The sequence below is a fragment of the Callospermophilus lateralis genome, unplaced genomic scaffold (assembly GCF_048772815.1).
Source record: "Callospermophilus lateralis isolate mCalLat2 unplaced genomic scaffold, mCalLat2.hap1 Scaffold_105, whole genome shotgun sequence".
Classification (NCBI taxonomy): domain Eukaryota; kingdom Metazoa; phylum Chordata; class Mammalia; order Rodentia; family Sciuridae; genus Callospermophilus; species Callospermophilus lateralis.
Window position 1 is genome coordinate 1,470,092 of NW_027510702.1, and position 144,179 is coordinate 1,614,270.

Consider the following 144,179-nt stretch of genomic DNA (forward strand, 5'->3'; position numbering starts at 1 on the left):
GTGAGGAGTAAAGATTTGTTCCCAGGATGTAGGCTCCTTATTTACTTCTCTTATTGTTTCTCTTGCTGAGAAAAAACTTTACAAAAAATATCACTTTAAAATTGAAACAAGCTTGGCTGAGTTTACAATTGCATTTAAAGAACTTCTATGTTCTTTGTGATACATATGATCCATTATTGTTTCTTTCTTAGAATTAAAATACCTCTTTGAACAATCATTGTTTCTTCCTTAGAATTAAAATACCTCTTTAAAAATTCTTACAATAATCCAGTATGGTGGTGCATGCCTATAATCTCAGCTGCTGGGGAGGTGGAGGCAGGAGTATCACAAGTTCAAAGCCAGCCTCAGCAAAAGTGAAGCACTAAGTAAAGGTCTTTCAGTGAGACCCTGACTATAAATAAAATACAAAATAGGGTTAGGGATGTGGCTCAGTGGTCAAGTGCCCTGAGTTTAATCCCCAATACCAAAAAAAAAAAATTCTTAAAATATTTAAGAACACTTGATTATGACCACCATGGTTCAGTTTGTCTATTTGTTTAACAAATATTGAAATTTAATAATGTATTGCTTAAATTTTTGTTATTAGTTTTGATAATACAATATTTTTCTGGATATTTTCTTCCAAATTAAAAAGTGTATTGTGTGCTCTGTGTTCCTGTCACTATTATTATTGCTGCTGAAATGATTAGTTTAATCCAGCATGCATTTATGAGCACATGTCACCTGCCAGAAGCAGAGCTAGGACCACTGAATATAAATATAAAGCAAACAAGATGGCCCTTGGCATCCAAAAAATGTAGGTTAGATTCTAGTACATTGTATAGAATGACAGTTTAGAAGGCCTTTTTTTAAAAAAAATTCAATGATCAATGATGATGAGCTAAGCTACTGAAAATAGGATTAGTCTAAATTATAATTAACTTTTTTTTCAGAGTAAGTATACCTAACCCAACTAGGGTTATCTGTCAGATGAGATTTTGAGGAAGTGCTCTTTGCTCTATTTCTCACCATGCTTGATGTTCACTACCTGCAGTCTCGTGTCTCTTGATTTTTACTTACATCCATGTTGTCTTCTGTCTGTGGTCCCATGATTCTACTTCATGATCTTTGTGATCTTTATAATTATCTTATTCTGCTTTTTGATAAATAGGGTTGGCTGTTTGCAGTGTACCATTCCAAATTTTTCAGAATTATTCTCTCTTATTAAGAATATTTCCACTTCTACTTACTCCCATGAAGAATCCCATGAAAATACAGACAAATTAGTCATTTATTTTGTTTCTTGATAATGATTGTATTTCTGGTACTAAAGACATCCTCTCCTGTCTCCATTTCCTTTCCAGGATAATATGAAAATCCTACCCTGTTAGGGGGAGGGGGAGAAAGAAGAAAAGAGAGAGAGGAGACAGAGAGAGAAAGACAGACAGAGAAACATTGATTTACATTGTTAAGCAAAATTATAATTGCCATACAAAGTAAATGGACTAAGAATTTCACACCACAATGATAAAATTTAAGTGCTGGCTTCTTTAAGAGATGATTTATGATTTACATTGATTATAATGTCACTATCATGATGTACATTGTGATCATTGTGATATAAACCCATAAATTCAAATTAAGTGTTAGCATTAATATTTGTCCCAAACCCCAGTTCTATATAAGAAAAAAACCTTGTAGCACAATATGGTAGAAAGAATAAAAATTTTGGAGTCTAGTTTTTCTAGAATATGGGATATTAATACTTTGTAAATTTATATAGAAATGAAATGAGAAATTCATAAAAAGTACTTTTGTAAAATGCAATAGCATTTTTACACCAAATTAAATGTCCAGCAATTCATTGTAAAAATAAGTAATCAAATTCCTTATGAATATTGGAATAATTCTTTTTTTTTTTGTACCGGATATTGAGCCCAGGGGCACTTAACAACTAAGCCACATTCCAGCCCTTTTTAATATTTTATTTAGAGACAGGCCCTTGCTAACTTGCTGAGGCTGGCTTTGTGATCCTCCTGCCTCAGCTTCCCAAGCTGCTAGGATCACAGACATGTGCCACTATGCCCAGTTGAAATAATTCTTAAGAGAAGAATAATATACTGGTTTTGTGTGTGTGCGTGTTTGTGTGGGTGTGTGCATGCACATGCAGAAGTCCTTTTTAGGCTTGTTGAAAATTATGATAACTTCTTGATTCTCTAAGATATGTAAATAGCACACATATCTGAAACTACTCCAGGCTGAGATTGTTGGTTTCACTTTGATATTTCTCAGTTTCTACATTTACATTAGCTTCACTACCAGAGAGATACGCTTGTTTATTTTTTTTCTAAGTGGATCTACAATAATATTTATAGAATATAATGTAAAGAATATATCTGGTATCATGCACATTAATTTCTCATTTTAACCTGAAAAGCATAAATCAGATCTGAAAAGCAATGCAAATAAGAATGAATGTATAAGAATGTGACCAAAGAATAGGAGAAAGAGCAGGAAAACCAAAAACTGATATATATGTGGGAACAAAGCTGTTCTGGCATCTGAAAAGCTGGAAAAGACCTTGCAGTCATTGCCTTTGGATGTTATAACTACCCAATAGACCCATGGAGTAAACTTGCTCAAGCTAAAGCATCAGGTGACACAGCTTGAGAGGGGGCTTTGTAGTTGCCAGGAACCTTGGCAGTCAGAAGGAAGTTACACCCTTGAGATTATGAAAAAACAAGGAAACATATCTATTCAGAATCACATTGCCAATGACAATTACTTCACACACATTTTTCTGAATTTTCGAGAAATACTTATTTTATCATAATTTTTAATCCATATTCTGCTTGTCCCTAAATTCAGTGTGTACTTGAAGTGTTGCTAATAGATATGTGATCAACTTTCATTTAAATAGAGATTTAAAACTAAATAAAATTATCATTTGTCAAATGGTGTTTGTAGAAAACCTGAAAGCAAATCTGCCAAAATTATAAGTACAAATCCTTTCATATTCACTTTGTATTTCAGAGGCAAAGCCAATGACACATTTTGCCTAGGGAGAGAAATGACACATTTGACAGGTGAAATTACAACATCTATCCAATTTGATTCACAAAGTATGTATGGTTTGGAGAGCATTCTCTATAGAATCGCTGTAGGTGTTGACAACCTTCATGGAGCTCATATCCTGGTGGAGGGTTACAGAGTCCACCACTCTGGTATATATATGCCATCTATGTGGTTCACTGCTAAGTGCATTCACTTTAAAGGTATAAAATTTTTATTGTTCATTTAAACAGAAAAATTGTTAAGGTTTCCCCATTTAAAAAATTATCATCAAATTCAGTTATTTGAAATCTATTCAAAATCTTTTTCAATAGAAAATATAAGATGTATTTAAATGCTTAATTATTGAAAAAGTATTATTTCTTTTATAATTTCCCAAGGTATAAAAGATAATACTGATTACCCATGAGGCAAATAAGATACATTTTTGAAAAGTGGGTTAAAGTAACAAGGAAGTTGTAGCAATGAATGTTGAAGCATTTGAAAGTTTTGAATGGTTCTAAAGAGTAAGAAAACAAATTAAAGAACTTATTAAAAATAAAATAACTTAGAAAACTTCATTTTATTTTAATGTGCTTGTTCAGCAAATCATACAGTTAAATATAAATTTTCTGTCTTTATGAGAAAGTCATAAGGAAAAAGAAATCAAGCTGATCTTGAACTTTTATTTGCAAGATTAAGTACTGAGATACATTATGGGGAGATAGCCCAGGGTGGGGGGCATATAATCTATGTCTATGACATCAAAAAGGATAAAGAAATACATTGCATACTTCTCAAGGGAATCATACACCAACAAGACTTAACAATTATAAATATCCTCATAATGATGTTGACTCAGATTAAAAATATTTGTTGATAAAAAACATGGAAATAGCCAAGTATGTTGGCATATGCCCATAATCCCTGTGACTCGAAAGGCAGAAGGATCATGAGTTCAAAGACAGTCTCAGCCATTTAGAGAGGCCCTAAGTAACTCAGGGAGATTCAGTATCTAAATAAAATATTAAAAAGGGCTGGGGATGTGGCTCAGTGGCTAAGTGAATGTGGGTTCAATCCCCGTAAAACAATGAAATAAAGTACAATAAATAAAAATGGGGTAATATATAGTTTAATAAGAATATTTTGAAGACACTTATATTCTAATAATATGAAATTCAATTCAGCATTTAAAATGTGATAAATGGTATTAATAAAGCTGCAGGTAAGAAGTACATTTGTCAGCTACCTGGAAACAGCTTATATACTCTTTAGAGCCAGAGTCAACCATTCAAGAGCCAAAAGGATTCCTCTCAGTAAGGACACAGGTGGGTTAAGTCAGAAGAGCAGGAGAGATACTAATTATCTGAGTCAAAGACCTAAATATATATCTGTAGATGCAAACAGAGAAAATAGAATTTATATATTCTAAATTAAACAAAGTATTTCAAATTTTTAATTAGATTATAATTAAAGGAAATATTTGTAATTTGAGTCATAGAGTTGTAATTGCAAACACTTAACCAAAAAAAAATTAAATTTTAGGCTTTTGGGTAGGATTTGTAAATCAATATTAGGATACTCCATAGTACTATAATTCAGGGTGTCTCTGAAACCAAAACATCACTAATTTAATGAATGTGGATTCAGAATCAATGAAATAATTCTTATAGCAGGATATGAGACTTATTTGGGGAGGCAGAAAAATAATGTGTTTTGTTGTTGTTGTTGTTGCTGTTTGTTTGTTTGTTTGTTTTTCTGACTGGGCACCCTGATGTGTTTGTTCATCAATTACTCAGGAGGTGAGGCAAAGGATCATTGTAGCCCAAGAGTTAAAGGTCAACTTTCACAACCCAGGAAGATCTGATCAAAAACAAAAACAAAACAAAACAAAACAAAATAGGATCCTTTAAACTAATGTACTTTTGCTCAATTATGATTTTGGTTATAGTGCTGCCCAAAGATATAAAACATAACCTTATGAACATAAATCTGCAAAACAATGTCTTCTGATATAATTTTTGATCATTTTTCCTGATCACCTAAATTATATCTTTATGGTTCTCAAATGAATGCATTTATTTCAAATTATTTAATTTTTACAATATCCTTGAGAAAATAGTATCAAACATTTGATGTTTAAAATAGCTATATTATTTCTATAGATGTGGGTTCATGATATAAAATAGCGTTTTAATTATAATTGGAAAGTCTTAAGTCCTTTTCTTCTAAATTAAAAGAAAAAGAACTTTTTCTTTCTTTATTCTTTTGTTGAGAAGGAACAAAGTACATATAAGTGTTTGTAAACTGGGGAGGCATGCAATGTGCTATACCATCTACTCAGTATTCTTAGTCTTCTATTTTCACTTCAGTTCTAAAATTATAAAGGGATTTATGGTGTACTGCCTTATCTGCTTATCTGAAGGTTATATTTAAATTCCTTGCTTTCCAAAACTCAAGTACACATCAGAAACTCAGAGGCATATCCCATCTATCACCAGTTTTTATCTTAAATACAGGCATCTACTTTTCCTAATGAGATATTCATGGGATCTGCTAAATTCATTTACTGAGTTTTAGATTACATCAAAATATAACAGTAGAATTGAGTCATGCAGATGACTGCATCAAAGAGTAAATGATTTGAAACCAAATACGTTTTACTACTCAATGGATCATGTTTTAAATAGAGAGAAGAATGCCATATCTATAATTTAATTCAACCAGCTTTTAAGTAATGGTGCATGCTTCTATTTGTGGTTCAAGACATCATCCCATTTCTGATTGATTTAAGTTTAATGACAGATGGATCCCTCACAAGGAATAAAACATTGAGGGCAGTGGAAATGTTACCTGAGGAAAGAATGTGTCAAAATGCTTTCAAGTAAATTAAATTTGTAAGATGTGAGATTTCTATTTTTTTTTCTGTAAATGCTATTTTTTGAGGTTTTTAGACATCATCTCATTAGTTTTCAAATAATATTTGAGAGAGAGAGAGAGAGAGAGAGAGAGAGAGAGAGAGAGAGAGAGAATTTCAGTACCTAAGCAACATGTTAAGACCCTGAAACATTTTGCCTATTTAAAACTCCCTGGTTAGAAATGCACACAATGAATTGTCCACCTCATTGTGATAAATTTTATATTAGAACAATGGACAAATCAATCAGGGAGCAGTGTAAGTGAAACATACAGATTTTGGCAAAGCAGGGTCTGCCTGTTTACATTTATCACCTAAACAGAGTGACTTTGATATAGGCTTTTGGGAGGCATTTATTAATCATGACTTTATTAAATTTTCTGGAAAATTAATGATTTTTTTGATCAGAAATACTGCTGATGATATACTGCTGGTGTCCACAACCCTAATCTGCTTTTTGCTACTTAAACTTCTGTGCAATTGTTAAATAACTCCTTGCATGAGATGTCATATTTAAGATTACCACAAAGGTCTTGGTTTGGGGACTAATCAGATTGACTACTTGCTGAAACAGGATGGTGGGTCTTTGTCAAGAAGAATTTGTGTTCCAGTTCATTGACTACACCTCATTTACTGAAAAATGAAGAATTCTACTTCAAAGAGAAATGAATGGTTTTCTTGGAAGTAGGGCCTAGAATAATTAATGTAAGAAATTATTACAGTTTTATCATATTCCAGTGATTATGAAAAATTTAGATTGAGTGGCCTACTCAAAATATTCATTCATTTTACTCTCTATATCCTTTTTACATTCTATAAATGTAAGAACTTATTATGACACTAACCCTGAATAAGTCACTCCGTCGGGGAAAATGTGAACTTTTATGTTTTCCATAAGTTCAAGGAATTTACAATCTACTTAGCTAGTTAAAATTTATTTTCTGGGAAAGACAGAAACTAAGAAAATGCATTGTATGTTAGAAAAAATACTTAGAAATAATTATATGGAACAAAACCTAAAAAAATAATTAAAACCAATATTTTTGTAATTTTGAAAATGGAGAAAACCTGTGCTTATTTCTTATTTTTTCTTATTATTATTAAATACATTTTGTAGGTACAATTTGTAATTAGGCTAATCAATTGAAGCTACCTAAAAAAAATTTACTTTCTGTTGTTGGAAAATAATTATTTAAGTATGTTCTTGAATTCATTTCTGGGTAGAATATTAAAATTGTAAATTTGTTTCATTTTTCAATGTTTTCATAAAATTAATAATACCTTCATTTGCTCAAATTACTTAAAGAATGAATGAGTCAATTTTCAAGTTGAAAGTCAGAGGTTTTGTGTGGTTTTGTTTGCTAATTAAAATCTCGTAGGTTAACAAACGGTTCTCAAGACTCTATGCTGCCAACTTGAGTTCTCAGTCATTTCTGTGTAAAAATGAAGTTAACTCAACCCCAAGACTACTGTTTTCACTGGAGAGAATAAATAAATAAATAAATGCCACTGAAAACCTCTAGAATTCATCAATTCTAAAAGAAAGAAAAAACGTCATAAGAGCCAACATCTCTCACTGGATATTGTGTTTCTCATTCCTTCTCTGATGTCAATTTTCATGAATTCTTTCTTCAATCCCATTTTTTTAAAAAAATATTATACATAGATTTAAACCATAGAAAACTCTTAAAAATATGCTATTACCTCTGAAAATAAGATTTTGCTTTTCTCTTTATAATCATTATAATAAATCTGTATTTATTATGCACATATGTAACTTTGATCTTCAAAGTAAACATATACTTTTAAATAGAATCAGAAGTAGAACCTATCAAAGAGTAAAGACAAAGACAAAAGGAAATAAACAACAGCCCAAAACAAGGGAACTGGAGCAGAAATAAACTTTGTTCAGGTAACTACAGAGGATTCAGGGTACAGAAAGAGATTTCTAGAGCATGATAGATGAAAAGAGTGTTTTTTAAAAAAACAAATAATATGAAATTGTAAGAAGTCTCCTGGAAGTGCATTGCTGTTTCAAGGTTACTCTTATAAACTAGTCATGATGTAGAGAAAGTTGAATACTCCCATGTGCCATCCGTATTCAACATGTATCTGGTTCAATTGATTTTAAAGATCATTAGGAAAATATGATTGTATGTTTTCTTTCTTTTTCTAGAGTTCTCTTCTTCTAGCAAAGAATATAAAGCACAGTAAATATCCCACAGTTCATTTTTTCTTTAATTTTCATTCACTGGAGATTAAAGAGGACCTAAAAATGTAACCTCAACCCATAATTTTATAGTGCAAATAACACAAAACCAAATGATAAGACAAATACTATTTAGAAATGGTGGGATGATATCTTGGCATTCTAGCCTCCTAATAGAGAGTTGAATCCTAACTTGATACTATTAATTTAAGAAAAGATAATATCCAAACAGTTGTAATAAACCTAACAAAATTTAGGAAGTTTTCAATAATTTTTCAAAGACTCCTTAAGATTTACATTTAATATTAAAATGGCATACATAAAGCAGATTCAACACATCACTTCCAAAAATTCAACCTAAAGTTTACTGATTGAGAATCAGAGAAAGATGTGTTTTCTGTTGGGGTGAACTACCTATCATCTTCACCTACAATTCAAATTATCCTATTTGAATCTACTATGATTTTCAATAAGAGTATCAAATCCATCAGGAATTAACTGAATTAAAGATATTTTCAGCAGAGGGAGACTAAGATGTTTTGATTCTTAACAAATGTTCATTTTACTTGTTAACTTTTAGAAATTGGCTTACTATCTATACATCACAAGAAAAATAGGAAATGATTAAACATTGTAAACATTTAATTTCCAAGTGTATGCACTCTTTTACTCCCCCCCCCATCAATTTGTGAACAAACACCTAATTAAGCAGAGAAGGAACTTTAGAAATGCTATTTTTAAAACGTAAGTAGTGTGCTTGCAACATGCATGATACAGTAAAATCAATCATTTTATTTTGAAAAATACTTTATTTACTATATATCATGTCACTTTGTCAGTGTAAAATAACAGTAGAGTTTTTAAAAGGTTAGTTTATGCAAATTATACTTCATCAAATACATTTAATGTGATCCTGATCTATGGATCAATAAACTCCACATTATTGTGCTTCTTTTCCTATGGCAGAAAATGCACTTTATCTTATCTTCTAGAAGACTGCATAATATTTGGTTTTGGCTCATATCCCTAAAGAACTCTGTTTAGCTTATAATCATTTCATTTGCTTGGTTTGCCTAAGTTAAGAAATCTTCCCCTTCTGAACACAAATGCTATTTTAAAAATCCCCCTCAGGATGTAGAGAGAGAAAACATCAATTCAGTTTCCTCTCCATGGCTTCTGTGGAGGAGAAAGAAGTCTCTAAGGAATGATGACACCAAACACATGCATTTTCCGTCTTTGTTAAGGCAAGAGGAAGAAGGTGAACTTCATAACATCCGCGGAAGTTGGCAGCTGCAAATTAGATACAGAGAACTGGTACCATGGCCAATCACATACTGTACATGGAGCTCAGGATGGATCCAGGACTTTACTTCATCAGTGCAGCTACCACGGAACTGAATAATAGAATTCTCCATTTCATAAATAAGGAAACTAAGGCCCAGGGACTGTGTGCATTTTTTCCCAATTGCTCCAGCAAGCTGGTGGAAATTTTTCAGACTATTTTGAACTTAAAAGATAGCAGAACCTATTGTTTTATTTTATTTTTTTTTATCTATCCAACTATTTAAAATTTTAAAGGCATTTATTTAGCTGGCATCTAATTTAGGCCATTAATTCCCATGTTGGAAATATGTTGGTAAGCTACATTTCTGCCCACGTGGAACTTAAATTATGTGACTTGCATTGATAAATACTCATATCACAGCTATTAAATAGCATAGTCAAAAAATAAATAGTTGTGTTTCATATCTGTTTCAACCAGATGGTAAATTAAATTACCAGCAGCCACAAACTTATGATCCATTTTCTTCTAGCCCTCAGGCTAGTTGAAAAAAAAAACTTTTATCACAGATTTTATCTAAGTTTTAAATTCTAAAACTTCTGTTTCTTAAAGAAGTATAGAATTGTCTTGTAGTCAACGCAATGTTAAAACCAATATTTTAACTGAGTTATTGCTAAAGGACTTGATTTCATTCAACTTTTTTTCCTCCTTATTTGATTTATCTGCATAGGAAATAAATTGAGGAGTGAGAAATAACATCTTTGGAGGATACTGCATTGCCTGAGGAAAAATAAGAATGCAAATTAAAAGCATGCCTCATTATTTTTTAACTTCACAAATTATGGTGGAGGGCACACATTTCCTGGCTCAACACAATGAAATTTTGGTCAGTGTGAATCAAATGGAGAATCAAAATATTCAAAGCTGCATTTTCAGTTAGGCAATTTGGTATATAAACTTCAAATTATGTAGAAAGAATGATCTCAGAGTTGAAAGCAATAATTTTGCAGTTAATTACTTTAATGTTTAACTTAATTTTCTGTTTTCTTTGTTCCTGAAGATAATTACAGTGAATTGTCCTTTGCTGACCCCCACTCAGTTCCCACCCCAAACATATGGAAAGAAAGCAAAACAAAGATTCACCACTCTGAGAAACTCTGTGATTATAGAGATGCAGGGAACAGAAGCTTGAATTAGCTTCTCACTTTCCATTGGCATGGTGTTAGCTAAATGCTAATGACCTCAGTTCCGATTCTGTGGGTGGCTTTGTATATTCTGCTCTTATGTGTTTTCTGAGACACATAAATGCAAGGAATTCTAAGGGTTCCAAAGGAGGACAAAGTAACGTATTTATAGCATGAAACTTAGATAAAATGTGAATTTGTGATTGATCCAATGACAAAGAATAATCTATTATCTTAGAGAAAAATAGAGATGCTCATAAGAGAACCAGTGCTGTTGCTAGAAAAGTGAGTGGAAGAAAAAGTGTAAAAATATTTTTGTGTCAATGGTTTATTTCCTTTAGATGACCACATTATGTGGGAGCAAAATACTTGTTTTATACATTGTTTAGATGTTCTTGGTGTTTTGTAGAAAGAAAGAACACTGAGTAGAAAATGAATTAATTCTAAAGAACACCTGATCAAGGATTATTCTCATAATGTTTCTTTAAAGCAATAATAGCAGGGCTGGGGTTGTAGCTCAATGGTAGAGCACTTGCCTAGCATGTGTGAGGCACTGGGTTTTATTCTAAGCAATATATATATATATATATATATATATATATATATATATATATATATATATATATATAAAATAATGGTACATTGACAACTAAAAATTATATTTAAAAAAGTAATAATAGCAAAAGAAAGTGTGGTGCTAGTCAGGAGCATGATTTTACCCCAAGCATATATTATTTATTTTAATGATCTTTAAACTTCCCAGAAAGTAGTGAGTATAGGAAGAGTGAACGATGATCTTTCTCAAGTTAGATCATGCACAATGTTGTGTTCAATTGATTTGCCCAGTTAGACAATAGTATTCCAAATGTAAATATCAGGTGTGGTCTACCAGAAACCTGTCAAGAACATTTGGGTTACCTCTTAATATGGGGCTGATGAAATGTTCAAATAGGAAATCATGGAAATTGTATTATGGAAGATGTAGTGAAAAATGTATACACATTTTATACAAATTAAGACAAAAATAGAACCTAAGAATAGATGTAGAAACTAGAAAAATATTCTGATTCTTTCAACAACCTATTACAAATGCTGAGAAATCTGTTAGACTATGGGGTTCAAATATTAATTTCTCATTTCCTCCTGTGTCATTTTAAATATCCCCCACTTATGCTCTCTGTTCTCTTTAGTTTTGAAATTCTTTCTTTTTACTGCACTTCATCTTCATGTCCTTATCACTGTGCTTTTGCATGAACATACTATTCAACTAGGATCCATATAATTCTGTGAAAATAATTCTAAATCTACAAATATCAAAGTTTGTAATAATTTCATTTTTCCCATTGTACTTTTCAAAAAATGGGTTATTTGATTTTAAGCATAATTTTTAAAATCAGTGTGTATTAATTGGAGCAATATGTGGTACTTCTAATAAAATCCTCAGAAACTCAGTAACTTAAATTTATTTTATGCTAACTTGATAGTTTATTGCAGGTCCACTGACTCTCCTGGGCAGTTCTTCCATTCTGGCTTTCAAATGTTGCATTTCACGAATCTTCTTTTATATTAGAATATTTTCACACAAAGTTCCATCATTTGCATGTTTTTATTCACTCATAGCAGTTAAATAGCTGATTTTATAGAAGTGAAAATTAGAATAGTAGTGACTATACAATAGGAAGAGTAGGGGGAAGGACAAACAGAGTTTGTAGAACAAGTACCAAAGTATGTTATTGCATGGAAGTAGTAAGTTCTAGTCTCTTCCAACGCAGCGGGGTCATTATAGTATATAATAACTTATAAAATATTTTAGGAAGAACTAAAAAAGAAGAGGTCAAAAATTACTGGTACAAGTGAATAAATGTGTATTCAGAAATGCTAATTATGCTGATTTGATCTTTACACATAATATAAATATATCAAATTTTCATATTGCATTTCATAAATACACACAATTGTTATGTCAATTAAAATTTTTAAAAATATTTTTGAAAAATTTTATAATCCAGTTTCCTTTGGAGACCAATCTCAGAACCTTTAATTTATCAAGAGTTTTATCCATCAGGTCTAGATCTAGATTGTTCCCTCTTCAGAAAGCTAACTTATGAACACTAGCAGACATGTCATTGCACATGCATGCAGATGTGCTCCCATGTGCAGGAGCATGCACACACACACACACACACACACACACACACACACACAGACACACACATCAGTTGCACTGGGAAAAAAATCTTCTTGAAGATGAAAAGTACATAAATTAGCTGATCCATTTTATTCTTTTTAATTTTTTAAAATTGATTCTAATTTGATATATATGACAGGAGAATGCATTACAATTCATATTACCAGTATAGAACACATGTTTTTTATATCTCTGGATGTACACAAATTAGAGCTACACAACTTATGTCTTCATACAAGTACTTTGGGTAATGATGTCCATTTCATTCCACCATCTTTTCTACCCCCATGCCACCTCCCTTCACCTCCCACCACTTTGCCGTATCTAGTGTTCATTCAGTTCTCCAATGCTCCCCCAACCTCACCCCACCCCTGCAACCTCATTGTGAATCACTAACCTTATATCAGATAAAAAGTCAGCATTTGGTTTTGGGGGATTGGCTAACTTCACTCAGCATTATTTTTTCCAACTCCATCAATTTACCTGCAAATGTCATGATTTTTTTCTCTTTTATTGCTGAATAATATTCCATTGTTTATATATACCAGATTTTCTTTATCCATTAATCTACTGAAGGGCATCTAGGTTGGTTCCACAGTTTACCTATTGTGAATTGTGCTGCTATGAACACTAATGTGGCAATGACCCTGGAGTATGCTGTTTTTAAGTCCTTTGTGTATAGACTGAGGAGTGGGATAGCTGGGTAAAATGGTGGTTCTTTCCAAGTTTTCCAAGGAAGCTCCATACCGCTTTCCATATTTGCAGTCCCAATTTGCAGTCACACCAGCAATGTATGAGTGTGCCTTTCCCCCTACATCCTTGCCAACACATATTGTTATTTGTGTTTTTAAGAGCTGCCATTCTGACTGGAGTGGGATGAAATCTTAGTTTTGATTTGCATTTCTCTAATTGTTAGAGATGTGCAACATTTTTTCATGTATTTGTTGATGTATATCATCTTCTGAGAATTGTCTGTTGAGTTCCTTGGCCCATTTATTTACTGGGTTATTTGGTTTTGTTTTGGTGTTCAGATTTTTGAGTTCTTTATATATCCTAGAGATTAGTGCTCTATCTGATTGATGTGCTTGTGGTAAATAGTTTCTCCCAAAATGCAGGCTCTCTATTCACCTCACTGATTGTTACTTTTGCTGAGAAGAAGTTTTTGAATTTAAATGCATACCGTTTATTGAATCTTGATTTTAATTCTTGTGTTATAGGAGTTTTATTAAGGAAGTTGGGGCCTAATTCTACATGATGGAGATTTGGTCTTACATTTTGTTCTATTAGGCACACAATCTCTGGTTTAATTCCTAGGTCCCTGATCCATTTTGAGTTGAGTTTTGTGCATGGTGAGGGATAGGGGTTTAATTTAATTCTGTTGCATATGGATTTCCAGTTTTCTCTGTTTTATCCTATAGGCTTATAGGGTCTCTGCCGGGTTCCAATACCTCTCCTTTAGGGGGGTGGAGAACAATTTTAACAGATCCCAATATACAAACTTAAACCTAATAGTTGCTATTAAGATGTTTCAGTTTGGTCACAATATACAGAAATGGTGAATTCAATTATTATCTACAATATAGGTTTGTAAATGGGTTTACAGTTTCTGATGGTGGGAAAAGAAAACCTTGGATGAGGTGTAGAATGATATGCTGAGGAGGTAGGAGGGGAGAGTATAGAGTTATTATATCTTAGAACGTATGAAATAGGAATCTTAAGGAGATTAGAAGCAGGAAAAGAAAGAGAAAGTGAGATTTGGAGTAAACAAGTAAGTGGGGAGTCAGTAGAGTACATAAAGCACATAAATATTAAGAACATTTTTTTAAATGTAACAATATTAAAAATGGGAGAAAAAGAAAGAAAAAAAGAATATACAGCACAACTGTAATATACTATTTAGACATTCCAGTTTTCAGTATCCAAATTCATGAAAAATACTTGGTTTCACAAATGTTGGGGGATGTGAGGTGGGAAAATAGGTAGAAAAAAATAAATAAAGAAAAATGTGAGGTGGGAAAATAGGTAGAAAAAAATAAATAAAGAAAAACATGAAGGAAGAAACAATAATTTTTTTTTTGGTTGGTGATCAACATCTTTCTTGTTTCCCTTTTCATCTAATAGGTGAGGTTGTCTGTACTTAGCTGGTATCTCAGCCCTTAGGATGGTCGAGGCTACCAGGGTATGAGGATTGGTCTTGACTGCAGGGCACTAGGAGATGGGGTATGGTACCCATCTGTCCCAATGGGAGACTGCACCTCAAGAATCTCCTTTGGTCTTTGCTCCTGTGATGTGGTTGCCTGGTCTTATCTCCTAGTCTCTCCTGTATACCTCACAGCTCCTGGCCTCTAAATTAGTCTCTAAAGTTTATCTCTCTCACCCTCTCCTTTTCTACTTTCTAATCATGAACATTTCTCTTTGAAGATCTTGTGTGTTGCACTCTGTTGGCTACTCACTTGTTGCAAAGGACTGTTTTGTATTGTGCAGTCACTGTGCTGGTTAGTGGCTGCTGTGATTGGGGGAATTAGAAACTATGAGTACCAGGCTATCTGGTGTTGCAAACTGGTAGTTGCCCCAACTAATGATTGTGATGGAGGTGACCCTAGATGGAGGCTGCTGCTTTCAGCTAGGGGGTGGTAGGTTGGGTGGGGGGAGCCAGGCAATAGTGTTGTGTGATATGTTCAGAGATGAGCTCTGTGATGTGCAGTGTTGTGGCTGTTAGCTGTCTTTAGAGACTATGCAAGGTCCCCAGGTGCAGGTAGGCTACCAGGTGGGCATAAGGGACTATAGCAGGAGCTGCAAGTCCCAAGATGGAGCCTACCAGGGGGAGCCCATGTTGGTAGATGGGAATCCACACAGGAGTGTAGCTGGAGTTCCTGCACATGGGTAGCTGCTGAGTGTCCTTCATGGGAGCAGTGTCTGGGAATTCTCTGCCAGTCCTGATGCTGGTGGTCCCACTAAGGCACCCTTGAGACAGCGTGGGCAAGTAGTCCTGCTGTAATATTGAGGCCTGGAGCTCTGCACATTCAGGGAGGCTGTGATTACTACGTGGGAGCAGCTGTGGAGGGGTCCTCTATCACTCTCAGAGAAGCAGTATTTCCACTAGTTGAGACCCAGGTCACAGAGTGACACAGAATGCTGCCTCTCTCTGGCCTGCCATCTTGGATCCCCCACCATCTGATTCTTTGTATCTACAAAATCTAAGTAATGGGAAAGATCTCAGTGTTCTTTCCTTGGAGGGCTTTGTCATATCATCATTATTGGAACTAATCTGAGGTCTGATAATAATATATTATTCAGGAAAATGCTGGACATTTCAAAGAGAAGGTTTAAAACTTTCTATTGCTTTAGCCAAAACAAGTCACCCTTAGAAGCAAAAGATGCCTGGAAATATAATCCTGTATGACTACAGGAAAAGCAAATTGATTTTAGGAAAATAAAATTATATAAGCTTAGCTTCTCCTAGGACACAACAATTCTGCTCTGCCTCTTTCTGATCTGAACTCATCATGTTACTCAATCTATATTCTTCTTTCTTCATTAAAATGAGAGTGATATCTTAATATAATTTATTATTTAAGGAATATTAAGTTCCTGATTGATACTGAGTTTTAAATTAATCTTGCCTTGGGCAATTACATAGGAACCCTGATACATTTTCTTTAGCATTTTCTTCTCTGCTTAAAGTGGTAAAGGTGATTCTGCAGTTTGAATTTTCCTTACCATCATCTAGAAAACAGTAGAACAAAATAGACATTTTTTAACCTGAATTTTATTAGCATGAGTTTAATTTATTTAGAACAATATTTAAATTTGAAGCTAGTTTGTTCTTTTAGGTTTGATAAATATACTTCTTCTATTCCATATGTGTTATCCTCCCCCAGGATTGTATGAACTTTTTGTGAGATACTTGTGCTACAATTTGGAATGAAACAATTCTTCCCTTTAAATATTTTCTTACAGGAATCTAGGAACAATATTTATAAAACAATAAGGTGAGCCCTTAATACTATTAAATGTGCACTTATTTATCATGTATCAAGGTTTAGTTCTTGAAGTATTTAAATAACCACAGTACCTGGCAATACACATACTCTTCAGTGTTAAATGTAAAACTGAATAAGGGAAACTACTTAACCAAAATAACTCTATCCCTAAGCAACAGGACAGGGATCTTTATTTGATTCATTCAATTATACACATTGTCTATCACAAACTCTTTTGAATTAAACAGGTGTTCTATCTTTGAAGGGTGTTAAGATTATTGATTGCTTATAAGAAGCAAAACAAAAAGCAAGATATGTTATACCTATTTGAGATTGTGTCATAAAGACTACCAGGTTGAAATGTTTTGTTTTCATAATTTGAACACAGAAGCACAATAAGTCTCCATGCTACGCCAACATTCTCATAAGTACATTGAAATCCAACACTTCTGCATTTTCAAACCACTGAACTAAAAATCGATTTTTAAATAGTATTTTATTTAGATAGGTAAATGATATAAAAATAAGATGAAAAAAATGAACCTACTTCTTTATTTGTATTTAGTATCTGAGCACTGAAATTTTCATGTAGTGCTGAACAGAAAGCCTCAACCAACTCTGAATTTATCTTATTCTGAACATATATAATTCTAGGAATATGATAAAAAATTGATAGACAATTATATTGTCTGGCTTTGAGACGAACATCCATTAAAAATAGATATTTATATTTATATGCTTTCTACTTTAGAGTGTTTTATTTTTAGTTGAAATTAATAAGACTTGTACTCATTCAATATACCAAATATTTAATTTATTCAGTCATTAGAAATTTTAGTGTTATAAATTACTTAGGCAAAATATTTAAGTTTCTGGAAACAAAAATCACATAGTAGGCAGAAGAAAAATTCACAGGTCTCAGGACTAAGGAAAAAAATGCTGTTTCTTCCCCCCCCCCCCCAATACCTGAAATCTCTGGATCAATGAAGGAAACTTTTTTCTTCAAAGTACACATTTTATTCAAAAGGTAATCCAATCCCAGGTTTGTACCTTAAATGAAATGTTATTCTGGTTAACAAGAACAGCAAATGGAGAGATAAATGTGATAAAAGATTTATAAAGCACTTAAAGTAAAAAATATAAATGAAACATTAAGTAAAACCATCTCTTCAATTTTCCATCGAGAACATGAAGCTCATGTCAAAAGCATATCTAATTTTAGCCTTCTTTCCTCCTTCTTCATACTATAAATTTTAGTTAAAAGAATGTACTTGTTTATGAATAGCTACATACATATGGGTTCTTATATAGAAGCATATATACATGTCAATTTTACTGGTTCTTTTGGAAAAGAGCTTTGAAAGAATCTTTCTGGAATTACAAATAGAAAGTTTTGTTGGAATTAAAATTAAACAATAGAAATGAATTTAATCTATTCTAGGAAGTTTTCAAATCAATTTATGTATAATATTGAAAAGTGTCACATCATATCCCAACAGATTGTTTTGTGCTAATCTACCATATTATTTCAACAAGAATGCTGGTTTTCATAAAACACTGCTCCATTTAAATAGTAATGCAGATACTGCTATGGAGTTCTCTCAAAGACTATAGGTTCTAAATGCTTAGTTATAGAACAGGTGGCCTTCATAGATATAATTGCTTTACTTAAGTTAAAAAGCTGTAACTATTACATCAGTTACACATCCACATTTTTACATAATGCCATATTAGTAACTGTTGTATTCTGCTACCTTTCATATGTAATTCTGCAATCTGTATACAGGGTAAAAATGGGAGTTCATAACCCACTTGAATCTAAAGTATGAAATATGATATGTCAAGAGCTATGTAATGTTTTGAACAACCAATAAAAAATAAAAAAAAAACTTAAAGTAATGAAAAATAAGGTCAAGATTAATCCAAAGGCAGGAAAGGACAGATACAAAGAAATGATAATCACAATAAAGTGTATATAAGTTAAAATATGTTTATTAAGGATGATGATTGAAAAAAAAGCTGTATCTAGAAAGAAAATGACTTTGTCACTGTATTGGTTCTTAATATTATTAAATATTTATTAACATTCAACAGTACACTTAGAACTGTTTAATTAACCTACTTTCAGAAGACTCTTAATGGAGACATGGAGAGTACACACATTTATGTTTATGAACTTCTTAAATATAGCTAGGATTCAGATTCCATAACTTAGGTCTGTGTTCATTTGCTAATTTTTACAGAATTATAAAAAACAAGAAAATTTTCCCTTAGCCTCTTATAATCAGCTTCTTAAAGTAAAAACAGATACATTGTTCTAGACAATGATGGTATCCAGAATGATCAAAAAAAGTATAATCTACTTATATTACAACATGGTCATTTTCTTTAACTTTTTATTTCTTTTAATTAGTTATACATGACAGTAGTTTGCATTTATGTACTTTTATATATCATACATAGATGGGATATAATTTTTCATTTTTCTGAGTGTACATGTTACAGAATCGTATTGGTCATACAGTCACATACATACATACAGTAATAATGTCTGTATCATTCTATTATCTTTCCTATCCCCACATCCCCTCTCCTCCCCTTCCATCACTTTCCTCTACCTAATCTAGGGTAATGCTATTCTTCCCTAGTGCTCCCCAATTTATTGTGAATTAGTATCTGCATATTAGAGAAAACATTCAGTCTTGGTTTTGTTGGATTGGCTTATTTCACTTAGCATGATATTCTCCAACTCCAATCATTTACTGGCAAATGCCACAATTTTATTCTTCTTTAAAGCTGAGTAATATTCCATTGAGTATATATGCCACATTTTCTTTATCCATTCATCTATTGAGGGACACCTAGGTTGGTTCAATAGTATAGATGTTGTGAATTGAGCTGCTATAAATATTGATGTGGTTGTGTCACTTTAGTATGCTGGTTTTAACTCCTTTGGGTATAAATCAAGGAGTGGGATAGCTTGGTCAAATTGTGGTTCCATTCCCAATTTTCTCCATACTGCTTTCCATAGTGGTTGCACCAATTTGCAGTCCCATCATCAATGTATGAGTGAAACATTTTCACCACATCCTTGGCAACATTTATTGATGCGTGAATTCTTGATGATGGCCATTTGGACAGGAGTGAGATGAAAATTAAGAGTACTTTTTATTTGCATTTCTCTAATTGCTAGAGATGTTCAACAATTTTTTATATATTTGTTGATCAATTGTATTTATTCTTCTGTGAAGTGTCTGTTCAGTTCCTTAGCCTATTTATTGATTGGGTTATTTGATTTTTTGGTGCTAAGTTTTTTGAGTTCTTTATATATCCTAGAGATTAATGCTTTATTGGAGGTGCATGTGGTGAAGTTTTTCTCCAAATATGTAGGCTTTCTCCTTACATTTTTAATTGTTACCTTTGATGAGAAAAATCTTTTTAATTTGAACATACCCATTTATTAATTCTTGATTTTACTTCTTGCACTTTAGAAGTCTCATTAATGAAGTCAGATCCTAGGCCAACATGGTGAAGATTTGCCTGTTTTTTATTCTATTAGGCACAGGGTCTCTGTTCTGCTGCCTTAATCTTTGATCCACTTTGAGTTGATTTTTATGCATGGTGAGAGATAGAGTTTTAATTTTATTTTGCTATGTATGGATTTCCAGTTTTGCCTGTACCATTTGTTGAATAGGCTATCTTTTCTCCAATGAATGTTTCTGGAACCTTGTTCTGGTATGACATAATCATATTTATGTGGGTTTGTCTCTGGGTCCTCTATTGTGTTCCATTGGTCTATAAGTCTATATTGCTGCCAATACCATGCCATTTTTATTACTATAGCTCTGTAGTATAGTTTAAAATCTGGTATTGTAATGCTTCTGCTTCACTTTTCTTACTAAGGATTGCTTTAGCTATTTTTGGTCTCTTATTTTTTCAAATGAATTTCATGATTGCTTTTTCTATTTCTATGAAGAATACCATTTGTTTTTGATTGGAGATCGGAATTGCATTAAATATGTGCAATGCTTTTGGTAGTATGGCCATTTTGAAAATATTAATTCTGTCTATCCAGGATCATGGGAGACCTTACCATCTTTTGAAGTTTTCTTCAATTTCTTTATTTAGTGTTCTGTAGTTTTCATTGTAGAGGTCTTTCACCTCTTTTGTTAGATTGATTATCAGGCTTGTATGTTTCTGAGGCTATTTTGGGTGGAGTAGTTTTCCTAATTTCTCTTTCAGTAGATTCATTGCTGATGTATAGGAACGTGTTTGATTTATGGGTGTTGATTTTATATCCTGCTACTTTGGTGAATTCATTTATTAGTTCTAGAAGTTTTCTTGTGGAATTTTTTTGGTCTTCTAGATATAGAATGTCATCATCAAATAGTGATAGTTTTGAGTTCTTCTTTACCTATTCATATCTCTTTAATTTCTTTCTTTTGTCCAATTGCTCTGGCTAGGGTTGCTGATGTTGAAGATAATTGGTGAAAGAGGACATCCTTGTGTTGTTCCTGTTTTTAGCAGGAATGCTTTCATGTTTTCTCCATTTAGAATGATGCTTGCCTTGGGTTAAGCATATATAGCTTTTACAATATTGAGGTATGTTCCTACTATCCCTAGTTTTTCTTGTGTTTTGAAGATGAAGATATGCTGTATTTTGACAAATGTCTTTTCTGCATCTATTGAGATGATCATATTATTCTTGTTTTCATGTATTACATTTATTGATTTCCAATTATTGAATCAACCCTGAATCCTTGGAATGAATCTCACTTGAGTGTGGTGCACTATCTTTTTAATATATTTAATATGTTTTAATATGTTTTGTATGAAATTTGTCAGAATTTTATTAACAATTTTTGCATCTGTGTTTTTCAGCGATATTGATCTGAAATTTTCTTTTCTTGATGTGCCTTTGTCTGGTTTTGGTATCAGGATGATATTAGCTCATAAAATGTGTTTGGAAGGGTTCCCTACTTTATAATTACATGGAATACTTTCAGGAGTATTGGTGTTAATTCTTCTTTGAAAGTCTTGTAGAATTCAGCTGAGAATCCATCTGGTCCTGGGCTTTTCTTGGTTGGTAGGCTTTTGAGGCATTTTCCATTTCATTACTTGAAACTCCATCTATTTAAATCATGTAAGACCTTCTCATTCAGTTTGGGTAGGTCATATGTTTTTAGAAATTTGTCTATGTCTTCAATATTTTCTATTTTATTAGTGTATAAATTTTCAAAATAGTTTTTAATTATCTTCTGTATTTCAGATGTGTCCATTGTGATATTTCCTTCTTCATTTGTATTTTAGTAATTTGAGTCTTCTCTTTTTCTCTTTATTGGCATGGCCAAGGTTTTATCTATTTTATCTATTTTTACAAAGAACCAACTTTTTGTTTTGTTAATTTTTTTCATTTTTTTGTTTCAATTTTATTAATTACAGCTCCAATTTTAATTATTTCCTGTCTTCTGCTTTTGGTGTTTATTCATTATTTTTAGGGCTTTGAGATGTAGTGTTAGATCATTTATTCATTGACTCATTATTCTTTTAATGAATGCACTCAATGCAATAAACTTTCCTCTTAGTATTGCCTTCATAGTGTCCCAGAGAATTTAATATGTTGTGTCAGTATTCTCATTTACTTCTAAAATTATTTTATTTCATTCTTGATTTCTTCTACTATTCATTCATCATTCAATTGTGTATTATTTAGTCTCTGTCACAGTAGCTTCTATTTTTAATTTTATCATTGATTTCTAGTTTCATTCCATCTCTTATTTTTAATTTAATAAGAATTGCTTTGTGGTAAGATATATTCTGTTTAAGAGAAGGAGTCATGTGCTACTGAGAAGAAAGTGTATTTGCTTGTTAATGGATGAAATTTTCTATATATCTGTTAAATCTAAATTATTAATTTTATTATTTAGTTCTATAATTTATTTATATATATTTTGTTTGGAAAATCTGTCAGTAGTGAGAGAGGTGTGTTAAAGTCACCTAGTATTATTGTATTGTGTTCTATTTGACTCTTGAAATTGATAGGGGTTTGTCTGATGCTCATAGATGCTTCATTGTTTGTGGCATAAATATTTATAATTTTTATGTCCTGCTTATATATACTTCCATTCAGAAGTATTAAGTGTCCTTGTTTGCCTCTTCTGATTAACTTTGGTTTGAAGTCTTCTTTATCTGAAATGAGAACAGAAACCCCTGCTTGTTTATGCAATTCATATGTATGATAAGTTTGTTTCCATCTTTTCACCTTCAGCCTGTGGATGTCTTTGCCCATGAGGTGAGTCTCTTGAAGACAGCATATTTTTGGGCCTTTCTTTTTAATCTAATATGCCAGTCTGTTTTTTTTTTTAATTGATGAATTTAGGCCATTAACATTCAAGGTTATTATTGAGATATGATTAGTATTTCCTGTCATTTTGACTTATTTCTGATTTTTGATTTGTCTTAGTTTCTTATTTGGTTGAATGTTACTTTACTGTAGATCTTCCCTTTGTTGGCTTTTACTTATTTTTTTTTTGCTACTTCATCCTCATGGAATATTTTTTTTTAAAAAATGCTGTGTAGTGTAGGCTTTCTAGTTGTGAAATCTTTTAATTTTTGTTTATCATGAAATGTTTTAATTTCATATTAAAATCTGAAATTTAATTTTGCTGGATATAAAGTTCTATTGGCATTCGTTTTTTTTTTTTTTTTTTTTTTCAGAGCTTGGAATATGTTATTCTAGGACTTCCTAGCTTTGAGGGTCTGGGCTGAGAAATCTGTTGAAATCCAAATTGGTTTGTCCTCATACATAACTTAGTTTTTTCCTCTCATAGCCTTTAAGATTTTATCTTTATTCTCTGTGTTAGTCATTCTCATTATAATATGTCTTGGTATGGGTCTGCTGGAATTTTGTGCTTTTGAGGTCCTGTAAGATACTGGTATTTGATTTTCCATTTTATTCTTTAGGTTTGGGAAATTTTCTGCTATTATATCATTGAAAAGATTTCGCATTTATTTGGTTTGTATCTCTGCTCCTTCATCTATTCTGGTAACTCGTTAATTTGGTCTTTTCATGTTATCCCATAATTCTTGGATGTTCTATTCATGGTTTCTTATCAACTTCTCCACATGTTAAAATCTACTTTCAAGGTTATATATTTTGTCTTCATTGTCTGAGATTCTGTCTTCCAAGTGGTTTAATCTATTGGTGATGATTTTTATTGAATTTAAAATTTGATTTACTGATTCATTTTTTTCAAGGATTTCTGCTTATTGTATTGTATGTTTCATGATCTCTAACTTTTTATTGAAGTGCCCTTTCACTTCCTGTATTTTTTCTTTGATTTCACTCTTTATACTATCCTTTACTTCACATATCAGTTTACCTATATACAATCTGAAGTTACACTATGTTATTAGTGGCTTCTATTGTTGAAGAATCTCAGTTGGTTTGGGGTGCTTTATTCTCTTGTTTTTTTGTTTGTTTTTTAAAATATTGTTAGTGTGTTTTTCCATCTAAAAATATGGATCTAAGGCAGAATAAATTCTATCCTGTAGACCTATAGTATTCCTGAAGGTTTCTAGTGCTTTGCCTTTACTGGTAAGACCAATATCAACAGCACCCAATGAACACAATATATTGCCTTAAACCTAATAGCTCCCACTAAGGTATTTCCTGTTTTCTTGCATTGAACCAAAATGATGAGTTCAATAACTATCTGTAATATAAATATAATGTTTGTTAAAAAGATTTACAATTTCAAATGGTGGATGGGAGAACTGAGGCAGTGTAGTATGCAATATTTTCGAGGGAGGAAATTAGAAGCTAGAAGTAAAAATTCACAGGATGAGTGGAAGAGTAGCCAACAAATATTGGCTGTTGATTGGAGAAAAGTTGAAAATAAAATCCAAGTAAATAGACAAGAGAGAGGAAAAATAGAAACAAAGAGAAAAACTTAAATATATAAGAATAAAACAAAAATGCAAAAAACTAATTATATATCATTGTCCTCCACACACTGATGCATTAAAAGCATCCTGTTCCAAATATGGTAGAGTGATCAAAAAAATAAATAGTGAATCAAAAAAATAAAATAAAACAAGTCCTGCTGGAAAGTCAGACTGTCTCTGTCAGTGTTCAACAGTTTCACAGCCCTGTCTCTGACATCTCTTGTGATCACCAAACCCAGGTTAGCCCTGGCAAACCCAGTCTCTATCCAATGGATCTGTGCTTCAGATACCTCAGGATCAGCCTTGCTGTAGTCCCACAATCTCAATGATGTTCCAACTTGCAGAGAGACCACAAGGGATACACTCACATAAAGAAGCAACCCCGAGATTCAGCAGAAAGAGAATGGCAACCAACACTCTCAGTAGGAAGACTTCAGGCTCCTCCAAACCTGCAGGCAACCCCACAGGAGACCTGCAGGTCCCAGCTGTAGTCCCCAGACAGAGGCCCTTATGGTGGTAAACCTACCCACACCTAGTCCCTGGCTGGTGTCCCAAAATGGATGCAGCCACATAAAACCAAACCTAGAGTCTCCCTGAAAGCAGTCCTCTAGGCTGTGGTAGCAGCAGTAGTGGCAGTGGTCCTTGGCCCCAGAGTCAGCATTAGCTGTGGCTTCAAAGTCAGCTGCAACTGCAGCTGTGAGGGCAGCTTCACTAGGGATCAGCAGCAGGGTTGGCTTCAGTTACATCTAGGGCAACGGTTTCTTCTGTGGCAGCAGCACCCAGAAAGAAGGCCTCCAGGTGATCTAAAGCTGGCAACAGCAGTATCAGAGGCAATGGCAGCAGTGGTGCAGGTGGTGGTTGATTGACAAGAGATTTCCTTTCAATGGCAGCAATCGAGGAGATTTCCTTTCAATGGCAGCAATCGAGGAGATTAGTGTGTTGGAATTCTCAACCAAGGTAACCAAAGCTGTGCCCAAAGAAGAGACCTCTGGGCATAATAGCAGCATCTGCCCATCATTTTCATTAATACATTGAATCACCAACTGTAGGAACATCATGAGACTCTGAGATATATTCATTAGCTTTGCCAGGAAAGAGCTTGTGTCCTAGATGAGACTTTTTAAGTGAGACTCAATGGGCATAATTGGACCTTAGGTGTTTTCTTTGACAATATAAGGTTTATACCAATGTGTCAATGATGAGGACACATATACACCATTCAGAAGTTAAGTTATAAAGCTATATATTTAGCTAGAAAAAAATAGACCTTATAAACTTCAAATAAAAGCCACTATCCTAAGTAGCTGCAAATGACTCTGAACTCTTTTGTAGAACTTTTCTATCATTTTTTTCATATTAAATTTATAGTGTTCTTTAAAGTGTTTGATTAAAATGATGTCTCTAAATTATTTGTTTTGATTGAGGAAAACATCCCTTGAAGGGAAGTTTTTAATGATAAGGTCACATATTTATAGAGAAAGTATTATTTTTTGTAGGGTTAAAAGTGAGGAAAAGAAACCCTTGTTCTATGCAAAAAAAAAAAAAACTCTTATAATTGAACTATTTCTCATACTTAACTGGTAAATATTCTCTTCCTTTATTTAAAAATTTCTCTTTGAATTTTTAGGGTCAAATATTTCTACTCTTATTATTAAAATTAGTTAAATACAGACTGACCAAAGACTAGACATAAGTTTTGTATGCTTCATATTTTCCTCCACTATTAAAGAAGTAGGAATTAATCTTCAGTACCATCATATGCCAAGGGATGACTCAGAACTCTCCAAGACTTCTCTAGTTCTTGCTGTAATGAATCATGTGTGATACCATTTGGCTTCCACATGACATAGAATCATTTTGTATTAATTTTTACTCTCTTATCTTCTCAACAGATGTCATTATGTTCAGAGAGGCTATGCAGTGTCCAATAGCAAGCATTGAGATGAAATCATGTGCTTAATTTGTGATGATGTTTATGATTGTTGTGGTGGTGGTGGAAATAATTATCATTTGTAACATAATTGTGAACATCTAATGCTATCTACCATTGATCTGAGAACTCCTAGATAATTAGGCATTGCTCTTTTCACTCCAGGCTTATTATCTCATTTATTTGTCCACACAGTCCTATGAAGGAACTAATATGACAGTTCTCTAATTTTAGATGAGTAAACTTTGACAAGGTTGAAAGAACCCACATTAAAGACCTTCATGTCAGCCCAATTCACTTACAAAGTATATACTCCAATTTATTGATATACTATTTTTAGATATAATATATAATGCAATATGTAACATATATGTGTGCATTATATCCAGGTGTATGTATCTGGATGCATACTTGTATGTGTATATATTATATGTGTAAAAGTTGTCAGAAATGAAATGGAAGCAGTTTTGTCAACCCCTACCCCCACAAAAAGGAAATAAAACATAAAGGTGGGAGGTTATATAGGTGGGCATCTCATGCACATATTCCTAATAAGCATTATCATCACAAGACTCTGACCTAAACCAAATCATGATCTTGTCCAAAGTGCACAGCAATGTTTTACACATGAAAAATAATTCTGCGAGAACAACTGTCCAACCATGAGCCATTTCATCTTGTATTGGCATTCTTATTGTTTTTGGTTCATGCATCAACAGGTCATTGTTTCATAATAATTTTTTCTAATCCTTCTTATTTTGCTTTTAAAATCTTTCCATTGAATAGCTCGTGATTTCCTTCATCATCCTGCAATTTACAAAATTTATACTGTCTGTCATTTGTCCTTATCAGAATCCTTATTCACTTTACAAATTGTTCTGGCTTACTTCAGTGACTCAATTATCCATTGCACAATGTTAGAAAGAAAATCAGGGTCTTAAAATCATATAAAAGTGCATATTCATATAAACTGACTAGAGGAGTCAAACCAGATTAAAAGGTTATTTGGAAGTTCCCTTATGTTTTTATAGCTGTTGGGATTTGAATTTACTTAATCTTCAATTTGGTATGAAAAAAGAATTTGAAATATAAGGAATAGTGTTTTCTTAGGTTTAATGAGTTCTACTACATGTGTTATAAATAATTAGATATTTCAAGCTGCTTAGAGGGAAGCTCAATAATTCAAAACAATCTATTTTCTTCTCCCTTCTCCCCAACAGGTGCAAAAACTCCTTCCACATATAAATCATGGAGTTCCTGTGATGGACCGAATATTAGTTGCTCTTTCAAATTAATATGGTAAAGCTCTAACCTTTAGTGTGATTATACTAGGAGACAGAAAAATCTCTCAGAAAGCAATTAAGGTTATACACTGTTATACCTGTGGAACCCTGATATAATAGGATCAGTGTGCTTAAAAGAAGACATATCACATATCTTTTTCAAAGAAGACACAAAGAAGGTGAGAAAACAATGAGAGGACAGTGGTCTATAAGTCACAAAAAGAGGTTCCACCAGAAACATCCATGCTTGGTAACATGATCTCATACTTCCAAACTCCAGACCAATGAAAAACAAATTTCAGTTGCTGAAGCCACTGATCTTTATCATTTTGTTATGGCATAGTTCTGAAATACGATGTTCCCTTATATTTTCAAATTAATAAAATATTTTCATGTAATAAAATATTTTTTACTGAACATTATGGGGGCAATGTAATACACAGGATTACATTTAAATAGTGTCTTTAGGCATTTCAGGAATAGCTTCCAGCCTTGGTTCCATTTGGCCTCATTGCAGCATTCAGGGGATACTGGCATCACCTCCAGGTTATGAGAGTTAGTTCTGAAGACTTAGAGAAGCTCCTGCACTTATGACTGGGGTTATGTACTGATAACATCACCACAAACTGAAAATATTATGCCAAAAACATATTTAAAACATCTAAGCTACTGAACATCCTACCTTAGCAGCACAGTACATGAGAGAGAACCATTTGCTTCCCTTCATGATAGTGAGGGAACTGCACCTGGTGCTGCTGTTCAGCCATGAAAGATAATCATGTCCCCTTTCACAAACTGAGGAAAAGAGCAGCATTCCAAATTAAAGTATGGGTTCTAATGAATGAATGTTGCTGTCACCCCATAGTAAAGTAAAAAAAAAAAAAATTCGTAAGCTGAATTATTGTAAGTCAGAATCTATATATACTTATTTCTAAGTCTTTGACTTTTAAAAAAATTGTTTATCAAATCTTCTCTATCTCAAATATGCAAAGTTAAATAAGACTCACTTGTTCCCCCAAAGCCTTACAGTGGTAATGATGATTTTATTTCCAGATTTAGAATGAGATTAGAGAAGCTCAAAATGGTTAACTTATTTAAATATTATTTTTATTATTATTGTTATATTAGTTTTTTTTTTCTGTGCTAGAGATCAACCTCAGGTCATGCAACCTAGGACAGAATGCTACCACTGAGCCACATCCCCAGCCCACCAATTTTTAATGTTTTTAACAAATCACCTATGATACATAATCATCTCTTCCTAAAAAGAAAACAAAAACATTATCCTGGAACTAATTGTAACTAATTTGTATCATAAGATCCTGCTAAGCTCTTTTGTACCTTAACCTCTTGATTTTTATTAAAGTATGTATGTCATAAAAGAACAAGAAGCAGATCTAGTCTTCAAGACTGGCATAGATATTATCTATTAATGGCTGTGAAACAGAATGCTTAGAAATTTCAATTAGATGATAGTTTATTATCGTACAATCTAAAGAAATAGTTTCTAACAATATTTGTTACCTTTGAAATATTCTCACTTAAATAAGAAGGAAGTAGATATTTGCTTTTACTAAACATTGGCAAATATTAAGCAACTTGATTAATTCTAATAATCTATGAGAATAATTTTACTTAAGAATATCTATCTAGAGTGACAAAATTATTGTAAAACTTTTAAGGAGGTCATTAAATTCTTAATCTATGTTAGACATAGAAGTAAAATATAATTTCAATATACAACACTGATTGGAAAATTCTATTCTGCCGCAGTCTCTGGCTGGGCACAAATCACCAGTCTCCACACAGCTTGTAGATTCAAACAGCAATTCTTTATTCCCGAACTCACACCGGCCGTCTACAAACACGTTCTGGGAAATCCACGTTCTCTGCCCAAATCCACTTCTCCCAAATCCACTCTCCACCCAAATCCACTCCGCATGGGCTTCTGTCTCCCAAAATATACTGTCTGACCCTAAGAACTCAAGAGGAACTCAGCAGCAGGATACGCCCTATTCTAAAGGGGAACACCCTAATCTCCTATTATGCTAAACTGCCCTATTCTAAAGGGGGAACACCCTAAACACGGATCCTGCCCTGGTCCTTGAGCAAGGTCACCTTTCAGAAGTCCTTCCACTAGACAGCATGGGAGTAAGCTGGCAAGGAATTTGTCATACCTACTTGGCTGATGGCTCCCAGCACTATTCCATGAATGACAATACTTTAGCCATGGCATTATATGACACCTCATTTTGTTGTTGTACTATAATTAGGTTAGCTGTACTATTGGGAAAGTTAAGGTTTAATTACACAGGCTCTAGGTATACTTTATAAATAAACAATCATTTATGGGTGCATTTAATGCACTATTGATTCCCAAGCTCATTGTGGACCCAGTGTCAAATTCTGACTTTAGGCAGGTGAAGGAGCTTTTCTTCAAGGATACAATCTAAATTTACTGAATGGCTTAACATTTTCTTATTTTGTGCAAAACTATTTTACAAAGTTTGAAAGATAATGATTTAGATTAAACTATTTTAATGGATTCTGGAAATGGAATTTTTTTTTTCATCTTTGGAGGATGTCTCTGGAAGTACCTGCCTCTAGAGAAATTAGATCCTATTCTCTGCCTGATTCATTTAGCCTGCAATTCTCACAAAACAAACAGCACTGCCCGTCACCAGAGGCTTTATATTTGAAGAAGAAACCACTTTGGTCTTAAAGCCTATGGATTTTTTTTTATCATCTTCTCAGTGTGCTTAGGTAAACAACATCTAACTATTCGCTCTGTGCCTTAGAAGGACTGTAAAGAAATGCTTCAGCTCTCTGTAACTCGTCTTAACTTTTAAAGAAATAAGGATTCCACAGTACAGCTGACTCCAAGCAGCCCCTGTTCTCCACCTCCTCTATATTTTCTGAGCTGTTGTCAGTTGTCTCTTCTGAAACACCTAGTTCTTTTATACATACCATTAAGTGGTCATTTATGTTATCAGCTTGCCAAGAGCCATAGAGAGAAGTCACGTGTTGTCATTAAAAGTTGCACAGGCAGGATTTGAGATTTTTGCAACTACAGCAGTCCAGTAATTCTTAATGTCTCTCCTGATCTACTTGTCACCCCCTATTCCACCCCTATTTGCAAAAGGGAATTCACAGTTTATTCAATCTCCAAAACCAATTTAACTTTGGGGTTGAAAAATAGATGCTGAATGGCTCTCAGACACTTGAACGGGCATATTTGCTGTTTAGTTATGTGAAAACTTAGCAAAAAATCTAAAAAAATCATCAGGTATTAGAAGTGTATGTTCAGATATCTTGAAAAATATTCCACATCCTTTCTTTGGTATGAGTGAGAAGAATATTAAAAAGCTAAAACATTATTAAAAACAACTACCTACATTAACATAGGTAATGGAATCGATCCAATGGATTTTTATGACTTATACTCAGGGAATTTTCACTAAAATTATATTTTAAAATGTATTAAAAGTATATTAATCCTGAATATAACTGGATTTCTCTCTGTATTTCTTTTTGGTTCTGAGGATTGAACCCAGGGGTGCTGTACCACTGTGCTATATCCTCAAACCTTTGTTTTTTATTTTGATACAGGGTCTCTCTAAGTCACCAAGGCTGGCTTCCCAAGTTAAGTATTTTCATTTTTAACGTTTCTCCCGCTAGTCCATACCATTCAGGCATCTACTAATGTGAGAAGGTATCAACTAGGTAGGGAAAAGATGCATTATCCTAAGGGAAAAAATGAGAAAGAAGTTATGTATCCACAGCATTGCCTTCATTTTAAAAGACTTTTTAAATATTACCACAAAGTATAGAAAGTGAGAAAGCAAAGACATGAGAATAAGAAGTAAAAAATGAGACGCAAGAATCTCCTGATTAAATCTCTCTACAGTGACATGTGTTTAAGACAATAAAGTAAAGGTGCTTATGGAGTTAGAACGTCTATGCCATTGATTATGAACTAACTGTTTTACTCAGCTCTGAATTTCTACATTGAAATCCTAACCTTCCATGTGAGGCCATGCTAGCTTTTCAAGGTACTTAGGTCATAAGGTGGGACCTCCAGAAAGGGGATTAGTGACCTTGCAAGATGAGACTTGACTGTTCTCTCCCTGCTATCTGACCTGTGAGGGTATAGCAAGGAGTTGGCATAAGTGAATAAGGTCATTTTGTTCATTTCAACTTCAACACAAACATCTTCAGAGTTTACACAGTGTTGTATATTCTTTCTTTAGGCCCAAGTCAAGCAAATTGAAACTTTATTTTTTTTAGTATTCACACCATATGGGATACTGGATGAGCCTGCCCATTTTTGAAATTTACTTTATGCACTTTAATAAAGTCATGTTTCTTGTCTTGATGAAAATCAGATTTTCTTTTAGAAATCACAACACTGGCATTTTGCTCACATCAGGCATCTTCTTTCTTTATCACAGCAACATTAGTTTGACAAGTGTGGTTGTTCCTTGTCTCCCAAGGCTGAGTCATTTCAGCTTACTGTGATTTCAGACCCAGTGAGGACTTTCCACATGTATCCATAAGAAATACATCCATTATTCTTTCTACTCTTGCTCAAGTCTAGGAGATAGATCATATACCTCTTCTTATCCTCTGCTCCCCTCTGGCAACCTCAGTGTTTTAGAAACTCATAGAGTTCTCTGTAATAGCAACAGCTTAGAGACTGGCAAGAGATGTTCACTTCTGCTCTGTTCTTCACAGGCCAATCTTGGGACAAATGGAAATTTATATGTTGTATTAAAAATATTTTCAAATATCAGGTTTTAAAGGTTAAAAAACACTACAGGGCTATTTAAAGGTGGAAAATAATTTCATATATCATCATAAAAACTAAAAGCATTGTTACAGCTACTGGGAAGGCTAAAGTCGGAGGATCATAAGTTTGAACCCAGCTTGGGAACAGAGATCCTGTATCAAAATAGAAAAATTAAGAAAGGGTCAGAGATGTAGCTCAGTGAAAAGTTGGGTTCATTCCATGGGTTCATTTCTCAAACTATCAAAGACAAGAAAATAAAGCAAAAGAAAACTGTTATTTTATTTTCTTGTATAAATAAAAAGGTATAGAAACATACAATGTAATTCTTGGGCAGTCTATACACTAGAGAGTATATAAAAATGGCATATATTTTGACATATATTGGAAACAACATTGCAAAAAGCAACTTGTTCAGAAAATAGTCTAAGGAATTTATTATTACATATTCTGATCTCTCCAAGTGTTTTAGATGTGATTTATTATATAATCTTGTCTTATATAATATTTCATTTGAAACCACATATTAATACTCATTTATGTTATTAACACCCATTTATTAATGACAGACTTAGAAATTTAAGTGACTGGGTTTGAGGATCAACAGCCAAAAAGTTGTAGACATTAAATTAAAAGTGAGGAAAAAGTTTTGCTCTTATTCACTCACGTATCTTTCTCCATGCCTTGAACCAATATCAGGCTTTTTCCTAATGGAGCACACTTATAAGAATAAATGAAATGAATTGACTTTCCTTTCAGAATTTAGCTTCTTTCAGAATTTGTTAAATGTATGTGCCACGTGATGTGCCTGGAAATGATACATACGGAAAGATTAAAACCCACATCATTAGCATCGTGCTTTGTCTACTTCCGTTGTTTCTTCATCTAGAACTGGGATCGACGTGCTAGTCAGACATCTTTCATCTGTTGTCTTATTGATATTTGTCAGCTTCTCTGTGTAGTAATCTACTTACTCTGTGCCTACATGGATCACTGTTTAATTATAGAATGCCTTCTTTGTACTACTTTATTTTTCAATTCTCTCCCATCTAGAAGATTTAGTAATTTCTGCAATATAGGCAAAGATGTTGATTTGTAATCTCGCAGGCTTAATCTCATGTCATCAAAACTCTAGTATTAAATACTTTCCCTCTTTTATCTCATTATTATACTGTTTATTAAATTATAAATGTAGATGTGATGCTAAAATTGAAAGCTATTTGAATTTATTAGAAACCGAAAATGTCTTCTTTCATTGTACATAAGTATCTAAAATGTTTTAGAGAAGTTAACTTTAAACAATATGTCACTAAAGGACCATGTCTAGCTGATCTTTCACACCAATTCACTGTTATATAAAGCTGTACTTTCAAGGTCATAACTTTTGTCACCAAGCTTTCTTGTAAGACTCTAAGAAGATGATGTAAACACATTTAGTTGCATTCTCTGGTAGTGGCAAACATAAGAAATAGACACCAGAGTATGTAACGCTGCTCCAAGAGTGAGTTATGATATGACCTTGGGCAAGATACTTAAATTTTTAAGCTCAGTTCTCTTAAATAGAAATCACAAAATTTGTCTTAAACCGATACTGTGGGATTTCCACTCTGTCAATAATAGAGTGCCACCCATAACACAAGTCTAACTCAGCATCTAAATGAAATAATGAATGAATGAGTTAATAAATAAGTAAACTAAACAAAAGACCATTTTTAGGTGTTGGACAGAGCAGTATTCAATTTTCTCTGAGAAAGAGAAGTCACTAAGATCATTCTACCACTTTGCTTAGAGAGAATTTCTAGATTTTGATGAACAAAAATGATGCTGAAGCCAAGCACAAATGTTTTGAGAATTAAGAAGGTAGAGATTAGAGTTCTTGGACACTTAGATGGCTGCAATTTGAGGTTCTGAAGAAGACAGTTTTACAAAAAAGAAGGTCTAGAAATTTGCACAAGTTATTCTTAAGTTTTTGACCATGAAATATGTGGTGAATTTGCAGTGTTTATTAGTTTGAAAAAGAAAAATTACCTAACACTAGACTCTTGATAGACCCCATGAAAGCCTTGTGCAATCATTAGGGTGACTTTCCTGAATGATCTTCTTGGATTACCCTAATTAATATAAAAGTAAATATCTAAAAGATAAAGCTGACACAGTATCAAATTATCTATCTTATCATTACCTCCACCCCAAAAAAGTTAATAAAACTCAATAAATTTTCTTGAAAGATAGATAATACAATTCAGTGTCAACTATGGAGTATTAATAATGTCCAGCAAACAGTGAAAGTTTCCTAAGCATACTAAGATAAGAAGACTGTGAAAGATAACCAAAGAAAAAGTAGTCAACACAAAGGCAACCAGAGATACCAAGCTGTTGAAATTAGTATCAAAGAATTTAAAATAAATTATTCAAATTAAATAACAGAGGAATACTGAAAAGTTAAAATGAGTTTCAGTGACATCAAATTTTCTAAGGCCTAGCAGAGATAAAAGAGACTATACAAAGATGTAAATTGCTAAATACAAAAACTAAAAAGATAAATGTAAAAAGTGTATATGAAAAAAATACTAAAAAAATTCATGAATGTGGGGAATAATAAAATTATAATTGTTTCTCTTTGGAAACTATGTGTATTATAGATATTGAAAAACTTTCAAAATTCAATTTTTACATTTCATAAATATTGATAATATCTTTTTGAAATGGGGGAAATAAAAATATTTGAGATAAATCAGCACTGAAAAAAATTCAACATCTGGAGACATGTATCACAAAATATGCTTAAATACATCATGAAGGCCAAGGAAAATTCATAGCAAATTGAAACTTCATCTGACATAAATTTTTAAAGATAGCAGAAAAGTGAATATAGGTAAATATAAAGAATATTTTCATCTGTACATTTTTAAAAATGAATGTCCATTTATACAAAATAACAGTGATTTAAAAGTCTATGGTATAATTAATAGCAACTTGTATGATGAACAGTGAAGTCATGAGACGGGGCTAAAACGAGACATGATATGATAAGATTTATATTTTACCTGGTGTTTTATGATATTGATCAATGAACAGAATAAGAAGCAAGTTGTTTTCTCTACTGCAATTATTAAAAATGAGTTCAACTTAATAAATCCAAAAAAAGGAAAATGGAATAGGTAGGTTATTCAATCCAATTAAAAAGAGGAGAAAAATTAGAAAACTATCTATATTTTACTTGTGAGATACCATTGTATCCTAATCAGAACTGAGATTTATATGTATTGTATTGCAAAGAGTGAGATTTTGTAAGAATGCAAATTGGATGATGTAAAGTGAAATTTTATTTCATAGAACTTACTATCATTATTATTTAAAAGTCAAGTGTGTAACCAAGTATTTTTTCATAAGAATCTAATTAAACTGTTTTCCTTAATTACTAAGATTAGAAAACTTTGAGTGCATTTATGGCTAGACTGTTTGTTTTATAGCCATTATCTCAGCAATGATAGCAGCTATTACATAGTTAACTATATTGTTATTAACTGGCATTGTATTAGATAAATTATAATTTGATTGAAGATAACTATAGGTTAAGAAAATAAGCCTTATTTATTACATTGTTTCTGGAGAAATAATATTCTGAGTAGTAAAAAACCAAGTAATAAATAATTAAATATGAGAATTAATTTCATTTCATGAGGATTAATTACCTTATGTGAACTATATAAATCATTTAAGCTTCTTTGCTAAAAACAACATGTGTTTTGAAAAAGTCTCTGATTACCTTCCATGAATAACAAGTAGGAGCAATTTTAGTCAGATTGCTTGGTACCTAGAGGAGTGTTAATGTTGCCCATCTTCGCTATAGGTACTCTGTTCGAGGTCAAATTGTGGCCATGCATCTGCTGTGGCCATATGTCATCTCAGTAGCATGCCATCAAGTGAAATTTGTAATATAACAAACTCAGATTCTTAAAACGATCACAGTAGATGCCATAATACACAAGATGTTCCCCTACATGACCTTTCAGTCCAAATAGGGGAAATGATTCCATATTTCAGCTAATATTATTTTGAATTCTGCCATGAAGCTGGAAACATTGTTTGCTTTTTAGAATCTCCCACTGGTTCCAAGAAAGTAAACATAAGATTAAACATCAGAAAAAAAAATAATCCCCATGAGGAAATATTTTTGAGGACAAGAAAAAAAATCTGTAAATCTTACTTAGTTTGCCTGAACTTAAATCTCTCACTCTCAGAAACACTCAGTGATTAGATTTTTTTCTGCTTTGAAGTAGCCATGTAGTCTAGCTACCTTACTTTCCATAAAATATAGACATTCTAGATTTAGTAAGATATTTCCAATACCTTAAAATTTGTTGTAGTTTTATATCATACTTAAGCTGTTATGTCCATCTTTCACTACTGTGGATCACTTTATTTGCTTTTTAACCACAATGACATCTCAATTTTTCAATAAATTAAGATACATGATGCCAGGCACGGTGGTGCACACCTGTAATTCCAGTGGCTCAGGAGGCTGAGACAGGAGGATTGTGATTTCAAAGCTAGCCTCAGCAAAAAGTAAGGAGCTAAGCAATTCCGTGAGATCCTATCTCTAAATAAAATACAAGACAGGACTGGGGATGTGGCTCAATGGTCCAGTGTCCCTGAGTTCAATCCCTGGTACCCCCCCCCCAAAAAAAAATAAAAAAGATTCACGATGTCCAGTACATAAAAATCTTCAGCATTAAAACACATAGTATGTAATTTTAAAATAAATACAAGTAATTATTGTTGACATTCAAATACTCAAATGACAATGTGGCCTAGAACAGGAGTGGTGAAATTTAAATGTGAGAATATCAGCACAACGACAAAAGCAATCAGGGTCAAAATAGAAAAAAATATAGTAAATATTAAACAGTAGTATTTTATATGTGGAAATGTACATAAAAATTATGTATCTAGATATGACATGACATCCAATGTATCTCTGATTTTTAAGAGTTAAATCTTTCCTAGTCACCTACATGAAGGGTGGTTAGTAATGTTTCTTTCTTTCTTTTTGTTTTTTTTTTTTTAACTGGGAAATAGGAGACTAGGATTTTTTGTTTGTTTTTTTGTTTGTTTTTTAGTTGTAGATAGACACAATATACTTATTTTATTTAATTTTATGTGATGCTGAGGATTGAACCCAGTGCCTTACACATGCTAGGCAAGCACTCTGCCACTGAACCCCAGCCCCTGTTAAATTTTGGGGAAAAAAATCTGTGGGAGAATTCTAAGATTCCTCAAGCTTCCTGTCTCCTGGTATATACAGATAGATAGATCTCTCTGTATCTATTTCCCATGTATGTACATTCATGTCTTTTCCTCTTGAGTGTAGGTGAATCTGTAATATGATGGGCTGTCATTTCTATGCTTCGATTACCAAAAATTTACTTTGGGTTGATCAAAGGGGAGATTGTCATGGGTGGACTTGTTTTAGTGAGATGAATGTTTAAAAAGAAGTGAAGCCTCAGAAAGACCTTCCTATGTTGGCCTTGAGGAAGTGAACTTAGGCTGTGGAAAAGGCCACCAGGAACAAAAACAGTGGGTGGCATCTTGGAGTTGAGGACTTCTTTTCTTGTTACTACAAGAAAATAAGTTCTGTCAGAAGCCAATTTAGTGATAGAGAAACAACCCCAGGCCTAAAATGAGATTTCATATCTCTGTATGAAGACTCTCAGCATAGAAAGACCCTCAGCAAAGGCCCTTCCTTAACCACATCCAGATTCCTGACCCAATGAAATTATAAGTAATGAATACGTACACTAGGAAGTTTGTAGTAAATTGTTACACAGAAATAGAAAGCTATTACATTGTCATATTGAGCTTGTAGTCACTCTCTCCAAAGAACTAAAATTACTGAAAATGTTAGGAAGCATACATATCCAAGTCCATAATATGAAGAAAACTTTAACTGGCTTTCGTTCTTTTTTCAAACATGAAAACCTATAAGTCCTGCTTATGTAATATTATTATGTCTAAAATTTTTGTTATTCATAGAAAAACAATACCCAGTTGAAATAATTTCTCTCAAGAATGAAATTCAAAAAATAAAGTTATATTTCATGCCTGCTCTACTTAATTCATGTATTGCTTTTTCAGATGCATGATATGTTAAGGTCTTTAAAGAAGATAATGTTTTTTAAAGTTAGCAACTTCTTTGTTTTGTTTACTCTATTTGACATTGTATTTCATCTTCCAATTTCTCCTTCAGGTTACCTTATCTGCATGTCTTTAAATCACCCTGTTTAATTTTACTATGTGACCATATTCTCAGTTTGCTTGGTTGTTTACAAAATTGTCAAAGTTAGTTCATCAAAGGAATAATGAATACTACATATTACATTTGTTATTTTGATTTTCAATAAATAGGTGAATTGCATCTACATCTTATTACTAATTTCACTTTGAAATGATACAGATCATTTTCCCAATAATTATTCTCTCTTTATATCAACAACAACCAGTCTCTTACAAGAATATCAAGTAGCTGGGTACAGTGGCTTATGTCCGTAATTCCAGGGACTCAGGAGGCTGAGGCAAGAGTAACCATGTTCAAATCCAGCCTCAGCAACTTAGTGAGGCCCTAAGCAATTCAGAAAGACCCTGAAGACTATCTCTAAATCAAACATAAAGTAGGACTAGGGATGAATCTTAGTGGTTAAGCTCCCCTAGGCTCATCCCCACTATTAAAAAAAAAAAAAGAAGAACATCTACTAATGGCTCTTTGGGTTTTTATATATTAACAAGCACACTCTGTGCCACATAGACAAAAAATATATTTCTATAAAACATAAAATTAAACAACGTGAGGTAAAAGAATATAGAAAGCAAATATAGTCCCTTTGTTAGGCAGAATAATGCACTGAGCTGTCCTAACGATATTCATATCCTAAAGATATTCATGTCCCAATCCCAAAAAACCTGTTAATGTGTTATGTTACATGATGAAAGGAAATTAAGGTTGCAGATGGAATTAAGATTGCTAAATAGTTGAGTTTTACATAAGGAGATTACTACAGATTATCTAAGGGGAGGGAACAATGTTATCACTTAAAAGTGGGAGAAAAGTTCAGAGGAGGAATTCAGAAGGTACACTGGAGGATTCAAGCTGCCCTTTTGAAATGGAGGAAGGGCACCAGGAGCAAAGACTTCAGGGAAGCCTCTGGAGGCTGGAAAATACAAAGAAACAGATTCTCCATAGAGCTTCCAAAACAAAGCACAGTCAAACTTATCTCTTGATTTTAGTCCAGCGAGACCTGTTTCATGTTTCTGATCCACAGAACTGTGAGATACTGAATTTGTTTGATGTTGTTTTGAGGCACTACATTGTGTACAGTGATTTGTTATGATAATAACCCAAAGCAAATACAGTCATCAACTTCTGGAGAGTACCTTATCATTGATTCATAGTCCAAGCAGAGTGGTTGCAAAATGAACAGATATGACCACAGACACATTCAGTTTTCTCCCAGTGTATTCTCCCAAGGAGGAAGAGTTCATGGGGTGCCACTGGAGAAACTTAGAAGATGCCTATGCGCCCACCAGTAAGATGGTGTATGGCAACAGATGACAGATTCACAAAAGTAACTTTCTTTGGAGAAAAAAAATATTACGTTAATAGATTGCACAAATATATTTTGTATACATACGTTAGTGGTTTTCCCAATAATTTTTGTATTTTATTCCAATGATGATAAAAACATATTGCTTATATTCCACTTAACAGCTTAGAGATAGAACACCTAGATCTACTGTTCATATTGCTTCAGGGAACAAAAAAGTTTAAAAGTTATGCACACACACTCGTACACACAAATTCTTTGGCATTTGATAAATGACTATAAAGACAAGCCTTTGATTTGGTTTTGGAAATATAAGACTGTAGTCACTTATGAATTTGCCATAATAAATTGAAATATGCTTTTTTCCTCTTTATCTGTTTGTGAGAACATTCTTGCTTTGCTTGTCAACATTTGAAGAGGAATGAAAAAATTACTTTATAAGGTATGAAGGAGCAGGAAATTCCTCCCTAATGTTGTCATGTTATCATTCTGGCCACCTGGCCAGAAGAGACACAAGACAGAACATTGTAGCTTATTATTTAAAGCTGAACTTTCAGTTCTTCGTGAGAAGGCTAAGAATCTAAAGGTAATACTTTAACACAAGCTGTGTTAAAGTACTGTGACTTGGCTCCCTGTTTCATTAATAGTGAACTCTTTTCATTTCAAATTCCCTTTTCTATTAAAGCAGTAATTTGTGTCAAATTTAAATTTATAGAGAGAATTGTGACACATTTGTAGATTGGTTATTCTCAAAAATATGAGTATTGAAAGGTATTGTTTTATTTCAGGGTGACAATGTAGTGAAGTCAAGTCATGTCCTAATATATAGCAAAAATAGATATAAAAAGCAGATGTACATGTAAACATTTAAAAAAAATTATTTTAAATCATTCATCTCTGAGATAAAGCACTAATTTTGAGTAATTATTTTTATTTCTTCCTTTTCCTCTTTCTTCTTTTATAAATAAATTCTATTAACCAATTCTGTTAAATGCAAAACTCATACCATCAAATGGACTATTTTACATTAGAAAGTGGCATATAATATGGATTGGTAAAACAAATTTAAAATTCTTGCTATATCAGAGGACACAAGCAAGAGTTGATGTTTATACTTACTAAGAGCAAGACACTATTCCAAATATTTTACCTCCATAAACTCATTTTGTTGGCACAAAAAGTAGGAACATTATTACTTGCATTTTACACAAGGTTAAGTAATTTGCCTAGAAACACACATTGGATCTAATAGAAAGAATAATCAGGGCCAGAGTTGTGGCTCAGTAGTTGAGTGCTTGCCTAGCACACATGAGGCACTGGGTTTGATCCTCAGTACCATATAAAAATAAGAATAAATAAAATAAAGGTATTGTGTCCATATACAACTTAAAATATTGTAGTAATATTTTTTCTCTGTCCATTCAAAAGTTAGATTAACATTAATTTAGGTTCTTTGGTTGCAAATAACAGAATAACTTCAAGAAATAAGACCCTCAACAGATTAAATAAGGAATGTAAGAGTAGGTTCTCATGGAAAATAATGACAGGAAGCCTGGGGTTTGAACCACGCAATAAAAACATCTAGAATCACATATCCATCATTTTACTCCAATCTTGCTCTTCTTGATCTTCTTTGTAAACTAGTCTTATCTGTTTTGCATTCTTTCCAGTTGATAGCAGACACAACAGAGCTCTCATGGCCCACTATGTTTCTTTTTATGTCCAGATCATGTAGGCATCCTCCAAATTATGCATTCTAATACTGGAGTATTAGATTGGTTTGATTATGTCTAATTAACCACCTATATCAAAATAGTGCCACTGTTTGCAACTTGGTTTTCAAATAAAAGAAGTGGAACGAGTGACTAGGAAACACAATTTTTGGTATCATGTGACAGCATCAGTGAGAGGCTGATTATCTCCTGTTATGTAAACTATGTGACTAAAGAAATGAATATCAAAACTAAAATGAGAAGTTATTTCTTGATTCCAAACTGTCTGCCTCCTAAAAAGAATTAAGCACAGGGCAACTTAAAATGTAAGAAAATAATTATTTCAAAATGGCATAATTATGTGATTGATAAATATTTTTATTATTAATTTGAAATTAGCATCACTAAGTGTGAAACAACAGTCCTCTCATTGTAATCTGTGATTCTATGTTCATTTTTATATAAAAATTCTTAATTGTTTTAGTAGCTATATTCCAGTGTTTCATGTATATAATTAAAAACAAAATAAAACAAAAGGTTAAGTTTGAGCAGGTCAGCTATGCAACCTGCTTTTAACACATTTCCAGATAAGATGCTTTTGGAAAGAAGCTTATTAATTATATGATAACTAAATTTTGCAAAAACAAGCAAACATAAATCTTATGAAAATTGGTTGATTCCAGCATGATATGGAAAACTCTGAGTGAACAAACAGAACACTGGGCCTTAAAGAATGGCAGGAATCTCTGAAACAAGAACTGGTGTCAGTGATGTAATTGGAACATAAGACTGGGGAACCTGGAGTGCCCCATGTCAATAGGTCATTACGACCATAGCACAGGGAGGTGAAAGTTCTGCAGAGAAGGAAACATCATTAATTTAGGATTCAGATTTCTACAAACTAAAAATTATCCAATAATGAACTAAGAGTGAAATATCACCACTACCACCCCAACACACACATATATCAGAAGTAAAAATTTGTGGGGGTAAAAAGGCAAAAGCAAATTTAGATTACCAAGCACTTCAATGTTGAAGTTTAAAGACATTAATATAAACTGATTTACATTGAACTACACATGAGATAAATGGTAAAATATCAAAAATGAGTGGGCAACAATAAGTGAGAAAAAGCAAAGTTGTATGTATGTTATAACAATATTTTTAAAAAATTGAAAAGAAAGTAAACTAAACAATATGGTATGTAAAGATAAATAATTAGTGCAACTATGAATCAAAAGGAACAGGATGATAAATTCAAAAATCAAAATATTATTATCTATGAATGGAAGAATAAGAGGTATCAAGAATTTGGAAGTGAGTGTGGAAAATGCTAGATGGAAAAGTGATGACAATGTTGCGATTCTTAAGTTCTGTAAGATTCTCAGGTATTCTTTTATGTGTCATAAATTACATACATGTCATATATATTACATATATGAACTATTTTAAAATAAGAATACAACTAAAAAGTATTGCATTAGCTCTTTTCCCTAATATGAAATTAAATATTATTTTGTAAGCAGGCATTAGAGTACAAAGATAAACAGGTCTAAATCTGTTTCTCTCATAGAACCACATATTCCTGAAGGCTCTGAAAGTTTCCTTCTCATTCCCCTTCTCTTTTTGATGTACTTATTTCTCCCTTCCTCTTTCTTTTCCTTAGCAGTTACCTTCACAAATGTTTATATATATGCATTTACTTTAATTATAAGTTCAAACAATTCAATGTCTACCTTAGAACTACATAGTTAATTATAACTATAATGGCAACATTACTTACCAAACTCAGTAAAAGAATTTACTTTTATGTTTATGTTTTATTGAGTCAACATATTATTTTACGTTTTAATGGGTTCAGGTTAATGAGAAAAGAATAGAGGTCAACAAATAAGTAAATAATGTATTTGTGTTTAACCAAGATCATGGATGTAACTTTATGGCATATTACATAAATTCATATTTTAGGGTAGTTAGAACAAGGCGATTAAAACTGATACAGGAAAAGGATCAAAATGTATTAGACACTAGAGAAAGTATACAGAACTCAAGAAAATCATATTTTTGTGACAATGATGTCTTTATACTTAAAGTGGTTATTTAGTTTCATCAAATCACCAAATTAACTTGAAACATCATAATAACTTCCTAATTCATAGATATAATAGTATTATTTGATTTGTAATATTTAGTTGTATAATTGCATAAATAACAATGAAGATGATTTATAATTTTATATATATTTAATTAACTTTGTGATAAATAATTTGATACCACTGAGAGACAGCTAATTTATTTTTCTCTTAAAGACTATGACTAAACATATCTCAAATAACCAGATTGTGCATTAAAATTCTCATATAGCTTTCAGAGTGATGCATTTCTGTTGACTTGAATTCTCATTTTAAAATCTGAGGGTGTCATAATTAATTGAATAAAACAAGTTAACATCTCTACTTATGATTATGACTGCTGAAAATAAATTAAATCAATAGTATTATGTAGTAGGTAAGATGGCAACCATGATTACAATCCTACATTGAGCACTTTATAATGACTCTTCAATTTTTTTAGGAGGGTTGGAAGATACTATATAGCTTTTATTAGAAAGTAATTCTAACCATTCTTGAAAATCTGACTGTTGGTTATTCTTACCCAACACTCAAGCTCACTGCAGGAAGGTCTATTCATACAACACATTCATATTTATTTTATGAATGAATGAAGGAAATAAGGAATGAATCTTTGAGGAATCTGTTTTATTCCTGAGATAGTGATTTCTTTCAAATGAAGACCCATTCCAGGTTCCTAAGTGTTAGAAATGGAAAGTTTCTTATGGTATGTTATGTTTTCTTTAATCCCCTTGCGTGTTCCTGCTCAAATGCTTCTTCTAAAGTGTATCTGGATATATTTAATTGAACAAGATTCCTTACAATCCAGTGTAATTTCATTTTTATGGAATTAAGATTTTGTAAATATAATTTTGAGACATCATACATGACGTCAGTGTGTGGTCTATGTGAAATTCAAGGAGCAAATCACCTTGCGAAGAGTCTACAAACAAAATATGAAATATTATTAATAAATTGATCTCAGGTTTTGAATTCTCTAACTTCAGTTTTATTAGAAATAAGAGCAAAAGGAATCTGATTCTAGGGAGAAGATATTTTGGAGTAAAAATATGATTTGATATCCATTTTCTCCCTTCCCTCTCCAAGGGAAGGCACTGATGCCTGCTCTCCAGTGCTCTTTTGGGCTCAGAACTCTCTCAGAGGTATTTGTAGAGGTCAACTTGTGATTCCATCATTGGTGAGGCAAAGCAGATTGGGACATGACTCCCAATTCATAATTCTTGTACAAGAAAAAAGAATGCAGTATTATTCTTAGATGAGTGTGTGTGATTTGGGATGGACCTACACCCCTTGGGTGTTTCATAATTGCATGCACAGTGCACATATATATTGCCACATGGAATTGCGGAGGGAACTCAGTAGTAAGAAAGTCAAAGTGTATTACTTGGCTCAGGAAACTATGACCAGTGATTATTTAAGGTAGAGGTTAATATGCCTTGGCTAGGAAAATGGCAAGAAAGTGGTCCCCATTGAGGAATCTCAGAAGAATTCAGAATTCCCAGAATACATGTGTTTTCCAACATCTCCCTTCTTGATATGGCCATGTATTGTAAATATCAGGCACATTCTCTCAAAAGGAACAAAGACCATTTCCAATAATTTGTATGGATTACAAGTGTTAAAACAATTCATCAATTACTAACATTTGTGTATATGGTCTCTGATATGCTACCTTCCTAATCCTTAATTTTACATCAAGACTTATACCTTTTCCCTATTATCTTTTTTACATGTTCTGTACACAAGTTCAATCTCTGGGTATTTAATATCATTTCAAGAAAATTCATATTTCACAACAGTCACTCAACATAAAGAGAAGTGATAGATTTTAAGCTCCAAATCCTATAATTGGTTTGCATTTTTTAAAATACTGGAGGCTACTATATTTCCTTTCAATAAAAGTAATGTCACCTTGTTTTTCTATAGAACCGTTAAAACATCTCTATCAGCATCTTTACCCAAAGCACTTTACTGACCTTGTAATTTGTGCTTCAAAGACTTTGCTGATTAAGCATTTGTTCAGATGATATTTTGAATCACATTTATTCTCCATCTTTGTCCTCTATACCAGGTATAAATCTATTGTGTCCCTAAAACACTTTGAAATATTAATCCCAAATTTGTCTTTTTATTCCTGTTTTCTTTTACACCACTATTACATTGTACCTCTTAAATAAAAGAAGATTGAGAATATATGTATATAATAAAGTTTTTAAAAGGAATATGTATATATACATATGTACATGTATATATGTATGTATATTCCATGTTTTACTATATTTTATTTGTTATTTGATTGTCATCCCATTGGCTATTTTCTCTATTGCTTCACTACCATCAGTAAGCTAAGAAAACTAAGCTATTGAGCCATGTGCACTTTGTCCCTTTCATTGGTCTCATTGAACATTCTTGGAATCATCACCCCAGCCTCTGCTTCCTGTGTGTCTTCTGATGTCAGGTCAGTTTCCTCTCACCTTTCTGCAGCATCATTTGGGCTGTTGGAATACCATCCCCCTTCTACCCAGCCTGAAGCACTGTGTCATAGGGTGAAGTTCCACCTCTGCTCTTTCCTCTTTTGTATCTCTTGCTAAGATTCTATCACTTGAAATGCTGCAAGATCCTAATGACTTATAAATATATTTTTCTGGGATAAATCTCTTTCTCAACAGATGAATGGATAAATGCACATATAAGATGGAGTATTACTTAGTCAACTTTAAAGAAGAACCAAATTATGGCATTAATGGTAAAAATGGATGGAACTGGAGACCATCACGATAAGTAAAATAAACCAGACCCAGAAAGTCAAAGATCAAGTATTTTCTATGATATGTGAAAGCTAGTCCAAAATAGCGAGAGTGGGGAAGGCAGAAAATAAAGAGAGAGAATTACATCAAAATGGAAGAAAAATCAGTGGTGTAGAGAAAGGGGATTGAGGAGGAGGGGGGAGAAATGGGACAAAGGAACAACAGTGGAATGATTCTGACTTAACTCTCCTAACTAAGTAAAAGAATATACCATAGGGAATCTCATCTTTACTGAAGTCTACAAGACACTAATTTTAAAAAGATAACTGTAAGTTAATAGAAGACAGTTCAGTCGTGTAGAGGAAAGGGAACAGGGAAGGAGGAGGGGAGGAAAAGGAGAAGCACTGGGGAGTGAATTAGAGACAGTTCTGCTGCATGTTTTATAATCATGTCAAAATCAATCAAAATTTTATATATAATTAATGAGAACTGATAATATTTTTTTTCAGACACATACAAAACATATGATAACTTGAAAAACACAGAGATACTACAAAGGAATTTTTGTAACCTCTCTATATAAGTCAGACTAAGCACCACTCCCAAGATGGCAACCTCTTCCTAAACCCCACTCTTTTCCCTCTGATCTCTACACCTCAGAAGGATGTGTCTCTTCAGTGCAGGGCATTGGAAACTGCCTGGACTCATTTATTCCTTAGTCCAATTGTTATTAGCCAGCCTTGCCCTCAGATTCCTCAGATATATATGCAAAATAACATAGATCAAAAACCTAGGTTTTAATTAAATTTTATCTAATAAAAACAAAATAGATAAAAAACAATCAAGGAGCCATCAAATGTATACCATATTATAGGGTGATAAAAAGTGCAATGAGTGAATGCGAATCAGAAAGAACAAAAATAGTGGAAATTGCTGTTTATTGAAAAAAGAAGTTCTAACAAAGATGTTCTCTCTAAAGAGATGACCTGGAGCATAACTCTGAAGAAAACTGCAAATGAGTTAGACAAATATTTAGGAAATTATCTTTCTGGGTAGAGAAAGCAACAGCTATAAAGATATAAGGTAGGAGAACATTACAGAGTCTTCAAGAAATATGATGGAGATAACATGACTGGAGCTTCTCAAATGATATATTTAATACAAAGGTAAAGCTATACTATATGACCTAACAAAGCAGACAGGTGCTTGCCCTTATGTATTGAATTACTGAAGCTTGCAGGTATAGCTTTTGCCTGATTTTGCAACCCGACTTCACTGACACTTTTACTGTTGGCAACGCAGTTGTTCAAATTGTGAACAACACCTGCCATAGTTAGGAGGATAACACAGCCCTAACTTAATTGATTTGTCTAATTTTTTTCTACCTAGAAATTGGAAAGTAACTTTCCTTTAAATCTAATGTGATGTTGGGGTAGACCAGACATTGACAAAATATGAACATGCAGGTCAAATCTTGGTTGTGTGGTATCATCCCTTGGATTTCACAATATCTGTCTTTTGAATCTTACTAAATGTAGTCGTGTTACAGGTAAGTGTTTTAATTTTTTTTTTCAAATTGTTCCTTGGACATATTGATAAACATCTTAAATATATTTAGGTCTAATGGGGAATGATTTTAGTCTATTAAAGAATAACAACATAGTCAGATTTATATTTTAAAAAGATCATTTGAGCTGGACCCATACCCTAATGACTTGTGAAGCTGAAACAGTAGGATCGATTGAACTCGAGGTGCCTAAGGCCAGACTGAACAACATAGCAAGACCCTACCTGAAAAAAAAATATTCTATCGATTAAATGCTGAAATTTAGGGCATGAAAACCAAAATCAAAAAGAATATCTTTATTTATATATGTTTTGCTTGTGTTTATTTTACCCACCATGTTTTAGAATGAGTTGTTATTTTAGGACAAATATTTGAATTTATTTTAAAATATCAAGCTTCAGTATTATAGCAGAAAACAAGTTTGAAAGAACTCAAGAATTGGGCAATTCAGAAAATAGCCTCAAACTTGAGCTTTGGAGTTGATGTTCTTGAGTTATAATAGTGCCTGTACTGTTAACCACCATGGGAAATTGAGGAGCTGCTTCTCCACCCTCATAAATGTGAATCTGAAATTGCATTCTATTTCCAAATGACTCCCTATTAAAAATAGCAGGAGATAACAGAGTTTTCTCTCTCATTTCAAACAAATACATAATATAGCAGTGGACAAACAAATGGAAAAAAAGCAGGGGATGGATACTCTTGGCTTAAAAGTGAATTGCTATTTATCTTGTTTTGCTTTCGGTTTCTTTCTCCTGATACAAGCTTTTTAATCTCTTAAATCATCCAGAGATGAACTGGCAGTGTAGTAAGGAAGACTACTCAATGCAAAGAGCTGAGTAGTCCCAGTGGAGCCTAAACTTCTCTCTGAGCTTTATACTATACACCATTGATTCAAAAAAAAAAAAAAGATAGTTTAAGAGAGATGCTTTTTCCTAGGTCCAATTCATCAAATATATTAGAAAAGTTTTCACACTAAAAAAACTGTGTGTAGCAATAAATCATTTGATAGTATCTGTGAGATGGGAAAGGAAAATCTCTTTTAATTGTTACAGCAGTTAAATCAGTCACAAAGGAAGCACCAATTAAGAAATTTTGACAGTCAAATCTCATTTATGAACCATCTGTTAAGTTCACTTATCAAGACCATCAAGTGAATCATTAATTGCATATAAGGAAGCATTTTATTTGATGTTATTAGCATCCAAATATTAACCTATATTAATACCAGAAAAATGTGGGCCCAGAGCTGCACATGGTGGCGCATGCCTGTAATCCCAGCTACTTGGGAGACTGAGGTAGGAGTACCACAGGTTTGAAGCCAGCCTGGGCAATTTAGTGAGACCCTGTCTCAAGATATAAAACAAACTGTGGATGTAGCTCAGTGGTGCAGTGCTCCAGATTTCAAAGAAAATCACAGAAAAACAATGAATAGTGGGTTCAGGATCAAACAATGATCACATGATTGCATGCACAGCACTGGAGGAAGCCTAGCACTTGATTTAAGACAGAGCTCTGTATTTTGATGCTCTTGGTTTAAATTAGCTGTACCACTATCCAGATATGTTACCTCCAGCAAGATACTTTCTTTTTCTGATCTCAGTTTCTGTGTCTGTGAAGGAATTATCTACTTCCAGGTGTCCTGTGAGGAATGAGTAAAGTCGTCTTGGCAGTCAGAATACTGAAAATATAGCCAGTACACAGGAACACATGGAAAGGATTTGACATCACTGCAATTATTCAGAGGACAAGATATACTAAAAGTTGTGTTTTGGTTTAAAGGAAAGGGACATATATATTGATGCAAGGATAAGGGAGGATATAAAATTAAATACTTAATTGAGCTTAAGGAACACATTTTTCCTATTATATAATGAACCCCAATGCTTAAATAAGTTTGTCTCTCTTTTTTAAACTGAAAAACAAACAAACCAAAAACCACATATATCTGAACTTTAATCTCTTCTTTTTGCACAATAGGCAGTTTCTTTTGTCACAGTTGGATTAAAGACAAGATGTATATGATGACAGCACAAATATTCTTTAATCAATGTGTGTGTGTGTGTGTGTGTGTGTGTGTGTGTGTGTGTGTGTGTGTGTGGTTTGAGTTCATAACCTTTATTGAATTTTGTAACATGCAAAGACAGAAATAATAGCTATGAATAACTTTGTGGTTTATACTTATTTCTATGAGGTCCTGGAGGAAAACAGAGAAGCTAAGAAAAGTGATAGTAAACAAGGAAAGCAAACTTTGAGAATTATCAAGATTATTTAGCAAACACAAAGTTTCTGCTTTGACTCAAGGCATTCAAACAAATTCACCCAAGTTGGGATATCTGATTGATACCTGCTCCCATTTTCAACTTAATTTTAATTGAGATATCATTTATATAAAATATTAAAATTATCAAAGAATGTAGAATACAATAGAATCTTACTCTAATTTTAAAGATTAATAAATATGCATTGAGTACATTTTCCAAAAAAATGGTTGAAAAATCCTAAAATAATATAATATATTGTAATAATGTTGACAAACTGTAAAGGAACCCACAAAAGAGACAGAAAACATTATAAAATATTAATTATAACTTGAAAAAGTTTCATACAACTTGTTTCTTGATCCTTGATTTAAAAAAGGTAAAGAATATGTGACTCCTAGTTTTCAGTTGTCTCTGATTCATGTGAAAGAAAATAAAATAATTAAATAAAAAATTACAATAAATCACAATGATTTTGGTAAATGTTAAGATAGAGGGCTACTTAATGGGCATGGTGGTGCACGCCTATAATCCCAGCAATTTGGGGGGCTGAGGCAGGGGAATCAAATTCAAAGCCAGCCTCAGAAGATTAGTGAGTTACTTAGCAAATCAGCAAGATCCTGTCTCTAAGTAAAATATAAAAAAGGGGATGTAGTTCAGTGATTAAGCACCCCTGGGTAAAATCCCAGTACCCCCCCAAAAAAATATATGTGTATATTAATTACAAATTTTATATATATAAATGTGTGCATATATGTACATATTTGTATACTTATCTAAATATACATTTATGTAAATATATATTCGTACACATTAAATATTTAATATATTAAATAATAAATATCTAAATATATGTATTAAAGATCTCTCATGAAGGAAGAATTTGATAGGTCTCAGGAGTTAATGAAGAAACAACATGAAAGATTTTAGTTTTGAAAGCTCACATTCCTTCTTCAAGATTCTCAAGAAGACAAATATTATAAACAGAGAGATAGCCCCCCCAAAAAAGAAAAAAAAAAATATATATATATACATATATATCAAGGGCTTTTCTGATATGTGCACAATTATGAGAGTCTCACATGAAAAGAAATTACATTGGATAGCATGAATGAAATGCCAGAGACAAATAGAAAAGAAAAAACATAAATTATATGTGTGAATTAACATTTCTTACAAACACTTTATAGTAGGCTAGTACCACACTTTTTTAAACTTTCACCAGAACAATGTTTTTCTACTTCCTGATGGAAAATCTCGTATCTCTTTATAAATTTCTACAATCTTATTCAAGTTTGCATTACCCTTGCCTAAAGATATCACCCAGAATATAATAAGCACCTCCCTCTTCCAATGCTGTTGCTCAACAGAATCATGCTAATTGGACCAGTTAATTCACTTTTTTTTCAAGACTCAAAATGCAATTCCTTGGGGAGCATACTTATTGCCTTTAATTCACTTGGAAGCATAAAAGACTAACAGATACTTTTTTTACTGAGTTCTGTTTTGATAGGAAATAAAACATAAAAGATGTTAGAGATGAAAATATTCCCAGACAGGTAGTAAAAAAAAAGAAAATTTTAAGTAAGGGGAGAAACCTTCCTTTCTTTGTTTGACCTTTGAGCTTATGGCGCACACACACATGCACACAATATAGATGAGAAGAAAATCTGTATTTATTTTAGTTTATCAACGAGCAAAATTCATTTAAAGTGAACTTTATTTATATATTTTACCCTTATTCAAAATCATGGCAGAGAAAAAACATTTTAAAGTAAACTTTATTTATACATTTTACCCTTATTCAAAATCATGGAAGAGAAAAAACATATAATGGCAACAACAAAAAAAGACCCCCAAAAATCATAGTTCAAATATATGGCATTTTTTCCCAGATTTGTGTAAGGACCAAGAATACAGGAAAAATCTAAAACTGCCATTACATTATTAGAACTCTCACAAACACTATTCATCAAAGGTTGTATTATTTTTGTGTGCATGGGAGGATAAAAAGAAAGAATTCCTATATTTTTTTATGACTAACTCCTTCATTTTATGTTATTTGTCCATCAAATACTGCTATTGTGTTGCTCTCCATTTTGGAGTTCTTACTGTGTTAAGCAAAACTACAATGTAATTCTTTATTATTGGTTCTATGAACAATGTTAGTCCTCACTGAGGTATCAGCAGCAACTGCAATAGCAGAAATGACCACATCTTGCAAACTAAAAAGATTTCTGAAAGTCTGAAAAAGAGGATTGGGAGTTCTCTTTCCAATTATTGTTAAAATAATATGTATTTGACCATATGTACAAGGTGCTTATTATATGTTGGGTGATATCTGTAGGCAAACTTGAATGAGATAGTAGAAACTCCGACCAAAGCCTCAGCAGCTTTACTCAAGAGCAAATACCTGAATCCATTTGAGGATACTCAGACCGCTGTTCTTCACTCCTCTCCTTTATTATCAGTGTTGGCAAATATTGTTAGCAATAATTCCAAACTGAATGAAGGAGCACTCTTTATGGAAGTGGGGAAAAGAGGAGGGTCTACAAAGAACAAACAAGCTTCCTGCATCTTTACGTTTCAGTAAGGCAGACACTAATCTTAGGTGGTGACACTTTCAGTGCTCAAGAATTGCTTTCAATATTTGTATTGACCATAGCTTATTCTTTGAAGCTGCTAAAAGAAACACAAACTGAGTGGCCTATAAATGACAGAAACAGACAGGTACACACCTGTAATCCCAGCTACTCTGGAGGCTGAAGCAGGAGGATCCTAAGTTTCACTTTAGAGAGACACTGTCTTAAATATTTTTTTTTAAAAAATGAGTAGGGATTACTTGTGGTGGGGACTTGCCTAGCATGCAGACGAATTTGAAGGGATAGTATGGAGTAATGACTTAAGATTGCAATGCAAATGGAGAGGAAGTATCAGGTATGATATAAGCCAGACTAAGTGCACCACAGATGGATTTGATGGTATAGAAGGGAGTAATGACTAAGAAATGCAAATGGAATATAGAAACAGAACAAAGAATGGCAACAGATTCTCCCCTGAAGCTGCCAAAAAGTAATTTAGCTGGTGTTCACCCTGATTTTACCCAGTGAGAACTGTGTCAGACTTCTGAATTACTGAACTGTAAGAAAATAAGCTTTTACTGTTTTAAGCTAAGGAATTTGTGGTAAACTTCAGCAGGAGGCACAAAAAACTAATAAAATTATTCACCTGTTATGCCTAAAGTTAGAAATATACAAAATTTAAATAGGCCTCTGATATAAAAGAAATGAAAAGCAAAGTATTATAGCAGATAATTATTATATAGAAAATACACAAACCCATAAACAAAAAAGTATATTTTATTGGTATTACTTGAAGTGAATATTGAAGATAAATAGTTGAAGATTTTAAAAAGTAATAAAAAAATCCATATTGTCAGATATCCAGAAAATAGGAATAAATATCCAAAATAGGAATAAATGCTAATAGATATGATTATACACTGGTAAATCAGGAAAAAAAGTATAAAATAAAATTGCTAAGTGAAAAGAAATTAGAATTAAATCTGATAACAGATTTACTAAGAAAGACTAAACTACAACAAAAAAATACACAAAATTTATATAAATAAGGAGAATTTTAAAAATGCAAAGAAATAGAAAGAATATGTAAAACTCTTATGCTAGAGTTTTTTAGAAATGATTTCCAAATATTAAATAAGTTATTTCCCACCATATTCCTTGAGAAACTTAGGCTATGTGAGATATAATTTAATTAAAGTTATAGAATTTGAGACAATGAAAAAAAATTCTGGAAACTCTAAGCAAAAATCATATTACTTAAAAGTTTGTAAAATTAGGCCAGCTTAAGATTATTCAAATAGTATCTACCAAAAAAAAAAAGAAATCAGGCAATAGAAATTTTTAAAAATTTTGGAAATTCGGGGGACATATCATATTCAAACCATAGTTTTCTATTTAGCAATATTTTCATTTAATTCTGAAAGTTTCAAAAATACATTTTGGGGCTGGGGATGTGGCTCAAGTGGTAGTGCACTCGCCTGGCATGCGTGCAGCCCAGATTCGCTCCTCAGTACCACATACAAACAGAGATGTTGTGTCTGCCAAGAACTAAAAAATATTAAAATTCTCTCTCTCTCTTTCTCTTTCTCTCTCTCTCTCTCTCTCTCTCTTTCTCTCTTCTCTCTCTCTTAAAAAAATACATTTTGAAAATGGAAAAACCCAAAGACTTCTTGTGAGTGTGTCTTTATTATTTTAGTAGAATAGAAGCTTCATCCAAACATGAGATAACTGGCAAAAGCTGAAAAAAATTTAAAAGAATATGAATCAGTATATTTAATAGTGTAACTGGGAATAAAACAAGAGTCCACTGCCCGTAATTTTCTATCCCTGTCTCTGTCTCTCTCTTTCTCTCTCTATCTAGATAGTGGACAGACAAAAATATAAAAAGAGGCAGAGTCTCTGAGATTTATTACACAGCTTCATTTAATTACATAGGCTGGGAATTCCCACCATCTACATAATGCAAAATGTTACCTCCAGGATGCTATTTATGTAATTTACCTTGAATCTGAAGGCCTAAGAAATAAGGGAAACAATGTTTGAGGATAAGGGAAAGATGGATATACCAGCTGAAATAAGAACAAATCATTTTTTCTCTGGCTTTTTCTCTTTAGGCCCTCAGTGAGTTTCATAATGCTCACCCACACTGGAGAGAGTGATCTTCACTCATCTTACCCATTAAAATGCTTACCTCTTTTAAAAACTCCTTCAAAGAGGCATCTAGACACAGACTTTACCAGGTCTGTGTATGCCTTAGCCCAGTCGGGTTGATGCATAAAATTAAACCACAGCACATACACATTATATTTTTTTGACAACATAGAAAAGTTGGAAGTAAATTATGGGAGAAGTGAAACAAAAGGGGAAGTCAATAAATTTTGTATATGTAGTAGGTGAGGGCCCAAAGATACTACTAAAGTCAATATTCCAGCAAGTAAAGTGTTCTATAAAACAAACAAAGGTATTCAGTATAACAAAATGATAAACATTTCTAGCTGCTAAGTATAATTTAAATGGAAAACAATACACTGCATATGAAGAATTAAACCAACGCTTACTATAATCACAGTAACATAATATATGTAACACATACATTCATATATATGTATATATATATATATATATATATATATATATATATACATGTATATGCTGTGATATTTATAGAAATACATGTATAATTGTATACATTAATTATAACATAATATGATCAGAGACTAAAGAAATGTTTCATATCAATAAATGTGAATGGATGTATTTGGTTCAAATGAATTCATAATGCTTTTGTTTCATTAACAAAGTTTTATATTTTTTTATTCACTGCAGAATAATTTATAAAACTCAAAGTGTTTACTGTCATAAAGCCATTTTATTACAAGCAAAGGATGCCCTCCTGTAACAACCTAAATCTCAGGTGTAAGATATTTTAGTTTACAAATCCTTGAGAAACTCATAACATTTATACCTGAAACAACTGCTGACATCATACAAAGTTCCTTAGCAGGGGACAGACTACTTTCTCATGATGGAGGTCTCCAATGGTGAGCTGGTCATGGACACAATCTAATTCTACATATGACGTTGATAATTACATCCATCACCCCCCAAACTGCATAGTCTCTCTTGAAACTTGATACAAATCAAGAATCTAATTATTTTTCTTTAAAAAAAATGCTAACACAGTTATACATCCTTCTATGAAACGACTTCCAAAGCATGGTTAAAAAATACTATTTTTAATTAATAAAGCCCAAGTATTGGTCACTACCTGTTAGCTTTAGGAATGAGCATATCATCAATTCAGACTTGCTAACAGTAACCCACACTAGCAATTCTGTATATCAAAGACACACTAAATCAAGGTGATTAAGGCTGCCAACAATGTCATAGGAAAAATAGTCCTGTACATGAAAATGATAAGAAAGAAGTTGACAACTTGATAATAGGCAAATCTGAGTTAAAAATTAAGTGAAACAAAGAAGTAATATAATACTAAACGGATTTATAATGAAGATATATCAGCTATGATTGTCTATATAGAAAAGAGTAATTGCTCAATTCAAAAAATATAGGAAATGAAAAGAAAAATACAAACATAATACTGATAGAAGACTTTAATATGCCAATAATATACAAGTCTTAATGATAATACAGTACAAATATTCTAAAAATAAGGATTTAAATCATAGAAAATAACACAATTTATAAAAATCTTAACTTCAGTGTCTAATTATACAAGATATGCAGGAAATAAATATTGTTATTCTAGCATTGTAAATTTTACTCATTTTAATATAAAACTATAAATAAAAAAACTATAGGTCAAAAGCAGAACTGTAGATTCATAAGAACAATTTTAATACTTATAAGCTATTAAAAATGGGCATTGGTTGTTATGCAGCATTATTATTGGCAAAACATGACTAATACTTTCCCCTAAGTCTTGATATACACTGTTGAGAGGTATCTTGAAACACTAAGCATGGACATAAAATCAATCACCATCCTGATGAGATATGAGCCCGGAGAAGTTTGAATACTATTTTAAATAATAAACTTAAAACTCCTCATCACATTGTCTAGTCTAAGAATAAAATTGACTACATTGAAATTATTATATTATTGTGATATTAAAATTCTAAGATACACTCTGGTAAACGGATGCTTAATTGGTGAGGGGCAAATGTTAACTGTTTAATAAAACAAATAATGGAAACAAAAGCATTATTTGTCAGTATTTTTCTCATTAATACATAATTACTTTTACTTCAACTTGCATAAGTTTGTAAATTTATCCAGACTCATTTTTGTTTTTACTTTTTCCAATGAGATGCAATTAAAACTATATTTGGAAAATTACATTTATTCTAATTATACTCATCATATATTTCTGAGAGAAAAGAAATTGTCTAATAGATTTTTTAAAGCCTCTTTATGATGGTTATATTATAGGGGTGTTGGCTCTATGTATGGTTAACATTCTTTTTTACACAAAAACTTCATTTGCTTTATCAGCACTGCTGATATAAATGTTTTTACTATCATTACTACCCTGGATATCTATAAATATATACCTATTATTTATCTATAGCTATATAGAGAGATATATATTTTAGTCTTCCTACTAGATATTATGAGTGTAAGAGTTTTAACCTTAAAACTAAGACTTTTATTTCGAACTAGGAGTAGAATTTTGTGTAATTTTATTTAACCTGACTGTTCTTGGATTTTCCCCACAGATAAAAGGGAGAGAACAATAGTGATTACCTCAGAGTCATTTATGACAATTAAATGTATTAATGTTTTAAAATAATTAGTAATCCTGGCATACAGGAGGCAAATAAAAGTCATTAACATCATAATCTATATAATCTTATTCTTTTCTAGTATCTTACAAAAGATAGTCATAAAACCCTATATATCAGTTTTCCATGTAACCTCAAAAAATATTGTTTTTTTATTGATGTTTTAAATATTTTACTCTACCAATACAAAGATGCCTTGTTTTGTTCTAAATGATTTGGAGAATATCCTTGAGTTTGTGTGTATTTTTCTTGCATTTTTAACAAAATTGAAATATTTATATTAAAAAACATATCAAAATTGATTGTGCTAAATATTCTATATTAGAAATGGACAAGGATTTCAATGTGATAGGAGAGTGAAGGTATAAAATATTTTTCTTAAAATAACTTAAGTCATCCAGTTTTACACTAAAGATACTCCTAAATTAAAGTTAACTTTTCTATTCCTATCTAAAAAATAAAACTTATTAAAGAGTACATCAAGTTTGTGTTTTCTTTCATGAAATCATCTTCATGCTGTCTGTTCAGGCTATCACTTTTGGGAAGATGATGTAAGAAAGTTTCGATATATAGCTGGCATAATTGTGCATAGATGCTGTCAAGAATTCCTAGTCAGAGACTGTCATCTTAAAAGGTTACTGTGACATTTCTAAAATATGCTTTTTCAAATATGAATGAAACATGCTGCCTTTTTGGTTGAAGGTGGGGAAGGTTCCATAGTGCCAAAATTAGAAAACAATTTTTTTTGGAATGCCAACATTAATCAATCACTCAACAAGAATTTATGTAATACCTATTTAGATGCCCAAGGCACTATGGGAACTATAGTTTTATCAAATTTAAGCCCTTAACCAAATGTAACCTAAAAAATCTAAGAATTTTCTTAATCTAAATTATATAGACCCATCAACAGAGTGTAACACTCATACATCGGAACCACTGATGTCAATAAAGCCTTTGAATGCTCACTGTAACTGCAAATGAAGCCAAGTTATGACTAAAAGAAATGTAGCACCTTGAGGAAATAGAAATATGAAATTTAATTATGTATTCAAGTGATGATAATTTCTCACTCATGAATTTACTGTGCTAAAATCTTACTTTTCTAAAAGAAAAGTAGAACATTCCAAAAGTAGAAACAATCATTGACTTTGGCTTTTGTTTGTTTGTTTGTTTTTGTTTTTTTAAGATGCACTGATGTTAACAAAATCACTAAGGAGAAATTCATTTAAAATGAATCATTATTTATCAAAATAAAGGCAAATTGTAACAGTGGCACAGATTGTACATATTGTGAACAAAACTCATTTAAAATCCTTTTGATTGTAAAATAGAGACAAAGAATATAACATAGCAAGAGTCTTAGGCCTGTTTCTAATTATTTTACATTGTGTGGGAGGTTTGCTCAGATAAATTTGGGAATGAAGTAGCTGTGTTATCCTTCCTGTGGAGTTGTAAATGTCATGTTCCAAATTGAGGATAATTCCACAGCTGGAAAAATTTTCACAAATGGTCTACCACTTCTTTTGTGCTCTTGTTAATCTTTAATCCTTTCCTATATAAATCCTTTAATTAAAAACTATCCATTGAATTAACTCATGGATGCTTTAGATTGGTTCTCTTTATAATGAATGAAAAAATATGATGGTATGAATGATTTTTGTTTGCCCCTTTTACTATTTGTTGTTGTTGTCATTGTTATTATTATTTCTTATATTTGTGAAAAGTAACATTTTCCATCTTTGTTTCATTTATCAGTAACAAAATCTGTAAATAAGTAGAAAATATGGCAAGGAGGTAAGTACTATATATTAAGACTTAAAGAATTAATGAGATTTTTCAGGAGGCCCATGTGCAAATTGTAATATGCATAAAAAGAGTCTGAAAAGTATAAAATAAATGCAATATTTCAGAATTTACCTAATTTACATAAAATTTTACTTACTTTATAGGAGCTGGAATTTAAAATATATTCTTTCATTTTACTTTATTTTTAAATCAACACCATGTCTTTTGGCTTCATGCTCATTCTTATCAATTATCTCACCTCACTTCCTTGGTTTTGCTGTAGATTCATGAAGTTAGTCTCCAAAGTTTGTGGATCATGAGTTTGAGAACTGTCATTGGATATTAATACTTGGTATATCTTGATAATATCAAAAAGTGAAACTTATTAAAAATGCTAATTTCACCCTTATGACCTGGAAATAATAAGCAAAAAAAAAAAATACAAAAAGAAAATAATCTCAAATAGTGAAGCTTTTTCTAGAAAAGTTTTTCTTGTGATCTAACATCATGGCATTATAGTCTTTTTCAAAACTTTCTGTAAGGAATAGTTCCCCTTCAACTCAGTCTTTCCACAGTATTAGACTATGAAGTTCCCACAAACTGTGACCCAGACTCAAACTTATCAGAACAGAATCTGAAAAGACTATCATTCTCTAATTGCTAACACATATTTTAGCTTATTTTGATTCCTATTACCATAGTCAGTGGATTTTCACAAATATCCCAAACCTATTTGTAATAAAATTTCAGTGAAAATAGTATTTTGCCTTTCTCAGATTTTAATGCCCTTAAATATTTATTTATAACTTCCTAAACTAATTAATCAAAATTCTTATTTCCTGAATATTATTCAATGGTGATCCAGCACAGCTGGATTCTAGGAGAAAAATTGTAGCCAAAAAATAAACAAAGAAATCCTTAAAACACTTCCTACAACTTTTAGCAGTTCACTACCTGAGGATCAAAATATTACAAGCACATAATACATATATGCACATATTTAAAAATAAATATTGTAAATGAATGAGTGAAATTAAATAAAATGGGTAATGAATCTAATAGTAAATATGTTTTAATTTGTCCAAAAATTGTTTATTGAGCACCTAGTCAGATGTAAGTGGGGCATAATAATGAAGAAAAGTTAGACAACCATGCTATCATGAATTTTACCATTCTGTTTGGGAGAGACAGAAAATATCATAGTATACAATAATTCATTAAAATGTTAAGAATGTTGAAGTGTTAGGAAGAAAACAAATACATGGTTGAGACAGGCTGGGGAAATACTATACATTTAATTTGAAATAAACTGGATCAGGTGACCTCAATTGGAAACAAACATTTTTATTATTATTATTAGTTACACATGACAGTACAATGATCAAACTTTTTGATCAAGAACTTAAAAAAGGCAAGGAAATGAAAGGAGGAAGAAGAAGCTGTCACTGTAAACACACAGAGGTAGGAAATAATAATAGAGCTGCTGGAGTGGAGCAAATGTGAGGAAAAAAAGAAAAAAAAGAAAAAGAGTCACAGGGAAGAATTGAGGCCATTGTTAGAATTTTGTACTCAACTTTGACTAAAAGAGTTTATGAGAAAGCAACAGCCACTGAGTAAATTCACTGTGAACAAGTCTTCTGACCTCATTTCTGACAGTAGTGTGTACCTGCATCAAAATGAAATGAGAGTCCACCTAGCAAGATATTTGATTTGAATATCAGACAAGGAAGTTGTTGCCTCGCACCAGGAAGTTGCAAGATTCTTTACATATTCTAATCAGTTTTACTGTCAATGTGACCAAAAATTCTGACAAGGACAATGCAGGGGAGGAAAAGTTGGGCCACAGTTTCAGAGGTTCAGTCCATATGTCCAAGGAAGTGAGGCAGAACATCACAGCAGAAGGGCAAGCAAAGGAAAGCAGCTCAGAACATGGCAACCAGGAAGCAGAGAGAGTGCTGAGCTTCCTTCACCAAGGACAAAATATATACTCCAAGGGCACAACCTTCTGACCACACCCTACCAGTCTATAGTTACCATCCAGTTAATCCATATAACTGGATTAACCCACTGTTTAAATCATGCCTGTCATAATACAATCATTCAACCTCTGAAATCTAATAATTTCACATTGTCTTACACATGAACTTTGGGTGCCACCACATATCTGAACTATTAACAGTGTATTTTAAAAATAAAACAAATCCAACCACATGAATATGAGATTTGTAAGAATAGGTAGGATGGAGAATTACTCCAATAACTTGATTAAGCATTTCACTGGAAAAACAACATTGCCAATCACAGGTGAAGCAGACAGCAGGTAGAGAAGGTTCGATATGGATTTGGTGGGAATTAGATGGCTCATCTCTGAGTATGTGAAGTAATTGATGCTACTAATAAGTAGTAATAGTATTCGAAGTTTCCAAAAAATTTTAGGCTTGTAAACTAGGTAATCTTGAGCATTAAAATGATGTTTATAAACATAGCAACGAGGAAAAAACCCACAGGTAATTTTAAGTTGAGTTCAAACTGTTTGTTCAAAACAAAAGTGTTTCAGTTGGGCAAATTTATTAATCTTTTATAGGAATTCAGAATTAAATGTATAGGTAAGGAGGCTTCAGTGAAATCTTGAGAAACAGAACAATACAAACTTTTTTAAAAAAAAATTTCTTCAGAACAATCACTGATTTCTTTTTTTACAAGACTGGATGGATTACTAGGCAAAACTATATTTGGAGGAAGGAAAGAAATTTGGCATGTGTTACCTTGGCAATTGTCCAAGTGTACAATTTCAAGTCCCGACTGAAAGGAGGGCATAGCAGTACTTAGCCAATCTATTAATTTATTTAAAAGGGATAATATGGATATATTAACACTATATAACCTATTGTAATGATTAAACTCTTTTAAGTGTGTGGCAAAAACTAACAAGAGTGCTGCTTAGTGCTTAGGAAAATTGAAAAAAAAGGTAACAGACTAAATAAAGTCCATTTACATTTTAAGAGTCTCCAGTAAAAGAATCATTGACACATGTAAGGAAGTTGATTGGATTAATAAATAAGGCCCCAATTCTACCTTGAATAACCATAATGGATGAGATGCTTTGATAGTGACTAGATATATATTTAGTGAATAACTATCATGTGCTACATACTCAGCACTATCTACTGAGAGAACCGTTGAGGGGAAGACAGATAGCACCCTTACATTAGAGGTCCTCGCCACACATTGATTCATTTTATTTCTTACTTGTCATTCTGCATATTGTTTTGTTATTGTTGAACATATGTAACATTGGTTATACTTACTTGCCTAGAGGCAAGGTCCAAAATTCAGCCATTTGTTCTATCAAAACGTTTTGAAAATTTATTAGCTTTGTATGATTTTATTCTTCAAATAAACTTCAGAGGTAAGTATTGATCATGATTAATAAAGGAGTTCTGAATGATTTCAGGCATCAGTCTATCCTTCCATCCCTTTATGTATTCATTGGATCAAAAGACCTGTAATAAATGAGAAGTGATTCATTTTCTTATAAATATGTCTAGTGAAAATTATTTAATAAATATCTGAGTTTATGTGTTTGTCTATATGTATTTGTAAACTTCACAATGTGAATGAAATCATTGAACATTTTATGGAATTAATTTTATTGTTTTCATAGTTTGTATGTACATATCTATGAATACACTATTGATATAAATTATAGACAGTTAAGTACATACATTGATACCTGAACTAGATAAGAAGACATCCTTAATCCTCAATCCTAAATCTAAAATTATTTTATTTTATAATATATAGCAAATAGATATATCTGTATATATATAGAGAGAAAGAGATAACTCAATCTAAGACTGAATATAAAATTATATATAAGTCTTTGGTAATTTGTTGAAAGTAAAAAAAATGAGAACTCAGTTATCATTACTAATGATCAAAAGATTTATAAGCCAATATTTTTTAACTTATCTGAATATTTAATCATGAAAAAGAACAGAATGATTTATTATTATGTGTTTAGAAATTTTGATTATAGGAAAATCTAGGTGTTTTGTCATAAAATCAGAGTTTTTCAATAACAATTTTACCATATTTTCATTTGTAGAAGAATGTTTATATGAGTTGTTTTTACATATCTAGGAGTTAAAATATTTGTTGATTTTAATAGATGCTCAATAATTATTTGACAAATGAGCATATACATGGATAAATAAATAAGTATCCCACATTGGTTCCATGAAATCAATAGTCTGTGATACTGAAGACAGTTGCCTTAATCCCTACACAAAACAAAATTTGGACATAGAATAAGCTATACCTTGTGTGTTCCTTTGGTAGTAAATAATTCAAGAAGAACAAATAATTCTAGAAGAACACTAATTCTAGAAGAACAATTACGAAAAATTAAACAGGTTAATATAGGCATACATTTTGAATTTCAGGGTTACCAAGAAATCTCACACCTTTACCATACCACCTTCATTGCCAACAAATATTAGTTCGGAGAGTATTTTTGGAAAATTGGTTTGGATCATTGTCACAATCCTTGAATTCTTAAAAAAAATGTATGTCAAAATAAATGACAACAAGTTAATGTCGCTTTTAAATTATTTGAGCATAGATAATTAAATCCTTTAATTAAGAATGTCAATTACCAACATCTAATATTAATAAAAACAACTAATGCTGGAAACATTAAAACTAATGTTTAAACAAAATTATATTTTGAACCATAATATAAAATGCTCATAAGATACATATCCTATTATCTTTTCCATTGTTAACCAAATTTTTAAAAATGGATCCACCTCTAATATTTTACTGCTTTACAAGTAGTGCAAGTACCTTATTATGAAGTATTCTTTTTAAAATATATATTTTTAGTTGTTAGTGAACATAATACTTTTATTTTGTTTTATTTTATTTTTTATCTGGTGCTGAGGGTGGAACCCAGTGCCTCATGTATGCTAGGCAAGTGCTCTACCACCGTGCCATATCCCCAGCCCCAATTTTATTTTTAATGAACTCTTTTTCTAGGGGTTTTGGAGAATTTTTCTTCCTTTCAGTTCAACATATAAAACATTTTTTTTTTGTTGTTGTTGTTTCTTAAACTTTATATTTTTGGTAGCCAGACTTCAGTATATTATTAATGGGCTCTTGAACTTGAGGGAGTGTGCCAAATTAGATCTTATTATACAGTGTGATGTGTATTTGGTCTTAAATGTGGCTGTAATTTTAATTAGACCACCTGGCTTGTTTATCTTTCATTATCTTTTCATTATCTTTCATTATTACTATGCAAACCTAAGTATCTGTGGTCAGAGTGATGTGGGGCAACCTGGGAGTTAGAAAACATTAGTGTTCAAAAAGAGTGAAATAACTAATTCTGCACTAAGGACATGTCAATATCATACCTTGACTTACTCCAAAACCATAGCATTTTCACTAATTAACACACAAATCTTTGGTATTGTTTACAGTATACTCAACAGGGCATATAACTTTTCTTAGATCCAATAAAGTATTCCACTTATAAATAAATTATGTTGTGGAGTTTGAGAAACAAAGAATCAGTTAGTGGCAGCTAAACTCCATGATTCTCAGAAATTTGGACTGGCACTAACTGCCAGTGTATTTAACTAAAAAATCCTCCCTCCCTTTTCTTTGCTATTGAATCATTCATTGACAGAAAAACAGACTTTGTTACACATAAATGTGTAATGCATTTTTGGAAAGTTGACATAATTGCAACAATGTATCTTACTGTCATTACTATCCACTTTCAAAGTCACCATGGGAGGTAAATATATTTTCCATTAAAACATGATTTCAGTCTGAGATCTGTCTGAACTATTATTGCCTATAAACCTCAATAGCATAGATGTCATACAAAAATGAGAAAAATGTTTTATTCCTTTCTCAATTATTTCAGGAAATATGAACAAAATGAAATTATTGCATTGCTTGGTGTCTTTAGTACAAGGATGACAATATTTTAAAGTTGTTTGAATGGTACATTTAAATGATATATAAATTAAAATTTTAATATTAAGATTTTTTTTCACATATTATAACACAACAAGACTCACTAGGAAGGATAAGTCTTGACTAAGTTATATTAAATTGGTTACCGTTTTCAATATTAAAGTGACTTTGTCTTCTTACCTGTATTTAATATAATTTTCTAACAAGATATTTAGTTCATGGAGAACTTGTTTTCTTCCTGGTGGGGGGGAAGTTGGAGACAAAGTAGTTGTAAAAACTGGTTTATTTTTTTAAAAATAAAAACAAAAATATAAATATAAAACATTAGCAGATAGAATTTGATGAAATGAAATTGCACAAATGTTTGTATACCTGGTTGCATATCACACCTACTAACACCACATGTACATTTTTTCTTTTTAAATTTAATGTACAGAACAGGACATATCTTAAAATTTGTCTGCACCTTTTCAAAAACTTCATTTGCAAGGGCAGAACATGTATCTAACAGAAGCGGCTCATTTCTGAGGTTGCTTAAGGGAGAGCTATCCTGTTCATGTTTTTTAATTTTTTTTAATTTTTTTTTTTACTAAGATGGACAACACTGAATTTCCATAGCTTTGGCTCTTGGAAGTGATTAAATAAAATGTCGCATATATTCCATGAGACATCCTACAGGAAAGAATTAATGCATCTGGAGAGTAAATTTAATCTCATTCTTAACTCAAAAGCAGTTAAAAAGCAATTTACTCTAGGTTATAAAATCAAGAATCATTATTTTATAGACAAGTAAATCAAATAAAGGGAGAGTTTTAACATTTTTTCAGTGAACACATAAGACAGTGAGGTCTCAACCCAGCCATTATGAGGAAAAAAAAAACATGGACAAAAACTCCAAATTTCACTGGAAAATTGTACACACAATCACCAAGAAGCAAGGTGCTTTGGTTCAACCTCTCACAAATTGATGGCCTTAGAGAATGCTTTAAATATTTTGAACATTCATCTTTATTGTGTATAAAGTGAAGATAACCATACATACTGCATACATTGTTTCATCAAATGAAAGATAAAAGTGTTTTTCATTATATTATTGTTTACACTGTTTGACCAAATCAACTTAATAAAAGCTTGCTACTCTTGATGTTATTCTTATTGGAGATTTTATATTTAATACATATTTCAGCAGAATGACTGAATATAATTTAGATATAAATTATAAAGTCCTCAAATAAATAGATTATTCATATTTGAACTTTTTGATTTAATTAGTATAAAGTCTGTTTCTTGACTTCTCTTAATATGTTTAGTAATACAGAAAAGTCAAATTATAAAAATAAACTTTTATCAATTCTCCCATATTCTGTTAAGTGAAATCATTTATTATTTTTGTTATATATGAAAATACCTCATAACTAAATATATTTTAAAAAGACTTATAATTTTCATTATTATTATTATTATTATTATTATTATTATTATTATTATTATTTTGGCATCGGGGATTGGACCTAAGGATCTTTTTTATCACTGAGATACATCCCCAATCCTTTTCCTTTTCTATTTTGAGACAGGCTTTCACTAAGATGCCAAGCTTCTCCTTAAATTGCTTAGACTGTCCTGGAATTGTGATTTTATGCTCAACCTTCTTAATTGTTGGAATTATAGGAATGCACCACCATTCCAGTCACTAATACATATTTTTAAAGGTGCACATTTTCATTTCCTAAACAACATGTAAATCGAATGTAAAGTCTAATGTGGTGGTACACACCAATAAACCCAGTAAGAGACTCGAGACTTAGTGAGAACCTGTCTGGGAGGGTGGGGAGAAGCGGGGGATGCGGGGGATGGATCTCATTGTTAGAAAACTCCTGGCATCAATTGCCAGTAAAAAAAAAAACTAAAAAAGGAAAGAAAGAAAGTTATGTAGAATTGATCATTCCATTAATTTAGTGATTTATTTCATATGTATAATTTACCTTTGGCAATGTCTTTGTTATTGGTCCTAACTTCACATAAAAAGGTGCTGTCTTTTTATAACAGTAAAAATTGTTAAAATAAATTATTGTAAAGATTATTTTAGAATTTGAAATGAAGGCTTAATTATTAAATTAACTTTAATGTAAGTATGAAAAATTGATAGTGAGTATAGTTATGCTGGTGAGAAGTCCTATACTAGATCAAATTTGTGAATTGTGTTTCTAACAGAATGTATCTTAAACCTTATCAATGTTGTTTTACCCTTACTGAGATTTGCTGATATCTAACTTTTAGAGTTGAGGTTAAAATCTTATCATACTCTTCCAGCTTCTACCCTCCTCCTGAAGTAGAGTTTGGCAGATCATCCAAAATGAAACAATGCCATAGAGTTACTACAGGGCTCAGGAGAGCAGTGATGGGCCAGCTATAAACTAATTGGAGGTACCAATCATTGATGCTTTTTTCAAGAATTGCAATCACTTACCTCTCAACTTTCTAAAATCTAACACAGCCATTCTGCCCTCAACCCTTCTTGCTTTCTCATTACTTATTTCATATATTGTAATGACAGTATGAAAGCTGCTTTTTTACATTTTGATTCACATCTGAATGATGAAAAGTCTCATTGCTTCTATATTCTGGCTGGATATCCTAAAACTTTTGTGTAAGTTTGGGCAAGGGACTATTCTGATAGCAATATTCCTTGTTTAAAATCATACAACAGTAAGTGTCCTAGAACATGATTCAATTTTCTATAAAGTTTCTTACCCAGCATAATAATGATGCAGAGGAGAATGGCGAACAAGGCCCCAGTGCTGAGACCAGCAGGGAGGAGCGGGGCTTCAGCATTGCAGGACTGCATGTTGCCTTGGCTGTCACAGGCACATACTCTGATGGTCAGCGTGCCTGTGCTGCTCTGAATTGGGTAATCATTGTCTGAGATCACCACAGGCAAGAGATAGGTACTTATTTCATGTCTATTGAAGCCATTTTTTCGAGTTAAAATTCTGGCAGTGTTATCTAAAATAAATTTTAAAACATTACAAATGTTTGTTTCATATAGTAAACTGATAACTCATGGTGATAACCACGATTGTATATATAAATAAAACTCTCTTCATAAAAAATATAAAACATTATAAAGTTTTCTATTACATATGTACAATGCCATTAAACAAGACAAACAAGATAGTTCAAAGAATCTAACATTATGGATTGAGTACTAACTTCAAAAATTATCCCATAGTATTTTCAAAATGGTGAGTTTGTATAAGTAAATATCAAGTTTACATAGATGAGAAGGTTTTTTTTACTGTTTTCTGAAAATCTGCTTTGTAGACCAAAAGAAAATATTATTTTCTTTCATTTATTCATTTACACACACACAGCATATCTCAATCCAATATTCATGAAGAAAATAGGATTGGATACATTGTAAGCATTGTTACATTGTTTAAAGCAATAAAATAGTCAAAATCCATGAAGAATCTTAATATATACCCAGCAGCATGCAAATTATTTAACATTTCTGAGCATTGATTTCCACTCATTCAAACAAACACATAACTTAAAGGATGTATTTAACTGAAAGTAATAACAGAAAGCCTGGGCTAACTCTTAGAAGTGCCTAATAAAGTTCCAGACTGAAGTAAAGATTTAATAAAGACAAATATCCCACTACCTAGCATATTATACTACTGACTTTTTCTTTACATGTTAATTGACCTAGTAATCTCACATGGAATTTGTTGGGTTAAAATGAAAAAAGACTTCTATCCCCAAACAAGTAGTATTTAAAAAATAATTGGTATGATAGTTTCTATCCCGGTTGTTTGCCCAGAGAAGTTAGTTTTGTTTAGTCAGCCCTGCAGAGTTGTTTAAAATGCCAATATAGGGAGGGAGTCAGTGAGCTGCTAAATCAAACAAACAGGAGAGAAAAAAATAGAGGTAATCTGTTGCAGGTACAGTGTTTGAATACAAAATAATTTATTCCTTAATTATGAGTTGGAACTTAATGATACCAGTTAACTACATAAGCTGGGAAAGCAGACTAACAAAATAACATGCACATAAACAAATTTTAAAATTTATCTTTCAATAACTATTTTTTCCCCTGAAATATCCTAAGATAATATGAGCATATATATATATATGGTACTTTTAGAATCTTGCTTGTCTAATTTTTAATTTTTTTAACAAATGTTTGAACCTTAGTTTTGTAATAGTTTTGACAGGTTGAGGGACCAAATAAAGTCTGACTCATTTCAAATTATTTTATGGAATATTTAGAAATTCATAATATAATTTTTGACCTATGATAGAATAAACAAAATTAATTTTAAACAGGAATAACCTAGAAATAAGGGAGTTTAAGGCAAATATTAATTAATACAAGGCTAGAAAATTAACACTAAGGTAGTATATATGCTATTTCAATTTTTTAAAAAAAAACTTCACCCAGTATCACAGCATCATTAATTTTATATGATTAGGTTAAATATTCTGGTTTATATTATGTGGGCTTATTTCCTGCTTTGAGTACCATATATAGATTAAAGAACTCTTGGTAATATTTGTCAAAAATTAATTAAGGCTGGTCTTGAGTGATTTCCCCAATAACTTTGAAATGCCATGCTAAGACAATACTATTTCATGTCTATATCACTTTTTAATAACCAGTGCTCAGTTTCACTGGAGCAGGGAGAAAATTAAAATACAACTAGAAGCAGGTACTGTCAATTCAATACTGTAAATTCAGTACTAGGGACAGCTCCAGTCTAAATTCAATGTTTGATTACTGTCATGTATAACAACAACAACAACAAAACTCAATGCATCTGTTGCCAGGTTCAGCAAATTAAAAAGTAGGATGTTGTTTATCTCTAATTCAGACTTAATCTCTAATTCATATTTCATATGAATGTCTACAATTCATGTTTAGAAATTAAATATTCATTCTGCATTTTTACTGCCACCTTCATGTTAATTTTTTTCAACTTGATAACTTTAGGTGTTTGGAGTGATAGAAAACATGAGCATTTTAATAAATTCATATTTAATAAAAAACAGATGTTTACAATAGATACTCCCCTTTCAGTTGGTTTTTGCTAAGATTCTATCAGAAAAAAACTCATGTCTTTTTGCAAACAGAAGCTTGCATAGTTAGCTGAACATAACATACAATAAGTCGAGTAGAGATCTGACAACATAATTTTTTTTAACTAGAATGACTCCAATGACATATTTATCAGGGAACAGAGCTGCTCAACTTTTAAACAATCATAACTATTCTGTAAAATGTGTTTTATTTTTATGAGACTATGAGAAAAATTAATTTCTGAAAAATAAAATTTGTATACTATAAGGACAACAGCATATCTTGCAATGCCTTTGCACCATATTTTCTAAGGGGCTAGTGAGGCTACATCACATTCTTACTCTTCCTTTATGCCTACTTGGCTTCAATAAACCTGCTGCTATTCAATCTCATCAGAGTTTGCATAACACTTTCACTGAGTTACTTATTTCTCCATTCATATTTTCTATACCTTTTCTTAGGCAAAGTGATTATTTCTAGCCTTTCTAATCATTTCAATATCAATTTCATTGTTCATATCTACACAGACACTTCTCTCATATAGTTTATTAAATGAAACAGAGCTAACATTTTCAAACAAGACATTATCATAAAATATCATTAACTATCAGACAAAAACAAAATTTCATAATGCAGATCAATAAATTGACAGATCATGTATATTATAATAGTTACTTTAGAAGAAATTTCCAGTTAATGTCATGTTATATCATAATGAACAAATTCTAAAACTTACCTTCATTATACTGTACTGTGAAGTTTGGATTGACAGCAGCTAAACTGAAGAAAAATTTCTGACCACCTAAAGGGTCATCTTTGTCTACTGCACTTATAGTCTGTATTAGCTGTAGGAGAGAGAAATATTATATAGTCATCAAACATATACATGTATAATCTGCTTTTGTAATACATAATTTTAAAAAATTTGCTTTATAGAAGAATTTAAAAGAATTTATTTTGTTCATGGTGAATAAATCCTAATGATCATTTTCTTTTTAATGATATTTCTCTTCTACCACTCAGTCCCACTTATTTCTCTCTCATAAATATTGTCTTTTCCTTCAAAATGGTAAATTGTAAGATATTATATTTTTTGAGGGTTTCTATATTTAAATGTAGAAACAGTATGTTATTTCACATAAATCTAAACATTGATTGGGAAGAGTTGATCTGATGTAGGAAAAATTGTGGAAATAAAAATATTGCTTTGCTCCTCCCCAAAGTTAGGTGAAACATAATAAAATAAAATAGATACTTCATACATAATGTTGAATATAAATTTTATAAAGAAACATTTATATATTATTTTCTACTGTAATAGCAATAGTTTGCTTCATTTGCACTTTAAATACAAGTATATATTTTTAAATTCAAGATATGTATTATATAGGGAAATGGTAATTGGTTTTAATACAAGAGTTAATAAAAAACTGTCTGATAACAGTGGAAAATTTAACGGTTTATACATAATCATATCATTGTTTTTGATACAGTATATGATTGATACTATATAAATATATAATATATGTAACAGTTATGTATTTGGGTCGGTATATGATTTCTTTATTCTTTAAGTTACATATGAAATAATTTTTTTGTTTTTAAAAAATATTTAAATTATTATCAGGGCTTCAAAAGTTGCTTTTTATGCATATTGATGTCTATTTATGCCTGTAAAAATCATCAAATATGCTTAATTAAAGGGAATATGCTTTTTAATGCATCACTTCAATTTAACTTTGTGTGGATAGTTGGTGGAAATATTTGTTGCTGAGGTTTTCTTGATTTAATTAGGGATTTCAAGTTTAAAACATTAAACAAAACAAGAAATAAATGAAGAGATCATTATAACCATTCTTATTTTCTTTCAAAGTTTGCTACACCAACAGAAATGTGAAAAATTTCAAGTATTAACTTTTAAAATTATAATTTTACTCATTTATCAAAAATGACACAAGAATTTAATTAAGACGTGCAAAAATATGTTTTTATCTAGAAATAAGCATCAAAAATTATTTAAAACTAACTTAGTTTAAAACAATTTAAAAATATATTTGACTAAATCTTATTTATAATAAGATTAAGTAGAAGCCAGACATATAAAATATAAAAATGGTATAGGAGTTAAAGATAAAAACATAAAAAAGGTATTTAAACTACTCAGGAATTATTAATTCATTTACCAAAGAATTTCTTAACTGATTTGTATCTATCAAATATACTTAAAAGATTTATTTTTAAAATTTTGATTCATAAGAGTATATTGAAGAGAAATAAATGAAGTAACATATCCTGAAAGACAGTAGAGTAGTTCAAATTCCTAGTCACAAAGATTTCTATATGAATATACCTATAAACACAAGAAAGAGCTAATTTCTTTAGAATAAAAACTACAACGTCTCAAAATAAACATATGATTGTAACTGTTATTACAAATAACAATTGCAGTTCATTTTTATCCTCAAAATAATACAATAATACATTTCTGAGGACATATATCCACATCTTTATATATATGTAAACCATAAAGTTTTATATAAAATGCTCAATGATATTTTAATAAAAAAGTCGATTCATTGATTTAAATGTCAGTGGTTAATTGATATACTTTGTTATGAAAGGAGTAATTCCAATTCATATTAAAGTTACAAAAAACAGAATCACATTTTTCAGAATCCCTATCATTTTAAAATAAATTTTATGACTCTAAGACTTCTCTGTTACAAATAGAGGTACTGCTTCATAAGATTTTTTTTTAGGGGGAGGGCATACTTGGCTTTAGTGTTTAACCCCTTTATTTTGAAAATTTACCTTTCAATTTAACCTTACTTTCTATTCCAATCATACATTCAAAATCACAAAACTATTATTTGGGTAAGTGTGCCATAAAGACTTGCAATCAATACCAGAAGTTCACAACAAGAAGTAGATAAAAGTTTTCTGCTGGCTCTCTATATGAACAGTCAATATTTTATTTCTACTGGAGACAAATCATTTTAATCTGATTGCATTGAAACAATTTATCACACTTAGGAAACAAATGAACACAAGCTGGTGATATCCAATATTCATTTTGAGCTATGGAAAAGAGATATAGGTAACTCTTTCTTAGCTTTTCTTCTTGGCAATAATATAATTGTTTATATTATCATTGTATTTTTACATTTGATATAAGCATTAAGAATGTTTCAGTGATCATACTACAACCAATTGTGGAATAATGAGTGGATTTTAATGTATTTAAAATTAAACAAATAGTTATTATGCTGTAATGTTTTAGCTAGGAGTTTTTGTTGATAAAAAAACCTTTCTTTTATTCTGGAAAACTTCAATCTTTTAGCTGTTAGGAAGTAACTAAATTTTGTCCTATGAAAACTACGTGAAACAATTTTTGGTTTGATAAAGTCTTGGTTGCTATCTGGTTTGATATTTGCTGTCAGTGGTATTAGCTTTAATAAGGTGCTTAGTGAACAGTAAATATAAACAGCAACCCTCCCAAGAGAGATTCCTTGGGAAAGGTTCTTTGTGATTAACATGGTATTTTCTTCATCTAGACTTGGAAAATTTTTAAATACATTTTACCGACCGCAGGAGTGAAGGTAAGTGAGGGAAACCGAAGGGAAGTAAAAGACCTATTGTTCCTTCCTTCAAGGTCCTGTCTCTCTGAAGTAGAAAGGTGAGAATTTAAGTAACCCTGTTAGGCAGGAGAGGACTGACTTCTAATACTTCATCAGTTGCAAACTGCATCCTATCTAAGAAACTCTTGTATGCTTAGATAAAGAAAGAGCTAAGGCCAGGAAATAAGGAGGAGGAGGGAGTAGCAATTAGTTTTATTTCTGTCTTATCATTTTGTCTGCACGCCAAATGAATGGAATTATTCCCCATGTTGCTTTCTAAGTGCTACTTAAAGAGCACTTAATTTGCAGGAGTATTGGGTGAACTGAGATTTCAATAAATAACTGCAGCATTCCCAGACATCCTAATCTTCCTTTCCTAGGAGGAGGGGAGGCCAAACTAATGAGTGATTATCATAAAAGGCACAGAGAAGAAGTTTATCAAATAATCACTTTAAGTTTGCAAGCTTGGATGTCAGAACCTAGAATTCTATCATTTATTATAACATTTTTGTATAAGCAGAACTAGTTTTCAGCAAATGAGAACACGATGGCATTTCACAAACTGGTCATATTAACAATAACTAGTGTGGAAGACTTGTCCATGCAGTCAATTAAACAAGAATTATTAATCATGTCCTTTCTATCAGGATAGTCAAGGTAGGCTAACTGCTTTTTATTAAAATCATCTTTCATTGGATTATTTTTCTTCATTATGCCAACTAGGTTTTACACGTACAGAAATTCTGGAGCATTATGAACCAACTATAGTTAAAAAGAGAAAAGGCACTGGAAAATAAACACAATTCTTTATTCTGTATATTTTGAATACATTTGTAAGTCTGCATTATATAATAATTGAAATGCTTTGAAAAGATGTCTCTTGAAAATCAAATAGAATAATCATAGAGGGAGCAATGAATGCATTAGTAGCAAAATGGGTAATTTATCTCTTAGAGAAAATATTTTAACTTATCTCATGCTGAGCCTGCCAAGCAGAGGACTATTTTGAATGGTATTTTAGGGTGGACACTGTTTCGTTAAGAAGTTGGAAGTAGCTAAGTCATTTAAATATTCCCAATTAAACACTTCTATAATATTTTCAAGTTAAAAAAAAAAGGAATCCAATTGCAGCCATTTTACCATTTCTCACAGTAGACAGGCTATTGAATTCCTGTTAGTATATTCAAAAGGAAGTATTCGAGTTATTCCACAATATAATTTGCATAAAAATGTAACAAGGACATTGATGTTTATAAAAGCATCAAATGATGTCAAAACACAATACAGCTTCATGATGGCTTCTCTGTCTCTAATAAAATACATTGGATTCCCAATTATTATTTATAACATGCAGCTTCCTTCTGTGAAGACAGCACTCAAAACAATTAAGAACAGTCTTTTCAGCCATATATTCTGGAGCTTTTTAAACAACAAAATGAGTCCACTGAGGAAAAGATTTAAATAATTATAAACAAAGCTGATGTAGGGAGAATGCTTTAAAGGACTAAAACTGAGTCATTAAGCACTTTACATGTTGGTGTAATGATGAAAACCAATGTATAAGCAAATTCTGCTGCCCTACTTCAAAATGTATTTGCACATTTATCTGAATATTGATGGAATGTTTCAAAGATTCCATGCATTTGTTGCTGGGTTTTCACCAACTTTCATTCCCATTTTTCTAGCAATTTCAATATTTACCTAATGGTACAGCAGAGGATTCTAGTTTGCTCATGTTTTCGAGGGCTTTAATTGTTGAAGTTGTGGGGCTGGGGATGTGGCTCAAGCGGTAGTGCGCTCGCCTGGCAGGTGCAGGGCGCTGAAGTTGTTTCTATACATTTGTGTGCAAATGATAATGTCTTTTCTTTTACACCAGAACTTTAGGAAGGAATTAAGAAACCTGGTACACTGCTATTTTAGATACTCTCAATTTTAAAAACATGTCACCGTTTTGAAAATATTGCAGGGAGTATATGTGAGTGTTCCTATCCCTTTTTCATTCATTCCTGTCAAGTTTGTGAAAATAAAACATTTAATACAGAACTGCCCTGTGTTTTCTATCTTCCAGTTGCTCACCTGTCCTGGTCTGGCATTTTCACATACAAAAGTATCATAGAACACAGCAAATTGTGGGGCATTGTCATTAACATCCAAAATTCTCACAGAAACAGCTACACAAGTTGTCTCTTTGGGATTGTCTAGAAAAAATAAAGGAGAAATTTTTTTTAGGAATGCATGTTTGTGCACCAGATTTAATTTATATAGGCATCTTATGGATATTTAAGTGCTCACATACTAATAAACATTTCATTCATTCTCCTAACATAATGAGCAAATGCAATGAAGAAATTTACTGCAGGGCCTAATTAAGTAGTCATGAATTCTGTTAATATTGAGCACAAGGGGATTATTTTTACTTTGTAAAAAAATTAACAGTAAAACCTAGTATAATTGAGCTCATATCTGTGTCTTTCCTGTCCAAATATACAAGATGTGAATACATGTTTATTACATAATTTTTACATATAACTTATTTAATCTTTAACATATTTTTGAGATGAAGAACTATTTTTAAATAAATTAGTTACTTATCCAAGATCAATAAATCTTTGTTCTACTAAAAACCTATTTTTTGACTATGATAATTAAAATGTATTCTACTAGTAACATTCAAATTGCTTCTTGGAAATTATAATATATGGCTACTAATTCTACAATGTGATAGAATATTTACCCTGAGATATAAAGTTTCAGACATTTTATTTATATAGTCATGAATGATACCATTTCAACAGCCATGACTTGATTTTGCATAACAATTTATTGGTTCTAAATTATCTCTACAAACAAATGGAAAGCTAATAATGATGTCTTTACTACAAATGCTAAAATAAAGAGCATCAAAATTTTCAAATAAAGTGATACAGTTAAAATATTTTGATTTGTAAAGGAAATAAAAAATGTTCCTTATTTACCTTAGCTTGAGTAACAAACCTATAATAGTCACAATTGCATCATCTTCATTGAATATTTTTCTAAGCAGTTTTATTGATATCTGAGTGTTTTAACATTTTAAAATCATGTTATAGTTATTCAGAATTAAATACAAATATCACAATCTTTAGATAAAATCCAACTTCTTTGAAAACTTTGACAAAGTAGAGGAACAATATTAGAAAATAGATAGAAATGTTGAAGAAACATCTGCAATTCCATATCCCTTCCAGCACCACTGAAAACAGTAAAGAAATGGATACAACCTAAGTGTCCATCAACTGATTAATGGATAAAGAAAATGTGGTCCATATACACAATGGAATATTATTTGATTCTGAAAAAGAATCAATTGCTGTCTTTGGCAACAATCTGGAAGTAACTGGAGATTGTTGTATTAAGTGAAATAAGCCAGACACAAAAAGACAAGTACTTCATGATTTCACTCATATGTTAAATCTCAAAAAGTGGAATGCATAAAAGTTGAGAGTAGAATGCTGGTTACCAGAGGCTGTAAAAAGTAGAGAAGTGAGAAAAAATAAGAAAAGGTTGATCAATGGATACAAAGTTATAGTTACAAAGTAGTAAGAAATTCTGGTGTGCTTATGCTCAGGAGGGGAAATACAGATAACAACAATGTGCTATATATTTTAAAACTCAGAAGAAAGGATTTTGGGAGTTTCCATCATAAAGAAATTATAAATATTTGAGGAGAAGCTTATGTTTAACCTGATTAATCACCATGCCATATGTGTGTGTATAAGAATATATATATATTTTAATATAAAACAGTAAGTGGAATCCCAATAATATGTACATTTTTTGTTTTTAATGTATAAGTTAAAACTAAATTTAAAAGAATAAAAGGAAATTTTAACTTTATAAAAGCCCAAAGAGTATATTTAACAATCTTATTAAGTGATATAAACCAAAAAGTTCTATGGATATTATCATTTGCCCTTATAAAATTTATCTGACTTCCTAATTTTAACTAAATAATTTTCAGATACAAAAAAATACTGTCCTATGCAAATAGAGTATATATTACTGCTGAAAAGAATTCTTCTTCCAGCTATGTGTAATTGTATTGTTATTAATATAATAATTTCAGCTTTTTAAAAATAATGTGTAAGAACTGATTTCTTAGCAGGCATATTTAAAGTCTGAAGTAGTAAAAAGGAAGGCAAATAGGATTCTAAATCAATCTGAAGTATATTCAACTTCTGTTCCTCTTTCCAAGAGGGAATTTAAAATGGATCAATTGACACTCCTCTTAAGTCTTAGCTCTGACTTCTTAATCCACATATATTCTGTTGACAGGTTCTAATTTCCTGTTTGCAATGTATGGCTGCATGCCCTCCACCTTTTCCTGCATCAGGTGGCTGAGAGTTCATACCCTGGAGGTAAAGTGAGCTTCTTTTATATCTAAGTCCACTCATGTTCATGCATTGTGACTTTGCCCAATGCCTTATTACTCAGTATGTGTAAAAACACAGGGCTTCTGATCTCACATAGTTATTTGGAAAATTAGGTGTGATAAATCAGGAAAAGTTCTTGTCAGAGCATCAGTTTGATGACTAGTACTTCAAACATGTTAAATGTTATGAACATCATCTTTATTACCAATATCATGTATTCATGGCTATTTAATAAGTGTTTGTGCAATCTTTTTCCATGTAATGCATTCACACATTAAAAACCTGTTAACAAGCTTTCTCACAATTCACGTTGGTCTGAAGAGGTACCCATTGGGAAGAAGAAGAGAGAAAAGGAAAATAAACAGAAAAATATTTACCATTGTATCTTCACCTTTATCTGTCTCATTCTATTCATAAGACCCAGAGGTAGAGTACTCACCAAAAATGGACCCCTGACTCTCTAGTTACCTGTTGCTATGAAGAAGAGTGGAAATGCACACTTCTTCCATTTCTCTAGAACTTGCTCTTTAATCTACTGCTATAGTAAGTGGACATAAACAAAATGTGTATTTTCAATATAAAGTGGGACATAAAAGTAACTTTTGTTGGTAGCAATTCAATCACAAGCTATGTCACAGAAAACAAGAAGAAAAAGGAAAGTTTCAAGCCTCAAAAATGGCTTTGTTAGATTTTGCCCTAACACAATATGTAGATTCTTTAGCCTCTTTCCAAATAGCCCAAGGATCTTCAAAAGCTAAAGCCACAGGGATGAATGTCTTTGTAAAGCATTGGGTCTGCATCACCTATTAAAAAAGTAATGTGTGTGTGTGTGATATATGTATGTGTGTGTGTGTGTGTATATATATATATATATATATATATATATATATATATATATATATATACACATTTGTTGGCAAATGCCATGGCTTATGTATAAATAAACAAACAAGCATTCTGAGAATGCAGAATCATACAGAAGAGCTGCTGGCATTTATTTACCACTTGAGTCTCCCTCAGAGTCCTTCAGGAAAGCAGGAGAGTAGCACAATGTACCAGCAACAAAGGATCTTAAAATGTGTGTGCTGAGGTGAGACTATGTCTAGAATTCCAAAAGCTTTTGCAAATCTCTAAATAGAAGTCTTCAATTATTGTCTAGATACCCCAGATTTTCAAAAAATAGAACTGTATGTTGCACATGCTTAGGACACAACTTTTTTTACTAATATGTAATGGAGTCCTTTCTTCCTATACCAAGCTCCATTGTCCTCAGAGTGTATTGAAATGATTATAGCTAAATTTTCTTGAAGGAACTCTTTGGCCACTACAATAAATGTGTTCCGAAACTTCAAGTTTATTATTAAGACCCTGATTATGTCCTTAATTTTAGATTTTTTTTATTCTCTGCATGGCATTTTAAAATATTTTTTAAAGACGAAAAGGGGAATTATGCCATGGAATAATGCACTAAATAATTACTTGCAGTAGATAGCACTTGCCACATGATGTGATACATTGCATTGGAATGTAGAATTAAACTGTTTGAGGCAGGGCCTGGAAACACATTGGTAAGAAGTACATTTGTATGTCATTCTGTCCTGCTCCAGGCGAGGTATGTGACACGCTTAGCATAAAACCAGTGTTTAAAGTCTCGTAAAAACAATTCCCTATATGCAGTTTCCCTTTCACTCTCATTGCTTAATTTAATTCCCAGAATAGCATAATGGGACCCTGACTGGTGTTGGTTTGGCAGGTAGGTAATTCCAACAGTTGTGCCACAGATTGAATTAAGTTAGTGGCAAAAAATAGGTTCAGTTCTTAGAAGAGGTAATTGGATTAGCTTTTTACTGAATCATAATTACTTCAACTAGCTTTAGAAGTTAAATTTCTCACAGTATCTGAAATGGAAAGTGCAATTCCAAGCTCATTGGACTTGAGAAAGTATCTTGAAATGAGCAGAGCACAAACAACCTTACTTTTGTAATGAGGAGAATCATGTTGGACACAATCAACTCTTAGGATGAAGACAGAGAAGTGACAGCTTTCATAAAGGAAAACTCCAACAATTGTTAGTATTAACAGGTACCACTGTTTATATCTCATTGTGATGAAACTGGATTTTTTTAGGGTTGGTCTGTATTTCAGAGCCAAATTAGAAAGATAAACTAAATCTATTACTTTAGCTTGAAGCTTTGAATGATTGCTGATGATCTGCCTAGCCTAGTTACATTCTTCAGAGGCACTTGGTGATTCAGACCTGATGTTTTGCCTTCCAAAGTCTGGAATGGTTACTTCAAATAACTTGACCTTGATACCTATTTGAGGATTCAGCTTAGTATTTCAGATGTGGAAATTACCAGCTTGCTATCTGACCATGACTTAACTCCTGATGAATATTTATTTTTAAAGCAGTTTGAACTGCACTGCTTCATGTTTGTCTCAGTATGTAATCAGAAATGGAGCAGGTTTGTGAGACCTGAACATGTGATTTCACCTGTTGACCAGAACCGCCCATCTTAAAGAACCCCACACTAGACTGAAGAAGCTACTGTTGAATTTCTTAATACTTTTTGAAAAGGCCATCTGTCATTTCAACTTGAAAATGAGTTCCATAAATGATGCTGGCCATCCTGTGTTCAGGCAACACATTTTGCAACTAAAGAAAGAGGGGGTTTGAATCCTTGATCTCTGTTTAGAGTTTGAAGAAATTTTGTAAATCATGTGTAGAATTATTAGAGCTAGAACTGGAATAACCTGTTTTAAGTCCCAATTTACTACCTCTAGCATTATTTCAGAAAGTTTAAAAAATCTCCAGATTTTTAGTTTTAGTTTCTTCTCATTTAAATGAGGCTAATTTAATATATTAGCAAGATGAAATGTAATTTAAAATTCTTAGAATCATAACCCATACCTGGTTTATCATAGATTCACAATAATAGTGTTGATGTAAAAATTTAACATCTCAGTTGTTTCCTCAAAAGAGAAAATTTGCAGTATCCATTCTACTTGAATGTTATTAGTTAATAATAAATGTTAGATTTAGAGATACTTTAGAGTTGCAGAATATGCTAACACAAAATATATCATTTTGCTATAAGGATTACGTTGACCCAAAGACATTAAGAAAAAAAAAGAAAAAAAAGTAAGAAAGAAAGAAAAAGAGAAAATCAAGGTTGAGGATATAGCTCAGGGGTAGAGCACTTGCCTAGCATGTGAAAGGCCCTGGATTCAATCCCCAGGACTGTCATATAAGATTACATAAAATACAATAGTATAAATAGAATGTACAAGAAGGATACTCTGAACCTTTCCTTTTTTTTTCCTGAAAGCAGAAGAAAAAACTCTTATATGAAAAGTATTCTTACATATCATGAAGACAGTGACATTCTTAATATTGAGGAGGACAGGCAGTTGAAACAGAGATAATTCTGTACAAAAACAAACAAAAATTAACATTCTGTAAATATTTAGTTATTTTTTCACTATTGCCTCTTTTTGTTCATCTTAGTTCAAAAGTATTCAGGCTTTGCAACATTTTTTGGTTCCTCATTTCCTTAAGAATGCTCCTTATTACATAAATCTTAAATAAATGTGTGTGCCTTTCTCCTCTTAATCTGCCATAATATCAATTTAATTTTCAGACATGGTAAAAAATTCTAAGATAGCATAAATGCAATTTTGCTTCTTTTACAATACCTATAGTCATCTCTCAGCATATATCTAAAAGAAATACTGAAAAAAAATAGGTTTTTGATGAATCAATTTAAGATTTCAACTAAAACTATAATTCGTAGACCTGCCTGTGTGAAACTCAGGCTCACAGGGGAGCCAGTCTACGCCTCCCTTGCAAGGAAGACACTCACCAGAGCCTAGCCTCTGACTCAGGACTGACTCTTCCCACCAGCAGACTAGTGTGCCTCAGGCACAGGACCACCCCTTCCAACCAGCTGACTACCATGGCAGGCCAAGCCTAGTGGCCCAGATCCACCCACACCAGTCTTTGAGAGACCCAGGCTCACAGCCGGCCTGGTAACTCCCCCCCCACCCCCACCTTCCAGGCGGGGCCAGACACCTGCCAGAGACTAGCCTGTGACGCAGGAACTCCCCTTCTGACAAGTAGACTACTAGGGAGGTTAAGCCCAGAGGCCCAGATTCAACCACTCTAACTTGCACAGATCCAGGATGCAGTAATATGCATTTAGGGACACCAGCAGGGTCTGGAAGCCCAACATCAAGGTGAGGTACAGACAATCTGCATAGGTACTAAAAGAATATAGGAAAGAAATTGTAATATCTCAGATCCACACTGCAAGAAAGGAAAACACACAGACAACATGAAAAAACAAGTGAGGAAAGTGCCCTGAACAAACCAGGACACTATAATAACAGAACCAATGGACAGCAAAGTTGATGAAATGTCAGAGAAGGAGTTCAGAAGATTCATAGTTAAAATATCTGTGAATTAAAGAATAACTTAAATGAGCAAATACAGGAAAAAAGTTGATCACTCCAACAATGAGATAAGAGAGCAAATACAGGTAGCAAAAGATTACTTCAAGAGAAAGATTCTGGGAAAAAAATAGTCAAAAATCCTTGAAATGAAGGATATAATAAATCAAATAAAAATCTCAGTAGAAAGCATAGCCAACAGACTAGATCACTTGGAAGAAAGAATACAGACAATGGAGACAAATTATACAATCCAGAAAATAAAGTTGATCACTCAGTAAAGATAGTTAGAAACCATAAACAGAACATCCAATAATTATGGGACAGCATGAAAAGACCAAATCTAAGAGTTATTGGGATAGAGGAAGGCACAGAGTTTCAAACCAAAGGAATGCACAATCTCATCAATGAGATAATATCAGAAAATTTTCCAAGCATGAAGAGTGAGTTGATAAAAACAAATACAAGATCCTTACAGGACACCAAATGTACAAAATCACAATCAATCTACACCAAGATACATTATAATGAAAATACCTGGGATACAGAATAAGGATAGAATCTTAAAAGCTGCAAGAGAGAGGAATCAGATCACACATAGTGGGAGACAAATTGAAATATCAGCAGATTTTTGAACCCAGACCCTCAAGGCCAGGAGATCATGGAAAAACATATACCAAGCTCCAAAAGAAAATGGATGCCAACCAAGAATCTTATATCCAACAAAACTAAGCTTTAGATTTGATGATGAAATAAAAATCTTCCATGATAAACTAAAAGTTAAAAGAGTTTACAACTAGAAAGCCTGAACTACAGAACATCCACAGCAAAATATTCCAAGAAAAGGAAATGAAAAACAATGTTGAAAATCAGCAGAGAGAGGGATTACACTAAAGGAAAATCTAATCAGAGGAGATTTCAAGTCACATTAAATACCAAAAATAAACAAAAATGTTTGGGAATACAAATCATGTCTCAATAATAATACTGAATGTTAATGGCCTAAACTCACCAATCAAAAGACATAGATTAGCAGATTGGATTAAAAAAAGAAAAAGAAAGACCCAACAATATGCTGCCTCCAAGACACTCATCTCCAAGAAAAAGACATCCACAGACTGAAATTAAATGGTTGGGAAAAATCATAACACTTACATGGACTGCGGAAGCAAGCAGCGGTTTTCATCCTTATATCAAATAAAGTAGACTTCAAACTAAAGTCAATCAAAAAGGATAAAGAAGGACACTATATACTGCTCACAGGAACCATACACCAACAAGAATTAACAATTATAAATATATATGCCCCAAACAATGTAGCATCTACATTCATCAAAGAAAATTTTCTCAAGTTTAAAAGTCAACTAGACCACGAGACAATAATTTTGGGTGACTTTAACACACCTCTTTCATCACTAGATAGATCTTCCAAACAAAAGCTGAACAAAGAAACTATGGAACTCAATAATACAATCAGTAACTTAGACTTAACTGACATATATAGAATATTTCATCCTTCAAAGAGAGAATACACTTCTTCCCAGCAGCACATGGATCATTCTCTAAAATAGACCATATACTATGCTACAAAGTAACTCTTAACAAATATATAAAAGTAGAGCTACTACCCTGCATTTCGTCAGATCATAATGGAATTAAATTAGAAATCAATGATAGAATAAGAAATAAAATCCACTCCAACACCTGGTGACTAAATAACATGCTACTGAATGAACAGTGGACTACAGAAGACACCAAGGAGAAGATTTAAAAAATTTTAGAGGTGAATGAGAACACAGATATAACATATCAAAATCTCTGGGACACTATGAAAGCAGTTCTAAGAGGAAAGTTCATTGCATGGAGTTCGTTTCTTAAAATAAGAAAACGTCAACAAATAAATGACTTAACATACATCTCAAAGCCCTAGAAAAAGAAAAACAAATCAATACCAAAAGCAGCAGAAGATAGGAAATAATTAAAATCAGAGCTGAAATGAATGAAATTGAAACAAAATAAACAAATGAAAAAATTGACAAGAACAAAAAGTTGGTTGTTTGAAAAAATAAAAAAAACTGATAGACCCTTAGCCATGCTAACAAAGAGAAGAAGAGAGAAAACCCAAATCACTAACATACATGATGAAAAAGAAAATATCACAACAGACACTACAGAAATATAGAAGACAATTAGAAATTATTTTGAAAACTTGCACTCCAATAAAATAGAAAATATTGAAGGCATTGACAAATTTCTAGAGTTATATAATTTGCCCAAATTGAATCAGGATGATACACAGAATTTAAACAGCTCAATTTCCAGTGATGAAATAGCAGACATCATCACAAGTCTACCAATCAAGTAAAGCCCAAGACTGGACAGATACACAGCCAAGTTCTACATAAGACCTTTAAAGAAAAACTAATACCAATACTCTTCAATTCATTTCAGGAAATAGAAAAAGAGGCAGCACTTCAAAACTCATTGTATGATGCCAATATCACTCTGATTCCAAAACCAGGCAAAGACACATCAACAAAAGAAAACTTCAGACCAATATCTCTAATGAATACAGATGCAAAAATTCTAAATAAAATTCTGGCAAATCAAATTGAAAAACATATCAAAAAGATCATGCACGATGGTCAAGTAGGATTCATCCAGGAATGCAAGGTTAATTCAACACATGAAAATCAATAAATATAATTCATCACATTAATAGAATGAAAGATAAGAATCATATGATCATCTCAATAGACTCAGAAAAAGCATTTGAAAAAATATAGCACACATTTATGTTCAAAACAGTGGAAAAACTAAGTATAACAAGAACATATCTCTATATCCTAAAGGCTATCTATGCTAAGCCCCAGGCCAACATCATTCTAAATGAAGAGAAATTGAAGTCATTCCCTCTAAAAACTGGAACAAGACAGGGATGCCCACTTTCATCCCTTCTATTTAACATAGTTCTTGAAACACTGGCCAGAGCAATTAAACAGATGAAAGAAATTAAAGGATACACATAGGAAAAGAAGAACTCAAACTGGCACTATTTGCTGATGATGTGATTCTGTACCTAGAAGACCCTAAAAGTTCCACCAGAAAACTTCTACAATCAGTAAATGAATTCAACAAAGTATCAGGATATAAAATCAATGCCCATAAATCAAAGACATTTCTGTATATCAGTGACAAATCCTCAGAAAGGGAAATGAAGAAAACTACCCCATTCTCAGTAGCCTCAAAAAATTTGGAATGAATTTAATGAAGGAGGTAAAAGACCCATATAATGAAAATTACAGAACCCTAAAGAATGAAGTCAAAGAAGACCTTAGAAGATGAAAAGATCTACCTTGCTCTTAGATAGACAGACTTAATATTATCAAGATGACCATACTTCCAAAAGCACTCTACAGATTTAATGCACTTCTGATCAAAATCCCCAAGACATTCTTCATAGAAATATAAAAAGAAGTTTAAAAATTCATCTGGAAAAATAAAAAGCCTAAAATAGCTAAAGCAATCCTTAACAGGAAGAGTGAAGCAGGTAGCATAACTATACCAGACCTTAAACTATATAGGATAAAGAAATAGTAACAAAAACAGCATGGTATTGGCACCAAAACAGACTGGTAGACCAATGGTACAGAATAGAGGACACAGAGATTAACCCACAAAATTACAATTATCTTATATTAGACAAAGGTGCCAACAACATGCATTGGAGAAAAGATAGCCTGTTGAACAAATGGTACTAGGAAAACTGAAAATCCATATGCAACAAAATGAAATTAAACCCCTATCTCACACCATGCACAAAACTCAAGTCAAAATGGATCAAAGACTTAGGAATACAACCAGAGACTCTGCATATAATATAAGAAAAAGTAGGCCCTAATCTCCATGATGTGGGATTAGGCCCCAACTTCCTTAATAATACTCTGGTGGCACAAGAATTAAAATCAAGAATCAATAAATGGGATGGACTCAAACTAAAAAGTTTCTTCTCAGCAAAAGAAACAATCTGTGAGGTGAATACAGAGCCTACATCCTGAGAGCAAATCTTTATCCCTCACACATCAGATCACTAATCTCTAGGGTATATAAAGAACTCAAAAAGTGAAACATCAAAAAAAAACCCAAATAACCCTATCAATAAATGGGCCAAGGACCTGAACAGACACTTCTCAGAAGAAGATATACAATCAATCAACAAATATATGAAAAATGTTCATTATCTCTAGCAATTAGAGAAATGCAAATCAAAACCACTTTAAGATTTCATCTCACTCCAGTCAGAATGGCAGCTATTATGAAGACACACAACAATAAGTTCTGGCGAGGATGTGGGAAAAAATGTACACTCATACACTGCTGGTGAGACTGCAAATTGGGACAGCCAACATGGAAAGCAGTATGGAGAATCTTTGGACAATTGGAAATGTACCCTCTATTTGACCCAGCTATCCCTCTCCTTGGTCTGTATCCAAAGGACTTAAAAACAGCATACTATAGGGACACAGCCACATCAATGTTTATAGCAGCACAATTCACAATAGCTAAACTGTGAAATCAACTAGATGCCCTTTAATTGATGAATGGATAAAAATGGAATATTATTCATCAATAAAAGTGAATAAAATCATGGCATTTTCAGGTAAATTGATGAAATTAGAGAAGATAATGCTAAGTGAAATTTGCCAATCCCAAACCATCAAACACTGAAAGTTTTATTTGATATAAGGAGGTTGATTCATAGTGGGGTAGGAAGAGGGAGCATGGGAGGTACAGACGAACTCTAGATAGGGCAGAGGGGTTGAAAGGGAAGGGAGGGGGCATGGGGTTATAAATGATGGTGCAATGTGATGATCATTATTATCCAAAGTAACATGTATGAAGACATGAATTGTTGTGAATATACTTTGTATACAACCAGAGATATGAAAAAATTGTACTCTATATGTTTAATAAGAATTAGAATGCATTCTGCTGTCATATATAAATAAATTTTAAAGATAAATAAAATAAATATAAATTTCTTAGAACAAAAACTATAATTTGTATAATTTGTATAAGCAATGAATGAATTATTTTAGTATATAATTAAATCTATAAATATATGTTAAATATACAAAACTAAAATATACAGAATTATAAACATAAATATGTATTATAGACATAAAGTCATCTTACTGATTTCAGCAGCTATGACAGTAAGATTGTGCCATTGAGATAGTTCATGGTCAAGTGGTTTTGATGTGTAAAGCGATCCATTTCCAGAATATATATTAAAGATCCGATCAAGGTCAGTATGGCGATCCAAAGAAAATCTGAACATAGAGGCCAAAGAAAAGCACATGGCAATGTTATTGAAGTGTTACAGGAGAAAATGGTAAAATTAAAAGACACACATATTACTAATAATTATCAGAAGAAACACAGTACTGATCTAGAATGTAGAGTTTCATGAGTTAATCACAGAAATACACTCTCTCCAAGTACTTGGTTCTGTATAGAAATGCTAGTGTTCTAAAATCTCTGCTCTTAAAATCATTGTCTATTTTCATGTGAACTAATATTGATATATTTGACCATAACATAGTATGCATTACATGTGGTTACATTGCTTTATTTAGTAGTGGAGAATTACTGCAGTAATCCATTGCAACAGATCAATCCCAGAAGCTCAGATTTTTCTTAATAACAAAATTGGAGATAACAGTAGGTTCATCAAACTGGTTGGGCATCAACTAATGGTGTTTTGGAGCTTCAGAGTATGATATATACATAGCTTCAGTTTCTAACCACATGTATTATAAAATGTATAACTTTAAAATAGTATAATTCCAGATGAGAAATCTTCATACATCTGTATTAAAATAGGCAGCAATTGGTTATTGTGGCATTGTATTGTATATCATTCTGAAACCTAATACCAGGTTTTTCAATCTTAATGATGTCATTGGGATAAATCCCATTTTTTAAAAAAAAACACACTACATATTTTAGCCTTCACAAATAAAGCAAATAATTTTATCCCTATATCTAGAACCTTGTGCACACCAGATTGACAAAATTAGTTTACTACTGAAAGACCCAAGATACATTTTATCTCCTCCTTATAGTCTTCCATGATCACCTAAATTTCAAGAATCTATCTGCTTCCTACCTAAAGTAACTGTACAACTATATCTGTCATTTATCTCATGTATTTGGAATTTGTTTCATTCCAAATCTAAAACAGGAATTTAAACTTGAAAACAATGTGCCTACTGACCACTATCATAATATATCTACTACTGTAACTTTAGTAGGCAGTTAGTGAATATTATTTGATTCTCATATTCTTCTCCAATGGAATGAAAACTCCTTGAATAATATGTTAATATCTGATATGGTTATCTAAAAATATTTATCCAATGTAAGAAAGAATGACAGAATTATTAGGAATTTTGGCAAATAGAAGTTCCCTTATTTATATAGAAATGTGATGTGAAGTTGAAATATGTACATTAATAGAAAGCTTTTGTTATCATGTATCATGATTTTGCCAAACACAGTTTTTGTGTTTTTCTTAGTTTTTTGCAGTTCAGTTTAAAGAAGCAATAATAAGATTTAGAGTATTATGTGATATTATCTTGAAGATGTAGAGAAACTACATCCCTTCTTTTTCAAATATTATTCAAAATATAATTTTATTTTCTGATTCTTAATCACCAAATTATATGTTAACTTTCATTTTTCTTTTAAAATCATTTCCAAGATACATGTTTTCAGTAAAAATTTTTGATTACTGCATTACCATTTAGGATATATGACATAATTTGTAACATGTCCAGAATGATGACATAAATACATTAGACTTGCAAGGCTATTTTATTTCTTTGAATATATAAAATTGTCCTTTTATATCTACTGGAAATTAGAACCAATGCACATTCTCCTTTAAATCATTTCTAGATTGTTTATAATAAATATTATAAGATAAATGCCATATCCTACACAAGTAATTATTGTGCTATACTATTTAGGAAATAATGACAAGAAAAATGTCTTCATACATTCAGTACAAACAAAATTATTCCAAAAACTTTCCATTGATTTTGTTTGAATTGGTAGATGCAGAACCTGTAGAATATATAAATTTACTACATATATGTGCATACTTATCCACAATATTTATATTTATTTGATTATATACATAGTATAGTATATCACATGTATACATTGTATCTGCTTGTTCTACAAAAATAATAAGATATAAGAGTATGCCTTCCTACTTTCTACAACAAGGTGATACAAAGCCATACCTATTGGCATTGTATATTCTATGCGTGAATGGACTCTTCCTGGTCATTTGATTTGTGTTTTCATTAAACATTATATTTATTGTGTTTTTAAGTACCTACATATAGATTTTAATATAAAATAGCCATCAATCTATGTGAGGATGGAATGTATATTTCACTTTGTGGAGATATATCTTTATATCAGGACTTAATACTAGTCAACTTAATTTTGTATCATCAAAACTCTGATGTATCATTTTTTAAAAGGATCATTTTGAAATCAGGGACCCAGAACAGAGACGGCTGATGTTAGTTAGAATTTCTGCCAAGAAAATGCTTGGTAAGTATTTAAGGGGTAAAATTAAACATGTATATTAGTTATTTTAAAGCTTAAAGAAAAATTCAGGGAATGCAGCTACTTAGATGAAGACAAGTGGACTGGAGGGGTGATATTCATAGGCAAGTCCTGCTGGCAGTTGGGAGAAATATGTGAATATTATGTACAGTTTTCTTCTGCAGCATGTAAACTGTGATGCTGCACATCAATCCAAGAAATAGTATTTATGCATAATTATATAATTAAATAAAACCATACATACATTTGTCACTGTATATAGTATGACTTCACTTGAAAGTTGGCAGAATTTATACAATTTTCAAAGTAAGTCTGACCAGAGTCAGGTGAATGATTCATGAGTACATACAGAAATTGTACAGCAAACCTTTAAACTCATACTTTACTAGCTCATGTGGAAGCAAAATCAACCTGCTGAGAATTAAGGAAACAAATGAAATCCAGAACACATGATGGAAAAACAGACTAAAGTAAGCGCTCACTTTGATGATGAATATTAGGTATATCTGTGTTTCCTTGCTATGTCAGTGCAAATGTCAATGCAAACTTTGAGTCTTTCTCATTTTTATGTGTCTATCACATCTCACGTGTTTTGATTGCCATAATAAAGAAAAATGTTGAGTGACTGATATTTCTGGAATGTCCTTGCATTTTTTGAGACAGCTAAACAACAACAACAACAACAAAGCCAAAAACCGAGAACAATGCAAAAATTCCCTTCTTTGATGACTAGAGTATAAGTACAATTTGTAAAAATTATGAGAAAACTGAATTATAACACAATCACATTATTTTTAACCATTTATATTTATCTCACATACAAATATCATGGCTTGGTTGCAACATGAATGTACATCTAAAAAAGTATTCTTGAGCCCAGGCACAGTGATGTACATTTGTAATCCTAGTGGGAGGTTGACACAGGAAGAGTTCAAAGCCAGCTTCAGCAACTCATTGAGACCCTGTCTCTAAATAAAATACAAAATAGGCTGGGGATATGGCAGTGGTTGAGTGCCTCTGAGTACAATCCCCAGTACCTCGTTTCCCCCAGAAAACAACAAACACTTTAAGGAGACAAACAGATGATACAAGCCAGACTTCAGTCTATAGAATGTGATAAGAATAAGCTATAACCCTTGTGCACACCTGCTCCCAGATATTTAAAGCCAATTTACCTTAAACACTGGGCTCACCAAATTTATGTATAACTTACAGAAAAACTCCTGTAGTATTTTATTGCATTAAATGTTTCAAATAGAATTTCATAATCTCTATGTGAATTTCAATTTCTTCTGTTTCATCTCAAACACAGGCATAATTACCTAATGGGGCTGGAAGCAGAGTCTGGATCCCTTGCCATTACAGTCCCGATTATTGTGCCCACTTCAATATCTTCATGAACCTCAAAGAGGTAGGAGGACCTGCTGAAAACAGGAGGTTCATCTATATCTTCCATAGAGATTTTCACAATTGTGGTATCTTTGAATGGTCCTAGATAATAAAAACGTGGGTCCACATGGGTATTTTCTGCTTCAACCTTCAGCGTGTAAAGTCTCCGGCTCTCATAGTCAAGTGGCTGTAAAAAGACAAATGTCATTCAATTAAAGTGAGGGGAATTGTATGACATGCTCATTTCAAGTTAGAGAATGATTTTTAAAATCCAGGTTGAATGCATTTGATTTGCTTATTAATAAGTTTAGAAAGTAGCACAGATAATTATATAATCCTTAAATATTGTTTAGGATTCAATTTTTACTTTTTATATATTCAAAATGTAACACTTTGGAACTTAAGAAAATGAGATTTTAAACCTTGCAAAAAATTGGGCTATATGTTCAAACCTATCTCATAGGTGGTGATTCCCTACAAAAAAAATGGACTGGCAGATTATGTATATGTTGGCATGCACACATGTGTGTTTTGAGGTATTGGGTACTGCTAAATTTTTCTAAGCAAAAAAAAGTGAAGCTGGGTTTGGTGACATACACCTCTAATCCCAGCAGCTTAGGAGGCTGAGGCAGGAGGACTGTGAGTTCAAAGTCAGCCTCAGCAAAAGTGAGGTGCTAAGCAACTCAGTGATACCTTATCTCTAAATAAAATACCAAATAAGCCTGGGAGGGGCTGTGGATATAGCTCAGTTAGTGGAGTGCTTACTTTGCATGTGTAAGGCCCTGGGTTTAATCCCCAGCATCAAAAAAAAAAAAAAATAGCGCTAGGTTTTTTGCTCAGTGGCTGAGTACTCCTGAGTTCAATCCCTGGTACCAAAATTTTTTTAAATTTTAAATTTACAAAATCTTGGTGATAAATTTCCATACTTGCTTGAAAGAGTCAAAATAAAGAAAATCTCAGGAATAAGAAAGGACAATATCCTGTACAACCACAAGAATGAGAAGTTATACTTCATGTATATATAACATGCCAAAATACATTCTACTGTCACGTATAAGTAAAAATAACACATAAAAAAGAGAGCAAAGATTTAATAGCAAGTTGGCATGAGGATGCATTAATAAACAAAAAAGGGGCTTTAAATATCAATATAGTTTAACTGTCACAAATAAAGAACTATGTCTCTCACCTCACATTCACTCTGAAAGATAAGTTTTATTAACAGAGAAGACATTGCTGAATCAGACTTCCTCCATTTTCTTTTTCATTTTTAGATGCACAATATTCTGTTTGCATGAGTGCTACATTCTGGTCATGGAAAATAATAAAGCTGCTTTGCCCTTTGCTGGTCACTGTTTAATGAAGGTTGAGTACCTCCTGCCTTGCCATGCACTCTCAGGAGAGTTTTCTTATTAACCAGTGCCTCAGTGGTTACTTGATGGTTGGCATTTCATTAGAAATTATTGTTTTTTTAAATTTTCCCTGCATTTTCTCATAAGATGGCACTGATCCTACAATAACATTACTGGTTACCTTAAAATTGTATCACTGAACATATGTTAGCAGAAAAGTTTAAATTACATAGCATAAGGGGAAATGTGAACAATTGAATTATGTTCCAATCCATTCTGTTTTTATTAGCATCTCTAGTTATTGCTTCATGAATCTGGATGGTGTACTACATTTTATGCTTCCAACTATAATGATATATTGATCTTATTAGCTATTAAGCATTTTCTTAAGAAAATAATGTTATTATTGTGGCCTTTTATTAATATGACTTGAAAAAATAATCACACATACATTAACTTTTTAAATTTTGTAAAATCTCAAGACTCATGTTTCAATCAATAGAAACACAGTGAACATGTCTAAGAAGCTTTTTGGCTTTATATCCTTCTTAAGTAAACTATGAATTACATTCAAGCATGGCAGTGATATATCTTTTAATGGATAATGCATGAGTGAAAAGTACATAATGAAACCTCAACTCTCTAAACACATAATGCTTTTTTCTGCTGATGCAGAGCACCTTTTTCATGGTTATGATGCCTTCCTGGGTGTCCTTCTCAGTTATAATGTCAAACATATCAGTCCCATCACCATCAATAATTCGGTATTCTACTTCAGCATTTTTCCCAGTGTCGGCATCGGTTGCTTTCACACTTCCAACAGCTGTGCCGACTGGGGAAGATTCAAGAACCCGAAGATGAATGGTGTCTGCAGAGAATAAGAAGAGATAAATACAGAGATTTCTGAACAGAATTTTCAGAAGTAAAATGTATCTGAGAATCCTGTAAATCTTAAACTCTACATTAGATGTTGATTGATTCATTCTTTGAGTATACCAATTATGGTTAACATTCTATTAAAGTCTAGGAGCATGAGGGCTTTGACTGGTGTGTGTGTGTGTGTGTGTGTGTGTGTGTGTGTGTGTGTGTGTTAAAATGAATACTGAGAACCAACCTCTAATAGTATCAGGAGTTCTGGTTTTGAAAATAAGCATGTTGTCTTTTTTTTCTTTTGCTTTGAGTGCAGTTATATATCTATGTGTGTTTATACAATCACAATAAATCACAGGATACACAGTGACTATTTCTATTTAATTAATTTTGCTATGCTGTATTTGGTAATTTTCTTCTCTTCCTTTAGCTGCAAGACAGAACGTTCCAAAATTCCAGTGAAATCAGCTGTAAGAGGTAGGAATCTAATTTCTATTTGTGACAACAAAAAACAAAGGAAAGTCGATGGCAGAAATATCAAGATGCCCTTCTCAGAGTCAGAGAAAAAAAAAACACTAAAATCTGACAAACTCACCTTCCTTCCAGAGCAAAACAAGAATTTATCTAAGCCCTTGGTGTACCTGGATGTGCTTCCAGCTTGAACAACCTCTACTGCTAATGAGATTTATGTTTAGCACCTGGTCATAAACTACATATTTCTGACAGGTTAATCGACTGGAAGCACAGTTCTGATTATTGCGCCTTCTTGCTCATAAACCTTAAGTAATTCACCTTAATATACATAATAAAGTTCAGACCTCTTGTCTAGCCATGTTATTGCCTACATATATCTTTCCTAACATATTTGGCTTTTGTTCACTTTCATGAAAGATTTGCATCGAACTAGACCATTTAGTTTTTTCTGACCCCTACTTTCTTTCTAACATCATTCTATGTATTTTTCTCATGCTATTTCCCTCAAGTAAAATCCTCTCCCAATTATACAAATATATTTAAAATGCAGTTTGTCAGAAGGAAATAGCACTTTCATGGGTGAAGCGCTTCAGGAATGGTGTTATGCCAAGGGGTCGGGGGCAGGGGGCAGCTCAGAAGAAATAAACCTGCTGACAGCATGATTTTAGAAATCTAGCCTCTAGAACTGTGAGATGATAAATTTCCTTTTCTTTAGGCTACCAAGACTATGGAATTTCTGTGGCAGATGTAACAACCTAATACAGGCATATACATTCACTCAGTTTTAAAAGTAATTTTCTAGGAGAACATTGTGAAAACTCAGTTTTCATCACATACCAGTTGGTCTCAGAGGGTATTTTCTTACCTTTTTCTCTGTCTCTGGTATCACACTATGGAAAGTCAGTTAACTCATTTCGTGACTACTCTCCTACTGCCTCTCCTGGCCTTTTTCATCACTTCACTTTGGAACACCTGAGCCCTGGGTATTTGGATGGTTCCCTTGATCACCTCCTTCAAGTACTTGCCCAACTCTGACCTTCTCAGAAACATTCCATCAGTAACCTAATTGCAAATAGACTGGTCAGAAACAGTAATACCAGTCGTGCTTCTTACCTCTTTCCATTGCCAGGCACTATACTATCTACATACCTATTTATGTGTGCCACAAGGACATAAAACATAGGCTGGTTGAATTTTTTCACCAATGTTTTCCCTCTGAATATTATAAGCACTATATGATGATTGCTCCCATTTTACTTAAGGTACAACAAAAGATCCATAGGCTGACTTTTCCTAATTTTGCTCTTTCATTCTCTCCCTTAATTTATACTTAGGAGTAACATCTTTCTCCTTGAGGTTTTCCTACATGTTTTTCTTATTTCAGTTTAATACATTTTTCCTCCTCATAAAAAATTACCCATTTAAATCTATAGAACTGCTTATTATGTGTTTGATATATGCCTGTATCATCAATCTTCTAGTGCACAACTAGAACTCTAGCCTTCTTACTTCAAGAACTTTCTTTAAAAAATTAAATGTCATACAGTCAACAAATCAATCTATTAAAATACAGAAAAATGTCCTTTGTGAAATGCAAAAATCATCACAATACAGAAAGAATACAAAAATGATCACTACAATACAGAAAGAACTCATTATGAAGGTCAACAGTTTAACTTCATTTGTTTTAGAAAGCCTAAAATCTGATCTCTGCTAAAAACCTTAGTATTTTTATTATCTATTTTCAAATCTACAGTACATAAGAAATGCAGCCAAGCTAATGTGTTCTCAACTAAGTATCAGTTAACCATCCACAAAATTACAAATATATGATATGTTTGGAAAACAAATATAAATAATATGAATGATTTGATTTATATGTACATAAAACTTAATGATATCCATTTTGAGATTACATATTTTTTTAAGCAGATAGTATTTATTGCAATATGATCAAGGACTATTTTATGAGGCAAGTTTGAGTAAAATTTTTAAAACAGTATTTATTAAACTCTTTGACTATGCCACAAGCTAAACATTAGCATAAAATGGTAAATTAAAATCTTTATATTTTTGAAAAAAACTTGAAAGAAAAATATCAAAAATATCAAAAAGAAGATAATTTATCAATTTGTATACTTATAAAAAAATAAAGACAAGATGAAATTAAATTAATAGTTCAAGCCTGAAACATAGGAAAATGACATAAACACCAAGCTAAAGAAATAGGAGATAGTAAAAAAATATAGAAACTAATAAAGTTGATACATATAAAAGGAAGAGATTAAAAATATAAAACATTGGGCTGGGGATGTGGCTCAGGTGGTAGCTCACTCGCCTGGCATGCGTGTGGTGTGGCCCGGGTTCGATCCTCAACACCACATACAAACAAAGATGTTGTGTCCGCCGAAAACTAAAAAATAAATATTAAAAAAATTCTCTCTCTCTCTCTCTCTCTCTCTCTCTCTCTCTCTCGCTCTCCCTCTCTCACTCTCTCTTTAAAAAAATATAAAACATTGTTTCTTATATTAAAGACCTTACAAAACAATCAAATGTCTGGAAACGTTTCTTATGGAAAAGGAAGAAAAAGAAAAACCTATTATTAAAAATTTTACAGAAAAAGACTACAACTGCAGAAGATTGAAAAATTAGAAAATATTAGAAATATTGTATGTTGAAAAATGAATACAAATAATTTAAACTATACCAAACCCTACTAATGAAGAAGTAAAGGATGATTTTAAAATCATCTACCATTCAGACACAAATAGCTCATTTTTCAAAGAACAGAAAATTCATGGACCAGAAAATTCTAGTTTTATGCAAAGTCTTCCAGAGAACAGAAAGGAAAGACTGTTTTCTAACTCACTATATGAGATCAGTATAACCCTGGTAAAGAAAGCAAATGATAAGTGTTTGGTGGGTAATATAGTATGGTCAAAATTTCAAGTCTACCACATGTAAATACTCAGTCCATTTTTTTATATTTCATAATCTCAATTGTAAAGTTCAGTTTATGCCAAATATTTTTTCTAATCACTTTTCCTATTGTTATGCCAGATTTGTGGGACCCCAATAGACCTCCAGGAGCTGAATCCGATGCAATCACACAAAAGTCTTTATCTCAAGCCTGGACTCACAACTGTTCCCGATGCAGTGTTTTAGGGAGTGAATCCTGGTCCTTTGTTCAGTGAGATTTTATAGATTTTGGGGGGATACTCTATGTGTCACAACATCACACAGCAAATCATTCCATACTGTGGGAAAATCAAACAACAACTCTTAACATTGATTAGCACATTCAATGGCGGGAACAAATTGGGTAGGGGTGACTGGTTAGTACAATAGGGGGATTCATTTGAACTGATTGGTTTAGGCCGTGAGGGGTATATGTGCTAAACTACCTGGTTCCCCAACATGTTATCAACCACCATAAACTACTTGGGGGTCATCTGGCATTCCAAGTATTTTCCCTGTCTCATGCTGATTGGAGGTTGCTAGGGGGGTTGCTATGGGTCCTCACCTAGCCTAACTGAATCAGGGACACCTGGCACCAGCGACCTCTCCTGTAATTTACAAACAACTCAGCAGGGTGGGTATGTGCCTAGGAGTGCTCTGTGGGTTTTTCCAAGGACAAGGATCACGCCCCCTCCTTGGACAGGCTTTGTTCTGAGGTAGAGTCCAGTTTCTCAAAAATGGAATCACATTAGTTTCTCACTATCAAATTTCTTACTGTTTGAATTTCATCATCTTTTCCATTAGTCTTTAGGAGATCTCATTTTGCTTTTGGTTATCATATCTTCTTACTGACTTCCAGTGTGTGAGTTCAGGCTTTGTTTTCACTCCATTGATACTTTACAGGAACACTAGTCAGTTCTTTCAGAGTATCTTCAAATTGGGTTTGTCTGATATTTTCTCATGAGTAGATTAAAGCTATGCACCTTTGTGAGATATATCCAAAAGGGATGTGTTGTCCGTATGTCATAACTTATCAGGGAGTACATGCTGTCAATTTTTCTTAGGACTGATGAAGTTAACCTTGGTCACCTGGCTAAAGTGTTTCTGCCAGGTAATTAATGTCATCAAAATTGATGATAAAATTATTTTTAACCATGACTACTTACTCTAGCCTCTATGTTTTCTTTTACTTTTTCATGTTAGCTTGGACTTCTTTGTATTCTTAGACACAACCTTAGATTCTGAAAGTTGGTCTGCTGTGAACTTGCTATTATAGCTCTGGTGAAGTATCAAAAATTATTTATCATTTTATTTAATTTCTTGATTTGTACAGGACAATATCCATTACAAGGTGTATATTTCATTTTGATTATAATTAGTGATATTCCTGTTAATTTCTAGTACCTTCTGAGACTTAAATAGGATATTGTTCATGCTCCATTGGTTCACACCAAGGGGAACCCTAGTTTTAGAACTGTATTGTTATAATTGCAATGATTATCTCTCAGTATTTTTCCTCAGTAATTTGTTGGAAAGTATATATGTGGATAAAGGTGTATGCATATTTGCAAATACATATATTTGTTTTTTCCTAAGATATTAATTAAAATATTTTCAAGGTGTTCTGTACTTTCCTGAAAAACTACAATTGAGATGGAGCCTTCATCAAAATAAAAACTTTGGTCTTCTGTCAAATAATCTAAATAGATTTATTAAAAATACATATGTTGCTGAGCACAGTGGCACAAGCCTATAATCTCAGTAGCTCAGGAGTTTGAGGCAGAAGGATCACAAGCCAGCCTCAGCAATTTAACAAGGCCATAAGCAACTTAATGAGACCCTGTCTGAAAATAAATAATAAAAGGGCTCCAGATGTAGCACAGTGGTTAAGTACTCATGGGTTCAATTCCCAGTACCAAAAAGGAAAAAAAAAATGTTGTACACATATCACAGTTGGTTTCATGGCACGTCAATTTCAGTAGTTAATTCATTCAAAATACTTTTATTCAGGGTCCTACATGTATACTTTAATAATGCTTCTTTTTCAGAATTACTCGGAAACCATTCTTAGGGCAAGATTTATTGAGTATTTTTCAAAATTAAAAAGTGTTTCTCTACATTTTAAACACATGGAAGAATGATTTATTCATACTTTATTTATTTGCATGTCCTGTGTGTTGAATACAAGTATTTCAGTTTGTCAAGTTCACTGAAATTGATTTAATTGAGAGCCAGTCTGTTCTCCCTACAAGAGCATTTACCACATAGGGCATGCAGCAGAGGAGAGCTGGAAAAGGTGCAAAGATTGTTACTTACACAGTGACTAAGGCAAAGGAGCACCTGTCACCCATCTTAAGTTTAATTTCTCCTTAAAGACATCTATTTGCATGCTTCTTATTTTTTATCTTACAGTTGATGGATCTTTAATTATGTGGTATGCTTCCCTATCAATTCCAATTTATAGTTGTTTTAAATTCATTCTCAGGTGTCAGATTGAATCATCTGCTTCTCTTTTAAAGTTGAGGGCAGATAAATAATTCTTCCTGGTAAGTATGCTCTGGCCAAGGCAAGAATGTGAGGAGACAGGTAATTGCCATTTCTGTAAAGCATACAAAGAATTGTAATAAGCAAGTAAAAATCTAGACAGTGATGTTGCAGAGAAGGTTCCCTGAAAACTGAACAAAATATATGGCTACTTTAATAAACATGCTTTTGCACATCACCTGAATTGTCATTATTAAAGATTTCAAAAGATTTTGAGTTATTTCTGTGTTGTTGTTGTTGTTTTCTGCTTCTGACATTTGAGACTGATATTTCAAGTCACTTGTTCTACCATACATTTGATCAATAGGACTTTTCACTAGAATATTAAAAACATTACAGATTGGTGCACCAGAATTGAAATCATCGATAGCTCAATGTGGGTAAGAAACATTGGAGGACAGACATAAGACAGGCAAAGTAAGAAATGTGACACAGACTTCCCTAAGAGCCACACAAGAAGTGGCAGAAATCAGTGAGAGGGGAAGACAGGCAAATTTTTCACCTTCAGTTTTTGAATTTAGCCCCAAATAGCTACTGTTTTGTTTTGTTGATTCAAAAACAATGAGGTTCAAAGAGCTGTAATTTGTCTTTATCCTTTGTTCCCTGCCCTTGTTGCTATTCACATTTATATAAGAGTGCTCTGATTTTCCAGAGTTGAGATAAAAAGGCACCACACATGTGAATCAACAAAATAATTTAACATTAGTTTAATTTTTTATTTGCTTTCTGTGCAATCTTATGGTAACATCTCTATGCTGCATAATAATCTCAAACAATACTTGCTTCAAGAAAAATGACACAATTATGCATGTTTATAAACCATTCCATTGTATAATGTTTAAAAGATGTTTTTTAATGAGCTTAACAGGAAGAAATTAAAAACTAGATAAAGCTCCTTGGAGGCAACTGCAGAGTAGTTAAGGAAATTACGCAATGCTAAATGGGCATTTAGGAGAAAGCAGAGGAGAATTGAAAGTCACACTAGAGACTGAGGAAGTGCTAAGACTTTGGAATTGAAGATACTCATCAGAGGAAAGAGAGAAACCTATATTTGTGAACCCTGGAGACCTTATCACAAACTTAGCTTTGGGCATTTAAGTTAAATTGGAGCAAACAGAGATTCTTCATAATATATTAGTTTCTTGTTTATACCATTGAGGAAAGTAGCATGACAAAGCTTTCAGATAGGCTGCCAGTGATCCCCATAGTTTTTAGAATTTATCTTTATACATTTCTTTGAAATTGTCTCTGAGTTAATTGGCATCAACAGTTATGCAGAATTGCAAAGTGTACAAACATAAAAAGTATATAGGTTTGGGGAAGGTTATGATAAACCTTAAGTTAATCATTCTTAGATACAGTACTATTCAGTCTTCTGACAGACAATATGTCTCACCTGAAATTTTAAGTGCATTAAAAATTCTTAAACAACAGCCTAATTTTCCATACCTCACTTATTTAAACACACAGACACACCACACACAAACACACACAGACACACACACCACACACAAACACACACACACACACACACACACACACACACACACACACACAAGTTTGTTCTAGAGAGTATCATGATACAGAAGGACTTTGAATCCCATTACACAAAATGCCAAGTTGATTGGTGTAGGTCAAGTTTCCTTTAGAATAACTGGAATATTGCAAGTGAGTTTTTACATATTTCTGTATTTCTGATTTCTCTTGAACTCATATGATTTTATCACATGTGGGAAATAGTATATTTTCCCACTTGTGGTCACCCTAAACCTTTAGCCAAGATTGGTCACATCTGTGTTCACTTGTGTGTCACATACATAGCTCCGATAGTCATTTTTTACTGGTTATAGATATTTATAACCCACTGTCTTTCTTTAGCTCTCTCAATTCAAAATGTTCAAATTGAATTGAAATCTCTTTCTCTTCAAAGAGACTTGTCTGGTAGAAAGCGTGAAAGTATCTTTGTATTGATATTTTACCTTTTATCCCACAAATCTTTTATCGACCTGGTTTCTAAGTCCTGTGGATCACCTCCTTAAATACACTATAATCTCAAATCCCTCCTCTCCTCAGCATTAGTTCAGACTCTCATCAATTCTTGCCTTTCCTGTCCAAGTAGCATGCTTCACTGATATCAAAACAATTAGTCAAAAAGAAGAGCTATGCCTGATGCTTTGAAAATAGTAAGGATCTCTTAGATAATACATGCAGTGCTTTATATTCAGCCCTTCTCCTGATACTAACACTGCTTGCACTTCATTTCTTTCACAATCCCTGCTTTGAACACTGGGGCCCCACCATGCTAAATCATACACCTTTCACTGAATACCAATGGTGTTCACTCTGTTCTAGCAACAAAACAAAACAAAACAAAAAAATGCTCTTTGCCTCAGTGCCAATATTTTTGTTGTTGTTGTTGTTTATTTTAGAGGGAGTTTTAGATAATTTTCTCTTTACTGATGGTTTTACATGTGAGAGGGCACATCATTTGTGTTACAGCAGTCTTTGATAGCTGTAGCACTGATCTTCATAGATAATCTCTACTTACATGTTCATTCATGTTTTGTATATATATGTGGTGTATACATTTGTATTTTCACTTATACACATGATATATATTTATAAACACAATATATGCATGCAAAAGCATCAAGATTGTAAGATAAATTACAAAGTGACATCATAAACTCTGTGTGTGTGTGTGTGTGTGTGTGTGAGAGAGAGAGAGAGAGAGAGAGAGAGAGAGAGAGAATCAATCTCTATACTTTATCCAAATGCAGATTATTGTGGGTCTACCCTGCTTCTTAATACTTGCTTTATGATTATTATAAACTATTATTATTTCCCAGCATAGTTCTTGACACACACTAGGAATTTAATCAATATTTATTAAATTGACAAATTCTTAATAATATTATTTCTGTGTAATTCTTGCAAACTGTAGGCATTGGGGCGAAGAGGGAAAAAATCCAACAATTATTTGACATTATTTTCATGGTTGCAGTAAAAATCACACTATATCTAACTAAATAAATTATAGAACAGTTCTGTGAAACATGAGTATATTTATTTTTTTCTAGAAAATAAGAAGGTGAAAAGAGACATTTTAAATTTCATTTTCTTTTCAAGCTGAAGCATCTTCCTTGGGACATACCTGACAGTTACTCTAGTTGAAAAGTGCTTGCTAACTTTAAAATATGCAGATCAGCCTGGGGCCTACATTATCTTTGGATCCCCAGTTGAGGGGAGGTTGACTCTATTTACAAAGAGAAAACCAGCAGTTATTAAATCAAATCTCTTTGGTACCAGGCAGGGATTATGGTAGTCTCAGAGCTCCCTGAATATACATGCCTTAAATTCCTATGCATATCATATAAAATTTCCTTGAAAGACCTTGTCTAGTGAAAACTTGATTATGCATCTGCCCAAGCAGTATAGAGAACTCACGAAAAGGACCAGTCATGTTTGGTCTTTAAGTATCACAAAAGCACCCACCTATGAAGGTATGATTTCATGCTCTTGTACCAAAATGCTTAGATGTTGAAGAATTCAGTGTGTCCTCCTTGAAGCTGACCCTATAATCCAGATGTGTAAAGTGAATCATATAATTAACTAAAAGTGGAATGCAAGATGGAGGAACAATTTTTTAATGTACTATTTTCTTTATATACTGCTTAGAAGTACAGAATTGAGAGCCAAATTATGTCAGTCTTCAGGCTGTTCCTTCTATTCCAACTGCATAATTATGAATAGTGACTTCAGTTTATAAATTTCTATTGTTTTAACTAATAAAAGGAGGGAGAAAATTATAATAGTCTTCCTCATACACATGTTGTGAAGATTAAATGAGAATGTTTGTGTTATATTTTATACTATTTAGCACATGCTATAAAAATACCTATTATTTTATAATATTGTTCTATCTTGTTTATTTTGAGCAAAACATATAATCTATACTTACAAGAAATTAATGGGATAATATAAGTCATCAATCAAGAACATCAACATCATACTAAATGGAAAAACTAAAAGCATTTCCTCTAAAATCAAGAACAAGACAATGCTGTCCACTCTCACCATTCCTATTCAATATAGTTCTTGAAACATTAGCCAGAGCATGCAAAAAAGAAAAGGAAATCTTAGGGATAAAACTAAATAAGAAGTCAAATGATCTATGTTTGCCAATGATATGATTCTATAAGATTCAAAAAACTGTACCAGAAGACTTTTACAGTTTATAAATGAGGTTAGCAACATAGCAGGATATAAGATCAATACCCATAAGTCAATAGCTCCCCTATACTCCAATACTGATTGAGTTGAATAAGACATCAGAAAAACCATCTCATTCACAATGACCAAAAAAAAAAAATTAATACTTGGGAATTAACCTAACCAAGGAGAAAAAATAGCTCTACAATGAAAAGTATAGAACACTGAAGAAAGAAAATGGAGACAATTTTAGAAGATAAAGACATCCCATATTTTTGAATAGGCAGGAGCATTATTGTCAAAGTGGACATTCTGCCAAAAGCATTGTATAGCTTTAATTCAATCCCCATCAATATACCACTGATATTCTTCAAAGAATTAGAAGAGACAATTCTTAAATTCATTTGGAAGAATAAGAGATCCAGAATAGCCAAAGCAATACTAAACAGGAAAAGAGAAGCAAGAGGAATCACAATATCTGATCAATTTCTAATCTGAAACATACTACAAAGAGGTAGTAACAAAAACAGCATGGTATTGGCATCAAAATAAACATAAAGACCAATAGAATAGAATAGAAGACACAGAGACAAATCTACATACCAATAGGTCATCTAATATTTGACCAAGGTGCCAAAAATATATCTTGGAGAAAAGATAGCTTTTTTAACAAATGGTGCTGGGAAAACTGGATAGTTATATGTAGAAAAATAAAACTAGACACTGCAAAAAACTCAGATTGAAATGTATTAGATTAAGAAAATAGTCTGGAAGCTTTAAAACTACTAGAAGAAAATATAAGGGTCAACACTCCACCATATCGGTGCTGACACCTATCCCCAAAGTGTAAGAAATAAAACCAAGAATCAATAAGTGGGATGTCATTAAACTGAAAAGCTTTTCCACAGCAAAGGAAATGATTAATAGTATGAAGAGGGAGACTATAGAGTGGGAGAAAATCTTGGCCAGCTACTCCTCCTCCAGTAGGGGATTAATATCCAGCATATACAATGAACTAAAAAAATGACCCAATCAATAAATGCGCAAAAAAAAAAAACTAAACAGAAACTTCTCAAAAGAAGAAACACAAATAGCCAACAAATACATGAAAAAATGTTTAAGATCTGTAGCAATCAGGGAAATGCAAATTAAAAGTGCATTAATATTTTGCATCATTCCAGTCAGAATGGCAATAATCAAGACTACAGATAATAAAAAATGCTGATAAGATTGTGGGGGAAAAGATACACTTATACATTGTGGGTGGGACTGCAGACTAGTACAACCATTCTGGAAAGTAGTATGGACGATCCTTAAAAAATTAGGGATGGAGCCACTATGTGGGACCCAGCTATCCCACTCCTTTGTATTGCCCCCAAAGGTCTAACATTGATATACTGTAGCAAATCAGCCACCTCAATATTCATAGCAGCACAATTCACAATCGCTAATTTATGAAATCAACCCAGATGCCCATCAATAGATGAATGGAATAAGAAATTTTTACACACACACACACACACACACACACACACACACACACACACACACACACGGTTTTTTTTCCAGCATAGAAAATAATGAAATTATGTCATTTGCTGCTAAATGGATGGAAATGGAGACTATCAGGCAAAGTGAAATAAGCCAAAATCAGAAACTGAAAATTGAATGTTCTCTATCATATGTGAAAGCTAGAGTAAAATAAAGGAAAGAGGGAAGGAAGGACAGGATATTATATTGAACCAATCAAATACAAATTTATACACAAACAAAAGGAAGTCAAGCAGAGAAAGATGAGTCAGAGCGGGGAGAGAAAATGGGAGGGCAAAAGAGGAGGAAAAAAGTGGGGGATCATAACTGAAATCGATTTCCATGCATTGATAAGTTTGTCAGGATAACCCCAACTGCTATGTATAACTATAAAGCTGTAATAAAAAAGAACATCCAAATAAAAAGAACAAAAAGCATATATAAATATGAAATTGTTTCCAGACCTCAGTGATTCTGAATTGTTTTTTACTTTTTCTTTTAAATAGTTATAGTTGTGTATAATCTTTAGTGATAATCGAAGGGAAATATGAAGAGACAGCATTTTCTTTTTTTGTTGTTGTTTTATTGGGTACCAGGGATTGAACTCAGAGGCACTTTGACCACTGAGCCAACTCCCCAACTTATTTTGTATTTTATTTTGAGACAGGGTCTCGCTAAAGTTGCTCAGGACCTCACTAAATTGCAGAGGCAGGCTTTGAACTTGCACTCCTCCTGCCTCAGCCTGCCAAGCTGATTATAGGCACATGCTACCGTGCCCAGCTAAGGGATGGTTTTGAAATATGCAGAAGATGAGTCTTGTTAAATTAATGTTCAATCACAAAGCTCATCCATCACCTATAATTTATTTTAACAAAAACTTTCCTGTGAGAAATTTTGCATTAGTTCTTAGGTCATTAATAAATGGTGGACAACAACTGATTTTTGTTACTATTCTCAATAGTTCATGGGAAAAAAAATATAACAGACAGTAATAAATTCACTATTCTGAGTACACTTTGGATAAATCTGGATGCTATATAATAAATACCATATCAGATTCTCATTAATTTGACATGTATCTTATATATATACATATATATATGTATATATATATATATATAAATAATATATAATATATCATATTAATTTGACATATATCTAATATACCACAAATGAGGGTTTTTCATTCATTGCATGAACTTTGGTTTATAATTTAAAAGTTTTCCCTTCGTAAAATCTCAGCTAACCTGACGTTACATAAATTTACTTGCTATTGGTTTATGATTTCTCAACCTCAGTTGTACGAAATAAGTTCTGTGAGTAAATGCTAGGACAGCAGACACATCCTTAGCTAGAATGTAAAGTAATCTGTTCCCTTTGTATTTTGTTTCAGTGTTGTGTAGATAGCTGTAGCCTCTGAAAATTTTGCAAGGGTTTGCATCCCATTTGTGGGTCAGGTCTGTATGTTTTGCCTGAGTCTCAGTCTTGTATACCAAATCAAGTCTCTTGAGTCCTATTGCTTTCTTGACACTTGCAGTTCCTTCAAAAACTGGAGCCAAATCTTAAACACTAACTAGGTGAATGAAAACCTGACCACCGGTTTAACTGCTTTTGCAAACTCTTTTTCTCTAGAAGAGGGGCTTCCTTTCTGGTGTTTTTGTTTTGTTTTGCTTGAAAGAAATTGAGAGTAGAGTTCTGCAGCTGTTCTCTGCAACATTTAAGTAAGGATGCTGGGCCTAGCATGCTCACTATAGATGAGATATCTCTCATATAAGCCTTGATATTTACCCTTTTCCTTCTCAAGACTCTCGACTCAAAATTGAATTATTTTTCCAGGGATGTTTTTATTAAAAATAAATAAATAAAATGTAATTTTGAAAAAAATCCTGTTGTCCAGTTGCTTTTGCCAAAATACTATGATCTAGTTACAGTAATTTAATATTTGCTTAGATTATTTCCATAAAGCCTATTTGGTTTTATTATGATTTTAGGAAATTCATACAGGAAGTGAACAAAAGTAGATGGATAGGCCTAAAATATTCAAATTGGGATGCATTACAGATATATTTAAGGTATGGACATATAATATCTTTCTAACTTTTGCAACATGAAATAGCAAATCTCATGGAACATTGAACATTTGACTAATTTGCCCTGTAGTCCTCATTAAAGATAGTGTTAAGCAGTTATTTATGAGACAAGCACATTTAGTTTATTGTGAAACTCATGATTATATATCTTTCCAGGTTTGAGGTGTTTTTATTTAATATTTGACCATTAATAAATGGCAGCTTGGCATCAGAACAAGAAAAACACTAAAATTTGAAAACTGAGATATAATCCTTGATATTTACCCTTTTCCTTCTCAAGAGGAAATCCATGTATTGAAATACTATTATATGCTATGAGAATTACTGAAGCCATTTTATTTATCTGACCTTATTGATTATTTGCAACATTATTATGAGTAACAAGTGATTTATATACAGGGATTGAGGTTCAGGAAAATCAAATTGCCTAATTTTATGCACTTTCAGTTTTTAAACTTATTGAGGCAACCTTAGAAAAAATATTTTGAGTCACATGAATTTATTGTTATTCATTTAACATATTTTAAAATGTCAACCTAAATATTATTGATATGTTGGCTTAAATAATTGTCTTTTTTATTATAAGGATTCTTAGCAGCCTCCCCAGCATCCATCCACTAGATGTCAGTAGGACCCACCAGGTAACACAAAAAAATATGTCAAGATATTGACAATTGACATCTTGCAGGCAAAATTGCCCTAAACTGAGAACCACTGTTATAAATTCACACAATAAAATAAACAAATGAGTCAGGACATCTTAGCTTGCATGGGTCCCTGTCCCTTCCAAATGACAGAAGTATTTATGCAGCATATTGAGAAATATTAAATTTGGATGATTCAACTTTATTGAAAGCTTAAGTTTTGACTCTACTTTTATAATATTTAAAGATGAAGATGCTAAAAGAGCAGCACTTGCACAGATCAACATTATTGGACACTAAATAAATAAACTAAGTGCTAGACAGTGAGTCAATGCCTCAGAGAGTTATTTATTTAGTCTTACATCAGGCCACAAAGTATATACTAGTGTCCAGTGTAACTAATGACACTGGAAAATAGAAAGTGCAGTTTAGTTCATCAAGGTGAAAATGCTCTTAGAAGTACGAGATCACTGAGTCTCATGCAGGTTGATCGCAGGATCTGCTCCTGAACTGCAAATATGGCAGGTTACAATCAAATCACTCAAACTCTTGTGCTATGCATTTAAAATGCAGTTCATCTGAATTAAAATTTGATGACAGTGGAATATATTTGACCCAAGTATAAGACTTGGAGGGGAAAAAGAATGGAAAACTATCTAACTGTGTCCTATACTGATGACATATATAAAGGACAATACTGGGTTAAAAAATATATAATTAGGGCTGGGATTGTGGCTCAGCAGGAGAATGCTCGCCTAGCACAGGTGGGACCCAGGCTTGATCCTCAGCACCACATACAAATAAAATGTGTTGTGTCCATACACACCAAAAATAAATTAAAAAAAAAAATACATGTATATAATTAAAATAAATTCCTCCTGTCTCCCTTATTTTTTTTAACATGGCTGATAGAAAATTTACACTTACACATGTAGCAAACATTCTAAATTTACATTATATTGTTAGTAGACAGCATTGGTTTTCTCTTTATTATACCCACTCTTAGTTTCAAAGTTAGTATGAGATTTCTATGATACATTGCACATGAAAGATTAAATAAACAGAACTAACTTTGTGTATCTAATAAAATGATATTAGAAATTAAAATCAAGTTTCTTGAATGTTAGATGATTTAGGCTATCAAATGACATTCTAATTGCCATGACTGAGTGTTCCCAACAGTCAGATACAGTTGCAAATGTTTGTAATATAAAAGATAATTTAGCAAATAAAAATCACTAAATTATGTTTCCATCCATATTTTAAAATAATGAGTCAGGAAGCAGGATGTGCTAAAATCCCTTTAAATATATTGTGCTTCACATTTAGAATTGAACATTGATGTCAACACATCTCTGTCATAACTATCACTTTGGCCTTAACATCTTTAATCACTCATTTTCTTCTCATTTATATAATTGAGATCATAACACTGATCTGAATGAGTTGTTCTGATTAAATAAGGTAGGTCAATAAATAATATGGCACAGTGACCTATAAAAATGCCATTTAGAAAATGCAAAAATTATTGCAGTTTTTTCCTTTCATTATTATTAGCATCTTAATGATTATTATTGCCACTGTTACTACAGCAGGGTTTATATACTGTGCCTAAGAGATGGCAATCAAAAATTTCAAGTTAATAAAATAAAAAGAAATATTTATTAAATGAATGAATAAAGGACTCACAGCAATTGAAAACATAATCAAGTGTATTTTCATTGATCATTACTGCCTATAAAATGTCTAATTTTCTTAATTTAATTAGAATCGATATATTTGCTTATCAAATGTGCTATTAGTGAATGGACTGCATTTTAGACTACTGAGAATTTAAGAATATAGTACTAATCCAAATGATTATTAACTACTGATAAAATACATTTTTTTCCAAAATACTTTGCTCATTGTACATTGTGAAATTAATTAGTTATGGCTTATTCTCTTCAATTTGCATGTTCATTCTCCTGGTAAAAGGCTCAAGATAAGAGGTGGCCAGGAATACATTTGTAATCTAAAATTTGTTTTATTTAATTTTTAATTGGTGCATATTTATTATACAGAATTGTGGGTTTTAATATGATATGTTCATACATACTTTAAAACAAAATATGATCAATTTAACTCCCCAATACCTTACTCGCCCTACCCTCCTCCCTACCTCAGTCCTTCTTTCTCCATCTTAATGATCTTGTATATTTACAGTGTTCTTTTTTTTTCCTGTTATGAAATTTCTTTTAAATTGTTTATATCTTTAAACCTGTTTTATGGAATTATGTGTATTTATTATCAGTTTGCTTTTTATTGTAAATTGACAAAGATAATGTGAAGATGAAACCTGATTTCTTGAAAATAGAGTACATGGATGCCATCCTTCCTCATTGTCCTGGGCTCAACCTTATGTGTGATGGGCACTTGCATCAAACACCCAGCAAGCAGTCGCCATGGGTACAGAGGCAGGCAATTGGTCTTCTGAAGAAGGTTCTATCTGAACTTAACATTCCTTCACATAAGTAATTGTAGGCAATATAATTTAAAAAATACACTACTAATAATCACATTTTGATTAAAAAAACAGAGAAAAGAATAAAATGCTTTCAAATCATCCAACAGTGCTGGGGCTATAGCTCAGTAAATAAATAAAATAAAGGCATGCTGTCCATCTAGAACTACAAAAGTAAATAAATAAATAGCAAAAAAAAAGAAAGAAAAAAAGAAACCCACAGTGAATTCTTACACTACCATTCATTCTGAGTAATAGTCTTCAAAGATACAAATATCACAAAAAAGCCATTGCATTTTATATTTTAATATTTTATTAGGAAAATATTTAAACCAAAACACTAACTGAAATGGAGATATATTTAGAAGTAAATATTCAGCAAATGATGAGAAATTAGATTATCACTAGAATTTGATTTTTATGTCTCATTTCTAACAACATTAAATTCCATCTTGAAGTATAGGCTCTTTTAGAATAGAAAAAAATTGATTTGGTCTTGGGTGTGTCCACTGAGACTCATTATCATTCTCTGTATGTACAATTAGGCATGTAGTCACACAAATTTGTACAAGAAAAAAAAGAATAAATGTATGAATTATAAGGGCAGAGCTAGGGGGTCTTAATATATCCTGAATTTATTTTGAGGATTTGAAGTGTTAACAGTTGACATTAAATACACAGTGATTGGAAATATTTCTCAGGTTTTAGAAGATTTTTCTATATAGCCCTTTCTGATGAAGTATTTATAATTTGTCAAATTATATTTTGTATCATAAAAATTTACCTTTAATCTAGCATCCTTTTATTAAGTTCTAAACAGAGAGGAGTGAATTGTTAATTATAACAGTGCATTTTCAGTAAAATATTAAACTAAATGTATAAATATAAAGATGTTTGTTAATCACAGCTCCTGTCTGAATAAAATATGCCTGAAATATTTCATTTTATTTTGAATAACAGTGAACTCATCAACATATAGTTTTAGTTCATTTGTTTAGCACATTTTCAAGTGTTTCAAATAAAATTGATAGTTCCTTTTTTATTTCTTCTTTTAACTTTATTTTGTTTTATTTTTCTAAAACTTAAAAAAAAAATTCTAAAACTTTCTTCAGAATGAGCATAAATTACCATTAAAGGCCACTTACTCTGTGGGAAGCGAGGTGGATTGTCATTGATGTGTGTCAGTGTGATGTTCACTGTGGTGGTCCCAGACAAACCTCCCATCTAGCCACCCATGTCTTTGGCTTGGATGACCACCTGGTATTGTTCTCTGTTTTCTCTGTTCATATTTGGTAAAGCAGTTCTGATGATACCTGAAGAAAATACAAATACTTTCATTATTCTAACTGGATTTTCAGTTATTATTTGATTTAGCTCACAAGTAGTATTTTTAGACTAGTGAATTTTTAAAAGATATTCTTTTGATATTGATTTCTATTAATTGTAAAAATAATTCCATATAAATATTTTCTGGCAGTTCCCAGTGTATTCTAGAGTCATCTGAATCCATGTATAAAAACACAAAAACAATTACATTTCCATTAGCATATTTGATATTTTAACATTGAGTTTTGTCATCTTTAATTGTGGCATCCTCAGACTTTCCTGAGTATTAATGCTTTGTTCTCATTCTCCCCTCTCTGTACTAATAAAGATGACAAAGATGGTTAAATGAATGAACACCGATTCATTATTCCTGACCTGTTTCCGGCTCCACAGAGAAATAGGGCTGCCCTTGAAGTATGCTGTAAATGACTCTGGCGCTGTTCCCATAGGAAGGGTCATCGGCATCTGTAGCTGTGACTTGCACCACAGAAGTACCTGAAGTATCCAAACTCAGCTTAGTTCTGCACAGTACCAGAAGGAGGAGCAAAAGCACTCGTTTTCATTGAAGACTTCATTGATGTTTGTCTTTAATAATGACCACTTAATAAAACTTTTACATATAATTTGGATGATAATCAATTATATGTGTGTGTGTGTGTGTGTGTGTGTGTGTGTGTGTATTTCATGAACTACTAAAATAAAGTTCATATTTATAAGGGCTTTATAGTAAGATGATAAAGTATAAATATTTGATTTTTATATTTATATAGTGTTACTGCAGTTCAACTTTAAGTTCAACTGCATAATCTATATTTAATCAACAGTATTTTGTGTATAAAATAGATAATGCTGCAGTTTTTCAAATGTTAACAAATATGATCATTTTTCAAATTCTCAGTTTTGATATTTAAATTTATTTTTATATAATAGATTTGTTTTTTTAAAGGCATATCTAAGCACAAAGTAATAAGTCTGTTCTCTTCCTCACCCCTGCACAAATTAACTCTAAAAATAATTAACATCTGATCTAGAATACATCTTTATGAATATATTAAATTCTAAACTTAGAAACAATCTAAGATGATCCTAATTTTTATGAACTACTAAAATCTAATAAAGTTCATGATATTTATAAGGGCTTTAGAGTTAGGTGATTGTCCCAAGCCCTTGGAATTTAGTAAGTAAACATTAAATAACAATCCAGACCAAATCTTTTGAGAATTGCAGTTTAAAACATTACTATTTAAATTGTTACATGTAAAAAAAAAAGTCATCATAGCGGTCACATCAGTTTAAAAAATGTACATACATTTGAAATGTGTGTATTTGTATTAAATTCAAATGTGTGTCTCTCTAAAAATATTATCTGAATTTCTTGGTGCATTTAATTCTTTGTCATCCTCTATCTAATTAAAAATGACAGTATTAGCATTATTCTCCTACAAATATGTTTATTTCTATTTAAATTGAAAAAGTAAACTCCACTTTCTTGAATTTTACCCTTTTCATGACTTCTGTTTTATAAGTTTCAAAATTCAACCTTGTAATTCTCTACCAGCAAATGATTAATTGTGTGTTTTCAACTGGAGGTTTATTTCAATTTGAGATTCATATCAGCAGGTTTAAATATATTGTATATTTTTATATACATGTATATTTTATGTATACAAATACATATATGTATGTGTATGTATACATATATGTGTTATAATAAATGAGTATCTTAATACATAATAAGAAATAAATCAGTAATTGAATTCCATCATTTGCTATATATAGATAAGCTAAATAAACTCTTTTGGTAATTTGTAACTAATACACATAGCTAAAATTCTATATTGCATTAACAGTAATATTTTTCTTGTGTGTATGTGGTACTGTAATTAAACCCAAGGCCTCGTGAATGCTAGCCAAATGGTCTTCCACTGTGCCATAAACCCCAATCTTTCTATTTATTTGAGACAGGTTCTCAGTAAGCTACTCAGGCTGGCCTCAGGATTAGAATTCTCTTGCCTCCATCTCTCCAGTGACTGGCTTTACATGTGGGAACCACTGCAACAGGCAATACTATTCTTAAAATCATTGGCCACCTATATCTGCAGGTTCTTTATTTTAGGACTCAATTTTCCTAGGTTCAAAAATATTTTTTAAAAATGTATATCTACTGAATATGAGTAGAAGTTTTTCCTGTAATAGTCTCTATCCAATGTAGCATAGCTACTATTTCTATAGCATTTTCATTGCAGTAGGTATTATAAATAATCTAGAAATGATTTAAAATACATGTGTGGATGGGTATTCATTGTATGCAAATACTGTGCGATTTTATATGAGGAAATTGAGCATCCAAGAATTTCAGTATCTGTGGGCAGCCCTGAACCAGTCTTTGTGGAAAGAAAGAGATGACTATTATTATATCCTAGGACAGAATTTTACACAACTGTTAAACAAATCCATGTGACATAAAATTAATATTCTCACATTTTTTATTGAAAGTCAATTTTTAATTAATTTTTAAAAGAAGATCTATCATATATATATATATATATATATATATATATATATATATATGATTTACAAATTCACAAGCACTGTGAAATGAATTAATTTCTTTTTTCCTTATTTCCTAACTAAAATAATGTTAAACATGTAGTCTTGATAAGGAATATAAAAAATGTTTTCAGTTAATTTATCCTAATATTTTAAGTATTTCTTGAATTTTTTCATGTTTTAAATATCTTCATAATGCTGTAAATAAACTTACCTACAACAGACATTTCAGGAACACTAGCTGTGTAAATTTCTTCTGGAAATGTTGGTTCATTGTCATTGATATCATGGATTTTTATCATAAATTCAGATTCTGGCTCCACTGGCCGCAGAGTTCTTCTGTTAATTGCTTGCGCATGTAGAGTGTAAAAGGCCATTTCCTCCCTATCAATTCTTCTTGTGGCATAAATATCACCTGTTTTTTTATCAATAATAAAAAGAGTTCCAGCTCCATCTCCAGATAAAATATATTTGAGTGATCCATCTCCTTTATCTTGGTCTGAATGAAGCTATGGGAAATAAAAGTGAGCATATCCATGATAACGTTTAAAGGCGAATAATGCTGAAAGAATTCAAAGAAGGTCCTTCAAATCCCATCTCAGAATAATGGGGTCAGTAATCTTACTTCTGGAAATGAGAGTTGAATAGATTTGATAACGCTCATTTATATGCTTTAAGCACCAGGAATAGTCTTTTATGTATCATTGTGATTTTTTTTTATAAATGGGAAAAAGTAATAAAATGAACCAAATCCCTTCTTCCCTTTACTTGGTAAATAACCATTTTCATGGGCAAATAAATCTGATTGAGACAGCAACCATCAGTCTTGATGTGTTGTTGTAAACAGTTCTCTCAATCTTTTGCTGTATGGAAAAGTCTTTAACTCTCATATTTTGCAGGAATTTCACCTTCTACAAACTTATTATTAGTCATTGTATTTCTATCGGGGAATTAGAAATATTTTAGGATTTGTAAGATAGACAAAGCTGAAAAGCATAGTGTATACTTTAGGAAAAATATACACCATTTTTGGTTCAAACAAAAGACAGAGACTACCTCATAAATGTTTGTAGGTCTCATAGCACAAGTTCAGATAGAAATCTACAAAAAAACACACAATATATATGTCATAAGTCAAATTAAAAATTATTTGATACTTATTACTAAAAAAAATAGGAAACTATAAAATAAAAAATGTTCTGGCTTTTTGCCTTATCAAATCTATCTTCTTAAAATCCTTTAATGGCAAGACAATGCAGGGCAAGTCTTTTTCTTTCTTCCTTGCTTGTGTCCAAAGAAGACCACACTCAATCTTTCAAAATTAATTCACATCAAAGAGCTTTGCATGCATCCACATGGACATCCCATTCCAGTACCATCAGAGTGAGTACAAATGCAAACCCAGGAATCTGTGTGTCATGGGAAAGTTCTGTATATTCTGCCTTTCACCAGATACCCACCTATAAGGTCAGCCCCCAGACTTATGGATACAGGTATCAGTGAGTGAATTTGGTCTTAAGAAGACTTGGAGAAGAGATACCCATAGAACCTAAAGGAAGCCCAAGGATGTTTGAGCAGGTAGTAATGTGTCCCTCATGCATTGTGGATTATAAAAATGGATATGGATTCTAGTGAGTGTATCTCTTGCCTTCCACTGGATTTGTGTCCTTAAGGAATGAGGTTGGCCATAGGAAGCACGAAGTTTGGCTTTGAAAACCACAAGGATTGTAAGGTTTTCTTCACTTGTAGCACACAACCAGTAAACATTTTTATGTTAGGATTACAGTTTTATTATTTGAAACAAAATATTACACTTCAAATTTTTATTATTTGCCTTAAGATATATTTAATAAATTGTAGATTTTTCTTAATTTCTAATATTAGCACTATCAACAAAAGTAGTTTGATTTTTAATGATTATCAGTAATTTGTATTTACCTATCAACTCTTGAAAAATATTTTTATTTCTCTTATTTCAGGATTGATAACTCATTATTACAAATATAATGCAAGACAGAAAACCCAAAAGGCATATTCACTTTAGAGACAAAGATAAAGAAATTAGAGAACAAAATTTTAAATACATTTTTAGCTATTCATAAACAGTAAGGTAGGGGTGGAAAACTCAGGAAATATCTACTTTTAACTGAAAAGCTCTTAGAAGTAACATATGATTGTGTTGTCCAGGGAACCATTCTCAAAAAGTCACAAGATTGATGCTTTTTAGTAAATGAAAATGCACATAGTTGCTGGGAAACTTTCCAATTATATGCATGTACCACACAGTGGCAATTTTCCATATGGCAGATCTAGGCATTGCACATTTCTTTCTGCCTGGGAATCAAAATAATTCAAGAAAAGAGCATTGATAATATCAATATCCATCATTTGAACAGATGACTTTATGGTTTGCAATAGACAGTTCTGATTTTTTTTATTCATTCAGTAATTTGAATGGATAAATATTTGTTTATTATCAGAAGAGTCAGGTACAACTAAGTGAAATCAAAAATTTCATTCTAGTTCAATGAAAGATTCAAACAAAGTGTGGATGGATATTCACAGGACAGCTACCAAACTAGCCTACAGGAATAATGGAGGGTTTGTTAAGTATACACAACCAAACTACCCAATTAAGAATAAGAAGACATTTGAACTAGGAAAAGTTTTCCATTTTACAAATTTTACATCTTAGAAAAGAGGATGAATATAGAACATAGATTTTGGTCAAGGATATAAAGCAAGATATGAAACTGATTAAAATCAGTTCAACTATTCTAATCAATAAAACATATTTATAAAGCTGCTCATATGGTGAGATATTAATTTCTATAATGCTGAATTTTAGAATATAAATCACAGCAGGATTTTTACCTATACTTATATTATACTACAGAGAGTAAAAATTAGATCCTATAATTGGATCACATACTGTGGGAGTTTCCATTGGATTAGAAAATTGTACATGTAGCAGGGAATCAAAGAGATGAGAATTGTAAGTCAGACTGTGACATTAAAAATTGGAAAATGAAGGATGTCTACTTTCTCCAACAGAAATATAACTAAGAGAATAAAATAGTTATAATTATAACCATCGCATTAGTTTTCTCTATGTATTTGTGTTTTATTGTTAAGAAACTATACACAATAATTTTTTGAACTATACAATATTGAAGTAATGATAATTTGTATTTAAAGAAAACTTTACTTACAGAGGGCCACAAGTAAACTCTATTATATTAGTTAAGAGTAATAAATAAATAAATATATTTTTTTTAAAAAGAGTAAAACATGAAGCTGGATGTTGTGATGCACGGCTGTAATCCCAGCTACCAGGGAAGTTAAGGCAGGAAGATTTGCAATTTGAGACCACCTTTAACAACTTAGTCAGACACTGTCTCAAAATAAAAATTAAAAAGGGCTGGGGATGTAAATCACTGAAGAGTGTCCCTGCATTAAATTTCAAGTACTGCAAAAAAAAAAAAAAAAAAAAAAAAAAAAGACAGTAAGCAAAGGAATTTTAAAAAAAAAAAGAAACAAAGAAAAGAAAAAGAAAAACAAATGTTGGAACTGAGCACGTAGCTCAGTGGTAGAGCTTTTGGCTAGCATGTCATGTGTGAGGCACTGGGTTCAAATATCAGCACCACCTAAAAATAAATAAATAAAATAAATGTATTGTGTCCATTTACAACTAAAAACAAACAAAAAGAAAACAAAGATTAAAATGACCTTATTTACTGTCTTGATATTAACCTCTGTTTAATGATAGAAGGGTTTTTAAAAAATTGAGAAATGTATAAGTAAAAAACTAAAATTGATATCTGTCATATTAAATGAGTCAGAGAAATGAATTCCTATACTCTTGAGATTGGAGAAAATGCCTCTTCCCGAAGATAAAACCCATGGTTGTTAAAGGCAGCTCCTTGCAGGGACACTGAATGCTGATGCTTTCCTAGCAGATATAGGAAGAGACAAATGGGCAATCCTTCTCCTCTATTTTTACATATCTCCTTAGTTTTCCAATCATCTTTTCTGAGCATACTCTATTCACATGTGCACTGGTATTGTTTCCTTCCGTCATTCTGTGTATGTGTGATACATTTTATTTCTTGTTCTGCCTCATTTACTAAGTTCAGACAATAATTAATTATTATGATTGCAACCCTCTAATTACTCTTCCTTTTTTTATTTGGATATGAGGCGTCAGTGCTTGAATTTGTTAAACATTTAATTGAATAAGATCACTTATTTTTGTTGCAGAGAAGAGGCATCAATGGAACATGTGTTAAAAAACTTATCGCATCTATTTACAGAGAAATAACTTTCATAAGAACTTGTCTTGTGCTATTTTATTATATGAGACTAAGTTTTCTTTAAACAGGGAAAAAATATTAGATTATTATGGCTTTAGTTTCTCACTAACACCTGTTTTGCGGTGTGAAACATTTGTGCCACAAATCTTTAAGAAGAAATTTATGATAATACTGACCTTTTCTTTCCTTGAGGAAAGCCTATTAAAAATTCACAACCTGCTGTGTTACTTGTAAATTCACAAGCAGATAAAGGACATGGCAAGATACATGACAACTAATGAAAATAGAACAACTGGTACTGCACTGCACATTTAAAAGTCATCTTCCAATGCCTTAACTTTATTCAGATATGTTTAATTATAACATCATTATGTTTGTTTATATTGACTAGTTGTAATATTTAAAACTAAGCAATCCATTTATATTAAAGAATTATTTGAAATATAAATGATTAATAAATGCCTGGTAATTTGAAATGTAGCACATATCTGATATTTTTATAGAATTTCTAATAAAGCAGTTATTTGAGATATTTACATAAAATAAAGCTTATAAGCTAAAAGGAACTCTGGATTACCCAGCTTAGGAACTAGAGAGTCAATTGTTTATTACATGGAAGTTAAATCAAGAGTAAACTCCAGGATGGGTTCATGTTGGAGGATCCTTGTTTCACAGTGTTCAGTCTGCTATAATCAGCTCCACAGACACATAGTTTCTATACAACAGAAATTTACATTCACAGTTCTGGAGGCTGGAAAGTCCAAGAACAATGTGTCAGCAGATTCAGGGTCTGCTGTCACCTTCTCTTCCGTACCTTCTGGCTGTGCCCTCCATGGCAGAAGGAACCAGGGGTCTGCCTGAGGATTCTTATATAAGGGCACTGTACCCATCTTATTCCTGAAGGCTTTTTAACCTGCACATTCTAACCACCACCCAAAGGCCCATCTAATACCATCACCTTGGAGGATAGGGATTCAAAATGTGAATTTAGGGTGAAACATATATTCAGACCATAGCAAATCTTTTACCTCTTGATAGCAGTTCATTTTTTTCCTGTTCATTCATAAAATAAGAAAATATCACTAAAACAATAAAAGAATCTATCTTCAGAGTACATAGACGTTTAACATGTTACTGAAAGAATCCATAAAGGCTTTTACCTCATTTTTCCACTTTTGGCTAGAAAAAAATATTGAAAAAATTTAAAAGTGAAAATAAATACCAAGCCAGTCATAGTGGCACATGCCAGGGTTTTAGGAGGCTGTGGCAGGAGGATCACAGGTTCAAAGCCAGCCTAATCAGTTTAGAGATGCTGTAAGCAACCTGGTTAAACCCTGTATCAAAAATAAAAGGGGATGAGGATATGGCACAGTGATTAAGTGCCTTTGGGTTCAATTCTTGGTAGGAAAGAAACTAAAGAAAAGAAAAGAAAAGAAGAGAGAGAGAGAGAGAGAGAGAGAAGAGAGAGAGAGAGAGAGAGAGAGAGAGAGAGAGAGAGAGAGAGGGGGGTGGGGGCGGTGGGGGAGGAAGAGAGGGAGAGGGATAAGGAAAGGAAAAGAAAAAAATACTAGTACTTCCTGTAAAAGTCAGATGACTAGTTCTGAGAAATTTCTTCTATTGTTTATATTGTGAGATTCTTTCTTATTCAGAATATTAAGACCATTTTAGATATTGGTAATTGTTAGTATTTGACTCCAGTCCAAAATCTGAGAAATAATTGTATAGATAAGTAGAATCACATTTGTAGTGTTTATAGTTCTCTGAAAGATGAATTTTGATAAAAGAATCAAGAGAACTATAACATACATTCTCTGAATTTAACAATTTCAGTTCATTTTCATTTTCATTGTTGTAAAAATATCAGATATTGTTGAATAGTTTCTGACATACAACGAGCATTTTATGATTGATTTTCTTTCAAATAGCTTAGATATTTTATTGTTGCTGAAAAGAAATCTAGAATATAACAGATATCCTTTGCGATTCTGGCGGTATCAACATTAACATACTGCTCTTACTGGTTCAGTGAATTATATCTTATGAAAAGTAAGGCAATGACTCAAATAACCAAATTCAATAAAATATACCAGTGAAGGTAGCCTAGCATCAGAAATCAGCTGAGAGCACATTAATGCCAGCAAACACAATCTGGTCAGAAATAAATAAATAGTTAATCTTTTTTGGGGGCTGGGGAAGTAAAATATGGACAGGGTGGTTGGCCTTGCAATTATGAGCCCCTGACTGGTGACCCTAATCTGGATTGTCAAGGAAGTTTGGGAGTTCTTTCTGAAGCCATTAAGAATTCCTCAAGACTCTTCAAGAAATCAGTTTTCATATCAGTGAGTGCTGTACAATTCTAGAAGGTACCACCTTTTAGAAAATCAGTTAACTAGCCAGGGATGATGGTGTATACCTGTAATCCCAGCAACTTGGGAGGATGAAGAAGGAGTTATCACAAGTTCAAAGTCAGCCTTAGCAACTTAGGGAGGCTCTAAGCAACTTAGCAAGACCTTGTCTCAAAATAAAAAAAAAATGAAAGGGCTGGGATGTGGCTCAGTGGTTAAATAAAACTGAGGTAAATCCCCAGTACCAAAGAAGAGAAAGTTTAGTATACTTACATCTTGAAGCATATCAATTAGGGTTTTTTTTCTAGTACAGAAAAACAGCGAGAAAACATCAAAAGCATTGATTTTTTTCATAGACATACTTTTATAGGCATTATCTACTTCAGAGGCCCACAATTAAAAAAGAAAAAAAAAACCACCATTCTATATGGCAAGAACATCAGTGTCATGTATAATATACAGTAGACATATTATTTCTAACTTGGGAGATTATCCTTTGTAAATAGAGTTACATTATTTAATAGAGTTATATTATTTAATAGAGTTATATTATTTAATAAGTTAGTATCTTCCTTCTTATAGTTTTGAAAATGAGTAAATTCTGCAAACTATTCCTTTGTGGTCCAAAAAAAAAAATGGTGGACATTGATACCTTATTTTCCCACAGTTTAGAAAAGTCTTAACAATTGTGGATTTACAATACATACATAAAATATGTATATATTCAAATATATATGAATTTTTTTTTGTGTGTGGGGGATACTGGGGAATTAACCCAGAGGCACTTTACAACTGAGCTGCAAGTCCAGATTTTTTTTTTTTTTGAGACAGGAGCTCACTAAGTTATCCAAGGCCTTGTTAAGTTGCTGAGGCTGTCCTCAAACCTGCAATCCTCCTGTCTCAGCCTCCCAAGACACTGGGATTACAGATGTGTGTCACCATGCCTGACTTCATTTTTTATTAATTATGTGAAAAGAGATTGAAGAATAATTAGTAAAGGAAGATCATGTCAATTCTATAAACTGTGAAAGCAACTGAGAATATTTCTGTCCACCTCTTCACCAAAAAAATGTGTGATAACAGATGCTATGAAAGGAAAGTGAGGGCTAGGAATAAATACCAATGGAAGGAGTTTATTTAAATATTTCTTGAACTGAAATGTACTACACCAAATTGAAGATAATGGTGAAAATTCTGCACGTGGTGTTTTATGATTTCAAGAGAATTTAAGACTAGGCTACAAAGGGTGATTTGAAGGGGTTGCTAAGCCCATAGAGGTCCTTTGTGTAGGGAGGAGAACTAGAAAGAGGAGTTTGGATGTTTATATTCATACGTTTAAAATAATTATTAAAATGAGAATTGTTTTAAGATGCAATAAATGTTATTGTATAAAAAACTTAATTATATGTATGTGGTATGTATGTGTGAAAAATACAAAAACAATACTGAATGCAGTATCTGATAGATGCACAGATCCTCTGAAATATTGGGCATTAGGTTAAAATGGAAAAACTTATTCTAGGTTAACTTTCTGTGTTTTCCTAATCAAAAGAATAGAGAGATCAAGATATGAGGCTGTCATCAATAAAGCAGGCTGCTTCTCTGGCTGAGACATCTGCACCTTTATCAGATAGAAAGACAAGTTCCCCAGAACTACTAGATGTCATGTGTCCATAACTTCTCCCCTTATCCATTGTGCAAAATTCTTACTCCGCCTTCAAGGTCATAACTGTGATCCTACATAAATTGATTTCTAAAGTACATTTAAAACTTGTGTCTCTTTCCTTCTGCCTGAATTATAATTTTAGTATATGAATATATAAATTCTCTATATTTTATTCATAACTACATATATAAATTATGTGTATACATATATGTATATAAATACGTGTATAAACTTTCAAAACACATGTGACAATTTTGAAATATTATTTCTGTAAGTCATCCTGAAATAAAATATGTATTTATTTTTAGGACAGGAACCAAGCCTTCTATTCTTTTGGACTCTTAATAATAAATACAGTATATAGTACATCATTAACTATTACTAGAAGGAAATGAACATTGCAGTCAAATGCCACTATAAGGGCCCATTTTGTGTAGGGTTCGTTCGTTAGTTTGTTTTTTGTACTGTGACTTGAACTCCAAGGTGCTTTACCCTTGAGCTACATCATCAGTCCTTTGAAATTTTATTTGGAAGCAGCATCTTACTAGGTTGCTTAGTTAGGATCATGCTAAATGTCTGAGGCTGGCCTTGACTTCTCCTGCCTCAGCTTCAGGTGCCACTGGGATTAGAGGTGTGCACAAATACACCCAGCCCATTTCTTAAAAATCCTCAATATTTTGGATGAGTGGAAAAGTTAAAGTTAGATGATGAAAAGTGGGGATCAACAACTGCTTAAGAAAATCTTATTATTCATATTGAAGAATATTGAGGTTATAAGTTAAGACAGGAGCTCAAATCAACTATGAATATTAATCAATGGGAATATGATGCATACATGGATTACCAAGAAACATATTTAATTTTTGTAGGAATAAGAATGCAAATATAGGGTTGGGAATATAGCTCAGTTGATAGAGTGCTTGCCTTGAATGAATAAGGCCCTTGGTTCGATCCCCAGCACCACCAAAAAAAAAAAAAAAAAAAGAATGCAAATCTAGCCAGGTGTAGTGGTTCACAACTGTAGTAATCCCAGTAGCTTGTGAGGCTGAGGCAGAAAGATTCAGAGTTCAAAGCCAGCCTCAACAAAAACAAGGTGCAAAGCAACTGAGAGAAACCCTGTCTCTAAACAAAATACAAAAATAGTGCTCTGGATGTTGATCAGTGATTGATTGCCCCTGAGTTCAATCCTCAGATGCCACTCCCCACCCCAAAAGGATGCAAATTTAAATTTTCTCTGAAATTGTCAGGGTATCATACACCTCTCTAATTTATCTTAGGAACAGCATTACTCAGGTTAGTAATAGCAGGCTCACTTTCCCATTGGTGGCATGTACAATAACCAGATTGATTAAGAAACAATCCTATTGCTATGGCCCCATCACTGTATATACAACAAGAACCAGAACGTGAGAGGAGAAATGTGTGCGGAGGTAACTAATGACCAGAAACAGTTTTCTCCCCTGAAAAACTGGCCATTCTTGCTATAGGTTTGAAGTGAAGACCTGTGGTTGACCAAAGAAGAGGGTATTTCTGGGAATTAGAGACCCAGAGCTCACATAGCATCAAAGGGCAAACACTGTTGAAGCAAGGGACTTCAAGCACATTATCATTCTTCAGCAAAAGACTTAAGATGTGTTGAATTATGAGTCTGGAGGGAGGCTTAAGAATAAGGCTGAAAGCTTCAGAAAGCAGAACACAACTGTCCATATTACTAGAGACTAATGGCTATTAGGTTCAAAACAAAAAAATCATATAAAAGTAGGAAATAGGTGAGAGTGGAGAGTCCTCCAAGGAATGGTAAATTGAACTGACGATTTATATGTTTTTCTCTAAAGGCATTCAATCTCAGTGCTTCTTAAAGTTTAAAAATACAGACCTGGTCCCTTGGCGAACGTGCACTGCCAGGAAGAGAAAGCAGGAGATACATTCTTCATGCAAAGCTGAAATGGCAAAACAGACAGCCGATCTACTTTTGGAGAATTTGTCAATCATTGATGAAAATGTGAGAGAGAGAGAGAGAGAGAGAGAGAGAGAGAGAGAGAGAGAGAGAGAGAAAGAGAAATTGGTTCATGCAATTGTGGGGACAGGCAATTTTGAGATCTGTAAGGAAGGATGGAATTTTTAAAATTCTAGTAAGACTTGATGTTGAAATCTCAAGTCAAAAACCCATATGACAGAGTAGCAAGATGAAAACTCAAGCTGCATTTCTGTTAGAATCTTGAGAAGTCTTCTTTAGGATCCCTCTGTCTTTGATTTTAAGCCCTTTAACTAATTGGATGAGTCCCAGACACATTGTGGAGGTTAATCTATATATGTAATATTTACTGATTAAAATTGTTAATCCTATTTAAAAATATCTTAACAGCAATAGTAAGACAAATATTTGACCACACAATTGGGCACCCTATCTTTATCATGATGATCACAGGTGATAAGCAAATAATATGAGAAAAACCTTCCCAGTAATAGTACTAACACTTGTCCTAAAACAAGTGCATCATTTTCATCCTCTGAACAAATCATGGCTCTCCAATTCAGTTAACTGTGATTATCAAACTACTCATTCAACCAAAAACCTAGGCTGGGGACCTAGACCAGTTGGTAGAGCACTTGTCTCACATGCACAAAGCCTTGGGTGGGTTCCATCCCAGCATTTCCCCCTTCTCCCCCCAAAAAAAGTCTAAGCAAAGTGAAATCCTAGGAGTCACTGACTCTTCCCCCTTGCTCTACCCTTTTATTCCATAAGTAAAACCCTTCTGGCTTCAAGATATATCTTCAGTTGCTTCTCATAATCTCTACTGTTGCTATTTGAATGCCAGTCTCCATAGTTTGCCACTGAAGCTCTTGAAGCTGGTCACTCCACTTCTATTTCTGTCCTTCCAGGATTACTCTCTACCTTCTAGCCAAAGAGATCATCTTTCAGTGTAAAACAGTGCATGCCACTACTTTGCTCAAAATCCATCAGTGGATTCCCCATGTACTTAGAACTTTATCTAAAGCCCAATACTTAATTTATAATTAATTATAAGTAACTTAAAATTATTTATAATTAATTCATAATTATGTAGCCTCTGCCTGTCACTTTGACTTCATACTCCTTTCAACCAACTATACTCAAACTGGCCTGTTTCTTGAATATACCCTTGCTATTTTTATGAATGAGATCACCCCTTCACTTATTTTTTTGTACACTATTCAATTTTCCTCTGTTGTGAATTCATATCTTTCTTCCCTCTCTGTTCTTCTTGATCTGCTTGACATATTCTCAATTTTAAGGGTTTCTTTATACATTCTGATATGACAATTTATAGTTATGTCATTAGAAATGACTTCTTTAAGTTTGAGATTTTTATTTTATCATTGATAATAGTTTCCTTTGTCCTAGGGAAATGTTTAATTTTAATATAGTCAAATTTATCAATCATTCATTATATGATTATTATTCTCTGTATCTCTTTAAAGAAATATTTTTCTAACTCAAAATCATATATTTTGAGCCATAAAATTCTCTCTTTTAATATTTTATAAGTTTTCCTTTTGACATTGGATTCACTTTTACCATCTGAATGTGTGTGTGGATGTATGTCTATGATGCTATACATATCACAAAGGCCTATTTGTATTTCTAATCAGCATTCAAAAAAGATTGTTCTTAAGCCATTAATTCTTAACTGTAACTAGATCATCAATGTATTTTTGTCTGTTTTAGATCCTTCCATTTTGCTTCATTTGTCCATTGGCACTGCTGTGGTTTGAATGTGTCTCCCATTACACTCCAATAAGCATTTGGTGAGAGCTGAATCACCAGTGCAGCAGTCTTGGCATATGAGGACAATGAGGGAAGGTTAGGCCATTAGAGCTCTGCCTTAATGAGAAAGTTAATGCTGTTGTTACAAGAGTGGCTTCCTTATCATGGAAATAGGTTTAAATAAAATGACAAGTTTGGTCCTCTCTTGCTTTCTCATCCTCTCATCTTCCACTATGAGATAATGCAGCAAAATTGTTCTTGTCAGATGCCAACTGTTTGTCACTGACCTTGGCATTCTCCAGATACGTGAGAAATATTTTTTTTTCCTTACTCAGTTTCTGGTATTTTGATAAAGCAGCACAAAACAAACTAAATTATGACAGGCATGATTATTTCATTAAAAACACTCTCAATTTGTTGTAATAATTATTGATATCTGTTCAAATAAATAATAATTTCTATCTATTTTTTAAAAATGTCTTGGCATTCTTGGTTTATACCATATAGATTTTTTAATTAGTATGCAACATTCTGATATAATAGCAAAACAATCACTATAGAATAATAGAATTATTGCTTACAATTACACTCAACCACAGGCTTTTCTATAACTGCCTATGTTTTTGCCTAGACAGTGAGGTCAACCAGGTTTCATCTTTTTCAAGACACATCCCCCAGAGTCTGCTGATATGATCCAAAAGGGAATTTGTGAGATTCAAACTGTGTTTATCTCTGTCACCCTGTGATAGTTCTTCATCAGTGCCCTGTGTCTTTCCAACTCCAGTATGTTATACCCTTATTTTTTTTTTTTCATTTCGATGTGATAAATACTGAGTATATGTGCACTTATTCTCTTGGGCAGAAAGAGAAGCCTGGATATTGTTTTTCTTGAATGGACAACTTCTTTATCTTCATTTTCACATTACAGTAAAAAAAATAAGCTACAGTTACCAGGCGCATAGGCGCATGCCTGTACTCCCAGTGGCTCAGGAGGCTGAGATGGAAAGATCGCAAGTTCAAAGCCAGCCTCAACAAAAGCAAGGCACTAAGCAACTGAGTGAGAACCTGTCTCTAAACAAAATACAAAATAGGGCTGGGGATGTGCTTCAGTGGTTGAGTGCCCCTGAGATTAATCCCCTGTACCAAAAAAAAAAAGTTATACTTATTCTCACTTCTGATCTTTTGTATAAAACTCATGGGTTTATTTCCTTCTAAAAGTTTGCAGAAATTTTTGTTTATCCAGATTTCCGAAAGTTTATAGTATTAAAACTGCAACACACTCACCAAGTCCTTTCAGTCAGCAGCCTCATACCATTCAGTTATGGGACATTCTAATAAAAAATTTTATTAGTGCCCCTCTCCTCCATTTTAACATTCAACATTTTTGGACATCCTATTTATTCAGACATCAATCCTCATCATTTTTCCTTTAATTCCATTATCCCTTAGCTTCTATTTTTTTCTTTGTCTTCATGTTTTATTCCCTTGACTGTGTTTGTTACATTTCTCTCCAAGTCATATATTGAGAATTTTATTTCCAAAGGCATATTCTTCACCTATGATACTTCATTTTTAATTACATATATAATGCACAGTAATTTCTATAGGGGTATCCAACAATCTTTTCATCATATAACCTCTTTTAGTAACTTATCACTCCCTAATCAAGAGAAAGAATTTTATATCCTTTCTATGGTTTCCACATCAAGAACACAATTCCTCTCCCCCTGAATCTCTTGTAATGAACAGAATATACCTAAGGGGAAACTTCAAGAATTCTCATGCTGGATGAGAAAAGATGGAGAACCTTTTGCCTTGTGAACTGGGTTTCTTGCACTATTGCACTGAGCAGTTATTATGTGATTATTTGAGTTGCTCTGATGTCAGCATGCTATGAGGAGCACCAACTAGCTCTTACTTAATCCATATAAGTACAGGGAGCAAAAGCAAGAATGAAGGGGAGAAAAAGAAAAAGAGTTAGGTACCCAGTTATCTGTCAGACACTCCAGCTGCTAGGCCACTCACGGAGTGCACCTTCATGAAAAACTCTGGTTGAATCGTCCAGTCAAGTTCTTACTTTTGTCCTGAATCATAGGCATCATAACAGCTACTTAAATTACTATTGTTGTGCTAAATCATTAAATTTAGTGGGGTTAGTCAACAAATATATATAGTACTTACATTGAATATTTTCATACATGTGGAATTGACCTTTTAATTTTTTTTGCATATTCTCTAATTCCTTCAAATTATTTTTTCCCCATTTGTTTACTTTCTTTGGTTTTTTGGAATGGTTTTTCTTTAAAAATTTTGGTTGATAGTTTCACTAAGGTAAACAAAGCAATGTTCAAAATTTTATCTTATAAAATTTTAGAAATTATTCTAATTTATTCTTTTCTTTCTTCTCATTTTGTGTACTGAGTATTTTACTTCTTTTTTTTAAGTATTACACATTTTTTAAACATTCTATTGTTGTTGTATATTTTTTAAAGATTAGGTTCAACAGTAGGTAGTCATACTTACTGTATCACCTCCAGGGAAATATATGATTGCCTATTTTATTTATGTCATTAGTAGATTTGGAAAGCTGGGGAGATAGGGATGCAAACCCAATCAATACAGTTGATGACTGTGGAGAAAGTAAATTCAATAAACATTGAGTTCAAATTAAAGGTGAAAATAATGCCACTTCAGCCTCAGCATTCTTCTGTAGTGCATTTCTGCTGAAGTGATGGGGGTGACTAGCATGGTGACCCTGTATTAATTCCCAATAAATTCTTCATAATTTTTTTTGTCTAGTATCATATGTTCCTTGTGCTTCTAATGTATACTTATATTATTTTCTTCTTTTGTAAATAAGAAAGAAAGAGTTAAGAGTAATTAGGCAACCATGTTAAAACATACCCTTTTGAGAAAAAATAATGCAATTGTTCTAAGTTAAATTGAATTGTAGTGTATAATTACCCAAAAAATAATTGTGATTTGATTTACAGTAATAAATATTATATAACTGTATGTTCATTTTTATATTTCACTGTTGAAACTCCAAAACCTATAAAATATAGTTATTCTACATATTAGTCCCACAAGGTCTTTTTATAAGAATTAATTAAATCAACATTATAGTCTAAGTTCCATCCTTCCTGAAAAATTCATTACATGTCCTTTTACCACTAATGATCAGACAAAATTTTTGATTGAACTAACCATTATGTGTAATTTCTTGGAAGTTTTTGAAAAAAATTTAGTGACTAGAAAATTACAAGAATTAATACAATTTAATTAAATATTTAATATAACCATTAAAAATTAGCCCCTGTCTTTATTAATACTGCCATTATGTAAGAAAGAAAAATTAATTGAGCATAATTTATTTATAACACTGTGGTAACACATATTCACTTAGACACTAGAGTTGTTCAGAAATATTTTTACATATACTACCAATCAATTGAAATAATTCAAACCAAATAATTAAATTATGTTCTGAAGATTATTTTCATAGTTTTTATTTAAAAAATAATGAGAAAATGAATTTGAAGATATTCTTCTTTTCAAGATTTCCTAAACAATATCACTTCATCTGCCTAAATTCTATGAAAGATGGCTTTCTATTGTTATACCATATTCTGCAACTTTGATCAAAAGTAAAAAGATTATTAAAATTCATTGTTTTTTATTTTGCATTTACTTCCAATTCTTTAGACTTTTTTTTTATTTATATCTGACATTACTATAAAATTTTCTAGTTGAAATTTTCTGGGTTTTATTTCCATTACTTATAGTTTACTTTTTTTGCCAGTTAAGAAAGTTGTATTGTTTTTCTTTATTGTCATGCTCTTAATTTAAATAATCATCGTTCTTTCCTACTGATTACATTTTCCTATGTTTTTAGTAAAACAGAACCAATTGCTAGCTAAAAAAAGAGTTCAATGCATTTCCATATAATTTCATGTATAATTTGATTGGCGATTCCCAGCCCCTTGCACATAAAAATAAAGACAACACACACCATTAAAATTCCATAGCTTAATTTCATTTTCAGCTCTATTGTTTTCTTGTATCCTTTAGTCATAGTCAAGGGAACAAAAATGATATGAATTCATAGTGCTTATTTCTAGTCATTGAAAAAAAGGCCTGAGGTTAACAATAAGTATCTCTGTCTAATATGAGAACAAATAATTCCTTTAGCATCTGTGACAATCAATGCTGTTCCAATGAAATCTTCCCTGATGAATTTAACAATTATTTAAAAATTGGTATAGTCACTTAACAAAATAAGATGAATGGAATGGATTAAAGATGGAAGTAATGGTGCATATATATCAGTTCTCTCAAGCAAGAATTAAATTTAATTGTTTTAGCCCCTTTGAGTTAACATCCCAACAATTTTATATTCTGCATAAAACTTTTAACAGCCCCCAGAATTAAAGTTTTTTGAAATTAGAGAAAAGGGAAAAACGTAAAATGTTTTTTGTGTCTGTTATAAATTTATGTGACAGTAAGTAAAATAGGAATAGGAAAAATGAAAAAGATGAACTCTATTTTTAAATTGAGTTTAACAGAGTAAGTACAGTGTGCACCAAAGATCATTTAAATGCTGAAAACTTGTAAAACTCTAAGTAGTGTTAAAATTTATTTATATTTCTGGGCAAACTTTCTGTAATTAAGGGCATTTAATGCAATCACTATATTTCTCATTTCAGGATGTTTGTCTATAAAAAATTAATAGTCCATTATTACAAACTACAATCAAGATTCTCAATTTTCTAGGATATTCATAAACTTAAATATTTTCAATCTCTCATTTAGGATAAGAAGCAATCCCATGAATAAAAAGGATTTATAAGATATTAAAATAATAATATCTATTAGGATAAAAATTGTTAAAGATAATTATTACATTAGTTACTAGAATTAGTTATTTTAGAAAACAAGATTTATTTAGATGACCATACTTTTTTTACTACACTCTGTTAAACTGACAAAGGACAAGGATGTATGTATATACTGGAAAGGCAAAAATTTCATTACCCACCTAATGCAAATTAAAAATGTCAGAGTTAAGAAAAGGAGATGTATGACTAAAAATCAAAGATAAAAAGAAACACAGAAGGTCAGGTAAACACACACACCCATATGTATATAATAATAAAGAATAACATCTATCTAGATTATTACAACGTATATTAAGTCTTGATCAACTGAAACATACGCTAGGTAAGAATCAGCATATTTCACCTTGTGAAGTCTTACTGTCATTTCACATTGACTGCCACTATGAATTCTTGCATCTAAAGTCAAAACTTTAATGTGGGATGGGGTTGTGGCTCAGTAGTAGAGCGTTTGCCTCCCATGTGTGAAGCACTGGGTTCAATTCTCAGCAACACATATAAATAAATGAATAAAATAAAGGTTTAACAACAACTAAAAAAACAACAATTAAAAAAAGACTTAAATGTGCTTCATAAGCCAGATTATTTTCACAAGAGTCTTATCCAATCTCATTCAGCATACTACTTTTAATTTTTTTATATATTCAGTGACTTTAAAAATCTTATTCTTAAACTCAAACATTTTCCTTGGGTAATGTAATGGTGGTGGGTGGATGTGTAGTTTGAATTATTTATTTTAATGTATCTTTTCAGTAGTATATAATTCTTATCAAAATATGCACTATATTTTGTGTATTTTAAATTAGCACACACAGATAAATATGCTGTTCAAAAATAAGTACCATAGGAATTAATACGATGCTAACATTTTACTCTTCTAGCAAATGAATCATCCCACCTTTCGTTTTTAGACAACATGCCACAGCCAATTTTAGCCATGTTGAAATTTTAGCATGTTAAAATTTAATACTTATTTCTGACATTAAATCTGTGCAAGCAATGTATATCTAGACACACGGAGAAACATTCTAAATTAATTATCTTTGTTTCTATAAAATAAAAATGTAGTTACAATATGTGTAAGTTGAACTTAGATGAATATTCATCAACAGCACTTTGTTCAGACAGTGTATTATTGCACTCATTCACATGGAAGGACCCATTTCATCTTGAGAAATCTTTATTTGAAAAGAAAATTCAAAAGTTTTCTGACCACTTGAAAATATTTCAGGAAAGAGAAAAAAAGGCTATTCCAATACAGTGAAGTTTTGGTTAAAATATTATTATCCAAAGTAGTCAGGCTCAGCCCATGCCTATGATCACATGGATTGGGGAGGCTGAAGAAGGAGATTTCCTAGGTTGAAGCTAGCCTGTGTAACTTAGTGAGACCCTGTCTCAAATAAAACAAAAGAGCACGGGACATAGCTCAGTAGTAAAGTACCCCCTGGTTCAATCACTAGTACCACCCCCCCAAAAAATAAATGAATAATTACCCAAAACATGCATTTTGCAAGGCAATAAAAAGTGGTATTAGTAACTGATAACTGTGTTATAAAAAAAGTGCTTTCCGAATTTATACTTTAAAATCTAAGTCTAGTTATCATAAGAAAGATAGTTACCCTATTCAATAAATGGTAAATGAGCATTTTTATTTGGAAATGTTTAACTGATTAAAGTTCCAAATAAAATCAGTTTATTACACAGGCCAGATTCCAGTTGCTATGTATTTCTACTGGCTAGAAAAAAAATTAAATGTGTGGTCATACTTTCTGTACTTCAGTGTGGTACTCTTTAATATTTGCTACTTTTATACCACTGCTTTTGAGTAACATCAGTTTTCAGTATTTCATCTCTAAATCTGTGAATATCTCAATATTTTTGTCTTGCCTTTAACTTTAAAAACTTTAGGTAACATGTCTTTAGCTTTTTTGATTAAATCAAAATGAACTAATGATATTTTGTTCAGAAATATTTCCAGTTCCTTGCATGTGTGTATGTTTTTCAATATTCTATCCATTTCCTTCAGTTTGCATATTTCTGGCATATTAAAGATGCTGGCAGGAAAAATATGCTTGGGAAGAAAATCAACCACCAACATAGTACATGCCCAACATATAATTATCACTAATGCTGCCACTTCCAATTCTGACTATGTTTTTAGATTCTTTTTTTATTTATATAACTAAAATTGCATTTAATTAAATATTCTGTTTCATAATAATTATTGTATTTTCTCATGGAAGTTTTAATAGGGCTGCACATTTGGGTAGGGCTTGATAAATTCTAAAGAGTTTGTATATTGATCACCTAATTTTGATTTCTGGAATTATGATTTGCATAAATGGATACCATTATTTCATTTATAAACATGGAAACCGAGACTCTGAAAGATTGGGTCATGTTTTCAAGAAATTCCATGCTGAAGTTAAAACTCCAGGGTTTTTTTCCCCCTATGAATGTCTGTCTGTACATTTTTTGAATAAAACAATTTCAGTCTGAGAAATTGTTGCTGATAGATTTTTGTACTCAATCAGAACCCTGCCCATAAAACAAAACAAAATAATGCAGTAACTCTGTGATGCTTTGCATATAAGTATTAATATGCTCTTACACTATAGAGGCATATATAATCCAGGTTTCTAAATTATGTAGTTTTTGATTTGATTCCTAGCTGTGTTGTTTATTAACTAAATGGCTAGATATGATAACTGACTTTAATAAGTTAGTTTCCTCCTGTGGAATGACCATATCTATCTTGCAATAGTGTTGAGAAGATTTAAACACAGCACCTAAATAGTAACTGGCACAGATGAAGGGAACAGAATGTGGTCCCTGGTATTATTTTAATTATGTTATAAAATATCACATATTTTATTTTTAAGTATAATGCTCAAATATCAATGTGTATTATACATAGAAAAAAATGTGAATGGTACAGCATATGTATGAGGTTTGAAAGCAGTAATATCTAGGAGATTAACAGAAATTTCATATAATGTATTAATTACTGCAGAAACATGCTTCGTATGAATTTTAAATTATTTCATAATCAAGATAAATTAAAAAATTAAAAACAATCCTATGAGGATATGACTATACATATTTCTAACTGTGTTACGGTTAAACTACTCTGGACTTAATTCAAAGGTCATTTTCCTTGTGATTAGCTCAAAATGAGCCATCATTTGTGACCCATTTGCATTAATCCATTTTCTTATTACTCTCTGTAGTAACTCCACAAGTCTCCTCCAAACTTCAGAAGTACTCAATTTTCCACAGTTAGGTGAACATTAAAGACTATGCCTATGCTCTTAAAGAAAATGTCCCTGTAGTGTATAAGAACAGATGCCATAAAATGATTAAAAAATACCACATTTTAAGATTAAATGTATATTATTTGGAATCATGAGAATTAAAATAAACACAAAAAGACAGCATAAAGCAATCGTAAAATCAGATCATTTCCAAGACATTCTGAAAAAGCTAAAGCTTGGAGAAAAACCATAATTTTATAAAGGAGCCATGAGACAATGATCCCAGTAATTAATTAGAGATAGCAATTCGTAATGTTAGATAAGGCCATCCCCTATTTCTATTCCAATGTGGATCATGCAAAGAAACTAAAATTATAAAGCAAAAATCAAATGGTCCTGGTCTAACATATCAGAATCTTTCTAAGTAGAGCCAATGATATATATATATATATATATATATATATATATATATATACACACACACACACATTAGCACCAGTACTAATCCAATGTTATAAGAAGAGGAAATGGGAAACAGAAACCCAGAAGAGATCATGTGAGTACATGACAAAAACTAGCTACCTGTACGCCAATGAGAGATCACAGAAAAAAAGCAATCCTTCTGACAGACATCCTGATCTTGGACTTGTGGCCATCAAAACTGGGAGAAACAAAGTTCTGTTCTTTAAGCCTCCCCATCTGTTGTATTTTGTTATGGCAGCCCTAGAAAACTCACACAATGAGAACACAATTCTCTATAAAATGCTCTGACCCAGGAAAGATGCTACATGCAAATACAACCTTAGGGAATTTTTGATGGCTTTGTCTATCTCAAGTCATCTCATCTCAGTTACTGAAAAAAATGCATTCATAATATGCATCTATAGTTTTATCCAATCCGAACTCCTCCATAATACCAATCATAATGCACTCTTAAACACATTTTCCTTTGCTAGAGAAATCATCAAGATCTGGTGCCATTCTCTGTCATTTCAACTTTAATATTTCCAGGACCATATGCTACAAACCATATCCTGGGGCTCCGGTGTAGATGGAAAACTTAAAATACCAATGCTTTCCTCAAAATTTCTTCACAAAGTGATATTTTGGCATTCATTTTTGATTTTTTTTAGTTGTTGATAGACTTTTATTTTATTTATTTATATGCAGTGCTGAGAGTCGAATTCAGTGCCTCATGCCAGACAACAGAGCTACTGCTGAGCCCCAGGCCTAGCCCCAGCCCCTTTTTGGTATTCTTATAATTATGATCAATCTAAAGTCAAAGTTTCACTACTGTAGGTCTCTGAAGACACCATGAAGCTTAGAAGTTTTACAGATGATCAGAAGGTGATGCATGAAAGCAATCACCTTCTGATCATCTGTAAAACTTCTAATAATCATTTGAAAATCAAAAGAAGCTTTACCTCCTCCATGAAGTATTTTGAAAAACATTTTCACCCCTAATGTTGACTGGCTCGCAATGCTGTAATTATTTACAAAAGCGTCTGTCTCCTTCATTAGACTATAATGTTCTGATACCAGGATTTGTACTCATATTTGAACTGCAAATTTGCCTTTGCAGAGCCCCCAGTATATGATATTTGTAAATGTATACTGAATAAAGGAATGCCACCAGTAAATCCATGTGCTATAAATCAGTTATTACTATGGGTCACTCCTGGAACTGTAACTAAATAATCAGTGCTCCCCAAAAATTTGAATGAATCTCACAGACAATACATTTGCACATATGAATATGTAACAATGGGGCTGGGGTAGAACACTTGCAAGTGTGAGGTGCTGGGTTTGATCCTCAGCACCACGTATAAATAAGTAAATTAAATAAAGGTATTGTGTCCATCTACAACTAATTTTTAAAATGTAACAATGAATTTTAATGTTGTATAAAACCATAATATACCAATAAAAATTTGAAAAAAAACTAAAAGAAACTAGGATATTATAGTTGATAAAAAGAAGAGCAAGATTAATGAAAACTTAGAAAAAAAGAGAAAAAAAAACAAGAAAATACAATACATAGAAGTTAAAAAAATATGCTTACCAAACTATATTCACAAATTTTATATAACCATGATAAATGCAAATTATCATTTCATAATTTGAAAACACTGCTCTTTAGATACTGATTTACAAAATTTAAATAGAGATACATAATCATTCAGTCTGATGGTAATTAACTTCTATATAGCTTATGTTTTTCATTCTTTATTTTTGTCATCTATGTTAATATCATTTTGGAAGAGGACCACCATTTGTCCCAGTTATCCCACTCCTTGTTATATACCCAATGGATTTGAAATTAGTATACAATAGTGAAACAGCCACATCAAGTTTTATAACAGCACAATTCACAATTGATAAGCTATGGAACCATCGTAAGTGTCATTCAAATGATGAATGGATAAATAAATTACGTTATATATAAAAAATGAAATATTACTCATCCATTAAAAAAAGAATGACTTTGTGATATTTTTCAGTAAATGGATAGATCTGGAAACTGTCATGCTAATGAAATAAGCCAGTCTCAAAAAACTAAAGGCTGAATGTTCTCTCTGATATGTGGATGCTAAACCCAACAAGGTCAGGAAGGGGAAGAATAGAAGTAAAGGGGATTAGACAAAGGGGAAGGAAGGGAAAGGAAAAGGATAGGAATAAGAAAGACGGTAAAATGTATCTGATATAACTTTCTTATGTACATATATAAATATACTACAGTGAAACTCCATGTTATGTACAACTGTAAAAATGGGATCCTAATTAGAATAAGTTACACTCCATGTGTATATATTAAAATACACTCTATGTGTGTATCTAAAAAAGAACAAATAAAAAAGGAAAAAATGGCAGAAGTAATGATGTTTTTAATTTAATCTTATCCGAATGCTCCATTTGATTCATGACCAAACCAGAAAACCAAGAAATTAAATGATTTTCCCATTTCCATACATATAATTGGTGGCAGAGAATGGCATTCAAGAGTGTCATTATATAACTCACAAAAAAAAAGTATCTGCAAGGGTGTTGAATTTGTATATTTATGAGCAATTTTAAAACATGAGTTTGCATTTATTCTATAAAGATTTCTGTAGTTAACATCATATATGATTTTGGAAGACAAAAGGGGTTTCCTCCACACTCAAAATCAAAGCCAAAAGACAGACTCATCCATCTCACCATTTTCTTTAACACAGTTCCCCAAATACTCATACTTTCAATGAGTACATACAAATATATTATCAAGCGTACTAACTGAAAAGGAAAAAAAAAAAGAAAATCTTTTAAAAGATATTTGAAAGTCAAAATAATAGGATGTTGGAATGAAGTAAGAACACATTTTATCCTAAACGATTTGACTCTCAAATAACCTGCCCATTTAGTTGGTATGTTTGTTTAGGATATTTGAGTCTGGAACTGTTTGTCAGTATTCCTTAATGAAGATTTAGACAATCATAGTAATTACAGATGAGCTGAACTTCAAGATCTGCCTCGATTTAGTTTTTGTGTTTCCTTATATTTAAATATGGGGTAGGCATTTTGGTGGGATTATCACAAAAGTGGTACTATGTTCTTTTTTCACCTTGATAATGAGCACTAAATATCATTTTCTGTTTTTACATATTGTATTCATTTTGTTCAACATAAATCTTCTCTACTGGAAAGTTTGGTGCCTTCCCCTTGTAATTAATACATATTTTCATAAGAAACAACAATGTAAGCATTGTACTTCTTATTTTTTTATTCCATCAATGAATCAATAATTTATATCTTCATGAGTTGTTTCTTATCTTCTTCAATGGGTTATGATTCATGACTAATATTATTTATTTTGATGTTCAAACATTATAGAGTTGCTTTTAAGTACAAGTTGCCTTCATTCTTTGACAATCTATTTGCTTTCTGATAAAACATGAATGAGATTTGTATAAACCCTGATCTTCTTGTGGACTCATCCTCAAAAATCAAGCTACTAGGGACACTCTCATTAAATAGAACTAAGGTTTATTTTTGTGTACATATACCATACATGGGTATTATATATATGTTTGTATATATATGTACATATGTTAAAATGAATTCATTCTAGTGCCTCTAATTGTTGTTCAATAACACAGTTTTATTCATTTCCTTACTTCTGTGACAGAAAGAATATTTGCTGAAATGATCCTTACATAGTGTATTTACTTTTTAATTAGTCCTTCTTTCTATAACAAATCTCCCCTCTCTGCCACCATCATCTCTCAGGTGACCGCATCTACCTCCCTGCTTCAGTACCTCATACTGAGCCCCCTGTGCATGAATTCCCTCCTCATTCTGCTAACTGTTACTCTCACACTGCCACTGCACTGTGCATATGACCATCTTCTTCCTCATCTTACTGTGCCTATAGCAATCCGACTCCCTAAACTATAACTTCATCCATCTCTGAGATGCCACATCTGACTGCCATCTCTAAAAATGACTACTTACTCAGATTTGGTTCTGAAAACTTATTCTATAGAATGGAGGTTCTTTGAGCCCTGAAAATGTCTAGCTTAATTTGCCCTTAATATACTTAAAAATGTAACACTCAGGAAAGAAAGGAGAAGAGGAAAGAAGGGATTCTGGAATTATTCAGACAACACGATTACCTATGTAGAAAAAAATATGTATGTATAAAATTTTAAAGATTATAGATAATTGAATCAAGGTCACATTTTGCAAGGTGAAACAAAAAATAATTATATATTCCCATGAACTAGTACCATATACTTGAAAATTGTCTCTAAACTATAGAACCTTTTACCATAGCACTAATACCACAAAATACTTTGGGAAACTGTATTGAGATACATATAAGATCCTTACACTAAAATCTAAAAAATATTGTTAAATGAAATTCTAAATAGATGGAAACATATAATCTGTTTAGTGATTTGAAAACTCGATGTTAAGATATGGTGTGGACTTAACTTGTATTCACCCGGCAAAAGTTTATGTTGACACCCTAGCTGCATTTGGAGATGGGCCCTCTGAGGAAATGATGAAGGTCAAATGAGACCATAAGAGTGAGACCCTGACCCTAAGGATTTATGTCATTATAAGCAGAGACACTTTTATTTTTCTCTCTTTTTTTCAGTTCCACACCATTTTATCCATTCACTCACAAGAAAGAAAAGACACATTAAGTATTTGTTTGCAAGTCAGGAAGACAGCCTTCAATAGAAACCAACCTTGCATACCTATGTCTAAGACTTCTAGCCTTCAGAACAATGAGAAAATAAATTTCTGTTTTTTTAAACAACTTAATCCATGATAGTTTCATTTTAGGAGTCCAAGCACGGTACCTGAATATGCTAGTTCTCTCCAACCTCACTTACAAATAAAACCTCAATAATATAAAAATAATATCCCTGAATGTTTTTTATATATATTTAAAATTTTTATGAAATTGCAAAGAACATAGAATTAAAAAAAAACTTAGGGGAAAATTACATTTGGTGTACTTACTGGATTTTAAAACTTGGTTTGAAGCTATAGTAATCAGGGTAATGTTATATTGGCATAACAATCTATAAATAAATCAATGAACCAGAATTTATCACTCATAATTAGACCCCAGTGTACATGGTCAATGGATTTGTGACTGATGCATGACAACATCTCAATATGAACAGAAAAGATTTTTTTTCACAAATTATGCTAGAACAGCTAACTATATAGAAAAAATATTCATATATTATACACAAAAATATTCAAATATTTATTTGGGATATGTAAAACTGTAAATTTGCTTAGAAGCAAATATAGGTAATTAAAGATTTGTAAGATAACCCCCCAAAAGACAAAAATGCACCAATCATAAAAAGTACAAAAATTATACACTGGACTTCATTGAAATGTAAACCTTTTCCTCGAACATAAAGAAAATGAATATGCCAGTGAAAGATTAAAGGAAAAGCCACTAACAATAACTTTACATCTGACACAGAATAAGCAAATTTCTCTGACTCCATGGTAAATTTCCTGCAACATAGCACAATATTTGCCCTGACCTTAGAAATACATTGTACAAAATAATATATACAATTGGTCATTAAGCCATTTTCTTGGGCCATATTTGGTATTTTGAACATCTTTAGTTATAAGGGAAATGAAAATTAAACAACATTGAAATATCAATACACACCTCTTGGATCAACTCAATCTGAAATCCAAAAAAACACCAGTGAATTCTCTGCTTCCTGATGGCCATGTCCTGAGCTACTTTCCTCTACCATGCGCTTCCACCATGATATTCTGCCTCATCTCAGGCCAACAATAAGTCAGTTGTCTATAGATTGAGACCTCTGAAGCTGAGATTTCAGCAATAGTGTCTTCCTATGTCCTGTCTCTTCTTTTGGATCAAGGCAAGAGCACATGCTCAGGAGAGGAAATCCTGCTGCAGACATACCTTCATTCCTGAGTTCATTGTTGCAACTGTTCAGTGTCCACATTATGAAATCATCTAAGTGTCCATCATTGGATGAGCAGATGAAGGAAATGTACATATGGACAATGGATTATTATATAGACTTAAAAAAGACAAAATGCTGTCATTTGTGATAACATGGGTGAAAATAGAAAATTTCAAGTTTAGTGAAAGAAGTCAGGGACAGGAAGACTAAATACTACACTATCCCACTCATGTGGAAGATTTTCAAAAAGCAGATCTCGTAGAAAAAGAGAGTATAAACGTGGATGTGTAACCAATGTGAATCTGCAATCTGCATACGTGGTAAAAATGGGAGTTAATAACCCACTTGAATCAAATGTATGAAATATGATATGTCAAGAGCATTGCAATGTTTTGGACAACCAATAAAAAAAGAAAAAGAAAAAGAGAATAGAATAGTAGTCACTAGAGGTAGAGGAAGGCTGGAGGCAAATGAGAAAGGGAAGAGTTTGATCAAGAGATACAAAGTTACAAGTGCAGAAATAATTTCTGATACTCTATTGCAGAGTACAGTGGCTGTACTTAACAATAAGAGGTTATGTAATACAAGTAGGAGAGAGGATTTCAAATGTTTTCTCACAAAGAAATGATAAGTGTACAAGCTTACAGATACGCTGAAGCCCCTGATTTCATCAATATATAATGGATACATGTTCAGATGCTCTATATTGAAACCGATAAGTTTGTACAATTATTATATGTCAATTAAAAATTAAAAGCATTTAAGAATTTTAAAAGTCAGTGAAATTCATTGCATTAAGCCATAGGCATTCTCATACATTAATAAAGATCATGTAAAATTTTATATTCATCTATTTCAGAAAATTAGAATGTTCTCATTAAGGTAATTATATACCTTGTCCAAGATGCAAAATTTGACTTCTAGTAATTTGGGGATAAAGGAAAATATATAGACACAAAAGGACATAAAATTCACATCAATGGAGTTGGGATAATACAGTACAGTTGCTCTCCACAATAAATAGAAATGACCACTGACAAATGTAATAGATATCCTCAAAATATGATGATGAGAAGAAGAAGCCATATAAGAAATAGTAGGTGCTTCTTAAGTCCTTTGATAGAAAATTATAGAGAAATTATATTAATTTTTTGACTTTTTAATTTTGATTTGATAAAATTTTACTGTATACACTGGTAATGTATATGCAAATTTGGAACAACTATAACTTTTAAAATTTGTTCTAATTATCTATACATGATAGTGGAGTGCAATTTTTGAGAGCAATACTTCTCATTCCTCTAGCTGTACATGGAAGAAGTCACGCCAGTAGTGTAAATATACATGTATGTAGGGTAATAATGTCTGCCTCATCAACCATCCTTCCCATCCCTAACACTCCACCTTTTCTCTCACTCCCCTCTGCATAATCCAAAGTTTTTTAATTCTTCCTATCCCCCCCAACTATGGATCAGTATCCACTCATCAGAGAAAAAATTTCACCTTTGGTGTTTGGGGATTGGCTTATTTCACATAGCATCACATTCCCTAGCTCTATACATTTACTTGCAAATGCCATAATTTCATTCTTCTTTAAGGCTGAGTACTTTATTGTACTTTTCTTTATCCATTTACCTGTTGAAGGGCATCTAGGTTGGTTCCACAGTTTAGCTATTGTGAACTGGGCTGCTATAAACATTGATGTGGCTATGTCACTGTATTGTACTGATTTAAAGTCCTTAGGGTATAAAGGAATGATTGGAATAGCTGGGTCAAATGGTGGTTCCCTCCTTCCCAGTTTTCTGAGGAATCTCCATACTGCTTTCCAGAGTGGTTGCACCAATTTGCACTACCACCAGCAATGTATGAATGTACCTTTTCCCCTGACATCCTCACAAATTCTTATTATTGCTTGTATACTTGATAATTGT

At 32.2% G+C, this 144,179-nt stretch overlaps 1 protein-coding gene across 1 annotated transcript; it reads right to left on the reverse strand.

The window, feature by feature from the left end:
* Positions 1 to 25,451: 25,451 nt before the first annotated feature.
* Positions 25,452 to 120,772, reverse strand: LOC143386213 (cadherin-10-like). The gene is given in 13 exon segments (XM_077107989.1): positions 25,452 to 25,646; positions 64,256 to 64,319; positions 66,103 to 66,160; positions 68,674 to 68,925; positions 71,739 to 71,847; positions 76,696 to 76,817; positions 88,677 to 88,813; positions 92,450 to 92,703; positions 94,549 to 94,736; positions 112,839 to 113,006; positions 113,395 to 113,514; positions 115,784 to 116,078; positions 120,617 to 120,772. Coding segments are annotated over 13 exon segments (2,118 nt in total).
* Between the last annotated feature and the right edge of the window lie 23,407 nt (positions 120,773 to 144,179).